Here is a 144,179-nt window from a genome sequence, read left to right as displayed (position 1 = left end):
TCCCCAAATCGTGGATTTACTTTTCAGGGGGCTCTTGGCCACCTCAAAGCTAATCACTTGCATTTCCCGGTAGCAATAACATACGTAAGTAATAATTCTTATTATTAATGGGATAATTTACCTTAATTCAATTGCATCACATGACCTAAGATTAAAGATGATCGTGTTCTGAAGCAGAAGTCAGTAATAAACCCTTATTTTTTTTTATTTATTTTGAGACAGAGTCTCACTCTGTTGCCCAGGCCGGAGTGCAGTGGCATTATCTTGGCTCATTGCAACCTCCACCTCCTGAGTTCAAGCAATTCACCTGCCTCAGCCTTCTGAGTAGCTGAGATTAAAGGCAACCACCACCATGCTCAGCTAATTTTTGCATTTTTAGTAGAGACAGGGTTTCACCATGTCGGCCAGGCTGGTCTTGAACTCCTGACCTCAAGTGATCCAACCTCCTCAGTCTCCCAAAGTGCAAGGATCACACGCATGAGCCACCGCACCCAGCCTAAACCTCTATTTTTAGAAAGACCTTTGCAGATCCTTCTTCTCCTGACCCATTTGTCCACAGCATTTCCTATCAGTCTGACTCTATATACCGCATGATACTGTGAAACCTTCTAAGGCTTGTTTCTTAACTTCCTAACTGGGGACATTGGCTCACACCTCTGTTTTGGTCATAATAGGAATTTAAGTTGGCTGTGCATTGGGTTTTCTTCTCTGCCTACTCCCTTTTGGACAACCATCCTATGTTTGGAAATTTCCCACCTTTGAGATCCACTTTCTCAGTGAAAGTAAAAGTCAGAAACTCACCTTCCCAGCTCCCTTGTGGTTAGACTCTGGCAAGTCAAGTGACCTGGTTCTTCCAATCAGATGCACTTGCTTAAGGATTTAGTTCCAAAGAGAATGAGGTAAAAAGACAGTGACTGTTGGGGTCAATTCTGCCAAGGACAGGAGAGACTCTATTGATGAGAACTCCCCAAGATTTCAGCAGTGGCCCTGACAGAGAGTCCTAGTGCCCAGCATCCACAGTACAGGCTGCAGGCCCCCAGCCCATGCTGGCAGTGGTGGGGCTCCCCTGATGATCTGATGGTATCATCTGGGCATGGCTCCTGCTCTGTAGACTTCAAGCTTAATTCCGTCTTCACTCTGAAAATTCTGTGAGCCACTTTCATATCCTTTAAAATATTCTCTTCTCCATCATTAATTCACTCAATATTTATTGGGTGTGCTAGGCATTGTTGTTGGTGCTGGCAATACAGGAGTAATGAAACAAAAATTTCTGTCCTTGGAGAGCTTACATTCTAATGAAGGGGGCAGATACTAAGAAGGACAGTGATATGGTTTGGCTGTGTCCCCACCCAGATCTCATCTTGAATTGTACTCCTATAATTCCCATGTGTTGTGGGAGGGACCCAGTGGGAGATAATTGGAATCATGGGGCGGTTTCCCCATACTGTTCTCGTGGCAGTGAATAAGGCTCATGAGATCTGGTTTTATCAGGGGTTTCCACTTTTGCATCTTCCTAATTTTCTCTTGCTGCTGCCATGTAAGAAGCGGCTTTCGACTCCCACCATGATTCTGAGGCCTCCCCAGCCATGTGGAACTGTAAGTCCAATTAAACCTCTTTTTCTTCCCAGTCTTGGGTACATCTTTATCAGCAGCATGAAAACAGACTAATATAGAGAATAAAAGCAAATTTATTTTACAGATAAGTAAAATGAATACATAATATGCTGGAGAAGTAGGGAAAGAAAACAAGGAGTGCTAAGGGGAGCCATGGAGTTGCGATCTGACATAGCTTGGTCAGAAAAGATCTCATCCAAATGAAAAGGTGACATCTGAGCAGATGTGAACAAGGGAACATGCCTGGTGTACATGGGGGCAGTGTTTATACAGTAGGAACAGCAAGGGCCAACATCGGGAGGTGGGAGCACACCCTAGAAATGTTTGTATGGTAATCATAGAATCCCTCTAAAGTCAGTCCCCTATCCTAGGAGAAATAGCACATGGAGAGAACCATCACCCTCCTCCTTATCTGATAATTGAAGCTCAATTTATCCAGATGGAATGTGATAAGCTCCTGGAAATACCAAGTCTAATTTAAGCAATATTAGTGACCTACAACCAAATCAACCCATCTCCCCAAACTCACACAGCATATATTTACTTATTCACAAAAGTGAATTAAAGAGAAAGTGTCACTCTGATTGTATGGTTCCTCTGAAAATTCTGTGTGCCACTTTAATATCCTTTAAAATATTCTCTTCTTCATCATTAATTCACTCAATATTTATTGAGGGGTTACCATGCAGTTATCAGGGGGAGCTGGTCTGGTCATGTACACCTGTAGTCCCAGCAACTTGGGAAGCTGAGGTGGGAGGATTGCCTGAGCACAGGAGTTCAAGGCTGCAGTGAGCCTTGAACTTTCTATGATTACACCATTGCATTTCAGCCTGGGTGACAGAGTGAGACTCTGTCTTAAAAACAAAAACAAAAACAAAAACTCCAGGTGGGTCATTTTGGTATTCTTCCCTTATAAATATTTGTTTAGAGGCAAATTGGCACTTGAGGAGACATTTTCTTCATCAAATATTCAGAGCTTTAAAAAAATAAAAATCCGGGAGTATTCATATTGGAATGGAGTTTTTAAGTCTAACCATAACTCAAAATCTAGAGGCAATAAAAGAAAAGGTTGATGAATTTGACTACATAAAAATAAAAATTTATATAGCAAAAACACCACAATCAAAGTCAAAAGACACCTGACAAGTTGGAAGAAAATATTTACAATATATATCACAGGAGGAAAAGAAAAGGATATGTAATATCCTTTAAATAAAGAACTCTTAAAATTGAGGGACAAAACACATTTTTCCAGATAGAAAAATGGAGACTATATATGAACAGACAGCTCATAAAAAAGATACACAACTGGCCCACAAATATGTGAAATAAATGCTCAAACTCACTCATAATTAGAGAAATTCAAATTAAAACAATACTAAGATATTATTTTTCACCCAACAGATTGACAAAAATTTTAAAACTTGACATTGTGTTGGCAAGGCATTGGGGAAATGAGCACTCTCATAAATTTGGTAAATTTGCATTTCTGAGGTAAATTTGGCAACACCTAGCAAAACTAAATATGCACTTACCTTTTGACCCCAGCAATCTCATTTAAAAAAAAAATTATCCTGGGAAGGTGAGATGGCTCACACCTGTAATCCCAGCACTTTGAAGGGCTGAGGCAGGTAGATCACTTGAAGTCAGGAGTTCCAGACCAGCCTGGCCAACATGGTGAAACCCTGTATCTACTAAAAATACAAAAATTAGCCAGGCATGGTGGCAGGCACCTGTAATTCCAGTTACTCAGGAGGCTGAGGCAGGAGAACCTGGCTTGAACCTGGGAGGCAGAGGTTGCAAGGAGCTGAAATCATGCTATTGCACTCCAGCCTGGGTGACAGAGTGAGACTCTGTCTCAAAAAAAAAAAAAAAATTATCCTGAAGTTATGCCTCTAAAAGTACACATGCACAAGGTTACTTTGCAGCATTTGTAAAATGATCACAAGATATCGAAAACAATTTGGCTGGGTGCAGTGGCTCATGCCTGTAATCCAGCACCTTGGGAGGCTGAGGCGGGTCACATGAGGTCAGGAGTTCGAGACCAGCCTGGTCAACATGGCAAAACTCTATCTCTACTAAAAATACAAAAATTAGCCAACGTGGGGGCAGGCACCTGTAATCCCAGCTACCTGGGAGGCTAAGGCACGAGAATCACTTGAATCTGGGAGGCAGAGGCAGTGAGCCGAGATCGCGCCACTGCACTCCAGCCTGGGGTATAGAGTGAGACTCTGTCTCAAAAAAAAAAAGAAAGAAAGAAAGAAAGAAAAGAAAGAATGAAAAGAAAACAATCTAAATGACCATACACTAGAGAGTACCTGAATAAATTTATGTACTTCCACACATTGAAGTACAAAGCAGCAGTAAAAAGAATGAGCTAGATTTATATGAACTGATATGGAGTTATTTCCAGGGTACACCATTAAATGAAAAAGGAAAGTATGGGGGCATATCTATAGTATGCTACCTTTCATGTAAAAAATAAGGGACAAAAAATGCACATGTAGCTGCTCATTTATGAAAAAGTAAATCAGAAGCAAAAGAGACTGATTATCTACATGGCACAGATAGGAAGGGGTGAAAAGACGAGGAGAAGAGAAGAATGGGAATACAGTAGTAGGGATGAGGTCGATGCTTTAACTCTTAAAAGCATAATGATCTTTCACGTACTTCAAGAAAAATTTAAGATTAATGAAAACCAACCAGGATATGGAGGGAACCCAAAGTATAATACAAATAGTAACAGATAAAATGAACTGAATGAGAAATAAATACAACTACACTGCAGGGGATGTGGAAGAAATAAACTAACCTAAGTGCCTTTGAAAAGCTTTTGATACTATAAGGCTTAAAACAAAAAGAACTGTGCACAAATACCACAGACTTATTAATAAATCTATTTCTCACCTGAGTATGCATTATTCTATAACTTTTTTATATGCATGCTAGTATTAAACAAGTAAGTGAATATTCATAGATGAAAGCCATGTTTCCCATGGTTGGAGAAAGAAGTTACAGATAAAAAAAGAAGGAAGGTAGAATAAACCCTATGGCATCAAGTTGAAAGAAGCAGAATGAAATCATACACATGCACACAGATAAACAGACAAAATCATAAACATAGGGCCAGTCTAGGGCCAGGAGAGGTGGCTAACACCTGTAATCCCAGCACTTTGGGAGATTGAGGTGGACAGATCAGGAGCTCATGACCAGTTTGGCCAATATGGTGAAACCCCATCTCTAACTAAAAATTAGCCAGCATGGTGGTGCACGCCTGTCATCCCAGCTACTCAGGAGGCTGAGGCAGCAGAATTGCTAGAACCCAGGAAGCAGACATTAGCTGAGATCACGGTCATTTCAGCCTGGGCGACAGAGCGAGAATCTATCCCCCAACAACAACAACAAAAAAGCCATAAACATAAATTTATGTGTGTCCATATGCATTTACATATATTTCCCAGCTCTGTCCACTAAAAAAGAGCCTGGAAGCAATGACACCCTGAAAGCAATGAGCACACCTAGAGCTCAGGATTTGGATTCTACCATTCTCTAATACAAAGAACTTCTTAGAGAGGTATTTGATTGCAGAGCTGGAGCAGGGAAAATACCAGATGAGCCAGGAACATTTTGTGCCAGCAACAAGGAAGTGCTTGAAAAAGGATGGGGGAATGTTGAAAGGACACAGAAGCCAGTCTGAAGGAACTCCCAATAACCAAAGCTGGAACAGCTTGAGCAACAAAAGACATGATAAGACATAGTAACAGTATTGGATTATAACCCATAGAATAAAATAAATATTCATGAGCTCATAATCACAGATAAATGGGGAAGAAGGGAAAACTGCTCGTCGTCACCAAAGAATTCCAGACATGAAGGAAAAAGAAAACCTTCATTTCAACCCCTAGCATTAATTGTGACAGGCAAGGTCCACCAGTGGGTGCTAAAATTAGTGAATGAAAGTTTAAGCAGAAACATGATATTTACATACTCTCAAGTATCTCCCCCAAGATATTTCTCAATTACAAAGAAAAAATAATAACTTAATGGTGGAGAAACCTGGTCAACAATACTTTAACAAGTGATCAAAATAAACATCACCAGCAATAAGACATATGAATATCAGGTAGCCCTTACATGATATTCTGACAGAGATGCAATATTGCTTCTGTGGTATTCTTGCCAAAAACATGTAACCTAAATCAAATAATGAGAAAACATCAGACAAATCCAAATTGAGAGACATTCTGCAACATAACTGACCGATATTCATCACAAGCTATAAGGTCCTGAAAAACAACGAATGACTCAGGAACCACCACAGATTGTAGGAGATAAGAAGACAGAACAACTGCATGAAATGTAGCATCCTGGATTGGATCCTAAAACAGAGAAAGGACATGGGGTACAGGAGGAAGGGACTGGTGAAACCGGTATGATTTAGTTAGTAGCTCACACGAATGTTAATTTCCTGGTTTTGATCATTGTATTGTGGTTATGTAAGTTGTTAACGTTAGGGGAGGTGGAGTGAAGCCTCACTATTCTTGGAACTTTTCTATAAGTGCCAAAGGATTTCAAAATAAAAATAAAATGAAACTCTAAGTTTCTAAAGCCTTCTGTATCCTTGAAACTTCCATTTTTGTCTAATTCTCAAGAGATCAAAGACTCACTTCCTTGTTTGGTCCAGACAGAGCAAGCCACCTCCCTCTGATAGCCCTGTTCACTCCGTCTCAGGTCTGACATTTGCGCTCCTCCCCTCTCTGAATCAACATTCAAGCAGCAAACATTTATTTTTGCTGTGTGCCACACCCTGTGTTTGAGGCTGATATGGTTCCTGTCTTCTCACAGCTTCTCTTACCAATTTCACCTGGGTCAGCTACTGGGTAAGTAAGTCACTCCTCACATGTGAAATATTGTCCTTAGTCCTGTTTTTCCAGGATGGATCTGGGAGATCCATATTCTTATCTCCTATACTGCTAAGAAAGAAATCCAGAGATAAAATAATCCCTGTTACTATCTGGACTATTGATATGAAGTCTATATCGGTTGACCTGAACATCAAATTACTGTTCCTCTATCAAATGACTTCCATGTCCTGTTTCCTAAGAAAATATGTAAGTGATCACATGGCTTACTTATAGCAATAGCACAAACAGTGTTTTATTTACAGTGACAACCAGTTACCTGAGGTTTCCTTGCAAGAGCTTAATGGAATCATCTTTTAATGACTTAGAAATCACCATATCATTATGACTTGAAGAAAAAGAAAAAAGAAACTGCAACAACCATTACTAGTTTGTAGTAAAGATACTAGAAACCTATTGACTTAGGCAATGGTAGATTTTTTAAAAAAACAAAACAAGAAAAGATCATAAAATAAAACTACATCAGGAGCTTGGTGATCTAAGTCCAAAGCAGAGTGTCCCTATTAACTACAGTCAACCCTTGAACAACATAGGGGTTAGGGACACCCTCCCCCCAAGCAGTCAAAAATCAGCATACAACTTTTGACTCCCAGAAATACCATTTGACCCAGCAATCTCATTACTGGGTATATACCCAAAGGATTATAAATCATTTTACTATAAAGACACATGCACATGTATGTTTATTGTGGCACTGTTCACAATAGCAAAGACTTGGAACCAACCCAAATGTCCATCAATGATAGACTAGATAAAGAAAATGTGGCATATATATACCATGGAATACTATGCAGCCACAAAAAGGATGAGTTCATGTCCTTTGCAGGGACATGGATGAAACCATCATTCTCAGCAAACTAACACAGGAACAGAAAACCAAACACCGCATGTTCTCACTCATAAGCAGGAGTTGAACAGAGAACACATGGACACAGGGAGGGGAACATCACACACTGGGGCCTGTCAGGGGTGAGAGGCAAGGGGAGGGACAGCATTAGGAGAAATACCTAATGTAGATGTTAGGTTGATGGGTGCAGCAAAACACCATGGCACATATATACCTATGTAACAAACCTGCGCATTCTGCACATGTATCCTAGAACTTAAAGTATAATAAAAAATAATAATAAAATGTCTGTTTCTAAGTGGCATAATGTCTCGTGTCTGGAATTCTTTGGTAATGAGGAATTGTCTCTTTTACCCTTACGTCATTGGCCATTTGGCCAAGGCAAATTGGAGAACTACTCTTGGCTTCAACAGGATGGGGATAAATAATCCAGTCACAAGGAGGAGCACATCAAGTCCTAAAGATAGGCCAGATGTCAGTGGGATGAAGGCCTATAATTAATCCAGCCCCCAGAAGGGACAACAAATATTTTGAACAATAGTACAACCCACCACAGTAGTACAACATACCAAAAACAAATTTTTCAGGTTTTTATTGTGTTTTGCTGGCTTTATAAAATGATGTTGGAAGTTTTTTTCTCTAAGTCCTAGACCAGTTTAAGTATCATTAGAATTTTATTTTCCTTGAAAGTTTGGAAGAATTCACTAACAAAATATTTGAGTCCAGAGCTTCTCGGATTACCTTCTCAATGACTTCCCTGGTCAGTGGCCATTTGCAGTTTTCTGTCTCTTTGGGAATTTATTTTATTTATTTATGTTTTTTAAAAAAGCATTCATGTAATCAAGCTTTTAAAATATATTTGTATAAAGTTATATTAAGTACTCTTTTAAATTGTTTAAATTTTCTCTGCATCTACGGTTACTTCCTGTTAACTTCTTTCTGATTGTGTTTAATTTTTATTAATCTGCACAGTATAGAAATATCTATTTGCGGCCAGGCACGGTGGCTCGTGTCTGTAATCCCAGCACTTTGGGAGGCCGAGGCGGGTGGATCACAAGGTCAAGAGATTGAGACCATCCTGTCCAACATGGTGAAACCCCGTCTCTACTAAAAATACAAAAATCAGCTGGGCATGGTGGCATGCACCTGTAGTCCCAGCTACTCGGGAGGCTGAGGCAGGAGAATTGCTTGAACCCAGAAGGCAGAGGTTGCAGTGAGCCGAGATCACACCACTGCACTCCAGCCTGGCGCCTGGCAATGAAACAAGACTCTGTCTCAAAAAAAAAAAAAAAAAAACTATTTGCAAAAATAGGAATGTTTGTAGGGATAGAAATAGTACCTGCTCCCACAGTTATCATGAACATTAAGTAAGTTAATATAAATACATTAGTGAGAACAGTGCCTTAGTGAGCACATCATCAGTGTTAGTTATCATCATATTATTATTATTTGTAATTTTCCAGTTTTGATCAACCTTATACTTACTGTGAACGTAGAATTATACATTGTTCTCTTTAAAAGTTGATCATAGACTTCTGTCATTAATGATTACTGACTTACGCTATCTTAATTAATTTGCAACGTAACTCATAAGTAAATCAAACCACTGAGTTGTGTCTAAATTTATGGGTAATGATTTTATAGTAAAGAATCACATGTGTAAACTCATAGTCTTATCTTAGAAATTGTATAATGAGGAAATTCATATATGCTATTGTAAATAAGTTTCACTGTGAATTGTCTATTTTGTTTTTTCTCAATCTTTATTACAATCTAGATCTATTCCCACTGGCAGATAAGACTGGGTTAGGCAAGCTGGGCGCTGTAGCTGACGCCCGTAATTCCAGCACTTTGGGAGGCCAAGGTGGGAGGATCACCTGAGGTCAGGAGTTTGAGACCAGCCTGGCCAACACAGTGAAACCCATCTCTACTAAAAATACAAAAAATTGGCTGGGCATGGTGGCTCACACCTGTAATCCCAGCACTTTGGGAGGCCGAGGTGGGTGCATGACAAGGTCAGGATATCAGACCATCCTGGCTAACATGGTGAAACACCATCTCTACTAAAAATACAAAAAAATTAGCCAGGCATGGTGGCACATGCCTGTAATCCTGGCTACACAGGAGGCTGAGGCAGTAGAACGGCTTGAACCCAGAAGGCAGAGGTTGCAGTGAACCAAGATCGCACCACTGTACTCCATCCCAGGTGACAGAGCGAGACTCCATCTCAAAATATATCCATTTCTCAATAGAGCATGGTGGCAAGCACCTGTAATCTCAGCTACTAGGGAGGCTGAGGCAGGAGAATCTCTTGAACCCAGGAGGCAGAGGTTGCAGTGAGCCGAGATCAGGCCATTGCACTTCAGCCAGGGCAACGACAGGGAAACTCTGCCTCAAAAAAAAAAAAAAAACAGAATGCATTAGGCGTAAAATATTTTATTCTAAATGAGCAACAGTGAAAGAAAGTCTGGCTACTGCTTTCAACTTTTTTCCTATAAAGAAATTGCTTTTAACTCATATATTTTTAACTTGTGTTTTTTAAACATTTTGAGGCCGGGGTGGTGGATCACACCTGTAATCCCAGCACTTTGGGAGGCCAAGGCAGGCGAATCTCAAGGTCAGGAGTTCGAGACCAGCCTGGTCAATACGGTGAAACCCGTCTCTACTAAAAACATAAAAATCAGCCGGGTATGGTGGCGTATGCCTATAGTCATAGCTACTCAGGAGGCTGAGACAGGAGAATTGCTTAAACCTAGGAGGTGGAGGTTGCAGTGAGCCGAGATCGCAGTACTGCACTCCAGCCTGGGTAACAGAGTGAGACTCCATCTAAAAAAAAAAAAAAAAACATTTGAACCACTTTATTAAGAATATATTTTTTACATGAGTCCAACACCTCATAGTACTGCATGTAGAAAATTGTCAACCCTCATTAAGTTAACATAGTTTATACATATGCATATATATAATGCATAGTTTATATATATATTATATAGTTTATATATATTAAACTATGTTTGTATATATGCATATGTATAAACTATGGTTAATTTATTTTATGAAATACATATACATATATACACATATATATGTGTGTATATATATATATTTTCGAGACAGAGTCTCGCCCTATCACCCAGGCTAGAATGCAATGACGTGATCTCAGCTCACTGCAACCTCCACCTCCCAAGTTCAAGTGATTCTCCTCCCGAATAGCTGGCATAACAAGTACCCGCCACCACCTAATTTTTGTATTTTTAGTAGAGATGGGGTTTTGCCATGTTGGCCAGGCTGGTCTTGAACTCCTGACCTCAGGTGATCCGCCCCCTTCAGCCTCCCAAAATGTTGGGATTACAGGCGTGAGCCACTGCACCTGGTCAAATTAGCACAGTTTATATTTTTAAACTTCTGCTCAGTTAAGTCATTACAGACTTCCACCTGTAGTTAATTACAGTCCTACACAGTAATTAATTTGAATAAAGGAAAATCTGCTGTAATAAATATGTTACAAGACATTAAAATGTCTAATATAACACCAGTGAGAGAGTGGGAACTGGCATCTTACTTTCATGAACAAAGTGGTAAGTATCTTCTTTTTTTTTCTTTTTTTTTGAGACTGAGTCTCACTCTGTCACCCAGGCTTGAGTGCGGTGGTATGATCACAACTCTGCAGCCTCAACCTCCCCAGTCTCAGGTGATCCTCCCACTTCAGCCTCCTGAGTAGCTGGAACCACAGGTGCACACTACCACACCAGCTAATCTTTATTTCTTTCCATAGAGATAGGGTTTTGCTATGTTGTCCAGGGTGATCTTGAACTCCTGGGCTCAAGTGATCTACCTGCCTTGGCCTCCCAAAATGCTAGGGTTACAGGCATGAGCCACCATGCCCAGCCCAGTATCTTATTTGTATGTATTGCAATTATATCATTTACTTTCAAAATGCTTGTAAGCAGTCAGTCCCACATCAGTTATATTCTTTTATGTAAATTACTTAGAAAACATCCTTTATAATAATATGAAAAGAAAACTTTAACTTAACCCTTATCCAAGTGATCTAAATGATGTCAGTAATCAGGTTAACTAAGAAAATACTCCCAACTGTTGCAGGACAAATAGATTTTCCATAATCACAAACACATGAAAAACATAGTAAGTAGGTAAGACACTTTTCATATATCACTGTATTTATTCTCACAACGATCCTGCAAGAGAAGTAACATTTGCCCCATTTGACAGATGTCGAAGCTGAGGCCCAGAGAAGCTAGGACTTACCCAAGATTATTATAGCTCCTGTTCTTTCCATTATTCTACACTGTTGAAAAGTTTAATTGAAATAGAATGTTGGGAGATAAAAGATCTCTACAATGAAAACTACAAAACACTGATGAAAGAAATTGAAGAGGATACAAACAAATGGAACAACATCCCATGCTCATGGATTGAAAGAATTAATATAGTTACAATGACCATACTACCCAAAGCAATCTACAGATTCAATGCAATCTCTATCAAAACATTGTCATTCTTCACAGAAAAAGAAAACACAATCCTAAAATTTGTATGGGACCAAAGAAGATCATTAATAGCCAATGCTGAGGAAAAAGAACAAAGCTGGAGGCATCACTCTACCTAACTTCAAAACCTACTTATTACAAGGCTATAGTAACCAAAACAGCATGGTATTGGTATAAAAACAGACATGTGGACCAAATGAACAAAATACAGAACCCAGAAAATAACTACATATATTTATAGCCAACTTATTTTCAACAAAGATTCCAAGAGCATTTATTGGGGAAATGACATCCTCTTCAATAAGAGGGGCTAGGAAAATTAGATACTCATATACAGACAAATAAATCTGGACCCCTATCTCTCACTATATACAAAATCAACTCAAGACAGATTAAACACTTAAACATGGGACCTGACACTATCAAACTACTAGAAGAAAACATAGGGGAAACATTTCAGGACACTGGCTTAGGCAAAGATTTTATGGCTAAGACCTCAAAAGCACAGAAAACAAAAACAAAAATAGACAAATGGGACTATATTAAACTAAAAAGCAAAGGAAACAATTAACAGAGGGAAGAGACGATCCACTGAATGGGAGAAAATGTTGGCAAACTATTCGTCCAACAAGGGTCTAGTATCCAAAATACCCAAGGAACTCAAACAACTCAACAGTAAAATAATAATAATCATCCCAGGAAAAAATGGACAGAGGACATAAATAGACAGAAGACATACAAATGGGCAGATACATTAAAAAATGCTCAACATCACTAATCATTAAGGAAATGCAAATCAAAACCACATTGAGATATCATCTTATAACAGTCAGAATGGGCTGCTATTGATAAGAGATTAACAGACGCTAGGAAGGATGGGGAGAAAAGGTAACTCATACACTGTTGTGGGAATGTAAATTAGTACAGCTACTATGAAAAACAGTATGAAGATGTCTCAAGAAACTAAAAATATAACTAACATACAATCCAGCAATCCCACTGCTGGGCATTTATCCAAAGGAAGAGGAATTTGTATATTAAACAGACACTTGCACTCCACGTTTACTGCAGGACCATTCACAATAGCAAAGATATGGAATCAAGCTAAGTGATTATCAACAGATGACTGGATAAAGAAAATGTGCTATATACACACAGCGGAGTACTATTAGGCCATAAAAAAGAATGAACTCATCATTTACAGCCACATGCTTGGAACTGGAAGTCATTATGTTAAGTGAAATCAGCCAGGCACAGAAAGACACGTATCACGTGAGATACAGTAGAATGATATATAACAGATGCTGAGAAGGGTGTGTCAGGGGAGAGGGTAGGGGGATGAAGAAAGGTTGGTTAATGGGTACAAACATACAATTAGATAAAAGGAATAAGTTCTAATGTTCAATAGCAGAGTAGGGTGACTATAGTTAACAACAATGTATATTTCAAAACAGCTAGAAGACTTGAAATGTTCCTGACACATAGAAATGATAAATCCTTGAGGTGATGGACAACTAAAGACCCTGACTTGCTGGGCACAGTGGCTCATACCTGTAATCCCTTTGAGAGGCCTCCTGGGGAGGATGGCTTGCAGCCAGGATTTCAAGACCAGCCTGGGCAACATAGCGAGACCTGGTCTCTAAAGTAAATAAATAAGTAATTAACTGGGCATGGTGATGCATACCTGTTGTCCTAGCTACTTTGGAGGCTAAGGTGGAAGGATCACTTGAGCCCAGGAGTTCAAGGCTGCAGTGAGCTATGATCACACCATTGCACCCCAGTCTGGATGACAGAGTGAGACCCTTTCTCAAAAAAAAAAAAAAAAAAAAAAAAAAAAAAGAAATCCCTGACATGATCATTAAACATTCTATGGGTGTAAAAAGTATCATATGCCAGCCATAAATATGTACAAATAGTATATATCAATTTAAAAAAGAAATTGAACCTTGGTTAGGTTTTATTTTCACATTTCTGGTGAGTTATCTATTAATAATTATAACTGGGGGAGAGGATCCAAGATGGCCGCTTAGGAGGAAGTCGGGATTGCAGCTCCGAGAGAAGGCGCAGAGGGTGAGTGGATGCCGCATTTCCAGACGGATTTTTACTGCCCACAGACCAGGAGATTCACAGCAGGAGAAGCCCCACGGGTCGCCAGCACTGCTGGTTTGAGTGGCGTGGCCGCTCAGCCTACGCCCTGGGGCGGGGGGCAGTGGCTTCTTATGCAGAGCGAGAGAGACAGAGTTCCCTCTGAGCCAGCAAGGGGAGCTGAAGCAGGGAGCCAAGCCAGGAGACCCCGGGCAAGGGAGCACCACGAATCTCAGAGCCGCTGCTTCGGCTGAGGCAGCGGCACACAGGGCAGCGGATTTTAACTGCCCACAGACCAGGAGATTCACAGGTGGAGAAGCTCCACGGGTTCCCAGCTCCGCTGGTTGGACCAGAGCAGCCGCTCGGCCTGCACCGGGGGCGGGGAGCAGCGGCTCCTTGAGCAAAGTGAATGAGACTGTGTCCCCTCTGGGCCAGCAAGGGGAGCTGTGGCAAGGAGGCAAGCCAAGAGATTACCGGGAGAGGACCCCTCTGGAAACACGGCTGAACCCAGGACGGTCCAGCTCTGTGGGGGAGGGGCGTCCTCCATCAGGAAACACCCTGCAGTTTCCGGGGCAATTTTCCGTAACCAAGACAACCCGCCACTACAGAGACTCCGTCACTACAGGGACGGGCCAGCATAGCGGAAGCAGTTCTAACTACACCCACAGGACTGCAGGGAAGCTCACACAGAAGCTGGGCAGAGCCCAAAACAGCTCAGCGAAGCCTCTGCAGGCTGAGTGTGACTAGACTGCCACCTTGTGGGCAGGGAAAACGGTAGCAACACAGCTGAAAAGCATAAAGCGCTAACCCTCTGGGCCAGAACACCTGGGGAGAAGAAAAGGGGGTTTATGAGTTCAGCTGCTGCAGACTTAAAATTACCAAAATCAGAAAGACAGCAACTACAAAGTCAATAGGCGGATAAATCCACAAAGATGGGAAGAAACCAGCGCAAAAAGGATGAAAACACCCAAAACCAGAACACCTCTCCCCCTACAAGGCAGCATAACTCCTCACCAGCACGGGAACAAGACTGGATGGAGAATGAGTGTGATGAAATGACAGAATCAGCTTTCAGAAAATGGATAATAAGAAACTTCTGTGAGCTAAAAGAACATGTTCTAACCCAATGCAAAGAAACTAAGAACCTTGAAAAAAGACTTGATGAAATGCTAACGAGAATGGACAACTTAGAGAGGAATATGAGTGAATTGATGGAGCTGAAAAACACAACACGAGAACTTCGCGAAGCATGCACAAGTTTCAACAGCAGAATTGACCAAGCAGAAGAAAGGATATCAGAAGTCGAAGATCAACTCAATGAAATAAAATGAGAAGGGAAGATTAGAGAAAACAAGGTAAAAAGGAATGAACAGAGTCAACAAGAAATATGGGACTACGTGAAAAGACCTAATCTACGTTTGATAGGTGTACCTGAATGTGACGAAGAGAATGCATCCAAGCTGGAAAATACTCTTCAGGATATTATCCAGGAAAACTTCCCCAACCTAGCAAGGCAGGCCGATATTCAAGTCCAGGAAATACAGAGAACACCACAAAGATATTCCTCTAGAAGAGCAACCCCAAGGCACATAATCATCAGATTCACCAAGGTTGAAATGAAGGAGAAAATACTAAGGGCAGCCAGAGAGAAAGGTTGGGTTACCCACAAAGGGAAACCCATCAGACTCACAGCAGATCTCTCAGCAGAAACCCTACAGGCCAGAAGAGAGTGGGGGCCGATATTCAACATCCTTAAAGAAAAGAACTTTCAACCCAGAATTTCATATCCAGCCAAACTAAGCTTCATAAGTGAAGGAAAAATAAAATCCTTTGTGAACAAGCAAGTACTCACAGATTTCATCACCACCAGACCAGCTTTACAAGAGCTCCTGAAGGAGACACTACACATAGAAAAAAACAACCAGCACCAGCCACTCCAAAAACGCACGAAATGGTAAAGAGCAGCAACACAATGAAGAATCTGCATCAACCAATGGGCAAAACAGCCAGCTAGCATCAAAATGGCAGGATCAAACTCACACATAACAATATTAACCCTAAATGTAAATGGACTAAATGCCCCAATCAAAAGACACAGACTGGCAAATTGGATAAAAAGCCAAAACCCATCAGTGTGCTGTATCCAGGAAACCCACCTCACATGCAAGGATACACAAAGGCTCAAAATAAAGGGATGGAGGAAGATTTACCAAGCAAATGGAGAGCAAAAAAAAAGCAGGAGTTGCAATTCTCATCTCTGATAAAATAGACTTCAAAGCAACAAAGATCAAAAGAGACAAAGTAGGACATTACATAATGGTAAAAGGATCAATGCAACAAGAAGAGCTAACGATCCTAAATATATATGCACCTAATACAGGAGCACCCAGATACATAAGGCAAGTTCTTAAAGACTTGAAAAGAGACTTAGACTCCCACACATTAATAGTGGGAGACTTCAACACACCATTGTCAATATTAGACAGATCAACGAGACAGAAAATTAATAAGGATATCCAGGACTTGAACTCAGACCTGGAACAAGCAAACCTAATAGACATTTACAGAACTCTCCAGCCCAAATCCACAGAATATACATTCTTCTCAGCACCACATCACACCTACTCTAAAATTGACCACATAATTGGAAGTAAATCACTCCTCAGCAAATGTAAAAGAACAGAAACCATAACAAACAGTCTCTCAGACCACAGTGCAATCAAGTTAGAACTCAGAATTCAGAAGCCAACCCAGAATCGCACAGCCTTATGGAAATTGAACAACTTTCTCCTGAATGTTGACTGGATAAACAATGAAATGAAGGCAGAAATAAAGATGTTCTTCGAAACCAACGAGAACGAAGAAACCACATACCAGAATCTCTGGGACACATTTAAAGCAGTCTCTAGAGGAAAATATATAGCAATAAGTGCCCACATGAGAAGAAAGGAGAGAACTAAAATTGACACCCTATCATCAAAATTGAAAGAGCTAGAGGAGCAAGATCAAAAAAACCTCAAAACCTAGCAGAAGACAAGAAATAACTAAGATCAAAGCAGAATTGAAGGAGATAGAGACACGAAAAACCCTACAAAAAATCAATAAATCCAGGAGCTGGTTTTTTGAAAAGATCAACAAAATAGACAGACCACTAGCCAGACTAATAAAAAAGAAAAGAGAGAATAACCAAATAGATGCAATAAAAAATGATAAAGGGGATATCACCACAGATGCCACAGAAATTCAAACCATCATCAGAGATTATTACAAACAACTCTATGCACATAAATTAGAAAACCTGGAAGAAATGGATAAATTCCTGGACAGTAGCCTCCTCCCATGCCTAAACCAGGAAGAAGTCGAAACCCTGAATAGACCAATAACAAGGTCTGAAGTCGAGGCAGCAATTAAGAGCCTACCACCCAAAAAAAGCCCAGGCCCAGATGGTTTCACAGCCGAATTCTACCAGACATACAAAGAGGAACTGGTACCATTCCTACTGAAACTATTCCAAATAATCCAAAAAGAGGGAATCCTTCCCAAATCATTCTATGAGACCAACATCATCCTAATACCAAAACCCGGCAGAGACTCAACAAAAAAAGAAAACTACAGGCCAATATCCATGATGAACATAGATGCAAAAATCTTCAATAAAATACTGGCAAGCCGATTACACCAACACATCAAAAAGCTTATCCACCATGATCAAGTAGGATTCATCCCGGGGATGCAAGGCTGGTTCAATATACGCAAGTCTATAAATGTAATTCACCACATAAACAGAACCAAAAACAAAAACCACATGATTATCTCAATTGATGCAGAGAAGGCCTTCGACAAAATTCAACAGCCCTTTATGCTAAAAACTCTCAATAAACTAGGTATCGACGGAACGTATCTCAAAATAATAAAAGCTATTTATGACAAACCGACAGCCAATATCATACTGAATGGGCAAAAACTGGAAGCATTCCCTTTGAAATCTGGCACTAGACAAGGATGCCCTCTCTCACCACTCCTATTCAATATAGTACTGGAAGTTCTAGCCAGAGCAATCAGGCAAGAAAAAGAAATAAAGGGTATTCGATTAGAAAAGGAGGAAGTCAAATTGTCTCTGTTTGCAGATGACATGATTGTATATCTAGAAGACCCTATCGCCTCAGCCCAAAATCTCCTGAAACTGATAAGCAACTTCAGCAAAGTCTCAGGATACAAAATCAATGTGCAAAAATCACAAGCATTCCTATACACCAATAACAGACTTAAAGAGAGCCAAATCAAGGACGAACTGCCATTCACAATTGCTACAAAGAGAATAAAATACCTAGGAATACAACTAACAAGGAACGTAAAGGACCTCTTCAAGGAGAGCTACAAATCACTGCTCAACGAAATAAGAGAGGATACAAACAGATGGAGAAACATTCCATGTTCATGGTTAGGAAGAATTAATATCGTGAAAATGGCCATACTGCCCAAAGTAATTTACAGATTCAACGCTATCCCCATCAAGCTACCAATGACCTTCCTCACAGAACTGGAAAAAACCACCTTAAACTTCATATGGAACCAGAAGAGAGCCCGCATAGCTAAGTCAATTCTAAGCAAAAAGAACAAAGCGGGAGGCATCACACTACCGGACATCAAATTCTACTACAAGGCTACAGTAATCAAAACAGCATGGTACTGGTACCAAAACAGAGATATAGACCAATGGAACAGAACAGAGGCATCGGAGGTGACACAACATATCTACAACCACCTGATCTTTGACAAACCTGAAAAAAACAAGCAATGGGGAAAGGATTCCCTGTTCAATAAGTGGTGTTGGGAAAACTGGCTAGCCATATGCAGAAAGCAGAAACTCGACCCCTTCCTGACACCTTACACTAAAATTGACTCCAGATGGATTAAAGACTTAAACATAAGATGTAACACCATAAAAACACTAGAAGGAAACCTAGGCAAAACCATTCAGGACATAGGCGTAGGCAAGGACTTTATGACCAAAACACCAAAAGCATTGGCAACAAAAGCCAAAATAGACAAATGGGACCTAATCAAACTCCACAGCTTTTGCACGGCAAAAGAAACAGTCAATAGAGTGAATCGGCAACCAACACAATGGGAAAAAATCTTTGCAGCCTACCCGTCTGACAAAGGGCTGATATCCAGAATTTACAATGAACTAAAAAAGATTTACAAGAAAAAAACAAACAAGCCCATTCAAAAATGGGCGAAGGATATGAACAGATACTTTACAAAAGAAGACATACATGAGGCCAACAAACATATGAAAAAATGCTCATCATCACTGGTCATTAGAGAAATGCAAATCAAAACTACATTGAGATACCATCTCACGCCAGTTAGAATGGCGATCATTAAAAAATCTGGAGACAACAGATGCTGGAGAGGATGTGGAGAAATAGGAACACTTTTACACTGTTGGTGGGAGTGTAAATTAGTTCAACCACTGTGGAAAACAGTGTGGCGATTCCTCAAGGACCTAGAAATAGAAATTCCATTTGACCCAGCAATCCCATTACTGGGCATATATCCAAAGGATTATAAATTGTTCTACTATAAGGACACATGCACACGAATGTTCATTGCAGCACAGTTTACAATAGCAAAGACCTGGAACCAGCCCAAATGCCCATCGATGATAGACTGGACAGGAAAAATGTGGCACATATACACCATGGAATATTATGCAGCCATTAAAAACGAGGAGTTCACATCCTTCGTAGGGACATGGATGAACCTGGAAAACATCATTCTCAGCAAACTGACACAAGAACACAAAATCAAACACCACATGTTCTCACTCATAGGCGGGTGTTGAACAAGGAGAACACATGGACACAGGGAGGGGAGCACTATACACGGGGGTCTGTTGGGGGGAGGGGGGATAGTGGGGGGTGGGGAGTTGGGGAGGGATAGCATGGGGAGAAATGCCAGATATAGGTGAAGGGGAGGGAGGCAGCAAATCATACTGCCACGTATGCACCTATGCAACAACCTTGCATGTTTTTCACATGTACCCCAAAACCTAAAAAGCAATAAAAATAAAATAAAATAAAAGGTGAAATGAAAATAATAATAATAATAATAATTATAATTATAACTGAACTTTCAAAGCTACTTTGCCCACACAGTAATAACCAAAATATCTTGGTTTTTTTCCTGAGCCAACTCTCCTGACTCTAAATAAAACACCAGTACAATTCAGGGAAATGGCTCGGGGAAAAAACAGGCTTCTTGTGGTTTCCAAGATAATACTGCCACCTTGTGGACTAATGGTGAGCTGAGGTACGTTGTCTAATGCATGATTTCAAATTTACGTGATTAAAATTCTCAATGTGACAAGAAGGGCAGCTTCCAGAAACATCTTTGCTTTGTGTCTCAGGAAAAATGATATTATAATAATTTCATGTCGTGCATAGTAACCAAACTGCTGTTTTCGTATAACTTGCCAACTAGATCTGATAAGAATTCATTTATTCATTCATTCAACACATATTTTTTAAGTACCAGCTATGTATTGTGGATAAAGGACACAAAGGTGAATAAGGATGTGCTCCATGTTTCTAGAAAATAAGATCCTATTCCTGTAATGATTGAAAATATGTACTCTTGAAGCAGATGGCCTGAGTTCAAATCCCAAATCTGCCACTAACCAACTGTGTGACGTTGGACAAGTCACCTAAACTTTCTACATCACCTCAGTGTCATTATGTGCAGAACTGGAATAATCACAGCTTCTCGTGCAGTTATCAGGTACCCTATGTGTGTTAAGTATTGTGTATGCGTGATACGGAGGTCTCCAGGGTGGCTGGCACCCCGGTAGATGAAGATGAGCAGCAGGGAAGAGGCATTACCACACAAAGACTTTGGGGTTGGAAAACAAAGTCTTGCTCTCTGGGATCAGAATAATCCATGTTGATTTATTTAGCGTACTCCTCAAAATGCACACAAACTTAGGCAAAAGCTTGCTCAATGCAGAATTGCTTGTGACTGCAAAAGGCTAAATACTACCTAAATGTCCATGAATAGGGGACTGGTTAAACTGACTATGGCACAGCTGTATAGTAGTATAGGAGGCCAGCATAAAAAAAAGAACGAAGTAGAGCTATCTGTACCGAGATGGATCAACCGCTAATACACAATATGTGGAAAACATGAAATGCAGAACAGCAGGTGTAGTGTGATCTCTCATTTGCTTAGAAGTGAGGTTGTACATTTACATGGTTAAAGATGTGTAAATATTTGGGAGAGAATATTGTGTAGATTGGCTCTCTTACCTTCTGCTCCCTCCTCCTCTGCTGTATCCTCCTTTGGGATGCCTTCAGAACTGTAGAGCTGGAAAGCTAAAAGCCATACATAGTTCCCAGATTCCTTTCCAGATAACCCTCTGGATGCAAAATTGGGCTCCTCCAATTAGATATACCAACATGATATGGAAGTCAGGAGTGAGTGGAAGGCAAGCTTCCTGCTTGTTACTGTCAGCAAGCAAGGCAAGGAGATGGGGACTGAGAAGCAATTGTGACGAAGTGACCCAGCTTGCCAGGGTCTATCCTCTGGCTTCATGGTGGCAGCAGCATTAGCTTTTTGCTCTCTGGAGCTATGCTCTTGAATAGTGGCTCCATCTGCAGCAATCCCTCCCTCCTATCCCTACTCTTCTAGCCCTTCCAATGACTTCATAAGGACCTATTTCCCTATATTAAGTCCTGTCTACTTTAGCTTCCTAGATGTCTATTTCCTCCTCCAAATTTAAGGTCTCTGTCAGGGAAAGTCTCAAGCTTTTCAACTCAATCTCCCTTCCTTTCTCTCTCCCTGCCAAGGTAAAGAAAATTATCAAAAGCAAGTATATGTTCAGGGCTGGGCTTTTTAATAAACATTACTGAGTTTCAAAAGCAGAAACTCTCTTCCCCACCTCCCAACTCTCTCTTACCTAGTTCATGTCAAAAAGAGTCCACCAGTTGTCACAGTGCTTAAATTTTAAAGCACTGACTAAAACATAGACACATTATAATAGAAATAATTCAGGGGATTCACTTTTTTGATTAGAGAAGGAAGAAGAAGGGAGAGGCATCTGACAATTCTGCATTAGGTATTCCTCCAAAAAAGAGGAGGGCAGCCGTTGAGGGCGGTGGGGTGTCAGCAAGGAGGCTGAGGAAAACAAAGTCTGTAATGGCCAGAGTTTGCCTAGAACTCATCCTGCTGTTCTATTTTATCTTCCTGAATCTCATTCTCAATATGCAGCTGTCTGTACTCTATTTAGAGAGGATGTGAGTTAAGCATTTCTAGTTAGAGTGGTGAGAGGTCCCAGGGCATGGTGGTGGCTATCTTCAACATGAGAAGTCTCAGGAGCTCAGAGGGCTGCTTCATTCCCAGTGTTATCACAGCCCAAGGACCTCAGGGCACACAGCTTGCAGTCTAGAAATATTTGTTAAACGGATAAACAGAAGAATGCCAATGTGTGCACACAAACTACGATGCTGCCTCAGCATCACCCAAGACTCTGCCAAGGTGAGGTCCCTCTCCTCCAGCCTGATCAGGGGAGGTAGAGCATGGATGACAGTCCTAAGAGACCTCTCCTAAGACCCTGAGCTGCTAGAGAAAATACCTGGGGAGCTAGTGCCAAGCAACGGGGCTGGAAGAATCAAGCCATGGAAAGTGTGTGTGAGCAAGAATCAGTGAGAGGAAGAAAACTCAGGGGCAAATCTGGGGCAGTCAGGGCCAGGGAACTAAGTTAGGAACAGGTGGGCCAGAGCCAGGAAGGACCAAGCCAGTGGCTGCGTTGGCAGATAAAGTAGCTGTCAGATGAGTTCTTCAGACCAAATCAAGGAAGTGGACTCAGTCTCCAGACAGAAAGAGTTTGCACTTCTCCAAAGGTCCAAGGCTGCCTGGTAGAAACTTCTCCAATTACGGAAATGTTCTATATCTGTGCTGTTCAATATGGTAGCCACTAGCCACATGTGGCTATTTTCAGCCATCTCAAAATGTGGCAAATGTGACTAAGGAACTGAATTTTTAGTTTTAATTAATTTTAAGATCTCTAGAAAACCCTTAGTAGGGCCAGGTATGGTGGCTTACACCTGTAATCCTAGCATTTTGGGAGGTCAAGGTGGGAGGGTCAGTTGAGCCCAGGAGTTCAAGAACAGCATGGGCAATAAAATGAGACCTCCTCTGCCAAAAAAAAAAAAAAATTAGCTGGGTGTGGTGGCATGGGCCTATAGTCCTAGCTACTCAGAAGGCTGAGGTGGAGATTCGTTTCAGCCTGGGAGGTTGAGACCGCAATGAGCCATGATTGCACCACTGCACTCCAGCCTGGGCAACAGAGCAAGACCCTGTCTCAAAAATAACAACAGCCTGGACGCGGTGGCTCACACCTGTAATCCCAGCACTTTGGGAGGCTGAGATGGGCAGATCACAAGGTCAGGAGTTCGAGACCAGCCTGACCAACATGGTGAAACTCCGTCTCTACTAAAAATACAAAAAAAAAATTAGCCAGGTATAGTGGTGCCAACCTATAATCCCAGCTATTCAACGCTGAGGCAGGAGAATCACTTGAACCCAGGAGGTGGAGGTTGCATTGGGCCGAGATCGCGCCATTGCACTCCAGCCTGAGCGGCAGAGCAAGACTCTGTCTCAAAAATAAATAAGTAAATAAATTAAAATAACAACAACAAACAAGCAAAAACAGAAAACCATTAGGAGGGATAGCTCAAGACTTTAACCCTGTGCCAAGCTAAGTGACCCAGCTGGAGTCGCTGCCTCTATGTTCTCAGGTCAGAGTGGAGATAGGCTGGATGTCTGAACTGTAGAAACAGAAGCAAAAACAGTTGAGGAACAAACATTGACAGAAAAAATAAGTGGAGACAGGCTCTGAATCAGAATCAAGATCTCCAAAAAAAAAAACAAATTACCAGCCGAGGAAAACATCATCAGTATCCCGAAGAGCCTTCTACATGGAAGCTGTCTGGGCTAACGTGAAGGACGGAAGGAGGGTTTGGTTGTGTCACCTCCCACATCATCACTTCCATTCAGTTGCCATGTCCTTTTAATGCCACCTGACACTGTGATATACTGTCTCCGGGAAGTAATGTGATCAAATGTTTCTGAAGACCACTCGAGCCATGATATGGAGGATGGACTGGAGGACTACTAAGCTGGAGGAGCTGTAAGGCATGGTGCTGCAGAAGTCCGAAGGAACTGGGGCCACAGAGATGGCAATGGGAATGGAGAAACAAAAGGATTTGAACCTCAATCTCAATATGCAGCTTCTTGAATCTCAATCTCAATATGCAGCTGCCTGTACTATTTAGAGAGGATGTGAGTTAAGCATTTCTAGTTAAGAGTGGTGACAGCTTCCAGGGCATGGTGGTGGCAATCCTCAACATTAGAAGTCTAGGAAGTGGCAACTGATGATTATGATGGAAACTCTTGAATATGGGAAGAAGAGAGAGTGGAATAAGGATGAAGCCGTCTCAGCTAGTGATTAATGGTCCAGGTTGTAAATAGACTATGTGAATCCAAATCCTGGCTTGTTTTTTTTTTTCACTTACAAACTGGTGTACCCGGAGTAAACTTAACCTGTTTTCCCATTTCCGTAGAAATGATTGCCCCCTCCCACCCTCCACAACACCCGTGCAGCAGGTATGAAGAATGGTGCCCAGAATTCTACAAGCTCCTGGGGAAAGCTCACTTCTCTCCCTCCCTCACACCAAGCATCTACCTGAAGATGATCAGGGCTATCATGATGTCCTCTAACCCTCTTTATGCTAGTTATATTGCCACAAGAAGCCAGGAGTCCTAGATCATGCCTTATCTTCTAGACTCTATACAGCCTCTCTTTGGGTCCCATTTCTATCCTTCTCCAGCTCCTAAAACCCTTTGCCTCTGTCCCCTGGGTCTCAGTCATCAGCAACATCCCTCAAACTCTCAACCTCTTATGTGGCCATTCTCTCCAAGCCTTTGATCTGAGCCTTGGCTCTCTGCTGAGGACAGTGTTTCTTCTGTAGCCCTCCCAAGTGCTGCTGATGTTGCTCTCATAGCTCCTGTATAACTCCTAATCGTCGTGTAGTTAATCCTCAGTGCTGTTTCCAGACCATTTTCTCGTCTTCCTTCCCAAGACGGCCTCACCACTGAATCTCATGTCATCTGACTATATCCCTAACCTCACTTTGTTGGTCACCATACATCATCAGATCACTCCCTATCATTTTTTGAACATTTGAGCTCCTGGTTTGCTGTCACTCTCTCAAATACTGCTACTGTCATAATGCTTAGTTCTCTCAACAACATCTTTCATGCCTCTAGCTCGCTATCTCTAGTAGGCAAACTGCAACTCTTCAACCACACACAGACCAACAATCCATTGATGCAGGTGTTTTCACTGTCCTCAATCCCTTGTGGCCTCCTTTCCATATTCACCTACCTTAGCTTCCAGGGTCTATCATTACAATCATGCCTTTGCATAAATCTTAATACCAACTTTGTCCCTTCCCAGTTAAGTTGCATTCACCTACAAAAACCCCATTGCTGGTCAAATCTGTATCTCAGCCTGTTCCACATCTGCCTCATCATAGGCGAATGTAAGGGAAAAACATGCCAACATGCTGATGGGTCTCAGTGTAAATCTAGAACACTAATTCAGTTCCTTAGACTTGTGGGCCTCTGGTGCTGCTGGGAATACTACTTTATTTTCTAGTCCATTCATTCCCCCATCATACTAGCTGACAACAGAAACATTTTGGGGCGGGTCTGAGGTAGTGTCATTTCAATTGATTGTTCAGTCAGTTACAGATAGAATTCCTTGTTCTGCTATCCCTTCTCAACACAGTTCTTTTAAAAAAAAATTTTAGAAGAAATATTCTAGGCATGTTTACAGGGATTAGCCCAATTCTCACAACTATCCTGTGTCATTCTGTTTGTCTGATTAACAGATGAAGAAAATGAGATGCAAAATGGCAAAATAACTTCCCCCAAATCACGCAGCCAGTGAGTGATCAAGCCAAGATTCAAATCCATGCAGATGGCTCCAAAGTTTGAGTTCTTGACCTTTCTAGGGTTAATTCATATCATGTTCTCCTGTCAAACTTCCAACACCTCCACCTGCTCTTCCTCTAACCTCAATTCAGTTAGTTACCTTCTAGGGTTTTTTCCAACGAAGAGATGCCAAGTGAACCTCCACAAACCCTCACTATCACATCTACCTACCTACTTGCATCTGTGCCCATATATGCCTTCCCTCCTGAACCATGCCCAAATTATTATTCTCCTATCTTCTCCTATCTAAGCCAACCCTTCTACATGGGCACTTGACCCCGTCACCACCTCCCAGCCAATGCTCCACCTCCCCTGGATCCTATATCATGTTTTTCCTTCTCTACAGGATTATCCCCATTGACAAACATTCATTCTGTCATTGTTCCCATTGTAAATCTCAAATGAATTATAAATCTCAAAACAATTATGCTAAGTGAAAGATGCCAGACCCCCCAATCCTAAATTCTGATTCCATTTTATAAATGGAGACCAATTTTATAAAGTTCTAGAAAATAAACATTAATCTATAGTGACAGAAAGTAGATCCGTAGTTGCCTGAGAGGAAGGGGCCACGGGATGGATTACCAAGGGTGGGAGCAAACTTTTGAGGGTATTAAACATGTTCATTAACTTAATTGTGGTTTCAAGGGTGTATAAATGTCAAAACATATCAAATGAACACTTTAAATATGCATAGTTTATAGAATATCAATTACACATAATTTAAAAAAAAAACTCTTGACCCCACATCCCTCCAGCCATTGCCCAATTTTGCTATTCCCTTTTATGGCAAAACTCCCTACAGAACTGTCAAAATGCACCATCTCCAGTTTCTACCCCATTCTTTATCTTACTACTCTCCCCTCCCTTGTTCCACGCCAGCTAAATGGGCCACCTTGCCATTCCTAACTCCCCAGTCATGCTTCTTCTGCACCCTGCCCCTAGATGGCAATGAGGATCCTTCACTTCCTACAGAACTTTGCTCAACTGTCACCCCAGTGAGGCCTCCCCTAACTACTCTACTTAAAACTGCACCCCACCTATCACCCCTGACATTTGCCATCTCCCCCTCTTGCCTGATTGGTCTCTGTCACATTCACCACCTGACCCCACTACGCATGTACTTGTTTACTATCTCCCTCAGTCAGAATATTGAGGGAGATATTTTTGTCTATTTTGTTCATTGCTATAACCTTGATTCCCTGGCCTCTAATGGGTCTCAATAAATATCAGGACCAGTGGATTAGTGTTTTCAGAGTCATTTGGTTGTAAATAAGAGAAACCCACTCACAGTCGGCAAACAAGTGTTAGAGAGAATCCAAAGAATATCACAGACCCCAGGGGGAAGAGGTACAACCAGAATAGGGCAATAGAAGTCATCAGAAACTAAGGTGGTTTCTCTCTCCTCTAGTCTGATCTATTAAAGCAGGATAATCTTTATTTTCTTTGTACTTAGGTTTCATTCTTCTTCCTCTCTACAAACCAACTTTCTCTGCTGATGACCCAGACCTAGCATTCCCAGCCTCCCATTTTCCCAGATCAAAAATTTCACTATAAATCCCAATTACAAATCCCTGCTTAGAGAAGGGTTGAGTCAGTTGTACCACTATGTCTAGTTAACTATAGCCGAGGGAACAGGGATGTGGCTTTTTAGTGTCTAAGAGGGTATTTTGTTCATAGAAAATGAAATACCCTCTTAGAGTGTAGAGGTGCCATCAGGGTATTTTAGATAGAATCCATTTAAGTTGAACACACTAAATTTGTTTTAACAGTCCCATTTACAATCCAAATTCCTTTAAACAACTTAATAGTATTTATATCTTATAAGCAGCACTGCAAATGCTTGACCCCATCAGCAAAACCTTCCCAAGTTCTTAACTCTCATAAATATAATACATGAAACATATGGTGACTTTCCAAGTCCTCTGAAACATTTCAGTACTTTTGCAGACTTAGTAACATTTTTTATTTTTTTTTATTTTATTTATTTATTTTTTTTGAGACGGAGTTTCGCTCTTGTTACCCAGGCTGGAGTGCAATGGCGCGATCTCGGCTCACTGCAACCTCTGCCTCCTGGGTTCAGGCAATTCTCCTGCCTCAGCCTCCTGAGTAGCTGGGATTACAGGCACGCACCACCGTGCCCAGCTAATTTTTTTAATGTATTTTTAGTAGAGACGGGGTTTCACCATATTGACCAGGATGGTCTCGATCTTCTGACCTCGTGATCCACCCGCCTTTAGTAACATTTTAAAATACCTTTCAACTAAAACTCACAAGTCTAAAACTCTTGTTAAGCATTTTAAATTAGAATCTCAAGGCCAGTGTCACATATTATAATATGCCAATTATGTTTAATTACTTCAAAGAGCAAATACTACAGTCTGTCTCAATGAATATAATAACCATTCCTGCTGGGAGCGTGGCTTATGCCTTTCATCCCAGCCATTTGGGAGGCTGAGGTGGGAAGATCACTTGAAGCCAGGAGATTGCCTGAGGCCTGGGCAACATAGTGAGACCTTTTCTCTCAAAAAATCAAAATAAAAAATTAGCCAGGCATGGTAGCTCATGCCTGTAGTCTCAGCTTCTCAGGAGGCTGAGGTGGGAGGATACCTTCAGCCTAGGAGGCCAAAGCTGCAGTGAGCTATGATCGCACCACTACACTCCAGCCTGGGCAACAGAATGAGACCTTGTCTCTAAAAACAAAACAAAACAAACACAACAAAAAGTACTCCTAAATTTAAGTACTGATGGCTATGGGAACTGCTTCCTAACCTTTTTGAAAATGTGTATCTGTTACTTATTTTGAGAACTGCAGCACTCTGAAGTTTTGTTCAAGGGAGTGAGTAGTTTAGGCCCCAGCAGGCAAACTACTTCACAGTGCTAGGAAGAAGAGCTCACACTCAGGGACTTGGAGAGGGAATCAACTACTTTAGTTAATTCAGTGTTAAATGAAAATAATATCAATCTTGGATGGTTGTGGTGAAAATCAAATGAAATAACATATGAGAAAACCTTTGTCATTACAAAATTGATGGCAAATACAGCTTTAGGTAGAATTTCAACTCCTAATTTTTACTACTATGCAAATTATCAGAATATTTATGGAGTTAATGTTTTAAAAAGGTTTTTAAATAGAAACTTTATTTAAATAAATTAACCCTTCTTAACCTCAAAACACAGCTTCTGATCTTGACTAAATTCATAATTATGCAGAGAAACACACTGCTGGTTCCTTACAGGCCACTGTGCTGTATGATTGTTGAAATCAGTTTATGGAAGGGAAACTGGCTCTATTTCTGAGCATACCTGTACTAGAACATATTAAGTACATTCACTTAGTATATTAATTTAAATGTTAATGTTAGCCTAAATATTAAATTAATGTTTATTTAATTTTTACTTAATAAACTTACTAGAACGTATTAAGTATTTTTTCTGCTTAAAAAAACCCTGGCCGGGCGCGGTGGCTCACGCCTGTAATCCCAGCACTTTGGGAGGCTGAGGCGGGTGGATCACGAGGTCAAGAGATCGAGGCCATCCTGGTCAACATGGTGAAACCCCGTCTCTACTAAATAATACAAAAAATGAGCTGGGCATGGTGGCGCGTGCCTGTAATCCCAGCTACTCAGGAGGCTGAGGCAGGAGAATTGCCTGAACCCAGGAGGCGGAGGTTGCGGTGAGCCGAGATCGCGCCATTGCACTCCAGCTTGGGCAACAAGAGCGAAACTCCGTCTCAAAAAAAAAAAAAAAAAAACCCTGAATTTACAGAACTAATATTACGAAAGCAGATTCGCATTACAAAATCTTCCTCTACAGGTTCTTCTAGCTCAAGACATTTTTCTTACTGATTTTTAACTACTTGAGTTTGGGTAAGAATTAGAGAAAGGTAGAAGAGGTAGCAACTGTGAAATCAGTGTACTAGGAGTTACTAGCCAACAATTATCCATCCGGAATGGATACATCAAAAAGCCAAGAAAATAAGAATGTCTTTATAAAATAATAATAATATTTACAGGCTGGGTGCCGTGGCTCATGCCTGTAATCCCAGCACTTTGGGAGGACTAGGCAGGTGGATCACTTGAGGTCAGGAGTTCGAGACCAGCCTGACCAGTATGGTGAAATCCCATCTCTGCTAAAAGTACAAAAATTAGCCAGGCATGGTGGCAGGCACCTGTAAGCTCAGCTACTCAGGAGGCTGAGGCAGGAGAATCGCTTGAACCTGGGAGGCAAAGGTTGCAGGGAGCTGAGATCGTGCCTCTGCACTTCTCTACTGCATTCCGGCAATAGAACGAGACTCTTTCAAAAAAAAAAATTCTAAAAAATAATATTTACATTAAACTTTCAAAAACAACTATTTTTCAAAGCAAACTGCTCTGGATTGGGGTTCTAAAACACACTATGATTGTGATGAATGGGGGAAAAAATCTAAAAACAAAACAGAGAAAAGTTTTCAGAGGATAAGCTCAAAACATATGAAGAATAGTTTGAAAGGCTATTTATTATAAGAAAAATGACAAATTCTATCATTCCTCTGACCTAAAACAAGGTGAAAACTTGTTAGAAAGGCTGCATGAAGAGAAGAAAGAAAAAGTAGTCTAATCAGGTCTATCTGCAGACCTTGCTCTCACACTCTGAATACAAATCTAGCTAGCATCAGCTCTTCAGAGCTGACCACTTACTTGCCACACTTGGAACAGCTGCACTCCCGCTACCAGCTGAAGCAGGGCACGTGATCTAAGACAAGTGTCGACATCAAGGAGAGAGGAAGCAAGCTACGCAAGGGCCTAGAAATCCCAAAGGCACTGATTAGCGTCAAGAAAGAGGCTTTTTGTTGTTGCCATTTGTTTTTGTTGTTGTTTTCCAGAAGTAATACAAGCCTGTGTTCCTTTAGCAGGATTCCCAGTTGGATCCTCTCCAGAGAGGATTCATATTTGAATTCCCATCTGCTACCAACTCAAATGTTGATACAGAATACTCCTGTACTAAAATTAATATCAACTCATCCCACATAAACCTACTTTGTGTCCAAGACAATTGAGATCTTCTAGGTGAAGATGCTATAAAATAATTCAAAATAGCACGTGGCAAACCATCTTACTTAAAACAGGTACTTGTTTTCCGACCACAATTATTCCAGTCTCTTCCAGAGAACTGCTTCTGTAAATAGTTTTTTTAATGTATCAAACAGAGTCTCTTTCCAACATTTAATAGAGGCAAATCTATTCCAACTTCAGAGTTCTTATATGTCTTATTTAGCAGACACTATGATTCTATCTTCTTATTCTCTGGAAATCCATCAGATGTATGTTCCAACACAGAAGTGCCTTCCTTCCCTCTCATGGTGGCAAAAAGCATATCCATCATCCCCAAGGTTTCTAACAATTCTCTTTGGTAATCAATCTCTTTTTCTACGAGTACTTGAAGTAGCAAAAACTTTTTATCAACTACAGGGGACTGACCAATCACAGGCAGATATATATCTAAAAAGAGAGAAAGAAAACACATTAACTAGCAATATCTTTCTATACATTAAGTGAAAAGAAAATTCTTAAAAGTATAAAAATAACCATAAAAACACTGAAAAATCTGTACTTATGTTATAATTAATGATTTATAGAAAATACAACAATCCTTCTGAGTAAATTTATTTCAAAAAAGCAATAATTATAGAAAATATAGGGTGGAAGTTCTGACTTATTTTCATTTTCCTATTTGAAAAATTGTCATGGTCATTACAGATGTGTATGAAAACAAATTTTTTTTGGTAATAACCTTAGTTCCATCAATTCAAAGTCACGCCACTATAAACATTTTACATTTTAAACTGCATTGACTTGTTGGTTTCTCCATGAAAATCCATATTGAGAATTAATAAAAGCAAGATATTCTGATCTACTTGATTTCCAAATTTGATTCTTTGACATCTCTACTTTTGCAAGCATGTTAGGATTTTCAAGTTTTAACAACTACTTACCAATAATTATTTCAGCAGCATTGATTAAAACAGGGGCAAATCTTGGCTGAGAAAGATTCCTACAAAGTAAAAATTCAATTTAGTAAAACCTGTAAACCTAAAAAACAAATCTTTAAAACAGATTTGTTTCTTCAGTTCTCTACAAGGATCAAACTAAATATGTCTTTCATTTGGTGATAAAGGATTTCAGAAGCAAAATAAAAGTGTTTCAGAGACATAAAACATACCTTATCAAAAAATTAAGAACACGACTGATTTCCTTTTCATCTCGACCTGCAAGGGCATTTGCAAGGACTCCTCTTCGATTTAATTCCTTTATGATGGACACTGTAATCTCAGGTGTCTTTATTGCACAAGTAGGCTAGAAAAATTTTCACAGTCAACATGAGCAGACAAAACAGCACAAAAGAAAAAAAATCATTGTCTTACACGAAATTATCAAGTTTGAATAGATGTTTATCTTCACAGTTCCAAGTCATGGTAATATGCAGGGTAAGTAATAACATAATTTTTTTTTAAATGCTCACTCGGCCGGGCATGGTGGCTCACACCTCTAACCTCAGTACTTTGGGAGGCCGAGGCAGGCAGATCACAAGGTCAAGAAATTGAGACCATCCTGGTTAACATGCTGAAACTTTGTCTCTACTAAAAACACAAAAATTAGCTGGGTGTGGTGGCACATGCCTGTAATCCCAGCTACCAGGGAGGCTGAGGCATAAGAATCACTCGAACCCAGGAGGCGGAGGTCGCAGTGAGTCGAGATCGCGCCACGGTGCTCTAGCCTGGAGACAGAGCAAGACTCTGTCCCCAAAAAAAAAAAAAAAAACAAAAAAAAACGCTCACTCACCTCAAGAACTCTGTCAAGTGCCTTAGAGATTCGAAAATGTTTCAGATCCCTGTCGTACAATTCTAGGTGTTTCTTTGTTGGCCTGTTAATCAAAATGTCATCCTGCAATGAAAAGTAAATTTACAGAGAAAAAAATCAGTATCTGTATAAAGATATATTTAATATAAACTTTTCATAATGAAGTGGCATCTCCGAACTATGTCACAAATAATGTTCATATGCCCATAATGTAGATTAAATAAAAATGAATCCTGCTAATCAGAGTCAAGAAAGAAAAAAAAGTGGAGTAATTTTCTACATCAACATGTTCTTACTCTTATAATTTTAACTTACAATATGTACTCTGTTGTCTGAATTCTAGGTAAAAATTACTCATTTCAATTCTCTTTACGTGGCAGGCAGTGGGATTCAGTAGAAAGAGAAATAAAATAAGAATCAGAGATAATGAGATCTAGTCTCAACAACTCTGCATACCAGTAATGAAATACTGAATTAATCACAAATTCTTTGCATCTCAATCTTCTCAGGTGCCAAATGGGGACATGACTGGCTCTACTACTTCTTGGGGTTTAGATCAAATCAGGTAGTATGTGAAAGACGTTATTTTGAATCCAGTAAAAGCATGATAACACTATGCTATGATGCAGAGTATTACATAAAGTAGTCCTTGTTTCCCATTACTCTTCAATCATGTCCCCAATCTAGCAATCTAGAAATAATTCTGATGTAGAGAAAAGCAGAATAAAGTTAAATGCCACATGAACTATGCTTTCCAGTAATGTGCAGGGATGCTACTCTAACAAATTTCATGTTTTAAACAAATATGAGAAATGCACAAATACCCGTTGCTTCATGTAATTTTTTCCTTTAATAAATGTTCGATATGCAGGCCTTCTTCTTCTGGGAAGCGATTCCTTCTTTGCTTCAGATTTCCGATGTTTAACACTCAGTATGCCATTGGTCATTCCTACAACTATCGTCTCATCTTCATGCTAATAGCAATTAGAAAAATAAGTTAGTCTATTCTTAACTCATAATTTATAGTACTTTTACTTTAAAACACATTTATATTGTGTTTGCTGCTTGTCCATACATTCACCAAGTTCCATTCAGATACACACAGTCTGCCTAACAATGATTGGTGCAAGACGTTAAAGCAAAATCCTTAGGATACAACTATATTGACAGAACTTATACGTGTAAAGTATAAGTTTGTGTAATAATACTGGCAAAGTTTGTGTAATAATACATAGTTGGTTGGGCACAGTGGATCATGTCTGTAATCCCAGCACTTTGGGAGGCTGAGGTGAACGGATCATGAGGTCAGGAGTTGAGACCAGCCTGACCAACACGGTGAAACTCCATCTTTACTAAAAATACAAAAACTAGCCGGGCGTGGTGGCACACGTCTGTAATTCTGGCTACCGAGGAGGCTGACGCAGGAGAATCACTTGAACCCAGGAGGCAGAGGTTGCAGTGAGCCAAGATCACGCCACTGTACTCCAGCCTGGGCGACAGAGCAAGATCCCATCTCAATAAAAGAAGAAGAAGAATAAACAGTACATAGTTAACAGCATCAAGGATTACACAGTAGCAAGACTTTTACAATCTTGCCCCCCAAAAATATTTTTTAGTAAGCTTTTCCTCTCCCAAATCAGATTTCTATATAACATACTCAAATGCCTTCCTGCCCAAATGTGGTTTCTCATAAAACTTGACAGTATACATTTCAGAAACAGCAGTAATAAAGAAAAGGAGATATTTCATTTTGTTGTCCCCTTTTCCCCCAATCTTTTTTTCTGCTCAGAGAGCTAATCTGCCTTTCTAGTGTACTATAATACTCTTGAGTTAAATTAGTTGAAGAGAGATTTATCAGCTTCCCAGGTCCTGCATTTGGTGTTAACAATGCCTAGAGCACTGTCCTTGGTTTGAAGTTACCCGGTGAGTGAGACCTATATCTAAATTCATGCTCAGTCATTAGGACAAGTTATATATGCCAGCAATTGTCTTAACTCAAATATCTAATGTGACAAGAGGAGTTACTCAAATCCAAAACTAAAGCCCAAAATTCCATTTTAGTTTCATTTAACAGGGAAGGTTAGGGACAGACTTAAAAACAGGTAAAGGTACTTACTGCAAGGGCAAGACTCAAAATTGAAGCTGCATAATCAAAACTGTGGACTACTTTGTAGGAAGTTGTGCTGTATACTTTTACCTTCCTAATAAAAAAGAAAAGCTTTGTCAAAAATCACCTTGAAAATGAGTATAAAATGCAAATTTCTATTTTTTGAAAATTCAAAATATGAACATTAAAATCTATACAACAGTGAAGAAAACGAAGATCAGTAATCTTAATTACAAACTAATTTATCACTGAATCCCTTAAAAAATGAGCTGTATACCAGTCCTAACTATAAGAGCCAGGTGTGGTGGCTCAGGCCTGTAATCCCAGCACTTTGGGAGGCCAAGGTGGGCAGATCACTTGAGGCCAGGAGTTTGAGACCAGCCTGGCTAACATGACGTAACCCCCATCTCTACCAAAAATAACAAGAAACAGCCAGGTATGGTGGCACATGCCTGTAATCCCAGCTACTCAGGAGGCTGAGGCATAAGAATTGCTTGAACCTGGTTGCAGTGAGCTGAAATCCTGCCATTGCCCTCCAGCCTGGGCAACAGAGCAAGGCTCTGTCTCAAAAATTCTTTTAAAAAGGAAAAAAAACAAAACCAGAAGAATAGACCATCAGCCACTGTCATCTGAAGATCACACTTAGAAGTAAAGAAAAAGTATCAGTTGGGTACGGTGGCTCGTGCCTATAATCCCAGCACTTTGGGAGGCCGAGGCAGGCAGATCACCTGAGGTCAGGAGTTCAAGACCAGCCTGACCAACATGGAGAAACCCCATCTCTACTAAAAATACAAAATTAGCCAGGTGTGGTGGCACATGCCTGTTATCCCAGCTACACAGGAGAATCGCTTGAACCCAGGAGGCGGAGGTTGCAGTGAGCTGAGATCATGCCATTGCATTCCAGCCTAGGCAACAAGGGCAAAACGCTGTCACACACAAAAAAAAAAAAGAAAAAAGAAAAAGGAGAAAGTATCAATGAAAGTATATCACAAAGCCAAGTGTAATGGCTCACACCTGTAATCCCAGCACTCTGGGAGGTCATGGTCAGCAGACCACTTGAGCCCAAGAATTCAAGACCAGCCTGGGCAACATGATGAAACCCCATCTCTACAAAAATAAAAAATAAATTTTTTTAAAAAAAGAAAGAAAGGGCCAGGAGTGGTGACTCACACCTGTAATCCCAGCACTTTGGGAGGCCGAGGCAGGTGGATCATGAGGTCAGGAGTTCAAGACCAGCCTGGCCAAGATAGTGAAACTCCATCTCTACTAAAAATCAAAAAAAATCAGCTGGGCGTGATGGCAGGCACCTGCACCAGCAACTCGGGAGGCTGAGACAGAGAATTGCTTGAACCCAGAAGGTGGAGGCTGCAGTGAGCCGAGATCATGCTACTGCACTCCAGCCTGAGCAACAGAGCGAGACTACCTCTTCAAAAGAAAAAAAAAAAGAAAGAAAGAAAGTACACATGAAACCAAATTATCAGGGATTCTCAACTTCAGAATTACTATCATTTTGGGGCAAAGAATTCTTTTCTGTAGGCGCTGTTCTATGCATTGTAGGATGTTTAGCAGCCTTCCTGGCCTCTATCCCCTACATGGCAAGCACCATGACTTTAAGTTGTGATAAAAAACAAAAATTTCTCAAGATATTGTCAAACATTCCTTGAGGAATGAAAATCACTCTTGATTGAAACCACCACAAATAGAGCCAATTTACACTTAGCTTTTAGGAACATACCTAAGAATCAAGTCCCAAATTGCCTAGTAACATGATTTCAGAGAATCTGCCATGTAATATTTATTTACAAAAAATTCCTTTGTATTAAAAATATTTTCTAGCTTTTAAAATATGTACAGTCAATCCTCCTTATGGCAGATTCACAACTGCAGATTCAATCAACCATGGATAGAAAATGTCCATAAATAAATACATAAGAAAAAATAATACAGAAGTTTAAAATACAGTGTAAGAACTATTTACATAGCATTTGTATTGTATTAGGCATTACAAATAAGCTAGAGATGATTTAAAGTATACAGTGGATATGTGTAGGTAATATGCAAATATTATGCCATTTTAAACAAGGGACTTGGACATTCACAACCAATTCCCCGCAGTTACCACAGGATGACCATATACTTTTTAATAAATATGCTAAAAACCAAAGTTTTTCATAATGGCAGAAAAAAATGAAAATACAGAAATAAAATAATCAAAAATAGATAATATAAGCCAGCCATGGTGGCTCACACCTATAATCCCAGCACTTCGGAAGGCTGAGGTAGGTGGATCTCTTAAGCTCAGGAGTTTGAGACCAGTCTGGGCAACATGACGAAACCCCGTACCTACAAAAATACAAAAATGAGCCAGGTGTGGTGGCACGTGCCTGTGGTCCCAGATACTCAGGAGGCTGAGGTGAGGGAATCGCTTGAAGCCAAGAGGCAGAGGTTGCAGTCAGCCAAGATTATACCACTGTTCTCCAGCCTGGGCAACAGGGCGAAACCCTGTCTCAAGATAATAATAATAATAGATCATGTAAATTCTAGCCGCATGTGGCTACTGACCACTTGAAATGTGGCTAGTGAAAATGAGAAAATAAATTGTTTATTTAATTTAATTTTAATTTAAAAACTGAGACAGTAATTTTTATAAAATATTATATATATATTTTTTTAAGAGACAGGGTATCGCTCTGTCACCCAGGCTAGAGTATGGTGGTACTATCACAGCTCACCACAACCTCAAACTCCTGCACTCTAATGCCTCTCCTGCCTCAGCCTCCCTAGTAGCTATGATTAAAGGTGTGTACCACCGTGTCTAGCTAATTTTTTAAATTTTCTGTAGAGATGGGGTCTCACTATATTATCCAGGCTGGTCTCAAACTTTGGCCTCAAGTGAGCCTCCCACCTGAACCTCCCAAAGCACTGGGACTACAGGTGTAAGCCACTGCACCCAACCCAAAATATGATTATTGTATCATAGTGCACATGTTTAGATGCTTAATTTATTTCTCATATCTTAATAATTTTTACATACATTACATGTTGAAATTATATTTTATATATATTTTATTTTTACACTAGATATTAGGCTAAATTAAATGTGCTATCTAAATTTTATGCTGGGCATGGTGGCTTACACCTGTAATCCCAACATTTTGGGAGGCCAAGGTGGGTGGATCACCTGAGGTCAGGAGTTCGAGACCAGTGTGACTAACATGGCGAAACCCCATCTCTACTAAAAATACAAAAATTAGCCAGGCATGTAATCCCAGCCACTCGGGAAGCTGAGGCAGGAGAATCCCTTGAACCCGGGAGGCAAAGGTTGCAATAAGCTGAAAACTCACCACTGCATTCCAGCCTAGGCAACAGAGGAAGACTGTCCCCCTCAAAAAAATTAATTTATCTAATTTTTAAAAACTTTTTAGGTCAGGCACAGTGGCTCACGCCTGTAATCCCAGCACTTTGGGAGAGTGAGGTGGGCAGATCACACGAGGCCAGAAATTTGAGACCAGTCTGGGCAATATGGCAAAACCCCGTCTCTACTAAAAATACAAAAATTAGCCAGGCGTGCTACACACCTGTAATCCCAGCTACTCGGGAGGCTGAGTCACAAGAATCGCTTGAACCCAGGAGGTGAAGGTTGCAGTAACCCCAGATTGTGCCACTGCACACCAGTCTTGGCAACAGAACTGTCTCAAAAAAAAAAGACTCTGTCTCAAAAAAAAAAGAAAACCTCAAAATATATGAATGTACAATAATGGTTTTATAAGATAGTTTTTAGAATAACATTATTTGAAAGCTTATCATTCAAATGGTTCAATAATGTTGTTTAGGTATATAAGTTAAAACAAATTATATCAAAGGAGAAAATAAGTAGCTATATGTAAATTAAAGGTCAAAACTATTTTCAACTCAACAGGTTTTTTTCCTCCTGGAAATCATTATCACAAAACTTATCACAAATATTGCTGAAATAACTCATTTCCTCAAGCAGTAAACACCTGCACACTACTATAGAAAAAAATTAAAATGCCAACCTATCCAGTGAGCCAGAGAGCAACCTCTGTCCAGAGCTACTTAGACATAAACATGTCACAGTTTTGTGATGATTTTTCAGAGATACCAGCAATTGTCCTCCTTTTAACATGTCCCAGACCTTAACATAACGACCTCCTACAAAAAGAAATAATCGTTAGTTGGATATTCTGCCCACAGATTCAAAATTTAAAAGATCTGAAAAGCATTCTTCACTGACACTCCTCAATGCGTGGAAGCTGAGTGAGGGAGTCCAGAGTCCAGGCTCCACCACTTCCTGGGTAATTGGAAATAATAGTTCCTACCCCACAGAACTGTTATGACAGTTAAATAATTTAATATTTGTGAAGCATACAGAAATTCCAGCAAAATAAATGCATAACCAAAAGAGTTCATTTTAAGAAAATTATAATAAAATCTTTTTTTAAAGAAATTCTATACAGCAGTAGAAGTGAATAATGTAGATTTGAGCAAGACATCAAGCAAAAGTCTAATATGGAAAACAGAAAAAGGGGTGGGAGAGGAGACTGAAATCTTGACTGGGGAACAGGATTTGGAACCCAACTCACAGTCCCCACCCCTCCACTAGTATGTGGCACCTCATAAGCAGGATCACAGCTGAAACCACTGCTCTAGTCCAACCCTCTCATTTTCAAGGTCTAGAAACCTTAAGAAATTGCCCGAGGTCACAATTAGCTAGTGACACAGTGGAGATTAGCATACAGCTTTCTATTCTCCCTGTTCAACTTGATATTTTTTCCATTTGTCATAATAACAGCAAGAAAAGTAGACATATCTGACATTTACCAACTTGTTTTTTTTTAATTAGAGATGGAGTCTCACTAGGTTGCCCAGGCTGGTCTCAAATTCCTGGGCTCAAGCTTTCTGTCTGTCTTGGCCTCCCAAAGTGCTAAGATTACAGGCGTGAGCCACCATACCCAGCATCAACTTATTTTTACATCAGATAGGTACTGGGGAAAATAATATAAAACAGAGTAATTTCTAGCCACATTTTAGAATTAAGAGAAAAAAAGGATGCACACACAGCAATATATGTTGTCAGCTGCAAATTCTACCTATACATTTTTCTAAAGTCAACATATTTTTACTTTATTTACAAATGAAAAAAGTCAATTTACTTCTTCCATTGTAATTATGAAAATGTAGTATGTGCAAAACACCTCAGTCCCAACTTGTGAAAAAATGTACTAAGGCCCCTTTTGAGGCCACATTATCTCCTTTCTCTAGTACTAGCTGCTGTTTGCTGGGTAAGGACATTTCAATCTAGAGAGTCACAGAAAAAGAGACAAGCCTTCTAGATCTCAAATAACTGATTTTCAAAAGCTGCTGCAGATCTCTCAGGTAGGAGTAAAAGGAATATAAGCTAGATTTCTGGGGTTAAATAAGATGGCACAGGGCTAAATACGTAATGTAGGCTCTCAAGTTCTGTGATTTCAGATCTGCCACTTACCACTTTGCCGTTGAAAAATTAGTTAAAACTTTTATTTTGTTAGTCATAAAACACAGGAAAAGCTAACTACCTTGTAGCATCATCTAGTGCACTAGAGTTAATATGTATATAACAGCACAGTGCCTGGCTCACATTAGATACACAATAAATGATAACTGCTTGCCTGTCCTATCGATTGAGCAAAAACTGAGATATGCAAATCAAATGCACACTGATAAATTATAAAAAGCAACTGAAGCAAAAACTGAGATACACAAATCAAATGCACACTGATAAATTATAAAAAGCAACTGATTTTAAACAAATATGACTCAAAACCAACAACACTGGTGAAAGCTATCTTTAAGAAGTACCTGCTGACACCAGAAGACCTCCAGAAGGGAAAAGCAGGACACTCTCCACTGGCTGCCCATGCTCAACGGAGAGAACACTCTTACTCGTTCGTGCATCAAACATCTTCACAGTATGATCATATGATCCTAAAATGTCAATTTTTATATTGTTAGTTTCACTGTTTCAAACAACAAAAACCATATGTATCCAGATATAAATTTTAAAAGGAAAAAAAATCTTAGATGGAGTTTTAAAAAGACATATATGTATATTCATGAAGACACAGGACCTCCAAACCCTCTACCACTGATTGTATCTGAAGAAGCACTACACAATACTATACAATCTAACTTGCTCTGATCCTAAAATATTCCTTTCTTTGGACTACTGTCACTACTGAATCATCTGGAAATTTCTGTAAAGACACCCACAGGGGCTAAACTGCACTGTCTGTTTCTAGACTGCTTGAAGCAGTGTACTCCCCATTACAGTTCTGAGAGTCTATATGTTTTCAAGACACCCTGATTTTTCCAAACACATTTGGAAGACATGAACAATCACCAAAAGAAGAATAAAAAAATAAAAAGCAATTGGAAGCCAGGCACGGTGGCTCATACTTGTAATCCCAGCCCTTTGGGAGGAAACTGAGGCAGACAGATCACTTGAGCCCAGGAATTTGAGACCAGCCTGGGCAACACGGCAAAACCCTGTCTCTACAAAAAATACAAAAAGTAGATGGATATGGTGGGCACCTATAGTCCCAGCTACTTGGGAGGCTCAGGTGAGATGATGACTTGAGCCCAGGAGGTAGCAGATGCAGTGAGCAGTGATCACATCACTGCACTCCAGCCTGGGCAACAGAGTGAGAACCTGTCTCAAAATAAATACAAACATACTACGTAAAAATTTATTTAAAAACTGGAGAATTCATCAGGAACATATTCCTTTATAAAAGAAATTTTAAACCCCTCCATCCCAAAAGAGCCCCATAGCAAGATTAAAATACATCCCCATGAGATTATTTGCTTCATGAGGGAATAGAGTTCACCAACCTGTTATAAAGAGATCCGGATTAAGTTTGCTAGCACATCCACATCTCACATAATCAGAATGTTCTTTAAATGTCAAAATTTCTTTGGAGTTTGGAATATCCCATAATTTAACTGTGTAATCATCAGCCCCAGAGACCACGTGATATTTGTCAGCTGTAAAATCTACTGTATGAACTGCTCTGAAAGATTGAAGATCAGTATATTAAAAAACAAGAAAATTATTTTTCTGGTACCTTCTAACATAAAATGCTCCTATTTCTCAGATTAAGAAAAAAGCAGGTCAGTTTCAGGAAGTCTTCACAGAGGGAAATCATGAGAGAAAGAGAAAGGTTAAAGTGTTTGCCCCCAGGTCAATTAAGAAATATAAATACTCCTACATTATGAAGTTAAAAAGAATATTAAAGAATAGCCTTAAAATTATATATTCTAATATGTTAACAATTCCACTTAGCTGCTAAATACAAGAGCAAAGGCCCTTTAACTTTTAACATTTCAAAAAGTTCTTTAAAAAACTCAAAAAAGATTTGCCACTAAATAGAATGTTACATAAATTTGTTATATTTTAACAAATATCAGCAATGACACTGATAATCCTGAAAACAAAGTTATAATATAAAATTGTGATGGCCACTTAATTTATCAAGGGGCAAAACAGTACAAATTCAAGAAGAAAAGAAAATCTACCTTCCAACTTGACTTCAACATAAGATGCTCTAAGACAGTACAGGCCTATGGAGCTCTCATTACTAGCTGTAAGGTTGTCTTTAGATGAGTAATTCATAACCTCAACTGTGCCACAGACCTTGCTAAAGTTAACCAAAAGCTACAGAACAGCTCCCTAGATAAACATGTATTTCCTAAAATATCACATACAATTCTAGGGAATTCATGAGCCCTATGAAACTGGATCATAGAACCCAAGCTAAGTGCTCTTAGAACAATCAGGAAATATAGTACATATAAAACTTCATAAAACTGCTGTTTTTCATCAAAGAGAGAAAAAAACAGAGCTTACAACAAAATAAAACAAAATCAGAACACATAAAAACCAACTGTCTCTTACTTTGTATGGCCTTCAAACTGCCTGAGGGGAGCCCTTCCACTTATATCAAAAAGTTGAACTCCACCATCTTCACTGCCAGCCACAAGCAATCTACCATCTTGTCGAAAAGTAGCACAGTATGCTGTGTCTTTAAATCGAGAAAAGGTTTTTATAGGTTCTTGGGAGTATCGGCCATAAATGTGAATCTACAAGATGAAAAACAGTATTTCACCGGATGCTCAAGATCAGTAGTAAACTATACAAAAGAAAAATAAAGAAATACAATACTTACTCTTGAGGAAGCTGTGACAGCATAATTATATGGAGGCTGAGGAGAAAAGTCTACTTTTGAAACTGCACCAAATTCCTTAATCTGAACAGGGGTCTTAATAAAAAAATAGTAGAATGTTAACAGAGTTACCACTGGTAAGACCTATTTAAGCATTACATAATTTCTTACAGATCTTTTCTTTTTGTTCTTAGTAACATTTATTAGGTTGTATTTAATATAAAATTACAAAGGAAGCAAAAAAGGTCCATATCATCACCCAGACTATCCTTGTAGCCATTGAAATAAACATATGGTTAGAAAGCCACACCCTACTCTGTCTCTTCAGCTATTGAGTTTACTGTAATTTCCACCAGAAAAAAAAAAAAGTTACTATGTCTATACCAGCATACAATAACCACATACTTTTAAAATGACACAAAGATAATCCTACTATGCAGACTGTTCCACATCTTGCTTCTTTTCACTTAGTAACACATATTAGCTAACTTTTCATAGGAGCAACAGACTTACCATCCATTATAAGGCCACATTATATAGTAAATTATGTCCACTACTAATAGACATAGGTTTTTCCAGATTTCCACTATTACAAGCAATACTTCAATAAACATCTTTACACATGATATTCAAATTTTAAAATTTAACTCATTTGGCATTGACTGATCGTCTATTCTGTGCTAGACATTTGTATGGTTAATCTGATTAAGCAGTATGGACTTTTATATAAAATTCCAAGAAAAAATAGATATCAAACTATCTGCCCAAACTAAAAGCTGCGAATAGATTGTTTTTAGTTAATAATTCTCTGTTAGAGCATTCAGAGTATAATATATGCTAGAGAAATTGGCATAAACACAAATCCCTCCTCCCTCATTATCTCCCATACTCACCTTATAGTTGTTCCAGTATAGTGTATCTTGGGTAATTTTTTCACCAAGTATAGGATATGTCTGAATAGCTACAGGCTTATACCCAGCCATAATTCCATATAATTGACTGTTGTCTTCCTTCACTGAAGCAAGACAATAGTAAAAAAAAATTAAAGATTATGATTCAACCTGAGAAAGTCGATTAAAAAAAAATTAAAGAAATATAAAAAAAAAATTGCACTGTTGTCCAAGGGTCAATATTTTAGAATTGATATTAGAAATAATTACAGTGACTGCCTTAAGTCTGAAAAAGAAAATACTTTATATACATATTATTTATAAATTTGAACATATAGTTGATTTTCACTCTGCTTTCTTTCAAAAGTCTGTGTGGAAGTTTACAGATTAGAGACCAATTAACTATTTAATTCTAACCCAGAAAAAGCAATCTACAGGAAGTAGGAATAATTAAAGTAAGGGTTATCATATCGCACCATCTATTTAGCTGTACACAAAGGTTCTCACATCTAGCCAACCATTTTACAACACTTGGGAATAAATCTAGCACAGTCTTCCAGTAGCCAAACCAAAAAGGATTATACTGGCTTTGAGTGTCCATTTTCTGGCAACAGGAAATATTAAGGTGAAACTGCAAATACAAGTTTCCTGAAACCAAGCTTAAGATGACATTTAATCTATAAGAATTACAGTTACGGACTTGATTTCTTGAAAGCCTAAAAATGCCAAGAAATAAGAAAAACAAAGCTAATATCTAATGTAGAAGCTTAAAATTAAATTTACTTTAAAAGGTTTGAACAGTAGGAAAGAAAACTGTAATAAAGCAATCCTGAAATTAAATTCAACATTAAAGTGGCATAATAAAACTTTTAAATAGCATACAATCAAGCCAAAACATCTTTCCAGAACGATTCAAATGCAAGAGATTCAATGTTATCAGGTAAATGATTCCAGTGCTGCTACTCATCATCTATTACAAAAAGCCTGAAAACTTTACATCAGTAACACCACGATAAGTGTAACATATATTTAAAAGGTGCTTTAATGAAATACAATGACCAATGATTAAAGGGGGAACACTCTTCTGTTCATTAAAGCACCTGCCAATGTGCAGGACACTGTTCTAGGCACTGGAGATATAATGGTGAATGAAATAAAGACATGGCCTGTGCCCTCGCATACTCCAATATACTCCATTTTGGCTGGTGACTGGCACCAGATATTAATCTCGATTCAGCCTTGACGTGTCCGTCTTCCTCACTCCTAACATCCAAACAGTTAACAAGATATGCTGATTTTATCTCCCAAATCTTTAAAACTCCATTACGTTCACTGCACCTGAGGGAACCTCGTAAGCAAAGACAGACTGAAATATGTCCATTGCCTTGGAGAGTTGCTGGTTACTCCGGTAACTAACAACGGTGGACAGGAGAGGGTGTAATCGCAGAGGAGAATCTAAGTCGAAGCTTAATTGAAGGGAACTTGAACCGGTTAAAGAATTTAGCCATTCTCCTACAGAGCCTGGGAAGCCCCAGAAGAGCATGTCAGATAATACAGGAAGGCCAAGTGTGAGTCTGGGCTTCCTTCAATGGGAGCCGCCTTCACCTACCTCCACTGAGCCCCAAAGGGCCCGACGAGACACCTGGACTCAAGGACAATTAATCGGACTCGGCCAACTCCCACTCATGGACCTTTCAGTAGCACTGGCGTGAAAATCACATGGACCCTCGAGAAGCCGGCGACACACACATATAACCGAACGTCGCGTAAAAATGACGTAGCAGCGCGAGCTCCTGAGACTCACGCATCCCGGCGGCGCAAAGGCGATCCGGTGGGCAGGGTGATCAGGCGCTGGAGGCGTGACCAGAGGGCGAGACTGGGGCTTCCTCTGCTCTGGTAACCCAGAACCATCAACTCAAATGACCCTGTCTGTGTAGTACTCCGGCAGCATGGGCTTCGGAGCGTAACGGCATCAAAAAAGAGAGAGAGACAGAGAGACAGAGAGACAGACAGACAAAGAAAAAGCAAAACGTGAAAGTCTCAGCAGCACCGCTGCAGAACGTTTTTTAGCCAGAAGGCGAAAGAAGAAATCGGAAGTGACGTCGCGGCCAAAACAAGCCCGGACTTGGAGGCCTGTACTGAAGCTGGCGGCAGATGGGAAGACTCTACTCGTTTTCTGCGGTCGTCGGTGGTCGCAAGACCCTGCACTCTCACCGGGTCGGCCTCCAGCCCCTATCCCCGAGATCTGCTCGCCGCGGATGAGCAAGAGTTTCTTCCTGGGACTTTTCGGGCACAGTTGGCCATTGGCGACAGAACGGATTTCCTTTCCTACCAGTCTCCCCTCCAGCGGGCTCCTGTCTCGGGACACTGGAACACCTGTCGCCTGTGAGGCATCATTTATTTTCATAGCACCTTCCTCTCCTTGTAGGATAATTCCAGGATCAGGAAAAAACAAGGGGCTCCTGATACTAGCATCCACGGGAACTAGCATAATTGCCCACTTTATCTCCTTAAATTCTCTATCCCTTCATCCCTGGGCTCTGACAGATCGAGGTGAACCTAGCTATTGATTGCCTTACCCCCTTTTTCTCACCACGTCCTCTTCTAAGTCTTGTTTACCCCCCACTCCTCACCCCCCGCCTCCCTCTCCTGTTCTTCAAAATTTCGTCTTACCAATCAACTTTGCTTCTCCTCTCTAGACTGGTGTGCCAAGATAAGCGTTCTTTTTCCACCCACCCCCTCCCGCTAAGCACATTTGCTGTTCTCTTCTCAAGGCCTGTAATTCCATCTGTAAACCCTGATTTGTAACGTGGAAGTTGTTTAGCACTGGAAAGAATATTAGGCCTATTTCAACACCTTTTTATAATAGATGAATTTCAGAAAACTTGTATGATTTATTTGTCCAGAATTCTCCAGCTAGTTAGTAGCAATGTTGAGAGTGAAAAGCCAGGTCTAATCAGCAAACGTTAGAAATAGAAAATATTATGGAAAAAAATTGTTAAAGTTCAGATCAGAAAACATTTATGGAGCACCTGGTAGGACCGAGTACTGTTTTGTGTGCAGAGATTAGTAAGAATCGTCCCCATCCTAGGGGAGTTTTCAATTTAGATGGTGTTTACATGGAAATTTTCAAGAGAGTGGTAAATGCTAAAATAGAGCTATATGCAGGGTGCTCAGAGAGCTTAGGGGAGTTGCACTTAGCCAACCTTGATAGGAGAAAGGGGGAGATAGTTCTTCCCTGAGGAAACACAGTTCATATCGTCCAGTTCTTTTAAGACGCATGGACTAATGCATTGCACATCTATCTCCATCTGAATCACTGAACGAATTTTCTTTTCCGGTTTCCTTCTTTTTGCTCAAATGTTTTTCTTACTATGGTTTTTTTTTTTTTTGAGACAGAGACTTGCTCTGTCGCCAGGCACCAGGCTGGAGTGCAGTGGCGCGATCTCGGCTCACTGCAACCTCCGCCTCCCGGGTTCAAGCAATTCTCCTGCCTCAGCCTCCCGAATAGCTGGGACTACAGGCGCGTGCCACTACGCCCAGCTAATTTTTGTATTTTTTAGTAGAGACGGGGTTTCACCATGTTGGCCATGTTGGTTTCTATCTCTTGACCTCGTGATCCGCCCGCCTCGGCCTCCCAAAGTGCTGGGATTACAGGTTACTATGTGTTATTTATTCAGCTCTCTCTGGTGGAGGTTTTGGCTTTGTTTAGTGCTGCCTCATTTTAATGGTCAGAGTAATGGAGTCAGAAGAGCTGGGTGAGCCCTCATAATTCATGAGCTTCCTGTTTCTCCTCTCTAAGGTGGACATATGATTACCTGACCTGCCTACTCAAATTATTGTTAAGGATTAATTTTTGAAAATGTTTTTAAAATTGTAAAAAGCTGTTATCTGTAAATGTATGGTTTGGCGACCCTTGCTCCACTGTGATCCTGATGCATTTTTCTTTTAATTCCAATTAATTCCAATTTTAAAACACCCTGCACCCTCTCAAAATTTCTAAGAGGCTATAAACTAACGTGAAAAAATTAACTGTATTTTATTAATTTTCTTCCTGTCCCAAATGGTAATGTATTTGAGACAATTATACATCTTGGAAAGCCAATCTACCTACTTTATTTTTCATGAAAACCTACATTAAGTTGCTAATGCTTAATCTGAACAAAAATTGATAAATGAACCTTCAGTTCATCAAAACCAAAGCTTTGTAAAGCTTTTCACGGTCTAGGAATCGCAGGTGTTATAGATAACAATGTCAGTAAACTTGGGTACAACATGAATTATATCATTTCTTAAATTCAGACTAAGGGCTACCTATGTAAACATATTAAAGAACTAACCCTAGGTAAGAAGTTAAAGTTTATTTTCATTGTTAGCCTGATCTTTTATCCATTTGGCAATATTCAGGTATAGGAAATGGGAGAAACAGTAACTAAAATTTATTGGAATTTAATGATGAAAGTGAGAATGTCACTGTACAGTATTTCATTTGGTTTTTACCAGAACCCTGTAAGGTTAATGGTGGTATCCCTATTTTATAAATGACACTGAAGCTCAGAGGGGTTGAATAACTTGTACAGGTCACACAGCTAATTAATGGCAAAGCTTAGATTCATACCCAGGTTTCTCTACCTCTGAACATTGTATGCTTTCTATTATGTATAGGTGCTTACAAGAGCATTGTTTCGATGCTTGATTGAAAATGATTATTTTGTGGATTTTTACCTAAGTTGATAGGAATACTTTTATTTTTCTAATTTTTTTCTTTCAGATTTTTAAATATTCAAATTCCAGTTTGAATATCCAACACTGGATACTCCTCTTATAAAACCAAGAAGAAATCTTGAAGAAATGTTTTAATTATTGAATCTACACAATTGAAATCATGGCTACATCAGCAAATCTGGATATTGGAGCCCAGCTTATAGTGGAAGAGTGTCCCAGCACTTACAGCCTAACTGGCATGCCAGACATTAAAATAGAACATCCACTGGACCCAAATTCAGAAGAAGGATCAGCTCAGGGTGTTGCCATGGGAATGAAATTCATATTGCCTAACCGATTTGATATGAATGTGTGTTCTCGATTTGTGAAGTCCTTAAATGAAGAAGACAGTAAAAATATTCAAGATCAGGTTAACTCTGACCTGGAAGTGGCATCTGTCCTATTTAAAGGTTGAAAGTTATGGTATAAATATCTGCTTTTGTTTTTGTTTTTGCGTATTTGGTTTTTTTCCCCAATCATGAGATTTTGAGTTTGGGAAGACAGTTTAGAAGTCATTTTTTAACATAATTTTGGAATCTTACAGAAACCAAAATTAAAATAATTTCAGATTATATAATAGCTAACTTAAAGGAAGTGCATGTTGATTTTTTTAAAAACACTTCTTGTTTAATATTTGTTTACTTACAGATTCTCTAATGAAGTTCCCTATTATTCCTTTTAAAATCGTAGGGCCGGGCACAGTGGCTCATGTCTGTAATCCCAGCACTTTGGGAAGCCAAGGCAAGCAGATCACTTGAGGTCAGGAGTTCAAGACCAGCCTGACCAATATGGTGAAACCTTGTCTCTACTAAAAATATCAAAACTAGCTGGGCATGGTGGCACACGCCTATAATCCCAACTACTTGGGAGGGAGGCTGAGGCACAAAAATTGCCTGAACCTGAGAGGTGGTAGTTGCAGTGAGCTGAGATTGTGCCACTGCACTCCAGACTGAGCCACAGAGTGAGACTCCATCTCAAAAAATAAAAAATAAAAATAAAATCATAGGAAAAAAAATTCTTGTTCCTTTTGGAAATGAATTAGCTTAATATTCATTCCTGAATATTCCTGTTCCATAAATATTTAATGTGTATTCACTTTCTGTGCTTTAATACAGTGAAGTCTGTCATCATGCTCTAGATTTACTTGATACCCTGAATAATAAAACTATTCTCTTAGGAAAACATCATTCTAGAATAATATATTTTTTTTTCTAGAACTTTCACTATGGTAGTATAGACTTTTTAAAACTCACCACTATGCAAACAAGGAAGTGTGGACTTTTATGAAAAAAACAGTTCAATATCACTTGATAAATAGTTTAATTGAAGCTATTATATCATGTATTTCTTTTTAAATGTAGACATTGATGTAGAACTCTTATTGAAATGCTTTTAATGTGTTTAAATTTGTTTTTTACTTAGCTGAATGCAATATTCATACATCTCCTTCTCCGGGAATTCAAGTAAGGCATGTCTACACTCCCTCTACAACAAAGCATTTCTCACCCATCAAACAGTCAACTACTTTAACCAACAAACACAGAGGAAATGAAGTCTCTACCACACCTCTGTTAGCAAATTGTAAGTATTTGCCACTGATGTATTACTGTATTCTTTTTCTTAATATAATACTTTCAAGAATTTGACTTTAAAACATTATTTTCATTAAATGCATATTCTCTGGATAAAGAAAATGTGTTGTATTACACAATGGAAAACTATTCAACCTTAAAAAAGAAGAAAATTCTATCATTTGTAACACATGGATGAACCTGGAGGACATTATGCTAAGTGAAATGAGTCAGGCATAGAAAGACAAATACCACATGATCTCACTATATGGGACATCTGAAAAAGTAGAACTTAGTGGAAGTACACAGTAGACTTGTGTTTACCAGAGGCTGGGAGAGGGGAGTGTATGCTGAAAGGGTAGAGATATTGATCAAAGGATGCAAAGTTTTTGCTAGACAGGAGGAATACTTGATGACCTCTTGTACACAATGGTGACTGTAATAAATAATAGTGCACTGAAGGCTGGGCGTGGTGGCTCACACCTGTAATCCCAGCACTTTGGGAGGCCAAGGCTGGTGGATCACTTGAGCTCAGGAATTCAAGACCGGCCGGGGCAAGATATCAAGACCCTGTCTCTACTAAAAATACAAAAAATCTTTTAAATTAAAAAAAAACATAGCCAGGTGTGGTGGTGCACGCCTGTGGTCCCAGCTACTCGGGAAACTGAGGTGAGAGGACACTTGAATCTGGGAGGAGCAGGCTGCAATGAGCCGAGATTGCACCACTGCACTCCAGCCTGGGTGACAGAGTGAGACCCTGTCTCAAAAAAATAGAAAATAATAATGTATTATAGATTTCAAAATTACTAAAAGAGTAAATTTTAAATGTTTTCAACACAAAAAAATAAGTATGTGAGGTGATAGATTTGTTAATTAGCTTTAATCATTCCACAATGTAAACATATTAAAATATCCTTTGTACTGCATAGGTATATACAATTATTGTTTATCAATTAAAAACAATAAGTAAATGCATATACTTAAGCTTTTTGAGAGCTTAAGTGATGTCCTAGTAGTTTTAGCAGTTGAAAACTTTTTCATATATTATTTCATTTTTAAATATTTCATGTGGGGGCCAGGCGCAGTGAGTCACGCCTATAATCCCAGCACTTTTGGATGCTGAGGTAGGAGGATTACTTGAGCTCAGGAGTTCAAGACCAGCCTGAGCGACATAACAAGACCCAATCTCGATTAAAAAAAAAATTGTTTTTAAATTAGCTGGGTGTGTTGGCACACACCTATAGTCCCAGATATTCAAGAGGCTGAGGCAAGAGGACCACTTACTTGAGCCCAGGAGGTCAAGGCTGCAGTGAGCTGTGATCATACCGCTGCACCCCAGCCTGGGCAACAGAGTGAGACCCTGATTCCAATCAATCAATAATAAATAAATAGTTCATGTGTTATGTTTCTCTGTTGAGAGCAAATACAGATTAAAATATTAATTATGAAAACTTTAAAGTTTTACTATAAAAATGAGTTAATAAATAATGAGATAAAATTTCTGAGCCCTTTGAAATTAAGACATTGTCAGTATTTTCATGTTCTTGGAGTTCAAGCCTTCACATTTTACTTATAAACTAGAGCACTGATAAATAAATGATTTTTTAGTAAAAGCTGAGTGATTTGAACTGTAATTTTGAATTTGAATATAATATGGATATGAAACCACCTCTTTTAATACCTTGAATCCACAGTTTTTTTGTTTGTTTGTTTATTTGTTTGTTTTTTGAGACGGAGTTTCGCTCTCGTTACCCAGGCTGGAGTGCAATGGGGCGATCTCGGCTCACCGCAACCTCTGCCTCCTGGGTTCAGGCAATTCTCCCGCCTCAGCCTCCTGAGTAGCTGGGATTACAGGCACGCGCCACCATGCCCAGCTAATTTTTTGTATTTTTAGTAGAGACGGGGTTTCACCATGTTGACTGGGATGGTCTTGATCTCTTGACCTTGTGACCCACCCGCCTCAGCCTCCCAAAGTGCTGGGATTACAGGTGTGAGCCACCACGCCCGGCGAATCCACAGTTTTTTAAATATAGAATCATTCTAGAAGAAGTAAAATTTTTCTATTTAAACTACAAAATATTCTATGAAGTAAAAGTATGTTAAAAATAGAAAAAAAGGAAGTATATTTATGTTAGTCACTGTGTTTGAGAATGTAATATAAATGTATCTGTATTCTAAAGCATGACGAAATCTCTGTAATTTCTTTGGAAACGCTAAATCCCTCCTGATTCTGAGTCACATACTGTACCAGTTGAACTAGGAAGAATCTTCCTCTAGGACTCTCACTCCACCTGTTGGCCATTTCTGGTTTACTTATATAAATTTGTATAGGACACTCAATTGCTTTTCTTTCTGTAGTAAGGCCATCCAATCGTATCACTGAAGTCAAATGATCAAATGCTACTAATTTTTAAGGAGAACGCTCCCTATTTAGCACTGTCTTAAGGAAGTTGTCTTAAAATAATCCACCACAGAATTTTTGAGCTAAAAACAAATACCTAAGATCATTTGATTCACATCTCACATGTTACAGACAAAAATGTTTAATCAGTTATCCAAGGACACACAGCTAATTACCCACAGCTAGGCCTACACTCAAGAATTTGCTCTCAGGCCAGGAGTGGTGGCTCATGCCTATAACCCTACCACTTTGGGAGGCTGAGGCTGGTGGGTCGCATGAGCTCAGGAGTTGAAGACCTGGGCAACATGGCAAAACCCTGTTTCTACAAAAAATACAAAAATTAGCCTGATGTGGTAGCTCCCACCTGTAGTTCCAGCTATTTGGGTGACTGAGGCAGGAGGATCACTTGAGCCCAGGAGGTCAAGGCTGCAGTGAGCCGAGATCACACCACTGCACTCTAGGTAACAAATCGAGACTCTGTCTCAAAACTAATTAATTAATTAATTGATTAACTCTCAAGGCCAGTTTTTCATGTATGACTTCATTCTTTATAATAAGAAAAACCCATAGAGTCTCAAAATAAAAATATTTAAGACCATAATGGAGTCAATCAATAAAAAGACAAAAACAGTGTCTTTGTATCTTTTAGACCTGTCTTCCTCATAATTTTAGATGCAGAAATAGCATTTTAAAAATTAAATACCTAAACCATTTCTTCAAAATAGATTTCATTGATAATAACAATGTGTAGATTAAAAAAAAAAAAAAAAGACCAGGGCATGGTGGCTCATGCCTGTAATCCCAGCACTTTGGGAGGTCAAGGTGGCAGGATTGCTTGAGCCCTGAAGTTCAAGACCAGAGTGAGCAACGTGGCAAAACCCTGTCTCATAAAAATAAAATTAAAATTACAGATACTGGAATTACCTTAAATGAATGTGCATCAATTCTCAGATACAGAATGAGTACTTGTAATTTTAGGATACTTTTTTTTTTTAAGAGACAGGGTCTCGCTATGTTGCCCAGGCTGGAGTGCAGTGGCTATTCACAGGCAAGATCCCACTACTGATCAGCACGGGAGTTTTGACCTGCTCTGTTTCCAACCTAGGCCGGTTCACCCCTCCTTAGGCAACCTGGTGGTCCCCCACTCCTGGGAGGTCACTATATTGATGCCGAACTTAGTGCGGACACCCAATCAGCATAGTGCACTACAGCCCAGAGCTCCTGGACTCGAGATCCTCCAGCCTCAGCCTCTATAGTAGCTGGGACCACAGGCATGCGTCACTGTGCCCGGCAATTTTAGGATACTTTTTTTCCCTGTCGCCCCGGCTGAAGTGCAGTGGCAAGATCTCAGCTCACTGCAACTTCTGCCTTTTGGATTCAAGTAATTCTCCCACCTCAGCCTTTGAGTAGCTGGGATTACAGGCGCACGCCACCACGCCCAGCTAATTTTTGTATTTTTTGTAGAGACAAGGTTTCGCCACGTTGGTCTCAAACTCCTGACCTCAAGTTATCCAGCTGCCTCAGCCTCACAAAGTGGTGGGATTACAGGCATGAGCCACTGCACCCAGCCTTAATTTTAGAATACATTTTAAGTTAGATTTTTAAAACAATAAAATTATGGCTTTTGTTTTGGAAAAGAAAATTGTGACACAAACATGAACTGCAGGATGATGCAAATATACCCTATAGATAATGCATGAAACATTTTATGATACTGTTTCAGCTTTGTCTGTTCACCAGTTGGCTGCGCAGGGAGAGATGCTCTATCTGGCTACGCGTATCGAACAAGGTAATAGCCTTTTAAAAAATATTTATTTAAAACAAATTCAATAGGATTTATTAGACTTGTTATTGTTTTATTTTAATATTAGAAAGTATAAAGACAAAAACAAATAGTTGCATAAACTCACCAGGCAGATAACCCAATGGATAGTTAAAAAAAAAGGAATGTAAAGCATAAAAGTTCCTTTACCACCCTTGGGTTTTCCCAAAAGCAAACATATAAGTTTCTTATATTTTCAGGAAATTTTTATGGAAAACATTTCTATTTATGTTTCAGGTTATGTGTGAAAATGTGTACATGCTTGTTATTTACACAAAAGGGAAAATATACACTACATTGCACCATTTGACACTGAATATTGTGGAGAGCTTTCCATATAAGCACATATTAAAGACCTATTTTATTTTTATAGTTCCATAAGTGTGCATTGTATTGCATGTACATATTCTATGTTTTGTTTTTGTGGTTTGTTTTGTTTTATTTTGTTTTGAGATGGAGTTTTGCTCTTGTTGCCCAGGCTGGCGTGCAATGGCACAATCTCGGCTCACTGCAACCTCCGCCTCATGGGTTCAAGAGATTCTCCTGCCTCAGCATCCTGAGTAGCTGGGATTACAGGTGCCCACCACCATGCCTGGCTAATTTTTTGTGTTTTTAGTAGAGACAGGGTTTCACTATGTTGGCCAGGCTGGTCTTGAACTCCTGACCTGAGGTGATCCACATGCCTCAGCCTCCCAAAGTGCTGGATTACAGGCATGAGCCACCGTGCCTGGCCTGTTGTTTCTTTTTTAACTGCCCCACCATGTGGTGGTTGATTCCAATTTGTTGCTATTAAGAAACAATAGTGTTGGCATTCTTTTAAAGTTTAGATATACTTTAAAACTTACCTGTAGGGCAGATCCTCACAAGTAGATTTGTTGGGTCAAAGGGTATATGAATTTATATAAGTATAAATATATATAACCAGATGTGTGTCCTCACACCAGAGCTAGAGTTTCTATTTCCCCATGCCTTCACTGATACAGGATATTAGCAGACTCCAAATTTTGCCAATCTGACAAGTGAAAAGTGGCATCTCAGAGTAGTTTCATTTACATTTTTTAAGTTATGGTCTGCTCGAATTCTTTGTGTGTGAACTGCCTGCTGTATATTGGTATGTAAACTCTAAGGAAATACGCTTTTTTTGTTGTTGTTTATGTTGCATATAGGGTTCCCTAGCTTGTCATTTTTCCTTTGACTTCCTTTATGATATTCTGAAAGCCTTAACATTTTTAAGTCATAAATTTATTTTCTTCTTTGTGACTTTTGGATTTTATATCTTACTTAGAAAGGACTTCCCATTCCAAGATTATAAATAAATGTATTTTTTATTCTAGAACTTCTGGGGTTTCCTTTTTACATTTCAATCTTTAACTCCTGTGGAATATGTTTTGTTGTAATGAGGTAAAGATTTAGCTGTACTTTCAGTTTCAATTTTTAAAAAGTTAGCCAGTTGTCCCAACACTGTGTATTGAATACAGGGAGTCCAATCAAATAGTTTTATTTTGCTTAATCGTGTCATTTTTATAAGAAAGAATCATTATATTTCTGTTTATTTATGAATATTTGGAGGCTTCTTCAATCTACTAAATAAATGTAGGGGAAAGGCTGTGGACTAATAACTAGTAGACAATCTAGGGAAGAAAATGGGGTTCAAGGTAGAATTGCATGGTACTGTATTTCAGACTTCCTCATTCACATTATCTGTCATCCGCATAACATTATGTTAGCAAACCACAGGAATGAGAGAAATTCACAGGCAGCAATGTTAGCTGTGGAGTAGAAGATAGCTTTAATACGATTCAATAAGTTTATAAATTTCTATAATGCTAAGGGCTATCATATAATCTCATTTTTATTGTGATCCTCCCAACTACACATTGAGGTAAGCAGGGTATTCTGTATATTGAAGAAATTAAGTGTCTTGTCCAGGGTCACATGGCTAGAAAGTGACAGAGCCAGGATTCAAACTCTGCTCTCCTGATCCTGAGACCAGTGTTCTCTTGACTGCCTTGTACCTGGCATTATGTCATGTCTGGTAGTTTATGCTTTAAGTAATATGCTATCTGAACCCAGCCTATATACAGTGAGGCATATTTTAATACATTCAGACTACAAATTACAACAACATGCAATAGGACACCAGTGAAAAGTCAGCACAAAATGAACTTCATTGAGTATTATAATCAACTCTTTGGAATGCCAGTTTTTCATAGTGATATTAAGATGTGGTTGTTAAATTAGATCACAAAAATTGCTTTTCTTTTAAATAGAAAATGTTATCAATCACACGGATGAAGAAGGATTTACTCCTCTGATGTGGGCTGCAGCACACGGGCAAATAGCTGTGGTAGAATTCCTACTTCAGAATGTAAGGAAAATGCCTCAGAAAATGTATATGTATAGTTACTTAAGTTCAGTTGAGTCTTTAGTAGAGTTTTTATATCTCCAGCCAGCTAGATATAGTAGTAGAGGATACCAAAAAAAGTTTAATTCTTTTCATATTCTCGTGGAACTTGGATCTAGTTGGGAAGGCAAGACTAATCATACATGCAACAGTGAGAAATAATTCAACGCCCAGACCCCTCTAAGTGCCACAGGAACAGAAGTACTGTCAGCTTTGTAGGAGAAGGCTTCATGGAGGATCTGTGACTTGACTCCAGAAAGAAAGGATAGTTAGGATTGATACAGGACAGAGGAAGGAAGGCATCCAGACAATCTCAATGAAAGCACCCAAGAGTAAAAGTTTCCATTATTTCTTTATTAAGCCCAGAACATTACTAGGCTTAGTGTTGAACTATAATTATTGTTGACAGGAATAACAATATTCTTATTTAAATTAATTGAGAAGTTTTTTATCTCTACTTCCCACACCAGGGTGCTGATCCCCAACTTTTAGGAAAAGGTCGAGAAAGTGCACTGTCATTGGCCTGTAGTAAAGGCTACACAGATATTGTCAAAATGCTGCTTGATTGTGGAGTTGATGTAAATGAATATGATTGGGTAAGTCTGTGATACTAAATTTAAAATTACTCTAACAAGTTTTAGAATTTATTTGGTTTGGGAGAGATGCAGTAAGTTTTATTACAGAAGAAACAGACTGGGCATGGTGGTGTACACCTGTAGTCCCAGCTGTTCGGGAGGCTGAAGTGGGAGGATAGCTTGAGCCCAGAAGTTTGAGGCTGCAGTGAGCTTTGATTGCACCACTGCACTCCAACCTGGGTGACAGAGTGAGACCCTGTTTCTAAAAAGTAAATAAAAGAATAAATGAAGTAGAAGAATTAATTAACTAAGTACCTAGAAGAAAAAGTTAATATTGCAGGCTCAATTATTAGTTCTGATTTAAGTATCCTTCAAAAAATATTAAAATTTCTTTAAATGATTATATGTCCAGTTCTAGTAAAACTTCTCACAGCAGCATTAAATTTCATGCTCACCCTGAAAAACTGAATCATCTTTTCATTTTACAGAATGGAGGAACACCTCTGCTTTATGCTGTACATGGAAATCATGTGAAATGTGTAAAGATGCTCTTAGGTAAGCAGATAAAAGTGAATATTATTTAGAAAATGCCATGCAAGGTCTTGATTTTATTTTTTCAACCTCGCCTCCCCTGGTACCACTCAGGAGAATCATTAACTATTGTGAAATACATGAATCTTGCTGCTCTTCACGCCTGGAGCACCTGCCAGCATGAAGTTGCCCATGTGAGAAGCAGCTCCATCACATCCCACACCTGCAGTTGGACCTTTTGTCCTTGTTGCTTTCATTTGGTGGGTCATATGTGAATCCACTGTTGTGACCGGGCACAGTGGCTTCATGCCTGTAATCCCAGAACTTTGGGAGGCCAAGGCAGGTGGATCACTTGAGATTAGGAACTCAAGTTGCCTCACCAACATGGCAAAACCCTGTTGCTACAAAAAATACAAAAATTAGCCAAGCAGGTGGGAGCCTGTAATCCCAGCTACTCAGGATGCTAAGGCAGGAGAATCGCTTGAACCCCAGGGGCAGAGGTCACAGTGAGCTGAGACTGCACCTTTGCACTCCAGCCTGGGCGATAGAGCAAGACTCTGTCAAAAAAAGAAAAAAGAAAGAAAAAAGAAAATGAATCCACTATTGGTTTGTTTTTAATTGTGTAGGAGTTTCAGCTGCTCTAGAGGATGCTGTTAGTTTGAAGTGTCTTCCCTCCAATCCACTGAAGTAAATTCTGAGTATCCCATGTACTCTGTACTTTGTCAGACTATCCTAAAAATGTTCTCCAAACTGAAAAATCTGTCCAGCTATTTGTACATGAGCCAATAGTAGACAAACCTATCCACATTTTCATTTCATTTATGTAGATTTTTCTGTTTTGGTATAGAAAATGGGGCTGACCCAACAATTGAAACTGACTCTGGATATAATTCTATGGATCTAGCTGTAGCCCTGGGCTATAGAAGTGGTAAGTATGTTGGAACTCTTGTGTCTCATCTTAGTAAAGCTGTGTAATGGTATAAGCCAGTATTCCAAACCATTTTTATCACTATAATCCTAAAACATGTTATCCCAACTCCTGACATACACTTTTAACTGTGGGAAAAGTCCATAAATTCTTATAAAGTCTAGAAATGAATTTGCTACTATGCTTTTCACCAACCCAAATAATTAGTTACTGGAGGGTAAGAGCACACCTGTTTATAAGATTTATTTCATATTTTGATAGCAGACTATTTATAGGGCAACCTTAGGACAATCTTGTATTCCAGACTCTCCTTCAGTTTCAAAATATAGAAACCAAGACACAACGTCCAGTAACTTGGACGGTTACTCAGTGACAAAGTTTTAAGGTTTTAAAGTATTGCATTGTATTAGTGCCCTCAGACTATGCATGTATCCTGCTTAGAAAATACTTTATTTTAGAGAAATGTTGGGGATAAGTTAAATTTGATAGTTTTTATATAGTCAGTGTGCTGTAATCTTGATTACCTATCTGTTCTAGTTCAACAGGTTATTGAGTCACATTTGTTGAAGCTGCTTCAAAATATCAAGGAGTAGACACGGTCGTCAGAAAATGTCTGCCTTTTTGTTTACTTCTTGGTTCTTACAAATGATAGTTTTGTTTACTTATAAATTTTTACTTCAGTTGCAATATTTACTGGTTTTTTGTAGGTTTTAATAAATATTTCTCTGAGTAATTCACTGGTTTATAATAAATTTAATGTTAATATCCTTTTTATAATATGTTTTACTATGTATTTAAAATTATAAATTAATGTTTCATAGCATGTAAATTTTTATGGTACAGATAGTTATCATCGGTCTTTGTATCAAGTGCTGTAATTTGACATTTTCAGAAATTATTCCACCCTAGCCATCTTCACTCATGTATTAAGTCATTGACTTTATATAGGGTTTGCTCTAAATCCCTAGAAAAAAAATTTTGTTATTGTTGAATTAAAAAGTGCACAGTGTGGTTGTTTACAAAATGATATTATAAATAAATAAAATACTTTTTTGTCAGTTTGCTTGCTAGTTTTTTAAGTATATAAGATTATTGGAGATTTCTTTAGGATTTTTAATTTCACCCTTCTCTCCTGCCGTAACACTTCATTAGATACAACAATATCTGTAATTAAAATAAATTGAATGTAAGTCAATCAAAAAAGACTTATTGTCATTTCTAGAAGTATATTTAAAATATTTTTCTCTTTTAAGGAAGTTTTTCAGTAGGAAAAAAGTGAGATATTCTCTAATGCCACAAAGGGAGCACTATATAAATCCATGTTTCACAGAAGTCATGAAGAGAGAGCCATGGGTTAGAAGTTGATTTGACCACTGAGTGTAGGATTTGACTTAAATCACTTCATCTGGAAAATAGGTGTTTTGTCAGTTATGGTTCTTGGTTGTAAGCCGCATAAACTTGATCTAGTTAATCTAAACAGAATGAAAGGATGCAGAATGGAAGAAAAAGCTGAAGAAGGAGGCAGTCCCAAGGAATGAAAAGCAGCTAGGGATCTCAGTCAGGAAACCATGGCCAGGCATTTTGGATGCTGTTATTATGATGTTTAGCTTTAAACCCCTTGTTTGTCATTCTGCTCAGGATTTACATTCCCAGGAGGCAGAACTCTATTAAGCATGGCATATAAATTTACTGCTGAGTTGGGAGAAAAGGGGGTGACTGATTAACAATATCCAGCATTGCCCCCAGACCACAGGGAATGTGGCAGGCAAAGGTTACCCAAAGGAAAAGCAGAGGGAAAAGAAGAACAATAGATGTTTACACCAAATGCAATGTAAATAGTATGTAACACCCGGCAGGGTGGCTCACGCCTGTAATCCCAGCACTTTGGGAGGCCAAGGTGGGTGGATCACTTGAGGTCAGGAGTTCAAGACCAGCCTGGCCAACATGGCGTAACCCCATCTCTACTAAAAATACAAAAATTAGCTGGGCAGGGTGGCACATGCCTGTAATCCCAGCTACTCAGGAGGCTGAAGCTGGAGAATTGCTTGAACCCGGGAGACAGAGATTGCAGTGAGCCGAGATTATGCCACTGCATTCCAGCTTGGGTGACAAAGTGAGACTCTGTCTTAATAAATAATAAATAGTGGCCGGGCGCGGTGGCTCAAGCCTGTAATCCCAGCACTTTGGGAGGCCGAGGCGGGTGGATCACGAGGTCAAGAGATCGAGACCATCCTGGTCAACATGGTGAAACCCCGTCTCTACTAATACAAAAAAAAATTAGCTGGGCATGGTGGCGCGTGCCTGTAATCCCAGCTACTCAGGAGGCTGAGGCAGGAGAATTGCCTGAACCCAGGAGGCGGAGGTTGCAGTGAGCCGAGATCGCGCCATTGCACTCCAGCCTGGGTAACAAGAGCGAAACTCCGTCTCAAAAAAAAAAAATAAAAATAAAAAAAAAATAAATAATAAATAGTATGTGAAAATAGTACTAGTGTCTTACCCATTGTCTGTAAGGCATATACTTTAAATTGATTTTCTAGCACTCTTGGTGGGTATACCTAAAACCATTTGCCCATTTGGTTTCTTTTCTTAGTAATGGTACTTATCCATGAAGTGTTGGTTCCTATTCATAGTAATAGTAACAAAATCCAGTGATCCATTTGGGCACAGCACGATGAGTATTGCTTGCAAGTGCTTTCCCCACTGAAGAGCAACCAAACAATCTATGCCAGAATCGACTCTAGCATAACCACTTCACACCCAGTCTGACTCAAGATTGACAATCAACAGATCGCAAAATTCTCAGTCCTGGCTGGGGGCTGCACTGTCAGCTTCCCTGGTTCTAAGGCTTCAGACTTGGACTGAGCCAGGCTGCCAACTTCTCTGGCTCTCCAGCTTGCAGTCAGCACGTGGTAGTACTTCTCTACCTCTGTGATTGTGTGAGCCATTTCCTCCTAATAAATGCCCTTGCACATGTCCTATTGGTTCTCTCTCTGGAGAAGCCTGACTAATATAGCATGTAATTCTTGATTGCTTTGAGCTTGCATATAAACAAACAGATTAAAATAACAAAACAGAAACAAAAAAGACTCATAAATCAGATTCTCTGTCAAGTCTCGCCCAACAAAGAACAGGTCTCCCTTATTCATCCACCAGAGATAACCAAATAGACTATAAAAGCAAGTCCCCAATCATTATTTTGTTGCTACCAGTAGGGAATAAGTTACTGAAGGTGTACAAACCAGAAACAAAAACAAGTATTAATACATAAAATCAGCAGAAAGGGCAAAAGAACTAGAGAGCCAGGAAAGTTCTGTCACCACCCAGGCTTCGCTTCAGAGGTCAAGAAAAGATGTGCAGGCAAATCAGTTCCTTGGGCTCGGCCAGGTTAATCCTCTCCAACATCTCAGTGGATGACCTTCAAAAATGATCATGTGTAATTTCCAAAAGGTCACAAGACATGACTCTCATACACATAAACACATGACAAGGACTTTATTCAACTCATTAATTAAGAAAACAATAAAATGAAAACTGGCTCCAAGAGCATTTGAGAAACTGGATATTTCTTGGCAACATTAAGATAAGATTACTGGGTTGAATGCAAACCTAGCTAATGTTCAATAGGGAAATAAATTACCATTTGGGGGCAAAACAAATTATTTGCTTCTTTACCAGACAAAAAATCTTCATATTAACATGCAATTTACTAATTCGGAGACCTTGAGTAAATAGTAAAGACGGTGCCAGGCGAGGTGGCTCGTGCCAATAATTCTAGCACTTTGGGAGGCCAAGGCGGGTGGATCACCTGAAGTCAGGAGTTTGAGAACGGCCTGGCCCACATGGCAAAACCCTGTCTCTACTAAAAACACAAAAATTAGCCAGACGTGGTGGCGCAGGCCTGTAATCCCAGCTACTCAGGAGGCTGAGGCAGGAGAATCAATTGAAGCTGGGAGACGAAGGTTGCAGTGAACTGATATCGCACCACTGCATTCCAGCCTGAGTGACAAAGTGAAACTCTGTCTCAAAAAAAAAAAAAGAAAAAAATAGTGAAGACTGATTCAAATTACATTTTTCTGGATAGTTCATGGAAAGGACATGGTGGCATGACCTTTAATTACTTTAGTGAAAACCAGGCTGGGGTTAAAGTCATCACCCTTGTAATTAATCTCCCTTCTTCATTACCTGAGAGGTATACCAACGTAGGTGTCCTGAAGTGTTGGTGACAACGCTTTTCTTACATCACCCTGCTGACTGGACGACGAAATTCACTCCAGAGTCACCTACAGCAAAAGAAGCTACAAACTGCAAATCTGAGTGATAAGGTTAATATTTTTAATATTCTTGATCTTTACAGAGGCATGCTAATAGCTTAGATATATATATGGAAATTGTAATGGATGATTTTTTAACCATTAAATGGTAAAGATTTTTAAAGTTTGTAGCTTTGAAGTATTCTCTAAAATATAAATTAGCTGAGCATTGTGGCAGTTGCCTGTAATCCCAGCTACACAGGAGGCTGAGGCAAGAGAATTGCTTAAACCTGGAAGCTGGAGGTTGCAGTGAACCGAGATTGCACCATTGCATTCCAGCCTGGGCAAAGGACAGGACTCCATCTAGGGAAAAAAAAAATCATATATATATTATATATATGTTAGCCTCCTAATTTTTGGAAAATACTCTTTTAAGATGTCATTACCATATCTTTTTATCTTTATAGGTACAAAAAGTTGAAATTTGAAATTCTTTTGTTAGAACAAACTGGTTATAACCAGTTGGATAAATATACTTACACTATACATATCTAAATGTTTCGTGCAAATTATATTATTGGATATTTATATTTCTATTAAGTGGTATTGTATCCATAGCTGTTAAATGATTTGTTGTCTGATGAATAAAATGTTTACAAATATGAGAGTTGTAAACTAAATAAAAATAGAATGAGGCCAGGTGCAGCGGCTCACACCTGTAATCCTAGCACTTAAGGAGGCTGAGGTGGGAGGATCACTTGTGGCCAAGGTTCAAATCCAGCCTGGACAACATAGCGAGACCCTGTCTCTACAAAAACTAAAAAAAAGTAGCTGGGTGTGGTAGCATATGTCTGTAGTCCCTACTATTTGGGAGGCTGAGGTGGATCACTTGAGCCCAGGAGTTCAAGGCTGCAGTGAATTATTACCACACCACTGCACTCCAACCTAGGTGACAGAGTGAGAATTGGTCTTTTGGGGGAAAAAAAAAAGAATGAAGGGCAGGACTATTATAACATCTGGCTATTATAAAAATCCTTAAATTAATTGTTTTTTTCTCTTTAGTATTTTCTGTGACCTGTTCTCATATTTACATACCCACTGAGAGCTTTAAAAGTTATCGCTTCACTCCTTCGTAGCAGATACTACTAATGAAAATCAAACTGGTAGCAATAACTTTTTACATTTTTTATTGTCTAGAAAGTTTTACAATATGTGTGTGTTGGTTTTATAATAAAAACAACACTAAAGATATGAAAAAGAACTGTAGCATGATTGAAATGTTTTTAGGTGTGCATTTAAACAGGAAATACAACCATCAAAGAAAAGAGGCACATTGCAAAGAGAATTGTGTAACTATTCTTTGATTAAAGCAAACTTCTAAGATTTATTCTGTCTTTCGTATACATTTTCATCTTCAGATAGCAAAGCCCTTCCTGTTAGAGTAAGAGCCATGTGATGCCAATTGTGTGCCCAGGAATGCAATCCACATGCATGATGCCGTGTCACTACCTAGAAGCCAGAAACGGTTGCTGGGGATTTTACACTCTATGGAATTGAAATCCAAATCAGATCCATATTATTACACTGGAAATAGACTGCTGCACACTTACTGCCTACTGAGATCTCTTCTCTGTGAATTGGAGTTAAGGCCATTGTATGATACATTTGCCCACGTTTTATTTTTTATTCATAAATTCAGTGAAATTGTTCTCCATTTGACAGGTTCCAAATGTCAGTTGTTCCCCAAAGTGACAGATTCACTCATGTTACTTCATTTAAAAAATTTAAAGCATGTTAAATTTTTAGGTGTTTGTTATTTCCCCTCTTCACATCTATGATGATGGGTTCTAGTTGGATATATTACATCTCCCACAATCGATTTATGGAAAACGTTATAAATACCTCCTTGGTGCTCAGTTGACCTGTTCGCCATCTCTTCTGTAAAAGGTTAATGTTGGAAACAGGAAATTTCCCCTAAAAGTCATCCAATCCTTCAGCAAATGTTTATGGAGCGTATACTCTGTACTAGAGTTTGGGCTGGGCCCTGGTCACACTGGATACCAACACAGCGTGGTTCCTTGCCCTGCTCAGAATGATCTCCCCTCGACCCACATCCTGGGGACAAGTTAAACATGTCATGCGTTAACCAAGGTATGTTTACAGTTGTAATATGCCTATTACAGGTTTCTCCTATGCTAATTGTTCTGCTATATCAACATCAGTCCTTCTTATTGAACCAACAGAAGCCTCTATTTCCTGAGAATGAGAGGACTAAAGACCTTACAGTGGTGGAAAAAGTTCCACTCCAAGGGCAATTGGTTCTCTCCTAGGATGTTCAGTGGAATCACCTGGAGATGTCTGAAGATAATGAAGCCAGGCCTTACCTCCAGAGGGTCTGATTTAATCAGCCTGGGTTGCCACATGGGGACTTATAATCCCATCTCACATGACTCTAATGTACATCAAGGCTGGGAGCTCCTGCTCTAGGACCAATTAGCTCCTGGCAGGTGGGACCCATGTAGTCCAAGCCACATTCTCGCACTTGCCTCTTGCATTGCTGTCCTGTCTGTGAAAGAACCTCATCATTTATCCTTTGTCTCTGGCCTGTTGGTGCCTGCCATGATGCTTTTATAAAGAGGAACATGTTCCCCTTCAAGCCTATGTGACAAAATGAGAAATTCTCAAACAGTAATCTTACTGTGAGTTACTAATTCACCTTCTGCTGCTCAATGAATTGCTGGTTGTGATTGAGCATCATTTATTAATCTGTATGTGAAAGAAAGCCCACTTCAGATGCCACATGACTATTTGCTTCCCTTGTTTATCTTCTGGATAAAACAGAGTCCTGAACATCCAGTACAGCAGTTTGTATTAACAAACACGTAAGAGCTTGTCTTGTGATTCCTTTGTTCTAGGATTTCCTTGAACACTGGACACGGGTGTTGACTGCAGGACCAGCCTTCCAGGACTCATGCCAGCTCACAGAGTCTATCCACAAGGCCAGGTAACCCCTCCTCCATGATGCATGTCTGTAATGAAACCTCTCTCCTCTTACTTACATGTCCTGGTATTGCCCCTCTGCCAAGAAGACTGTCAGCAACAACGAGGTCACTTGCTTGCACCCCACTCTCGGTGAGCCCCTGCCTCAAAGGTCTCTCAGCTACTTCAGGAACAGATTCTCAGTATTTTTTTTTTTTTTTTTTTTTTTTTGAGACGGAGTTTCACTCGTTACCCAGGCTGGAGTGCAATGGCGCGATCTCGGCTTACCGCAACCTCCGCCTCCTGAGTTCAGGCAATTCTCCTGCCTCAGCCTCCTGAGTAGCTGGGATCACAGGCACGCGCCACCATGCCCAGCTAATTTTTTTTGTATTAGTAGAGACGGGGTTTCACCATGTTTACCAGGTTGGTCTCGATCTCTTGACCTCGTGATCCACCCGCCTCGGCCTCCCAAAGTGCTGGGATTACAGGCTTGAGCCACCGTGCCCGGCCCAGATTCTCAGTGTTTAAGGAAAAGCCTGCCCACCCAATGAGCCACAGCTTGGCCTTGCTGCCCTCTAAAAAGACTAAGCCATTCTCCTTGTACCATTCTAGATTCTTCTTTGAAAGATAACGTTCCCATGCATACAATGATGAGATGCTGTAGGGTCCTCCCAAAGACAGCACTGTATACTTGCTCACCTTTGACACAGCATCCTATTTGGGAGAAATTCCATGCATCAATCCATGTCTTATGTGAAAAAGTCCATCCGGATGTGGCTGCATTCACGTCTTCTTTTCTGTAATAAGCAATGAAATTTCAGGGAGGAGAAAGGATGTAGTTGGGTTCTCTTTGGCGGGTCTAGTCTTAGCTAGAGAAGGGGATATCAGAAGAGAGTCTCTTGCAGCATCTGCTGACCTTCAGAAGAGTCTTTAATTTAAAATATCAGCATGTCAGAGTGCCATAGACATTCCCTGGGTTCCTTCACCATAGTTTACTGTTTCATTTGATATTGTAATGAGCTCTTACACACGTTTGTGCACTTGTGGGAATTTACCTGTGAGATAAATTTATAGTAGTGGAATTGCCTGATCACAGGATATGTTTACCTAAAATCTTGGTAGCTATTGCCAATTGCCTTCCAATATATTCCACAATCCCCAGCATCTGCCAGTACTGAGTATGTGTTTGCCCACCATTCACCAACCTGTGTGGTTTCTCACTTTTTGATCTTCACCATTCCAATTATTAACAATAGTAACCCATTTCCATTTTAATGTACAATTCTTTAATCACAGACAAGAGAGAACACTTTTTACATACTTAGAAGCCATTTCAAGTGTTTTTGTTTTTTGCTTTCTGTTAGGTTACTGTTCTTTTTCTTAATTTTAAAAAGTCTTTGTATACCATGGAAATTAAATACTAAAGAATACTTTTTTGTACTAAAGAATATTTTAATACTTACATACTTAGATACTAAGAACTATTTAGTTGCAAGTGTTTTTTTTTCAGTCTATCAATTAGTGATCCTTCAGTTACAAGAGATAGAACTCAACTCATATAAATAACAAAGGAGCCTGGTGTGGTGGCTCACTCCTGTAATCCCAGCACTTTGGGAGGCAAGGCATGAAGATCACTTGAGTCCAACAGTTCAAGACCAGCCTGGGCAACATGGTGAGACCCCTGTCTCCACAAAAAATGTTTTTTTGTTTGGTTGGTTTTGGTGGTTTTTTTTCTTTTGAGATGGAGTTTCGCTCTTGTTGCCCAGGCTGAAGTGCAATGGCATGATCTTGGCTCACTGCAACCTCTGCCTCCCAAGTTCAAGTAATTCTCCTGCCTCAGCCTCCTGAGTAGCTGGGATTACAGGCATGTGCCACCATGCCTGGCTACTTTTGTATTTTTAGTAGAGATGGGTTTTCACCATGTTGGTCAGGCTGATCTCAAACTCCTGACCTCAGATGATCTGCCTGCCTCGGTCTCCCAAAGTGCTGGGATTACAGGCATGAGCCACCATGCCAGATCTAAAAATGGTTTTAAATTAGGCATAGTGGCACATGCCTGTAGTCCCAGCTACTCGGTAGTCTGAGGTGGGAGGATTGTTTGAGCCCAGGAAACTGAGGCTGCAGTGAACTGTATTCGTGCCACTGCACTCCAGCCTGGGCAACAGAGCAAGACATTGTCTTAAAAATCAATAAATAATAAAGTATATTTATTGGCTCAAAAAACTAAAAAGTGGTTACAATGTTAGGTGAGACCTGATCTAGCAAACGAAAGATCTCATTTCTCTATTTCCCTGTCTTCTGCTTTCCATAGGGTTGGCTTCATCCATCAGCTCCAGCAGCTGTGAGACCTCACTCTCACTCTATGCTTTCCAGAGAGAGAGAGAGAGATTGTCTCTTCTGCGGGCTCCTGCCCAAGACCCGGGATTCCTTCTTTCTCTATATCTGTTTCAGTCTCTGTCTCTGTTTCTCTCTCTCTCTCTCTCTCTCTCTCTCTCTCTCTCTCACACACACACACACACACACACACACACATGCACACTGACATGATCATGTGCCCATCCCTGATCTAATTGGTTCACTCAAGCGGGGAGGGCATGCTAATTACTTTAAGCCACTTAGGATCCACCCCCTACCCAAAGTATATAAATGAGAATGGGGAATTAAAAATTCCCCCAAGAAAGATGAGCCTCTATGAATAACTTCAGGATCGGGGGTTATAAACAGCCATTGTATACGAGGAGAACAGTACAGCCTCAGAGTTTCTTATGATTTTACCAAGTCATAGATTTCCTTAAGGCCTGCCTGACTCAATTCTAGCAGATGGAATTCTGTGGCTTGAAAAGGCACATCCTCCTAACTGCAGACCATAGAGAAAAGAGCTACTGATGTCAGCAGAAAGTGCTAGCCCTAATTTTTTAAATTTCCACTAAATTTGTAGGCTAAAACATTTGCAAAAATGCAATCCTGTTTTATATTTAGTAACCATAAAACTTTCCTTATGAGGTTGTCTGTAAAAAGTCCTTTTCCAAGATTATCTGGCTTTCAAGGTTTGGTGTAATTCCTGCAAAATAAGATTCTAATCTCTAAAAACCTTGAATGCTGACTGGTAGTCATGGATAACTCTATTCAAACTGAGATTTGTAACTTTAGAAGTACAAACTACCATTCTATTCTTCATTAATAACAATCGTAACACCCTCTTTCTTCTCCTTTGGTGCATAAAGGTCAGTAAATAGATGGCTGGCTGATTCATCTTAAAATAACGTGTTCCAGGAAGTTTATCGTAATAGCCAATTTATCTTTCAGCTTTATGTTAATGTTTTCAGAGCAGGCTGTGTGTCTGTGTGTGGGGGGTGGGGTGTTTAAATTTACCAGTCCTCCAGTGCTCCCAAAACAACATCTCAAATTGACAAAACAGTGTGGGTTTCCTTTGGGAAACCACATGGTTCTGAGCAGGAAAATGGTGGACATTTGTGGGCCTTTTTGACTTTCCACCTCCTTTTAAGGAAGCCAAAGAGTCCAGTCTTTCCACCCCAGCCTCTCCCTTCCAGCCTCCCTCTTCAGCTTCCCTTGCAGCTAGAGTACAAGGATGTGATCTGGGCTTAACCAGTCAGACACACTAGCCCCAGAGTGTTGAACTGGCGGCTGCTGATCCAAAGCAGTAAGACAAGCAGAGTCCACAGCAGTGGCTACAGCAATAACTGGTTTCCGGGAGCAGCAGATGCTGCACAGAACGTGACAGCCATGTCCTCACCAGCAAGATTTTGGCTGTGGACCTTCAGCTGCCTGGGATCACTAATTCCTGACCCTTTCTCCTGCTGCTTTGCAAGATTTCCCCGTGCTTCTGTGAACCGGGTGCTTTTCAGTCAGTTCCTTTCTGGTTTAGCCAGAGTTGGTTTCTGATGCTAATAATATTGACAGTTACAAGAAATAAGGAGAACATCCCTGTCCTAGACTCTGGGTCCCACTTTGCCACCTGAGCACCAGGAGTCCTTTATGAAGACCGTCCCTCTGGTTCTGGTCATGCTGCTGTCTTGTCCCTTCTCCTCCTCCCCTCCTCCCCTCCTCCCCTCCTCCCCGCCTCCGCCCCTCCGCCCCTCCTCCCCCTCCCTCCGCCCCTCCACCCCTCCTCCCCCTCCCCTCCTCTCCTCCTCCCCCCTCCCTTCCTCCCCCTCCCCTCCTCCCCCCTCCCCTCCTCTCCTCCTCCCCTCCTCTCCTCCTCCCCTCCTCCACTCCTCCCCCCTCCCCTCCTCCCCTCCTCCCCTCCTCCCCTCCTCCCTTCCTCCCCTCCTCCCCCCCCTACCCTCCTCCCCTCCTTCCTTTTCTGCTTTCTTCCCTCCTCCTCTCCTTCGTCTCTCCTCTCTAAGGGACCAGCATCAGAGACATTAATGATGCATTCCCACCATCTCTCATTGGCTCAGCATCCTCCACAAACCTTCCCTGAGAAGAGCCTCCACCCCATACAACACAACCTCCCTCAACAGAGCCCTGGGGCCACCCATTCCACTGGTTCCTCCATTGTGCCCAGATTGGCTGCCAGGCTAGGATATAACTTGTGCTTAGTTTGCAGCTCCCCAAATTCTGAGAAATGAGTGACTTTGGAAAATACTTTGTCCTTTTTCTGAAAAGATCCTTCTAGATAATCTTTGGCAGGGTTAAATGATTCCAGCTGAGCCTGGTGCCTGCTTCCCAACGGCGTGGACCCTGCCTCTTTCCTTCCTCCCTCCCTCCCTCAACACTCCCTCCCTTCATTTTCATAAGCATTCAGTGAGCACCTCCTAGGAATGAGACACGATGACAGATTCTCAGCTCAACCGTCTATCACTGAAGTCTCACTCTAGTAAGGCATATTTATTCCAGTACGCCCAATAACCCACAGTGAGTCACTGTGCGTTCAGTGCAGTCAAGGTTATTCCTTCTCTTGTAGGTAACAGGAGTCTCTTCTCTTTCCACTGCAAAAGATGTGCCTTCGGAGCATCTGAATCATAAAAAAGGTGACATTTCTACTTTTCTCAAAATAAATAAAAGAGCCCGGCTAAGCAAGAATCCCTCAGTTATATCACAAGAGCCATCCAGTAACAACTTCTCCCTGTCATAGCCAATGGCTTAAAGGCACCTAAAGTCCTAGTAAGGTTTTCCCAGATTCTAGTTCCTGGGAAGCTTTACCTGGAGGATAGTTGCAGGTTAAATCCAAGTGACCAAGCTGGTGGGGAGGAAACCCACTGCCTGGGCCATGCTCAGTCCTTCAGGGTTTCCAGGGACCAAAGATTATGCACAGGAACCGCCCAGTCATATCCACTGCCAGTCACTTTGAATAAACAACTTTGCATATATGTCAACATATGTCTGCTGACATATACAGAACATGAACCCATATGCACATCTTTATAATAGTTTCATTATAAGGATATACTTTTAAAAAGTTATTGGCATAAACACATGCCCATCTCCAATTAAAGTAATCATATAGTTAAGCTGTTTTTAGTTTTTGCCCCATAAGTTATAAATAGATGAAACCATTTACAACATAATAAAATCCAGCTCTAATCTTTATCTCTGCTGAAGACCACTCTCTGTGATCCTTACCTGAGCATATTTTTCACAGGCCACAGGACCGGACGGTCAGATTTTCTGTATCTCCAGGTGCCTGGGTCGTGCTGGTTTATAATCCTTCCGGCAGCTGGGCACAGTGGTGCACGCCTGCAATCCCGGCACTTTGAGAGGCCAAGGCAGGTGGATCACTTTAGGCCAGGAGTTCAAGACCAGCCTGGCCAACATGGTGAAACCCCATTTCTACTAAAAATGCAGAAATTAGCTGGGCGTGGTGGTGTACAACTGTAATCCCAGCTACTGGGATGGCTGAAGCAGAAGACTCTTCAACTTGGGAGGCGGAGGTTACAGTGAGCCAAGATCGTGACATTGCACTAAAGTCTAGTTGAAGGAACGAGACTCTGTCCAAAAAAAAAAAAAAATCCTTGGCAGAAATTTAGTCAGGACCTGGGAAGGATTATTTCAAATTAGGTCCATCAAGAGGAAAAGGGGGAAGGAATTCCCAAGTGACACCGCCCCCACCCACAACACTTTGAGGATGCCTCTGTCTTCACCTGCTTTGTGTGGATCTAAGTTTACTGTCTCCAAGGAACAAGCTTCCCTACAGCTTCTAGAAGGGCCCATTTTGGAAACTACAGGGGGCTCTGAGGTTTGGCTTTCTGAAGTTCTGAGAGAGGTACCTGCTCCCGCTCAGGAGGTCCCTACGCACCTGCCAGGTAAATGCAAGTTTACCTGAGAGTCAAGCCTGCCCGTAACTCCCAGGGCTTAAAGTCTCAGCAGCTTACACAGAAAACTGTGTTCCTCAGCCCACTCACTGCTCAGTCCTTGGCAATGCTCTAATGGCAGTTCCTTAGGGAAACAATTTGTCATCAATTTAAACCGTAAAATAGACTACATTCTTTACACTACATAGATTTACAACTAACATTTTTAACTTTTTTCCAAATATTTTATTTATTTTATTTTATTTTTGAAACAGGGTCTTAATCTCTCACCGAGGTTGGAGTGCAGTGGTGTGGTCATGGGTTATGGCAGTCAAGACTTCCCCAAGCTCAGGTGATCCTCCCACCTCAGCCTCTGGAGTAGCTAGGACTACAGGCACACGTCACAATGCCAGGTTAATTTTGTTATATTTTTTGTAGAGATGGGGTTTCATCACGTTGCCCAGGCTGGTCCTGAACTCCCAGACTCAAGGGATCCACCCGCCTCGGCCTCCCAAAGTGCTGGGATTACAAGCGTGAGCCACTGCACCTGGCCCCAGATATTTTAATTCAAAAAATTTTTACCTGAAAAAATTTGTTTCAACTACTAGGCACTTGGCAAAACACTCTCCAAATATTATTTCAGTGATTCTCATCATACATTTGTATAGTTACCAATGGCCAGGTGCAGTGACTCACACCTGTAATCCTAGCACTTTGGGAGGTCGAGGCGGGTGGATCCCTTGAGTCTGGGAGTTCAGGACCAGCCTGGCCAACATGGTGAAACCCTGTCTCTACTAAAAATACAAAATTAGCCAGGCATGGTGGCACATGCCTGTAATCCCAGCTACTTGAGAGACTGAGGCAGGAGAATCGCTTGATCCCGGGAGGCAGAGGTTGCAGTGACCGAGTTCATGCCATTGCACTCCAGCCTGGGCAACAAGAGTGAAACTCTGTCTCAGAAAAAAAAAAAAAAAAAAAAATTACTGGTCGTCGGCAAAGCCTGAGTGCCGTCCTCTCGCTCTCCTCCCCAGGCAGCATGAGCTTCACCACTCGCTCCACCTTCTCCACCAACTACCTGGTCCATGGGCTCCATCTGGGTGCCCAGCTATGGCGCCTGGCCGGTCAGCAGTATGGCCAGCGTCTATGCAGGCACCGGGGGCTCTAATTCCCGCATCTCCATGTCGCACTGCACCAGCTTCCAGAGCGGCATGGGGGTCGGGGGCCTGGCTGCGGGGATGGCCAGGGGTCTGGCAGGAATGGGAGGCATCCAGAACCAGAAGGAGACCACGCAAAGCCTGAACGACCGCCTGGCCTCCTACCTGGACAGAGTGAGGAGCCTGGAGACCGAGAACCGGAAGCTGGAGAGCAAAATCCGGGAGCACCTGGAGAAGAAGGGACCCCAGGTCAGACACTGGGGCCATTACTTCAAGACCATCGAGGACCTGAGGGCTCAGATCTTCACAAATACTGTGGACAATGCCCGCATCATTCTACAGATTGACAATGCCCGTCTTGCTGCTGATGACTGTAGAGTCAAGTATGAGACAGAGCTGGCCATGAGCCAGTCTGTGGAGAGCGACATCCATGGGCTCTGCAAGGTCGTCGATGACACCAATGTCACTCGGCTGCAGCTGGAGACAGAGATCGAGGCGTTCAAGGAGGAGCTGCTCTTCATGAAGAAGAACCATGAAGAGGAAGTAAAAGGCCTACAAGCCCAGATTGCCAGCTCTGGGTTGACCGTGAAGGTAGGTGCCCCCAAATCTCAGGACCTTGCCAAGATCATGGCAGAAATCCGGGCTCAATATGACGAGCTGGCTCGGAAGAACCGAGAGGAGCTGGAAAAGTACTGGACTCAGCTGATTGAGGAGAGCACCATAGTGGTCACCACACAGTCCACTGAGGTTGAAGCTGCTGAGATGACGCTCACAAAGCTGAGACGTACAGTCCAGTCCTTGGAGATTGACCTGGACTCCATGAGAAATACGAAGATCAGCTTGGAGAACCGCCTGAGGGAGGTGGAGGCCCGCTACGCCCTGCAGATGGAGCAGCTCAATGGGATCCTTGTGCACCTGGAGTCAGAGCTGGCACAGACCTGAGCAGAGGGACAGCACCAGGCCCAGGAGTACGAGGCTCTGCTGAACATCAAGGTCAAGCTGGAGGCTGAGATCGCCACCTACCGCTGCCTGCTGGAAGATGGGGAGGACTTCAGTCTTAGTGATGCCCTGGACAGCAGCAACTCCATGCAAACCATCCAAAAGACCATCACCCTCTGGATAGTGGATGGCAAAGTGATGTGTGATACCAATGACATCAAAGTTCTGAGACATTAAGCCAGCAGAAGCAGGGGACCCTTTGGGGAGCAGGAGGCCAATAAAAAGTTCAGAGGTCAAAAAAATATATTACTGACATGCTTCCACACACGGCCTCATCGGATTTCCCCAGGAGTCCCTCAGAGTGTGTAGGACTTGGCGGCATTGATTTGATGAGCAAGGAAGCTAGGACCCAAGCGGTTATAAAGACTTGTACAGTTAGTAAATGATAGTAAAGCACTCAGGCCTCTCGAGCGCTTTCAAAGTTCAGGCTCAATATAGAAATGGAGGACTCAATCTTGGCATTTTCTAAGCTGAAAGACTGAGGCAAAAAACAAAAAACAACCAGGAAGGCTATTTTCTGAAACCTTCTATTAAATTTTTTATTTGAATGAGAAGATGCTAACTGTAAATAATTCCCTATTGTCTACATTTTCCAAAAGAAAGAAGGAAAAAATAACTGGACTAAATTTAAGTTCTGACATAAGAGCCTTTTCTATCAGCAGCTGCACACTGGTCACTTGCTTTGCACAACAGTGATATGCCATCAACGCTGTGTGCCAACTAGTACTCAGGAAGTCAAATTATAGTTTAGGATCAGGATCATTATTTAAAGGTGTACTGTGGTAAATTTACGGTAATTTTTTCCCTCATTTTAATCGCTCTGAAAGCAGGATGCAGTCAATGCTGTCATACAACGACTGTCCACCAGGTGGCAGTCGAGTCGTGATGTAGTAAGAAATGTGAAAAAAAAAATCATTGACATCTGTAAGGATCAAGAAATCATGAACTTCAAAACCTTAGATTTTATGAAATACATAATGACTTGCCTGAAGTAAGGTACAACTAAAACAAGAACTGATTTTTATCGAAGATTAGATAATAACTCTAGGACTCTAGTTGTTTTTCAATCCTAGCTTTATAAGCCTCATTGAATATTGCTTGTTTAATGATGAAATTCAGCCCTTCATACATATTTTTTAAGCCTTTCTGAAAGAAAATGAATTGAGGGAATGATAGATCACAAAGAAATTATCAATCAATGCAGAGAACCTAGAGTTCACTTTTTTTTTTTTTAAATTGACACAAGGTTTTGCTCTGTCACTCAGACTGAGGGCAGCGGTGCAATCATAGCTCACTGTAGCTTTGAACTCCCTGGCTCAAGCGATCTTCCTGCCTCAGCCTCATGAGTAGCTAGGACTACAGGCATGTGCCATCATATCCAGCTAATTAATTTAAAAAAAGAATTTTTTTAGAGACAGGGTCTTACTATGTTGTCCAGGCTGGTCTCAAACTCCTAGACTCAAGCAATCTGCCTTGGCCTCTCAAAGTGCTAAAATTATAGGCATGAGCCACCACACCTTATTGATGGCAATAACAATTATAATGCAAACATTTTAGCTGTTAGTTTGTGGGACAAACCTCTTCCAGGGTGGAGAGTGGGGTCAGCAATACATACGTATAACCCTTTAATCTCTTAGTAGTCTCCTATTCATGCCTCCACAAATTATCTCAAACTTAGTGGCTTAAAACACACAAATTTGTTTCCTTAGAATTCTGTAGAAGTCCAACAAGAATCCCTCCTTGCTAAGTTCAAGGTGTAGGCAGGTCTGTGCGTCCTTTCGGAAAGGCTTAGGGGAGAATCCACTTCCTCGCCCTTTCTAGCATCTAGAGGCTGCCACAGCCCTGGGCTCTCAGCTCCTTCTCCATCTGCAAAGCCAGCAATGCCACATCACTCTGGCTCCACATCTGTCCTCTTAGCCCCCTCTGATTCTCTCTTCTGCCCTCTTCTTTGACTTTTAAGAGCTGTTGTGCTTACACTGGGCCCACTCAGATAATCTAGGATAGTCTTCCTATTTTACGGTCAACAGATTAGCAACCTTAATTCCTCTCTGTCATGTAACATAACATAGTCACAGGTCCTGGGAATTAGGATGTGGATAGCTTTCATCTTTGGGGGCCTATTAAAGTCCCTCTCTGTCTTATACAGTACTTAAAATGAATCTCAAAGCCCTGTTTTAAGAAAAAAGTGACCATCTCCCCTTTCTCTTAACTCTTGGTGTAGCTCTCCCTGAGTGGCTGCAACAGTCTTCAAAGAGAGACTCTGAGCTCATCACTGTCTCCCAGCTACAGTGTTAAGAAGGTGCTTCAATTTCTTTCCAGGTTGAGGAAGTCATTTCAATTTGCCACAGATCCCTGTGCCTGCCACTGCCCTGAGCTTGTAATAACTGAATCTGCAACATCTCTTTTTCCCTTCCAATAGCTAAAATCTTGACCCTTCTCCTGAGGAAAAACGTCTGCCCTCAGCCTTCTCAGCTTCCCTTTCTCTCTGTCCTTCTCTTTCTCTCTTCACTTCTATCACCTTCACTTTCTCTCTGTCCTGATGGTTTATGGAAAGTCTTTTGACTAAAAGACAATTATTTGTTCTTGTTTTTTTAAGCTGCATTCACTTTGCTGAGTTTCTGATTATTTTCATCCTCCCACTGTGTTTTTTTCAGAGTCAAAGAGTTTCAGGCACAGACCTTTTCTCTAAGTTCTCAGGTTTGTAACTATTCTACCGAGTTATTTAGCCATCTCAATCCAAGAAGAGGATATAATCTTTGTATAATAGGAGTCCCCATTCCTCTTTTTCTGTTCATTGAGAAAATCCTTATATCAAACTAAACCCATAATCTGGGTCCTTGACATCTAAAAACATACTTAGAATTTTTTTAATGACTATGTGATATGTTGAGCAGTCAGGTGTCAATTACAACAACAACCCACACTGAAAGTAACCATCAAGCCTTTATCCGCTTATTGTAATGGTGCAAGCAAGAGGCAGAGAGAAGTGCCCCTAGGGTTCCATTTTCATCATGGAACAACACTGAAAAATAAAAATGAAATCCTAAGCCCCCTAACTGGCCAAACAGACATCCTCTTGGCCAAGGAGACCCCAGAGAAACCTTGAGCCTGAGTTCCCAGCAATGATGGGATGGAAGGGCAGACACACCTCATTATGTACCCTCCCTCCCTCACTAACTGCCAATGGGCTTCCCTCTGTAAGAGCTTAACAGAAACCAGCCCTTTCAAAAGACCCCACCACTGATATCCACCAACAGCCTGACACTGCCCCTCCTTTATTCCCTGATAAGAGACCACTGACCAGTGGTTCTGGCCAGTCTATGGAAATGCACAGTGAGGGTGTTTATGGCCTCTGTCACACCTTTTGACATCAGAGGGCTGAAAACTCCACCCTCAGATCCTACTGATGCCGATAGTGTTTGAACATGAGTCCCACGGAGAGGCTTGAAGCTCCACTGCGCATGCACACATTTTTCCTTTCATACATATTCATGACTCCTCCTGTAGCTCATTGAATACGTCTATTTGACCACCCTGCTCGGCATGAATTCTCCTGTTCCCTTTGCCTCTCCCTCAAAATGTCTGTGTCTGGCTTCTGGCCAGAGGCTATGTTTCCCAGCCTGTCAGAATGGCCATTCTGCTGGCTGCAAACCTTTATGAGTAATATAGCTCTCCTTTCCACGTGTAGGGACTTCTCATTCTTCAGTTGACAGCATGGAGCAAATGGGGTGAGTCACCACACTGCTCAGAAGTCAAGAATAGAAGGCTTGTGCCTGTTCACGACTGCCTGTGGGGTTTGGGGAGAGAGAAGAGCGTGGGGGCCAAGGCCCTTGACTCCCTAAACGTTCACCGAAAAAATTACTGACATGAGACAGATTGATTAATAGACGAAAAGGCATATAAATTTATTTAATTTGTATATACAAGAGCCTTCAGAATGAAGACCCAAGCTCCCAGTGAGGTATAGAAGCTTATATACTATTGATTAAAAAAAAAAAAAAAAAGCCAAACTCTGCAAAACATTTGAAAAGATTAGTTCTGAGCAAAATATGCATGACCATGGCCAAAGGCATGGTTTCTAGAGATCCTGAGAACCTGTGTCCCAGGTGATTGGGTTACAGCTTGGTTTTATATATTTTAGGGAGACATGAGACATCAATCATAATGTGCAATACACATTGTTTCCATCTGAAAAGGCGGGACAGCTCCCAGTGGGGTGATGAAGGGCTTACAGATCATAGGTGGATTCAAAGATTTTCTGATAGGTTGAAGGAGTCAAGTTACCTAAAAACCTGGAATCAATGGGAAAGAGTGGCTGGGTTAGGATAAAGGGCTGTAGAAACCAAGGTTTTGGTTTTTGTTTTTGCTTTTTGAGACGGAGTTTTGCTCTTGTTGCCCAGACCGGAGTGCAATGGCACAGTCTCGGCTCACTGCCATTTCTGCCACCTGGGTTTAAGCGATTCTCCTGCCTCAGCCTCCCAGCAGCTGGTATTACAGGTGCGAGCCACCACACCCAGCAAATTTTTGTATTTTTAATAGAGAAAGGGTTTCACCATGTTGGTCAGGCTGGTCTCAAACTCCTGATCTCAGGTGATCCACTGGCCCCGGCCTCCCAAAGTGCTGGGTTTACAGGCACCAGCCATTGCACCCGGCCGAGTCCAAGGTTCCCACGAAGTCTCTTAGGTGGCTGCCCTTAGAGACAATAGATGGCAAATGTTTCCTATTCAGATCTTTAAAAGGTGCTAGATTTTCAATCAATCTCTTCAGGATTGGGAGGATATAGAAGGGGAAAGATCTAGTTATGTTAATAGAGATTCTTTACAGATGCAAATTTTCTCCCATAAAAGAAGGCTTTGTGAAGCCATTTCAAAATATGGCAAACAAACATATTTTGGGGTAATATATTTTGATTTCCTTCATCTGCCATGTAATGTTATGCCAGGTTGGAAAGTAAGCCACATTATATAAGGTTAAACAAAATCCATCTGATGAGATTTTACAATCTGTAGGATGGGCCTCCCCAGGTCCCTCAGATAGGAATTTGGGCAAGAGATAAAAAAAGGTCAGAGTTTAGTCTTCAATACCATCTTGAAGGTACAGAAAGAATGGGGGCTTGGATCCTGGTGAAACAGGTTACAGGAGGGGAAAGAACAGGAATTCTGTTGCGGGGATTACCAGCGAGAGTGAATGGATCTGGGAACAGATATTACCTCGTACATAGTTCTCCTTGGAACTTAAATGAGCCTTGCAGACAGTCATTACACCTGTAAAAGGGTATGTTCAGGTACGGGTACATTCTGGGTTTTCTTTTCTGCAATAGATAATAAAAGGGAGGGGAAGAAAAAACAGTTATTCTCCTTGGTGGGTCTGAATTTTAGGCAAGTAAAGGAACTTCAACTTCCATGGGAGAGACAGTGGAGAGGGGAAGATCACTGAGACCTTGGGGCTTCTTCAGCTCAGTATGTCAAAATGCTGTGTTTGGAGTAACAATTTCTGAGCCCCAACAGGAGAAAGGTCCAGATCATAGGTGGATTCGAAGAATAGGAAGATATTGAAGCAGCATCATTGTCTGGGGTAATACACAGGTTTGCTGTCCCATGCCACAGAAAACTAGGACACAGACACACCAGAGCGAAGTTAAGGATGGAAGTTTAATAGGCGAAAGAAAGAGAAGAGCTCTCTGCATACAAAGGGGTCCTGGAGAAAATGAGTTGCCACTTCCACGGTGAAATGCAGAAGGTCGGATAGATGAGCTTGAGGGGCAGTGTCTGACTCACAGGGCATAGAAGATTGGTTGGACCAGGTGTGTCATCTACATACCGAAAGAAGAAGCTGGCTGCACCACCCTAATTTTTTATTAAGCAAATGGTTTCTCTACCTGGCTGAGGCCATGTTGCCTGGTTCTTTACTGTACACACGGTGATAAAGAAAAGGGAAGATGGAGCCTCCATGTTGAGCATACCTGCCTCTTCTATTGGCACAGCTGTGGCATTTCCACGTGCAAGCTTCCAGCTTGCTTATCTATATCTGCAGCTTGATTTTTCAGGCGGCTCTTTGTTGGAAAAGAAATTTTGGGGGAGCTGCTTTTTGTTAAAAGGGAAGCTTTGCTTAGGATCTCGTCACCCTCACTATCTGCCTAAAATAATTTCTTTCTAGCTGTTGTATCAATATTGAGTCAAACTAGAGAAAAGGGCCTTATCCACGGCCACCAATATGGACACCTGTGAAGGCAGGCTTCTGGGCTAGGAACACAGATGTGTCTGTGAGCATGGCTAGCCCGGGGAAGGGTGAGGGTCTGAGTCCTTGGCTACAGCTCCTTCCAGAAAAGTGCAATGCATTGGCTGAGCAACAAGTCTGCTGTGGGGAGGGGACCTTCTCTCCACAAGGTCTGCAAAGCTAAACCTTGTCTTTGCTTACAGTAGGGCCTGCAAAATCACACATAGGATTTTGGCCTGAGTAGGACGTCTCACAAGGGTCAATTCAAATGCAAATGATAGGGGAAACAGGAGAGTTAAATGAAGTTAATTTCACTTTATGATATTCAAAATAATTTAAAGAGGAGCAGGACTTGAGACAGCCACCTGTAAACCAAAGAAGTCTTGATCAAGTTAGAGCAGAGGTTCCCAGCCCTCGAGCCGTTAGGAACGGGGCCACACAGCAGGAGGTGAGCAGTGGGGGAGCAAGCGTTACTGCCAGAGCTCCACTTCCTGCCAGATCAGCATTAGATCCGCATAGGAGCATGACCTTACTGTGAACTGCACATGCAAGGGATCCAGCTTGCTTGCTCCTTATCAGAATCTAATGCCTAATGATCTGTTAGCCCTTAGGGAAGAAAGCCTAATGGTGGCTATGGAGGGAGGGGTATAATGAGCCATGTCTCACCTCCCATTACATTATGGCTGGGAACTCAGCTTCCAAGGTTTCTCTGGGGTCCCCTTGGCCAAGATGGGGTCTGTTCAGTTCATTGGGGTCTTAAAATTGTATTTTCCTTTCTCAGCCATGTCTAGGAATAGTCTGGAGAAATGATCGTTGCATTGACTATAAAGGTCCTGTTGAGTGCATTGTTCCCATTACACAGTGTCCTCTCTTCATTACACGAATAGGGGCTGGCTTATTTTTATTGTACAGGCCTTAGGAATCACATGTCTGATCAGGCTTCTCGCCTCATGTTGACTAACAAGAGTAAAACCAAATTTGTGGCTTATTTTATCAAATATATAGGAATTCTTTGCATGTATTTTATATGTACAAACCTCCTTAGTTTCTCTTAGTTTCACATCTTTATTTTCCCTTTGTTGTGTTCCTTGCTTATTTTTAATTTGTTTCATTTTGTTGTATGTGTTTTTATTCTGCCTAAAATCCTTTGTGGAGTAATGCAGTTAGAAGTAAAGAAACACAATTGACTTATGGAAATAACATCTAAAATGTAGATTTGCATAACACTTCAACTTATTGAATGGCTCAGAAAGACACATATTTACCTTCTACTTGTAATTATCCTTAGGGAGAAGACTGTAGCTCTGAGACTTTCTCCACAAAATTATATTATTGGAAACAGTCCAGACCATTTCCAACCCTTACATCAGAGTGCTTGGCTGGAGAACTGGGGTGGAGGGAAAAATAACTCAATAAGTCTTCCTGAAAGTTCACTTTTCAAAAGCCAAATCTTGGTAAAGGAGAGCAGAAATGCCACTGATAATAAATTAGAATTTAAGAAGGCCTGGTGCTGCATTCTACAGCAGATACCCAAAGCAGAACTCTGATAAAAGGGAAGGACAAAGGACCAAGACAGTGGAAATCAATTTACTTTTTAAACAAAGTGATGTTCGCACAGCTTTAAAAGTCAAATTATGCAAAGGTTAAAACAAAAAAAAAAAATCATTCTTCTTCCACCTTTCTCATCTTACTATCCTGCTTCTTGTAGGCAATGAATTTTAGTGTTTTTTCTGACCTGTTCTTCTATATTTTTAAACAACATGGTTAAGTTGCTATTTTATTTAATTTTAAGCATAACCCATGGACTTCTTAGGACAGATAAGGTTTTAGCTCCTCTATCACAGCATCCTCACTTGTCTCCAACCTTCCTAACCATTTTGATTCATCAACATTCACTGCTTACATTATTATAACTATACAAATATTATTTTCTGCTGGCCTAAGGAGTGAACTTAATTACATTTGTTTTCTTACGCTGATTTTTTGCTTACCCTAATTTTGGGATAGCATTGCTTAGCTAAATGCTATCCCTAAATCTTTTCAGTCCCTTCCACAGTCCCTCAATACAATTTCCCTATAGTTGAGCCAGAGAAATAATCAGTTTCATTTCCCTGGAGATCTCTCTCTCCCAGAGCATAGTCTCCTATTGTTCCAATGTCAAGTGTTTACGCTCAAGACCCGACGCTTGCCATCATCCTAGAATCTGTTGTGTTGCAGTTCCTCTTACTGGCTGCCATGTCTTCCTTTGTCTTGGTTTTCTTCTTCATTTCACATCCTCCAGTATGACATGAGAATGCACTGAGAAAGGATACAGGAAAGTCTCTCTCTTTTTTTTTTTATTAAATTATTATTTTTTTCTTTTTTTAAATTTTTCTTTTTTTTTTTTTTTTTTTTGAGATGGAGTTTCGCTCTTGTTACCCAGGCTGGAGTGCAATGGCGCGATCTCGGCTCACCGCAACCTCCGCCTCCTGGGTTCAGGCAATTCTCCCGCCTCAGCCTCCCGAGTAGCTGGGATTACAGGCACGCGCCACCATGCCCAGCTAATTTTTTGTATTTTTAATAGAGATGGGGTTTCACCGTGTTGACCAAGATGGTCTTGATCTCTTGACCTCGTGATCCACCCGCCTCGGCCTCCCAAAGTGCTGGGATTACAGGCGTGAGCCACCGCGCCAGGCGCTCTTTTTTAAAATTTTTCTTATAGAGAGCGCGAACGGAGTCCCCCACTACCACAAATTATGCAGTCGAGTTTCCCACATTTGGGGAAATCGCAGGGGTCAGCACATCCGGAGTACAATGGATAAGCCTTGCCTTGGGAAAACCACCTTCGTGATCTATTATCATTTTTTTTAAAAGATGGTGTTTCACCATGATGGCTAGGCTGGTCTTGAACTCCTGACCTCAGGTGATCCACCCGCCTCGGCCTCCCAAAGTGCTAGGATTACAGATGTGAGCCACCACGCCCAGCCAGGTCTTTTTTTTTTTTCTTGAGATGTTGCATGTCTGAACATATGTTTATTCAACTCTAATGCTTAATTAATAGTTTTGTTAGATACAGATTCTAGGTTGAAAGTCATTTCCCTTTACTATGTTGGAGACGTTTCTCCATTGTCTTTTCGCTTAGTGTTGCCATTGAGAAATCAGCTATACTGCTTATTCCTAACCCTTTACGTGTGACCTGTTAGCACACTCTATCCCCCAGCATTCCAGAAAGTTTTGGGATCTTTTTATCCTGGTGTTCTGAAATTTCACATTGATTGTTCATTGAGTGTCTTCTTCTCCTTCATTGGTTTAGCTCTCAATGGGCCCTTTCAATCTGGAAACTTAAGCCTCTAATTCTGGGAAATTTAAAAATATTATTTCTTCGATACTTTCTTCTCCACAATTTTTTCTTTTCCCCTTTTCTAATTTTTCCCTATTCATCAGAAGGTAGATATTGAATTAATTCTCTAATGTCCTTGTGTTTTTGGCTCTCAATTCCCTCTATCTCTCTTTGTTCTACTTTATGAGAGAATTCTTCAACTTTATTTTCCCATAGTTTGACTTTGTAACATCAGCGTTTAGCATGTACTTTTCATGAACTTTTTCCTGTTCTCTGAGAGTCCCTATTATCATAGCACCATGTTTATGTTTCATGGCCGCATCTCTTCCCATGTCCCTAAAAGGACATTAAGTTAGAATTTGTTTTACACTTTGTCCTGCTACCTGAATGGACGTTTTTCTCCCCTGATTCCAGTCTTCTTTTGGTTTGCATTTCACATTGGATTGCCCTGAAATATCTGATGATCATTGGCTATCATCATATGTAAGAATGAGACACCAAAAAAGCTGGGAAGCTGTATCTGCACGAATGGAGGCTTTCAGGGGCCTCCAACTATCAGAACATGTAGGACAGCTCAGATCCTACAAGGAAGGACTCTCTAATATCCTAACAGAGATAGCTTCATGTTTGCCACCTTTTGCCTCATCCGACTCTCCAGTGTACCTGATATCCTTGAGCCCAGAGCTTCTCAGGTTCCATTTCTCCAAAAAATAAGCTTCCCTCTTTGAGGACCTGAAGTCGAACTGCTTTTCATAGAGACTTTCAACCAGTGCCCCCACTGCGAGCCTACTCCTCACCTGTCTTCTGTATTACCCAGCACCTCTGATTCTCAAGGCTTCCCAAAGTCCTGAAGGTGCCAGTTGCCTTGCTTCTCATTACATCCTCCCTGAAGCCTTCACCGTACTCCACTCTGCTAAGTCTGTTGTCACTCATTCATCCACCTTCAGCCTTTTTGGTCGGCGGGGGGGAGACGGAGTCTGGCTTCGTCACCAGGCTGGAGTGCAGTGGCATGGTCTCCGCTCACTGAAACCTCTGCCTCCCAGGTTCAAGTGATTCTCCCGCCTCAGCCTCCCAAGCAGCTGGGATTATAGGCACCTGCCATCATGTCCAGCTAATTTTTGTATGTTTAGTAGAGATGGGGTTTCAACATGTTGGCCAGGCTGGTCTCGAACTCCTGATCTCAGGTGACCCGCCCGCCTCGGCCTCCCAAAGTGCTGAGATTACAGTCATAAGCCACCATGTCTGGCCTTCTCCAGTCTTCATGCATTGCAACTAAGGCTTATGCATGCCACCCAGTTTCATTAAAGATGGAGTAAAGCTTCTGTTTCTCTTCCTCCTTGTTATTTAAGCTAATATCTAAAAGAAAGGGAGTAGGAAAGTCTTTACTCAGCCTTCTTAAAATCAGAACCTATCCACTTTTCTGAAGTTCATTGCCAGACACCATTTTTCATTAACAAATAAATGTGGAAACTCTTAAGCTTATCTGCTATGTTAGCTTAAGTAGCTCATGCCATTATTTCTTGACCTTTCCTAGTCCGTGGCATACCTAGAAATTTGCAAGTACACACTTTGCACTAGGCAGATAATTATTTCCTTCTTCTCCACTCCAGCTTTCTGTCCATCTGTCCTCACTGCATATTTTATAAGCACACAAATCAGTATGAAAAAAATGTCCCTGAGAAAGGCAGCCAGCCTTCAAAGAAGTATAGGACATGCCCTATTTCATGGAGGGAGAGCTGTTCAAAAGTCACTGAAATGTTAACATGGTTAGAAAGATGTCGATTAGCAAAACAGAGATAAAGATGCCATGCTTATAACACACTTGATTAACAGAGTGACGAGGCTAGATGCCATGCTTATAATACACTTGATTAACAGAATGACGAGGCTAATTAGAAAAATTTTAATAAAACATTCTGGTGTTGAAAGCTGATCTTTGATTAGCTGGAAACAAAAGAAAAATAATCCTGAACCATTTCTAAGTTTAGAAAGATTTTGTTTATCTTTCTTTGCTAGAGTTAAAGCCAGCAGTTCTGATGGTTTGGATTTAATATTCCTAGCCATTTTGGTGTTCAAATCAATGGTGCATTTCTGGAAACAGACTGTGCCACCACAGACAGCAGGCTGACGAAGGAAGACCCTCCACATGTGAGGCCCAAACACTCTCTCTCCTTTCACCATTTCCACTAGTGTCCTCGAATCAGTCAGGAACCCCAGGACATCAGCACACCAAGGAAGACTGTATGACACACCAAATCCTCCTTGGTCACCAGGGTTCCCAAGTTCCCAGCTGCTCACTGAGTTATATACCTTCCTTTGATGAGACTAGCATCTTAAAGTCAAGTAACCCTTCCTGTTACACACCTCAGTCTCGTTTTTAATAAATCTACACTGTTGAAGTTGAGGCAGTAACACAATGGCAGAGGGTGGGGGATATTATGTGGATGAGAGTCTCAGAATTTTTGAGAATGTTTAGGGACAAAAAGAGTCCTTTTCCCTGGAAACCTACTTTAGACTTGAAATAAAGTTCATGTGTTCATGTATTTATTCACTTTACAGATTCATTCCTGTTACCAACTGCTATGTATAAGATTTGCAGCACAGCAAAAAGATTTGGAGTTTTACAATCAAACAGACCTGAATTCACCTCCTGATTTTGAAAAGACTTTTTCTGAGCCTTAGTTTTTGCACCATAAAATGAAAATGATAACACCACCTTTGCAGGATTATTCTAAGGATTTGGAATAATGTACAAAAAATTACTGACATATGATGATTATTTAATAATTGAGAGATCATCAAATAATTTTGAGATGGAGTTTTGCTCTTGTTGCCCAGACTGGAGTGCAATGGCGTGATCTTGGCTCACTGCAACCTGCATCTTCCCGGTTCAAGCATTCTCCTGCCTCAGCCTCCCAAGTAGCTGGGGCTACAGGCATGCACCACCACATCTGGCTAATTTTGTATTTTTCAGTAGAGACGAGATTTCTCCATGTTGGTCAGGCTGGTCTCTAACTCCTGACCTCAGGTGATTCGCCTGCTTTGGCCTCCCAAAGTTCTGGGATTACAGGGTTGAGCCACCATGCCCGGCATTACTATATTATTATTATTATATTACCTCTGTCAAGAGGTACAAGTGCTCAGTTCAGTCTTCCATATTTACCCAAAGATAGTGCTTGTCAGCCAGCATCTTAGCTAAACAGAAAGAAATTCACATTCCCATTAGCTTTTTATTAACTCCTCAAACATAGGAGGTCTCAACCCCTGACAAAGACTTCCTCCTTGGCCAAACATTAGTTGGGCTCCTCTGAGCCATCTTGTTTGCTAGGCCTTGAACTTGGCCTCTCACCCTTGACATTTTTCTGCTGAGCCCAGTCTTAGCAAGTAATCCTGCTAAGCCAGTTTATTGAGAATCCACCTATCCTTGATGTCTAATCAGTTCCTTCTGAGTAATCTTCCATCCCCTGAACCCTCACTCTGACTCATTGGCTATAAATTCCCAGCTGGTTTTGCTATATTCAGAGTTGAGTTCAGTCTTTCTTCTCTATTTCAATAGTCTTTAATGAAGCTTTCTTATTGTTTTCACAAGTGTAATATGGTTTGAATGTTTGTCCCATCTAAATCTCATGCAGAAATGTGATCCCCAATACTGGAAGTGGGGCCTAGTGGGAGGTATTGCATCATGGGGTAGATCCCTCATGGATAGCTTGGCACCATCCCCTTGGTGATGAGTGAGTTCTCACTCAGTTCCCAAGAGATCTGGTTGTCTAAGAGTTTGGGACCTCCCCTTTCTCGCTCTTGTTCTCTCTCTCTCCATGTGACACCGCCTGCTTCCCCTTCACTTTCTGCCATGATGGGAAGCTTCTGAGGCCCTCACCAGAAGCAGATGCTAGCATTATGCTTCATGTACAGCCTGCAGAACTGAGAGCCAATAAACCCCTTTTCTTTACAAATTTCCCAGCCTCAAGTATTTCCTTGTAGCAAAGCAAGAACCGACCAACACAAAGTGTCTGAATAATGTTTCTTCAACATCCCTCATCTCTCTCTGACTGGATGGTGCCACTACCCATAAAGACATCCAGTGGAACTTGGCTTCCCACAGAGTTAAGGACATGTAAGCAGGGGAGACCAACTGATTCCCCTGAAGCCAGGACCACTAATCTATATGCCACACTGGACAAATACCCATCGTCTGAAATGCAGCAACATAGTCAGCTCCACTCGAGGCCCTGAAAGACATATAGAGGGCTCCATTCCAGGCTCACTCTGGCCTCCTCTGCATGCCTACCACCATTCTCCCTGGAAACTGCATGGCTGCTCCTTGGCACCCAAGCCAGTCACCTTTGCTCTCCTTGTAGGGCTGCCCTTGCCTTCAGGGCACACCACATGGCTGACCTCTCTCCACTCACTCTTCTGATGAAAACCCACTCATCTTGTTTTCGCAGTGCCTCAGAGCGTTGCTGAGTGACTCAATAACAAATCTGACATCTCTATTGTCATGTGTGAACGGCTGATACTAATTCCAGTTTCTCCCTCTCACGTTCACACTTATAGTACATCTGGAGCTTTTACTGATTCTGAATTTTAGGGCCCACTCATCCAGTTCTGTATTCTGGTGGAAAACAATGAGGTGGAGCACTTATGAAATGTAGATTACCATGTTAAATATAGATTACCAGGCATCTCCCCTGGATAGTCCAAATTTAGATTGAGGCACAGAAATTTAAGTTTTTAATAAACACTCCAAGGGATTTTTTTTTTTTGAGACGGAGTCGCACTCTGTTGCTCAGGCTGGAGTGCAGTGGTACGATCTCAGCTCACTGCAACCTCTACCTCCCAGGTTCAAGCAATTCTCCTGCCTCAGCCTCCCAAGGAACTGGGATTACAAATGCCCACCAACACACCTGGCTAATTTTTGTATTTTTAGTGGAAACAGGGTTTCACTATGTTGGCCAGGCTGGTTTTGAACGCCTAACCTTAGGTGATCCATCCACCTTGGCTTCCCAAAGTGCTGGGATTACAGGCATGAGCCACCATGCTCAGCCCACTCCACAGGATTTTTATCTTTACGGAAGAATAGGAAACACGGAAATTCTACTGTAATCCTGGTCATTTTACAGAACAGGACACAGAAGCCTTAAGAGTAGCAATGGCTTGTCCAAGGGTGCCCAGTGTCAGGTTTGCTGACCCCCAGAGCAGTGACTGCTTTTCATCATGCAACCTCTGCTGGGGAAGAGGGAGGCTTTGATGCTGGACTTTAATCACTGTGCTGAAGGTGGGTGGGGAGTCCGCTACACCAGTAATCATGCCTTTTATAATGCCTTGTAGCCATGACTGTGGTCTAGCCTTGCTCCCATTTTGAAACAGGAAATTAGCAGGCCTGTAGGAAGTAGTGAGTGCTGCTTCCCTGTGCTTTTCCTGGGGATCTATGCCCTGGACTTTGGATCAGGAGAGCCAACTCCAATCTCCAGTGCCCTTGAATGAGTCACTTTATCCATCTGGGCCCCAGTTCCTTCATGTGTAAAATATGGTAATTGGACTAGATTAGGGTCCCAAAACTTTTTCCAAGAAAGATAACCCCCTGAGGTGCCGAGGAGCTGAGTGTGGAGTCAGTTACAGAAGAATAGGAGCTGACGTGCTGAAGAGGAGAGAGGAGCAAAAGGAGCCTCAGCAGCTCTCAGGGTGGGACAGCCTGGAGTGGGAGGAGATGAGGCAGGGTCCTCTGCGGTCTGTTCCTCAAACCAAGTGATGGATGGACCCCTTCGTATTCTTGAAAAGTTATTGCAGACCCCAGGTCTCATCATGTTGCTATCATTTTCATTTCTATAATAATGTTATTTCAATACCTACAAACATAAAACAATGTCTGAGCTCCATGATTGTAGGTTACTGTCTCAGTCCATTGGGGCTGTTGTAAGAAAATACTACAGATTGGGTAATGTGTAAGTAATAGTAATTTATATTTCACAGTTCTGGAGGCTGGTAATCCAAGGTCAGGGCCCCAGGAGACTCAGTCTCTGGTGAGAGCTGTTCTGTGCTTCCAACATGGCGTCTCCTTGCTGCATCCTCATAAGTGGAAGAGCGGAAGAGCAAGGCTGCTCTCTGTAGACTTTTGTAAGGACATTAATCCTGTTCACAGGCTGGAACCCTCACTTACCCTCATGACCTAATCACCTCCCAGAGGCTCCACCTTAGAAACCATCATCTTAGTAATTAGGTTTTAGCATATGAATTTCATATGGGCATAAACACCCAAAACATTGCAATTACTGTATAATTAAAGAAAAATTTGAAATCAAATACCATCTCGCTAATAAAATTCAAATTTTCCATGTTCAATTAATGTGATGGGCATGTTTTGTAGAAACTAAATGGCTACTTTGGGGGTTAGTGACAGAAAAATACTAGGTCAAGCCTGGTCTTATATTTATTTAGTCTGTTTCTATATTGTTAACTTCAAAATACAACATAAGAATGCCTGTTTCCATACAAAACAGAAGTTCTAATACATCCCAGCCTTTGTTTTTAATTTAGGAGAAAGAAACCTTTCACTGAACCAACACTCTGTAAGTGAGCAATACATGTGTCACTCGATAACTCTGCAAAGTCATCTCTTTATTTGAAGACATTAATCTGTTACAGATAATTATCGTAGTGAAGACAAAAATTTTAATTCTTACAGAGAGTTTGCAGATTCTTAACAAACCATCTAAGAACGCTGAGAAATGCTGTTTCACAAGATAAACTAAATTTGCTTTTTTAGGAGAATTGGGTTCAAGTTAAGTCCTGTCATAATAGCTATTGAAGTCTGGGCAAGTATTCACATCTTTGGACATCTGGTCTCTCATCTATAAAATTATCCAACGACTTCCATTTACCTCACAGGCTATCTGAAAGTAAACGAGAGAGTGTGAAGGTACTTAAACAATCCTCACAGTGATTACAAATGGAACACACAATCACAACCGCAGGGGCAAGTGGCTGGAGATTTATCTCCAAGTGCCTTAAAATGTCCTGGTCGGCCGGGCGCGGTGGCTCACGCCTGTAATCCCAGCACTTTGGGAGGCCGAGGTGGGCAGATCACGAGGTTAAGAGGTCGAGACCATCCTGGCCAACATGGTGAAACCCTGTCTCTACTAAAAAATACAAAAATTAGCTGGGCGTGGTGGCTCGCGCCTGTAGTCCCAGCTACTTGGGAGGCTGAGGCAGGAGAATTGCTTGAACCCAGGAGGCGGAGGCTGCAGTGAGCCGAGGTCGCACCACTGCAATCCAGCCTGGCGCCTGGTGACAGAGTGAGATTCTGTCTCAAAAAAAAAAAAAAAAGTCCTGGTCAACCGTCCCTAAGTAGCATGGAACAGGCATGAGTATCTTCTGGCCCTTCCAGTCCTTGGGTTCATGATGCTCTAAGCAAGCAGCAAGGGTGGTGGTTATTGGCCCATGTGCTGAGGATCTCAAATTGAATCAGGGCCCATTCATTGCTCTCTGCTGCCCTCTTGAGTATAGAAATTGGCCTTGCACCAGATGGGGTCTCAGCAGCAAGTTAGGAAAGGCAGTGCAAGCCTTCTGGGCACCTCAGCTCAATTTCCTGACAACCGTTGCTCTGTACGCCTGTGCCTGTGTGTCTGCGTGCACGTGCATGTGTATCGGCCTCCGCCAAAAGATATGTGAGTGAGGATTTGCACTTTAAGTACTCCCCATTTCTTAGCCCCAGTCCCTCCTCAGGATCCCACTGTCCCAACCTCACCCTTCAGGTTTTGTGTAAGCTCATCATCATTTGGAAGGAACTGTCTGTACAACTCCTTCTCCTTCTCGCTTGGTTGTTAATGGCTTAAGATAGATTTTGGGGCATAGATACCCCATAACGTTTTCTCATGTCTGCTGACCTGCAGTGGAATGACTTGCAATTATATAATAGGCACTGGAGTAATAAATACATGTGCTATGGTTTGAATGTATCCCCCAAATTTCATGTGTTGGAAACATATTATGATGTAGCAAGAAGGCCCTCACCAGATGATGGCACCTTGGTATTGAACTTCACAGCCTCCAGAACTATGAGAAATAAATTTCCTTTTTAAAAATAAAATTACCTAGTCTGTTGAATTCTGTTGTAGAAGTGGAAAATGGACCAAGACAACATGCTTTGTTCTACTTTTATGTTAATGTCACAGGTCTATTTTAATGTTTAATCCTATTTTTAGCTCTAATTTCATTTTAATTATTAATATTTGCATTAGATTTTTGGATACCCTTGAGGGTTATGGCACTAAATAAGCAATGACTTATTAAAAATAGCTTTGTTGGCCGGGCACAGTGGCTCACGCCTGTAATCCCAGCGCTTTGGGAGGCCGAGGTGGGTGGATCACGAGGTCAAGAGATCGAGACCATCCTGGTCAACATGGTGAAACCCCGCTCTCTACTAAAAATACAAAAAATTAGCTGGGCATGGTGGCATATGCCTGTAATCCCAGCTACTCGAGAGGCTGAGGCAGGAGAATTGCCTGAACCCAGGAGGCGGAGGTTGCGGTGAGCCGAGATCGCGCCATTGCACTCCAGCCTGGGTAGCAAGAGTGAAACTCTGACTCCAAAAAAAAAAAAAAAAAAAAAAAAAAGCTTTGTTTCTTGTTGACCTCTCACAGCTTCATTATCCTTTAGATGAGAGAATTAATTTCCAAATGGATCACACGAGGTGGAAAAGATGATCTAGTAGGATTAGAGGAGAAAAATTATAATCTTTATTTTCATATTGTATATTTAATCTCATCCATCTTAAATTTAAATTTTGGACAATGTTTTACAATATGCCTATTAGTGGACTAGTACAGGTGTATAATTTATAAATAAATTGTGGGAGAATGCTAATTTTATTTATTTTTTATTTTATTTTTGAGACAGAGTCTTGCTCTGTTGCCCAGGCTGGAAGTGGAGTGGTGCAATCTTGGCTCACTGCAACCTCCACCTCCTGGGTTCAAGCGACTCTCCTACCTCAGCCTCCCCAGTAGCTGGGATTACAGGTGCATGCCACCATGGCTGGCTAATTTTTTTATTTTTAGTAGAGACAGGGTTTCATCATGTTGGCCAGGCTGGTCTCAAACTCCTGACCTCAAGCGATCCACCTGCCTTGGTCTCCCAAAGTACTGGGATTACAGGCATGAGAGACTGTGCCTGGCCAGAATGCTAATTTTATTTTATTTTATTATTTTGTTACTGAAGGGATATAGAATCATAAAAGTTTGGAGTCCTCTATTCCAAAAGAGTAGCTGTCATCCTGCCTGTATTTCAGAATCACTAAGAGAGAGTTTTAAATAAATTACATTATGCCTCACCCCGTCCCAGACTCAGTGAACCCCAATCTTCAGGGATGAGGTATGGGATATGTGTATTTTCAACAAGCACGTTCTGGTGATTCTGAAACAAACCTCCCTGCTAAAAACTTCATTGTTATCTAGAGCTAAGTACATTCACCAAGGGCAAAGTAGATATCTTTTCTTGTTCACCTTTGTATCTATATATATAGCATAGTGCCTAACACAGAGTAAATGTTCCATAAATGTTAGCCAAAGGAATGAATGATGAGCAAATGAGCCACAACCCAGAGATAGCCTGTAACTCCCCCAGTCTTTGTTTTCATGCTTAGTGTTTTCATATGATTGTTTTACACAGTCAAGAACCTTTTATAGGCTGGGTGTTGTGGCTCACACCTGTAATCCCAGCACTTTGGGAGCTCACATGAGGTCAGGAGTTCAAGACCAGCCTGACCAATATGAAGAAACCCTGTCTCTACTAAAAATACTAAAAATACAAAATTAGTTAGATATGGTGGTGCATGCCTGTAGTTCCAGCTACCCCGGAGGCTGAGGCAGGAGAATTGCTTGAACCTGGGAGGCGGAGGTTGTGGTTAGCCGAGATTGCGCCATTGCACTCCAGCCTGGGTAACAAGAGCAAAACTCCATCTCAAAAAAAAATAAAGAAACTTTTATATACAAAGTAGGGTAGTTTATTTTGATCCCTTTTAGTAAACAGTTGTTTAATATGTATTTTAGCATTATTTAGCATTTATTATTTCCTATTATCAATTATACTATTTAAAAAAAATATATTGGCTGGGCCTGGTGGCTCGCACTTGTAATCCCAGCACTTTGGGAGGCCAAGTGGAAGAATCACTTGGGCCATGGAGTTCAAGGCTGTAGTGAGCTGTGATAGCATCACTGCAATGTATTTAGCCTGGAGAACAGAGCAGGACCCTATCTCCAAAAAAAAAAAAAAGCATTTATGTCTAAAGCTTTCTTGTGTATATCCAATTATATGCTTAGAATAGAGCCTTATAAGTAGGATTTCTAGGTCAGGTGTGGTTGGCTCATGCCTGTAATCCCAGCACGTTGAGAGGCCAAGATGGGTGGATCACCTGAGGTCAGGAGTTCAAGACCAGCCTGGGCAACATGGTGAAATCCCGTCTCTGCTAAAAGTACAAAATTAGCCAGGCATGGTGGCAGGTGCCTGTAATCCCAGCTGCTTGAGAGGCTGAAGCAGGAGAATCACTTGAACCCAGGAGGCAGGAGGTTGCAGTGAGCCAAGATTGCGTCACTGCACTCCAGCCTGGGCGACAGGAGTAAAGCTCTTTCTCAATAAAATAAGTAGGATTTCTAAGTCAAAGAGTTAAAACCTTTATTTTCTTTTTCCCTATGGCAATTATTTTCCTTTTTTTTTCCCCCTTTTTGAGATGGGGTCTTACTCTGTCACCCAGACTGGAGTGCAGTGGTACAATCACGGCTCACTGCAGCATTGACCTCCCAGTTTCAAGTAATCCTCCACCTCAGCCTCCCAAGTAGCCAGGACCAGAGGTGCACACTACCATGCCTGGCCAATTAAAACATTAAAAAAACTTCTTGTAGAGACAGGGTCTCACTATGTTGCCCAGGCTGATCTCAAACTCCTGGGTTCAATTATCCTGCCACCTTGGCCTCCTAAAGTGACATGATTACAGGCAAGAGCCATTGTGCCCAGCTGAGAGAGTAAGGCTATTTTAAAGGCTATAGCTACTGTGGGAAGAATAAACTAACATTGAACCCAGATCTGGTTCAAGGAGCAAGGCCTTGATTGCAGGGTCCTTGTGGTCTGGCAGAGTGAGAGTCTTCAGCAGGGCTTTTTGGTGTGGCAAATAGACTTGGAGTGTCTAATTGCCTCCTTGTCCCTGTTTCTACCACTGACAGGCTGTGACACTTAGATTCTTCAAGCCTAAGTTTCTTCACCAAGAATGTGAATATTCATAGCTATGGGACAGGGCTGCTAATTCAGAAACACTATCCAATGATAGAGCTAAAAGCATTTATTTGTGTATTTGACAGTTCCAGAGACAAAAAATTAGAGTCTAGGACTGGCTCTTATAAAAAGACACCACTTCGTTTCCTTTCTGTTGAAATATATTGTTTACCCAAAAGGAGGTTTGATTACTAGTTTCTTAGGTGGGGGACCAAGAGATCCCACAACTCCAGGCTCAGCCCCTGAGGAAGGTTCAGAGTTGTTTAGAAACTCTGGCCAATGGGTCGCTTTGGAAATATCAAAGGTATGTATCATTGTTTGCAAAAGGTAGAGCTGCTGTAACTGACAAAAAAAAAAAAAAAAAAAATCATGAGGCTGGGTGCCATGGCTCATGCCTGCAATCCCAACATGAGAGGCCAAGGTGAGAGGATTGCTTGAGGCCAGGAGTTCAAAAGCAGCCTGGCAACATAATAAAGTCCTGTCTCTGTTAAAAAAATAATAATAAAACAAAATAAAATAACGAGTGGTCTGAGCACTCTTTCTCTTCGTGGTTTGCCAAAAAAACTGGTCAGGGAAGTTCTTGCTCGTCGTGCCAAGCCACTTTAAATCGGAAGCAGCTCCCCCTTCCTGTTCTTCAATGATTGCTTACTCCAGAAACCACCAAGCAGATGACAAATGTTTGACTGTCCTTTGGCATGTCTAATTGGATCCCAAAATCATGGTCTGCGTTTCATCTTTGCTTTTTTTTGTTGTTTTGTTTTGTTTTGTTTTGTTTTAGATGGGATCCCACTCCGTCACCCAGGGTGGAGTGCAGTGGTGTGATCTCGGCTCACTACAACATCCGCCTCCCAGATTCAAAGCAATCCTCCCACCTCAGCCTCCCAAGTAGCTGGGATTACAGGCGCATGCCACCATGCCTGATTAATTTTTCTATTTTTAGTAGAGATGGGGTTTCACCATGTTGGCCAAGCTGGTCTCGAACTCCTGACCTTAAAGTGATCTGCCTGCCTCAGCCTCTGAACATGCTGGGATTACAGGCGTGAGCCACCACATCTGGCCTGGTTTTGGTTTTGAACCTCTGTCTCATTCTGTTGCCCAAGCTGGAGTGCAGTGGCTCTATCATGGCTCACCGCAGCCTCAACCTCCTGGACTCAAGTGATCCTCCCACTTCAACCTCCCAAGTAGGCTAGGACTACAGGGGTGCAGCACCATGCCCAGCTGATTTATTTTCAGTTTTTAACTTTTTGTAGAGATGAGGTCTCACTATGTTGCCCAGGCTGGCATCTTTGGTATAGGGCTGTGTTCTCAAATTTGTGTATGTTTAAGGACAACTCAAGGTATTCAGAAGATGTGCAGATTCCCGGCCCAACCCCTAGAGAGTCTGATTCTGTAGGTCTGGGGTGGGGCCCGGGAAACATCGGCACAGTAGAAGCAGCCCTACCCAGACAGGAACCAGAAGACTGGGCTCCGTTTATATCAGCATCAACCTGATAAGTCACTTCACCTCATTGTGCCCTCTTTCTTCATTGTAAAGCTTCCTTTTTACGAGGGGAGAAATACTTACTCATCACGAGGCTGGTTGCCAGAAGATCACATTAGAAACTGTAGACCAGAAAAGCACCACTATCACTAAATGCACATACTCAAGGTCTTAGAATTTTGGCTTCTGCCTTGCGCAGTGAGAAAACCCGGACAGCACCTGATTAGGTAACACTGTATCCCCCCTGTGAACCTCTGCCCTGTGATGAAGACTCTCTTTTGTGCTTATGTGTTTTGCGGTGACAGATCACAGCTGGCCTCCTACCAGGCAATGTCTTCTGACTTCCTGCATGGCGGTCCTTTTGCTGGGCGTGATCGCTGCTGTGATTGGTCTTGGGATCACCTTTGGAATACCTGTAAAACCTGCAAGTATGTGTCACTTCTGGGTTACCAATCTGTCAATAATTCACTCAACCAACAAGAGTATATTTATACTCCATCTATTTCTAAAATGGGTGAGTCTACTGATAATGTTCAGTGTGAGTGAGGTGGCAGCCACTGCTCTGTTCATTTTACACATCTCATCTTTATTTTATTCTTAACAAACCTGCAGGGTGCTATCACCATTATGACCGAGAGTCGGTGGGGGAGGCAACTCGCCTCAGATCGTATCGCAAATACATTAATAAGCCAGGTTTCTGATCCAGGTGAGCCTGACTCTGAAGCCAGGATACAGTTTCCACCTTCCAGGAGTTTCCACTGTGATGAGACTGGTGAAACAGTGGTGGGCAATACAGAACGGCACACAACTAGGAACTAGGTGGAGTGAGATGATACGTATTTCCAGTAATTTGAGAGAAATCAGCTAGAGCTCGTGCTGAAGGGACACAGTCATGAAAGCAAGAACTGGAGTGAAACCCTGTTGGGGGTTTCGGATTTAGACTGAGGTTTGGGAAGGGGTCTGTCAGAGATGAAAACTCTATACCTTCTGATGGGATACAAAGGATTAGGACTTCACCTTACATCATACTTGTAGTATTGTGAGGAAGAGAGGTGAAAAATCACACTGAGTAGTTAAGGGGTGCGGTGAGTGAAAAATAAGGGAGGACTGTGGTCCAGTAGCATTGAATTGCATTGCAGACACACATCTGCACAGTCACACCATGCTTCCTCTTGCCATACTCTGACAGACACTCTCCCTTCTGCCATGATGCCCTTCTTCCATTGCTTGTTTGGCTGGTTCATATAGGGTTTAATACTAATCTTAGGTGTCCTCAGACTGAGTGAGGTGTGCCACCTCTGTGCTTCCACAAACCCTGCATAAACACCAACCCAGCTCCTGGCCACATGATGCGGTAATTATCTGTTCTGGAATGCATCTTGAAGGCAAGCGACATCCTTCTAATCCCAGCCCTGCTACATGCTTATTAGACAAAGGCCTTCAGTTATGCGTATTGATTAAAGAACTAAGCCTTGATGCTGCCAGAAGTGGAGCCACGGAAGGCTTTTGAGATGATAAAAGCGAGCAACATTTGTGTGGTTTCAATGAAGGAAATGGAGAGTAGAGAAAGTGATAGATTTGATACATGGGAACTGACTCATCAAATTGCTATTAAAAAAAAAAAAAACCTAAGTCTTAGGGTGTTGGTCTGATGGGAACAGTTTTAGACTCATGATCCTAGTCAGCTTTGGGAGTTAGTAGGATTCTACACAACGGGACATAAGGGTAAGATCTGGATTCTCATTTTACCTTTTGAACATTCATTCAGAAAAGCATCTATTGAGCACATACTATGTGCTAAATACCGTGCTAAGCGTTAGGGCTACAGACATGAATCAGGCTCAAGCTTAATAACCTATAAGCATTTTGAATATTTTAATGACTATAGTGCATGGAAGTGCTCTGCTCAGATCTTCAAGAGAATCTGTGTCAGGGAGCTCCATTAACTGACAGCCCCAGCCACCACCTGTGTGGACCCACCACCACATTCATGCCAAGGCTGCTCTTCCCCATGTGGTCCCCAGGCAATGACTGAGCACTGTGGGGTTGCTAGTGCTACCCATCCCTCAGGACATGGGACTCTGTTGATGGGTGACTTTGCCTCAAAGACTCTAACTTGCCCTGTCTGAAATTTCCTTAGAACTGGCTGCAGGCTGGGCCTGGTGGCTCACACCTGTAATCCCAGCATTTTGGGAGGTCAAGGAGGGTGGATCACCTGAGGTCAGGAGTTCAAGACCAGCCTAGCCAATATGGTGAAACCCTGTCTCTACTAAAAATACAAAAATTAGCCGGGGGTGGTGGCAGGTGCCTGTAATCTCAGCTACTCAGGAGGCTGAGGCAGGATAGTTGCTTGACCCCAGGAGGCAGAGGTTGCAGTAAGCTGAGATCGGGCCACTGCACTTCAGCCTGAGCGACAGAGCAAGACTCCATCTCAAAAAAAAAAAAAAAAAAGAAAAGGAAAAAAAAAAGAACTGGCTGTAGTCTGAGACTTTCGACGCAGACCTTCATTAACCCCCTCCTTTCATAGGCATTAGAACTGCATCAGGGTAGGTTCCCTTGCCTACTTTTGCTTCCTCCCCAAACTATAATCCTCCAAGTCAGGTTCACATCTAATCTAGTTTGACGTTAATTTTTCAGAGGACAAAAACTGACACAAGTTCTTTCAGATTATCAGAGCATAAGGTTTTTGTCCCTAAAACCACAATGCCAAGCACCTCTTAGATTAAGGGATATAAACTGGTGTTATCTGCCTCTTAATTGTCAACATAGTTCCAACTACAAAATATTTAAAATGTGAAACGCACCTTTACCAAGCCCTCTACCACCTCTAAATCAGGTACCTAAAGTATTTCCAGCCTGTTTATCTTATCACTCTACACACCAATCTGGAATTTTCTGAGTATATACTATTTAAGTGTAAATATGTCTGAGATGCAGTGTTACCAATGAGCTATTTAACTTCCACCATCTAATTTTATAGCACTTGAAATTTTTAAAAATACCTTTCACATTATTTTGACTACCTCCCATTGATTTTTTGAATGGGTAGACTAATTGCATTTAAACAATAATCTCATTTAACTCATAGTATCCCATGAAGTCAGCATAGAGAGTTATCCTTGCTCTCATTTCTACCTAAGAAAATAATGGAGGCGGCCATATAACCAGGCCATGGTAAAGCTCAAGCTGGAACTCAGGCCTATGGACCCTCTCCCAGGCACCTTCCAGTACTTCTCCGGCAGTATTGAGTCTACACTTGTTTGCCCACATACAGTAGTATTACAAAAAAGAATGAGGGAGAATAAGAAAGAAAAGAGAGAGGAGAAATAATGGGGAAAAGAAGAATGGTTACAGCTAAAGCTTCATTTAAAAAAAAGAACGATGGTAAGAAACAGAAGGGGGAAGAGGGGCATGTTATTAAAGCTGATGTTCTTGGTCATGAATGCTTGTGTCAACACTTAATACTTGTCATATAAAGCTTCCGGATTTAGGTCGGGCACGGTGGCTCACACCTGTAATACCTGTACTTTGGGAGGCCAAGGCAGGTGGATCACTTGAGTTCAGGAGTTCGAGACCAGCCTGGCCAACATGGTGAAACTTCATCTCTACTAAAAATATTAAAAAATATATATATATATAAAAATTAGCCAGGTGTGGTGGCAGGCACCTGTAATCCCAGCTACTCAGGAGGCTGAGGCAGGAGAATCGCTTGAACCCAGGAGGCAGAGGTTGCAGGGAGCTGAGATCGTGCCACTGTACTTTACCCTGGGCGACAGAGCGAGACTCTGTTTCAAATAAATAAATAAATACATAAATAAATAAAAATAAATCTTCCAGATTTACACCGACAATGTAAGACAGCTTCACAGCAACTGGGCTTCTTGTGTGAGGACCTCAGCACTTGCTTGCCACCTTCCCAGCTGTGTAATGGCAAGCTAGACTGCAGCCAAGGGGAAGATGAATCTGCTACCTACTGTGGTAAGCAAACAAGTAATCAAAATTTAAAAAGTCATCAGCAACTAATAACTAAAATTCAGAATTATATGAAAACATTATCGTACATGAATGTTTTCTATTAGAACTAATGCCTTTGTCTAATATAGGTCAAATGCCCAACAGTCTCCCACAAAACTTGATATTCAAATGTCCTAACCAGAAGACTTGGACATATATGGACAAGGTGTGTGACACAAGAAATGACTGTGGTGATTGCTCAGATGAATCAGGTAAAAATGAAAATATGTTATTTTTTAATGCCTTCTTGGAGTGGCTACTCTTATACTTCAATTACATAGATTAACTCATACTTACAAGCCTTCCTTAAGGATACATCCATGATTTTATCATTTCCAGTAGTTTGTGCATATTTAAACTAGATGAATTCTCTAGCTAAGAATATAGCCAGTTTTGCAAGGATTACCAAAGGAAATAATCTTGATAGACAACTCTTGTTTACTATCAAATTCCTTTTATATTTCTTTAGAAATCTTGGTGAAGACCAAAGTCTGTTGAATGCTTTGCCTCTCAAAAAATTATTTGTTTAACATTTGTATTTCCTTGCTCTTTCTCCCCCACTTTCCTCCTCCCCTCCTCCCCTCATTCTGTTCCCTGTGGTGGTTTAATACTGGGCAGACACCTGATCACCCCACAATCTCATAAAACCATGGCAATCCGTGCAATTCCACTACCTAATAGTCCCAGTTAGTATCTGAAAGTCTTACCAGAAATACACTAAATAGATAATTTCCTGCCCTTTGTCTGGTCATTGTGGGCGGTAGAAATAGAAATACTAGGAATTACAGATAATGCTTTGACAAATTAAGACTAAAAGTATAAAGAGATCTTTTTCTTCTTGCTAGCTGCCAATTAGCAGTGATTCTTTTCCCTGCTGATTGAACGTACAAACTCAAAGGGACCCTTTCTTATTTATGTAATATGTCAGTATGTTTATTTTTAGGCTGATAGTGAGGGGTAGTACTTGTCTTGGCTTTTCAAAGTACAAATTCTTTCACCCAAACATGTCGAATCTTTAATAAACATCTGCAATTTTCCTGCTGGGCAGTTTTCACTAATATTTTTAAGATCCAGGGGGCGACTTCTTTTCCAATAATAATCTTTTTCAGTCTACCTTGACATTTTAACAGTTATGGTTTTAAAAATAAATAAAATTGTCTAGTTTTACAGTGCCCAAAGTGTTCAGGCTGGAGATGTGATACTGTTTTCTTTGCTGACTGTGCCTGCATTCCCAGAACTCGCTGCAAAAATGGCATTCAAGACTGTGCTGATTGGAGCGATGAAAACTTATGTGAATAGAAGACTTTTCTAATCATTGTTTTGGAAAAGCTGAAAACTCTTATTAGTTGCCTTAATATTTCTCTCAAAAATTGTATATGTACACACAAACAGACATACATATCTTACTGGGATGGCAGAGGGAAGAGCGAGCTACTGAAGAACATGAATCCAGCGTTAATGGAGAAAAAAATGATTAGTAGGAATCAGACCAAAATCTTACTTTCAGCTCATTTCTAAATCTGTTTCCGAATTTTAGAATGCAGCTTTCTGTTCTGTGCACCATAGGGTTATGGGAATGAAACAAACGTATTTTAGCTCAATTATTTCAATAAATAAAGGGTATTAATCCTAAGAGCTCTCAGATCAAAACAGATGTCTATTTCAGTTTCCAGCTGAAAACTAGTTTGCTCCGGTCTGCCCCTCTAGTCTGCCAGGGCCTAAAATTCCTTCCAGTAGGTAGTGAACTTGAAAAGCAGACTTGGATTTGAATCTCATCCTAACACCTGTGGGGCTGTGTGATCTGAGATAAGCAATTTCACCTCTTGAAGATGGTTTTCTTATCTGCACAATGAAGCTCTTTCTCAGGGTTATAAGCAAAGACACAAAACAAGTGGTAGAGCACTTTTAATATCTAACAGCAGCTAAAGGGACTGTAGACAACTAAAAGAAAAATTGCAAGGATACGGTAGATTGTATTAGTATTCAAATGTATCTGCTACCCTGGAGGGTTATACTTCCCCAGTCCCACAGCCACACTATGTGACTTGCTTTGGCTGAGGAAGTTTATTAATGATATGCATCACTTCCCAGCATAACTTTGAAAGAGCCAGCTGATTGTTCGCCCTATTTTCCCTATCATGAGACTGGCGATGTTCCAATTAGATGTTTCTGAAGTACAGCGGAGCCCAACCATGGGCAAACCACAAACTTCAAATGTGACAAACCTTTGTAGCAACTAAACTTTTGGTCCTTTATAACTGTAGCATAAAGAGGCTACAAAACAACTTTCCCTATTAATCCAGTCGCCAACACACACCCTTATTTACACAAAGAGCTGAAGAAATAATTTTAGATTGTTGGAAAGAAGTTGCTGAGTACAGGCACAACGGGCTTAATCTTAGACATCTGTCCAATAAGCAAAATATTCTGGGACAGGGTCCACCTGGAAATCAATTGCACTTCTGATAGTCCCTTTCTTCTAGGCCTAGATGAAACTGGAAAGATATTCAGATAGTGGCATTCTCCACAAACTTGTCAGTCAGTCACCTCCAATACTGCATGCAACTCAAAAGCACGGCCAGTAGGCCAGTAGCATTAGCATCACCTGGGAACTTGTCAGAAACACAAATCCTCAGGCCTCATGCCACTGCTCTCCTGCTGAGCCATTCCACTTGGTCAGTTATATATGTAACAAATGATGTTTGTAACAGCTTTACGAGCCAGCGCATGACCCACTATCTTCTCTGCCAGGAAGCTGAGTGTCCCAGACAGATGCTGCCATTATCGTGGAGCCTCGCTTGACTATATAAGCACAGCCCAACCTGACCCATGAGTCTGGAGATGTGCATTTAGTTTTTATAATTTTGTTACAGTTGAGATTTCAGGACTCTTCTCACTGTAGCCGTGTACTTCAACAGAACTGATACACATCCTCTGTGGAAAATAGTATGATATAAATATGTACAAATACTGTTTACACACAACGTTGTTTTCCCTAGTTTGACTTTTAGATACAGCTGTATAGCACTTTCAAAAGCTACTTGCAAACTGCTATGAAATTTTAAAATGAATTATCATTACAAGTAGAAACTAAGTAAGTCAATTTTCTTTATCAACTGGCCTTGGTTCAGATTACACATTAATTATAATTTGTAAAAATCTTTACAATAACCCTATGTTGAGGGATTTTCTGGGACGATGGAACTGTTTGGTTCCATGTCAGTTTGGAACTGCTTTGGTTCCAACAATTATGATGGCAGACATTACGTGTTAAAATTATTACAACTGTATATGCTCAATTTTACTGTACATTAACATTTTTATTAAATAAAAAGGTAACCCTATTCATTTATTAGTGTTGACACTTAAGGAAAAGACAGTGACCCAGGAGCCATTCCTAAACACTATCTTTTCCAAGTCACCTTATAAAATATCCTACAAAGAAGGGATCTGGAGATTACTTTTACTTTTTAGAAGTTCTAAACCTCAGGTTAAATCTACAAAATAGAGCTATTAGCTCTTCACAAGTTGAGAAATATCACTGAGGTAATTCATAAAAGGCACTTAATATATGTTTACAATAAAGATAGATAATATCAAGGGAAAAAGCCTGTTTATCCACTAAGGAATACTCTATCCTCATATTTACACCCACCACATAAACCATGGAAGCACTAAGACTATTGGAGAGAAAAGTTTTCAAACATGACAACTTTAAACCACCTGTTATACTACACTGTGATTTTAAATCTTTAATCAAATTCCAAAGGTTATCAGCCATATTACATGCCATGATTAGCTTTCTATAAGCAATTTTGTTTACTGTGTACAGATTGGTGTCAATGAAATAAAAAATAAAACTGAATACTAGGCAAAGAACTTTATTAACCTGGTTTCAAACTTGATTCCCAGGCTTCTTCGGCTTAATTAGCTGCAAAGAATGAATTGCGTATAAGCAAAAAACTGAAAAGAGCTGCAGTGTCCAAGGGGCTTGGGCTTAAAAATATTAGAGATCTAGATTTTATCAGATCCATAAACAAAAATTTCTTAAAAAGCAGTCATAATATAAAATAGCAGCTCCCAGTAACTTCTTCAAGTTTTATCTTCAGAAGTTGACTCAATTCAGTTTGCCTCATTCTTGGAAGCCTCATCAAAATTCTCCACAAGATCTAGGAAAAGGAAAAGAGTAGAAATTCTTTAAAAAGCCAAATCTACAAATAAGTATCAGATCTTAAAAGGGGATGAGAGAAAGCCATTCAATTGCCAACAATAATAAATACTGTGTCATAGCCCCAAGAACAAGAATGCAAAAAAGAAAAAAAAATCCCCTCTTCCCATCTCATACACTGGTTAATATAATATGGGGGAGCAGAACCAAAGAATACAATGACACACAATGTTAAAATTTTCCTGGATTCCTCAGGATACCTGCCTATGCAAAGTGGGAGTATTTATGAGTCTAGTGATTCTCCTGCCAAATAAATATTTTAGAAGAAAGTAAATTTATCCAATAACAGATAATAAGAGACAAAAATGTCTCATGATTCCCAAACGAGTTATGCTGCTACAGATTTTAGAATGGTTATATTTATCACAAGATAGATGAACAACTCCACACCCTCTTATAAATTCATGAATTTCAAAGTAGGGAGCAAGGGTCATTAGTGCTCTACACGTAGTAGTTATATTTAGGGTGCAATATATATACTTATTCATTCAATATTTAAGGTTAGATATCTACACATCCTTGGGATCCCAAACAGAAACAAGCCAAGTCAAGTCTATAAACATAATTCTCAATTACTTAATATTGCATCATGTTTCTCATTCTAAGTAAGGTCTATGTCCACCTTAACTTACAATCCCTATTCCCTGGGTAGTTTTTCCTACAAAAATTTCTTATTCTCCCTTGCTAAGATTCTCTAGGTTAGCCACAAGTAAAGGTTCCTACCTGGAACTTCATCATCATCCTCCTCTCCAGTAGCAAGTGGTGCTTTTCCATCCACAGCTATGAAAGGAAAATGTAAACATTACTTGTCTAGATTTTTAATAAATATTCACCCCCAAAAAAACAAAACAACCAAAAAAAAAAAAACCAGATGAAATGCCAAGTGTTATTACAACTTATTTTCGTGATAAGGGACATTTGGGACTTGGGACTTTATCTACATACAGTACTATCAATAACGTGATATTCTAATGTCTACAAATAGGCTAAAATACTAGGAACAGACAACAAACAAAATTCCATACCCATCCTTTTAATCCCTCTGGGCCACCACAGGCCCTGAGGTAGTATAAGGGAAGTAGGGAGCAGGTAAAACCCATATACCAAATTATGGTAAGATTTATTTTGGGAGACAAATGAAGAGGCCATTTTCTCAACTACTATGTGTGTGGCATAAGGGAGATGCTCAACAATCACTTATTGAAATGAAAACATTATAGTAAAAAAAATTAAGAGTCCACGAGTGATAAGTATCCACTTTCCTTTATCACATAAGAATATGAACTTACACAGGAGAGTTATGTACTAGCCCCATACAGGCATCAGTGGGATAATTGAAAAGCTTACCTCAACTCTGAAAGCCAGGCCAGTTTAGAACCTGCATCTCAATATGGCAATAAAAATATAAACTGAGATAGACTGAGTCAACAGCTAGAACACCATGGGCAACTAGGCTGGGCACAGTGGCTCATACCTGTAATCCCAGCACTTTCAGAGGCCAAGGCAGGTGGATCACGAGGTCAGGAGTTCAAAACCAGCCTGACCAACATGGTGAAACCCCATCTCTACTAAAAACACAAAAATTAGTTGGGTGTGGTGGCATGTGCCTGTAATCCCAGCTACTCAGGAGACTGAGGCAGGAGAATTGCTTGAACCCGGGAGGTAGGGGTTGCAGTGAGCTGAGATCACGCCACTGCACTCCAGCCTGGGTGACAGATTGAGACTCCATCTCAAAAAAAAGAAAAAAAGAAAAAAGAAAATCATGGGTAACTAAAAAGTCATATATGAATGTGACTTGCTCCTGCATTCCCATTCTTCAAAATTGTAAGCACAAGGCAGAAAATAGCGTAACATTGCCACATCCTCAGATGCATATTCAGCTACATTATTTTCTGCCCTGAATAAAATCCCTATCACACTGGAATTAAAAATGCCAGAATACTGGCAGGCCATTTTTTAAAGATTACTGTTAATATCAACTATATAGATGCAACTGAAGTAGTTTCATAATTTACACTGATATATTTTTTGAACAATCCAAACTTACAAGTAGTTATCAGCAAAGTACCAAATTAACATTTTCATCATTTCTAGTTAATAAAGTAATAAAGTATCTGATCCAAATCAAGTAAGTAGAAAACATCCCACAAAATCAAGTGTAATGATGATAGCACACTACATAAATTACTGCAAACTTCAGCAAAGACACTTGCTTAAAATCAGTTACAAATCTGTTATTTTTAAAGCTTGCATTTCCAAACTTAAAAATACTCATATCCATTCTGGGCCCGAGATCACAGAAATCAGCTGCTAAATGAGTAATTCCCCCAGTAAAACCACTACTAGGAAACTCACATTGTTTGGGCAGAGCTTCAGCCAGTCTCCTTAAACTAGTCAGACTGTCTGCCCCAAGCTGGTTTAAGATGCTGGGTAGCATTTCTGTCAGCTGCTTTGTCTCAGCATGGCCTGTAATGGTGAAAGTGTTCGCTGCCAGAGATGCCTGAACTTTAGGGTTGTTAAAGTGGATCACTGTTCCTTGGTTTGTAAACATATTCACCTATTAAGAAAAGAAAAATTTAAATTAGCAATGCTGACCAAAGTCTCTTTAAAAATAGATGTTTTATTAAACTAAGTCTGGCTAACTAATCCAGTATTTCACTGTGAAGCACAGGTGAAATTTTGCCTGGAATGGAATATACATTCTAATAGCATCCAGACTTAATGATCTCCCTGATATTCATTAATTCATGGTAGAAACACGTCTTACGGACTTTAAAGTCTAGCAGGTTATGAAATACTTCGTTGGGAGTTAAAAAAAAAAAAACCCAATTAATGCATGAGCATTAACTTTTCCCAGCCAAATCTTGTTTTTTAAAGAAAAAAAAAATATGACACTTGCCTCTTCAATACCAGAGATATTGTTTACCCCTAACTTCTTTAAGGAGAACTGAAGTTTTTTATCATCTGCTGTGGCTGTTCTATGAACCACCTTCTTCTTTCTGCGAGCAGTTCCCTGAAGTTAGGGAGAAAAGGAAAGGTAACAGCACATTTATACCATAACAGGTATTTTTCACGTAGGAATAGTTTCTAATTCATTTCTAACCTTTGGATCTGTATAAGAACATTACCATAATCAAAGACTTATGCAGTGAGCAAGCAGGCTAAGACAGATAGAAGCAAAAAATTGAGAAAGGAAAAAAATGATCTTTTGAAAGTTCTACTTTTTACATTTGCTCAAAAGTGATCAGAGGTAGCACATGTCAACCTAAATTAAGTTTTATTTGAAAGAACTCTACATCCAGAATTATTAACCCCCTTTTTTTTTTTTGAGACGGAGTCTCACTCTGTCATCCAGGTTGGAGTACAGTGGTAGAATCTTGGCTCACTACAACCTCCACCTCCAGGTTCAAGCAATTCTCCTGCCTCAGCCTCCCGAGTAGCTGGGATTACAGGCACCCACTACCTTACCTGACTACTTTTTGTATTTTTAGTAGAGATGGGGTTTCACCATGTTGGCCAGGCTGGTCCTGAACTCCTGGCCTCAAGTGATCTGCCTGCCTCAGCCTCCCAAAGTGCTGGGATTACAGTCATGAGCCACTGCACCTAGCCCCTTTTCTGTTTTTATATTAAATAAAAATCAACCTCCAAATTAATATTTACAGGCAAGATAGTGTATGGAACAATCAAATTAATCTGTATATATACTTCTATAGCATTCAAGAGTAAAATCTGAAGCTCTTACCTTAACCCACAAGAGCCCTACACAAACTGTCCTGCCCTTAATATGCTACTCCTGACTGAATCTGCTACTACACAAATTCTTCTTTAGCCAAATAAACCTTGGCTGTTTTTTGAACAGGCCAGGCAGACTATGACCTGAGGGCCTTTGCGCATGCTGTTCCTTTCTTCCTTGAGCATCTACATGGCTCCTTCCCTCACTGCATTTCTCCACTCTTATGTCACCAAGTAAAAGTGGTCTTTCTCAACTACCCAAAGTAAAATAGCAACTTCTACACTCACCCATCAATTTCTTTCTATTCTGGTTTATTTCTCTTCATAACACTTATTACTTACTATAAGAGATAAATACATTTTATCATCCATCTCCTCTCACTAGAATGTAAGCTCCATAAGGACCTGTTTATTGCTTTAAACCCAGTATCTACAACAGTATCTGGCTCATTGAAAGCACTCAGGGAAAGGCTATCACCCAAACTACCTCACTGTCCCCCAACCTCCATGCCTATTCATCCTTTAAAATTTTATTCAAGCCATTACCTCTTGTGTGCCTTTCCTAAATTCTGCAACTACTCCCTTTCTCTATGCCAAATCATTCCCATCACTAGGTTTTAAAAATGCTTCTACTATTGCACTACGTATATTACATTGTGAAAACAGATTAAAGGAAAAAAAAGACAATTATCACCATTGCTAGGCTTAAAGCCCACCTAGGGACTTTAAACTTCTTAAATTTTATATTCTCAGGACCCAACACAGTTAAGGCTTAAATAAATATTGTTATTTAACTGAAAAAAAAAATTTATAGCCACACACACACAAAAAAGTATTGGTTACTAGCCTTCTCTCCAAACTACTAAGAACAAAAATCACTTCGAAATGGTCATATATGTATCGGGTTTCCAAAGCAGCTTCTCTAAGAAATTCAAAGGATTTTCTAGGATTGTGAAGACAAACTCAGCATACCTTCTATAGGTTTCATATACTTCACATACGTAGAGTTCAATTTTCACTTAACAAATTCTCATCAACGCTTTGATATGGAAATAAAGGGTTTTTGTAACATTTACCTAAGAAATGTTACATTTAGAGAAAACATTTGCAGTTTTCTCTAAAGCAAAATTCACTCACCTAATTTCACATCCCATAATAAGTAGGCTTCTAAAACAGTGTAGAAATGTTTCCATATTCTAGGACTACGGAAATACTTCCTGCATTATTAGCTAAACGAGTATTAAGATGTTAGGATAGAAAATTTAATCTTTTATCAGCTTTAAATGTCCTAGCAAACCTCAAGACTTTCCTTTACCCTAAAGTGATTTCTCCCAAAGTTAAAACCTAATGATGAAAGCAACAAGAAGATTGCACACGAGCACATTATTCAAATTACTCCTTCTGAAACTGTACTGAAAGCAAGAGTGGTTAAAAACACCAATATAAGAGCATCCAAACACAAACACCAAAAATACTAGTTTTTCTGGCACTTGAAGGCCACAGTATGTAAACAATTGATTAAAAAGGACAACAAACACCTAATGTTAAATATGCAGGTGTGGATCTTGACGACTACTAGCGTCAACAAAAATAAAAAATAAAAAAATTCAGGATAAATTCACTGCTGGCAAAGTTCAGCAATTTAATAAAGCCGTGTATTCTAAGTCTAAGTGCAATTTCTGGCTATGTCACAGCTGATTCTAAGTTAAACGCTTACAGTTGTAAAAAACTAATGGGTAATAACATGTACTATGGAAGCTTTACAAGTTTTACCAAGTAAATACATGCTCTGTTTCAACAAGCTACCACACCTTGTTAAATACCAAGAATGCGGTAACAATACAAACTAGGTAGACCTCTGTCTACAGTGGACTTATTTTTAATTAAATTACAGAACAATCTAAAAATCAAGTTCAGAGAAGAATCCCCCTGATGTGAATTAATATCCACCAGGAAAAAACAAACTGATCATTTATATATCAGTCACTTTAATCCCCTCATTTTTATAGTAATACAGTCAGAACAGGAAAGAAATCTACTTGGGTTACATTTTCAAATCTAATAGTCACTGCTCTTGAACTCCAACATGTACCTACATCTTCAAATACCCTTGAAAATATGCAACTACCCTAAAGAATATTTAGTTCAGAAAGCAGTGCAGAAAGGTCTCAATTTACAAGACACATAAACAAGCACTGACTTTATACAACTTAGGCCAAAACAAGTCAAGGGTATGATGTGCACAATAATCTAACTGAAGTGACACATTTTCCTTACTAATTAAATTAGGAAACACTTTCGTTCAACTTACACACTGTAACACTGAAAACACAAACATATTTACACAAAAGCAATGTTTTTAGCTCGTGTCACGGATGTATTTCTATCTAACCCTCGTCTCCCCTTCCCCTCGGATTTGCTAGCTCCGTGAATTTCCCTCGGTAAGCAAAGTCTGTCACCGGTCACCGATAATATGAGAAACGCAAAAGGAGTGCCTTGAAAAAAAAAACCCGAACTATTAAAACTTACTTTCCCACCAATGCGCACTTGTGCCTGCAGTTTGGCGAGTTTTTCCTGGTTCATGATTGTTTCTTTCATCTAGAAAAAGAGGAAATCCTCAGCAAGGAAGGGTTTCGCTCACTCCAGCATTCCATGCTCGTTATTTTCCAAGACACCAGCAGGAAAATAAATGTCCTACACAGGCCGAAACCTGGATCCCAAATCCACCCCGCAAAGCTCCAAATTGCGGTTTCCAGGGAGCCCAAAGAGCACCCGCCTCCCCACCACTCCCCCACAGCTCCCCGCTCTAGGCAGGCCCGGATCAAGGCTCTACCCCACGCCTGGCCAGCACCCCCCACCCCTGGCCCTGGCCTGGCCTCGGCCTAGCCAGGGCCTGCCCGGCCCGGCCACTCTCCGCAAGCCTCGCGGTACCTGAGGCTCCTGTCCTCGGGTTCCGCCGCGAGGTGGAGGTAGAGACAGCGTCGCCTCGCCCCCAGGGCAGCCGCCCCTGGCTCGACCTCGCCCCCGAGAGTCAGCCTGAGCCGGTGCGCCTGTCCGTCGCATCGCCTTCCTCTCCTCCTCAGCCCTGTCCCTCCCTGTCTCGCTCCTTCAGGGAACTTCCCGCCCCCGCTCCCGTCCGCCTACCACGCCGCTGTCCAGAGCCTTTTTGTACCTTGTCGGAGCGGATAAGGGGTCGCGCGGGGGACTAGGGCTGGTGCTCAGGGGGGCTCGGGTGGACCAGCTGAGATTAGGCGCACACACGCGGGGACGCAAGATGGCAGCTAAAGGGAAGCCGGAAGTGACACAAGGCCGCTTCCTCCAAGAGTCAGGAAACGGACTTCGCCGCGAACTTAGTATCTCCCTGCGCACGCGCCGAGGCGTTTGTGACGGTACAGTGAGTCCCTCTTCTCTTACTTCTCCACGAGGGACTCCGGGTTTGGGGCGCTGCACGTAGCTTTGGGAGCGGCCACAAAGGGGTCGGAGAGCGTGGTCCTGTGCACAGTTAGGGTTGAGTAAGTCCGCTCAGTCTCCACTGGGCTATAATCCTGAAGTTCTGTACCCTCCGAAGAAAGGGCCTATTCACGTTTCCCAGAAACAATGGAGGCGCTCAGTTTCTGCTCACCACTCGAGCAGCTCCCCCCTCCCTAGAGGTGTAGGTTGGAGAATTGTAGAACTTACTTCTCGCTCCGAATGAGTCTTTACCAAAGCATTTTGCCAAAAATAGTGAAGCTAGTTTTGCTTTCCAAGGTTAGGTGATGTGGTAGATTGCGAGACCGAGGTTCAGAATTTCTGGGGGCTGTATCCTCGAGCCCCACTCCTCTGAATTCAGCTCTGTACGACGAAGGGACTGGGTAATCGGCATTTCAGCCAATTTAGCAGATGACTAACCACCTTAGAACGGTCTACACGATTACCTTGTTTCCTTATCAGGCAAAAAAAAAAAAAAAAATTGACTCCTGGATACCGAATCGGCATAGATTTGACAATTAGCGATTCACGGTTATTAAGCCTACTTTAACTTTCTTAATTCAATCAAAGGAGAATTTCTGCCTTTTCTGTTTGGGGAGACAACAGGTGAATGTGAATTAAACTTTGCTAAACCCCTGGACAAGCCTTAAGACAAAACTGTTACTTAAAATGGCAATTTAAATAAAAATGCTGTCAGCCTTTTTGTGGTCTTAACCATGAAATGTTTTTACATATTCAAAAGCGAGTCCAAAATCTTAGCTAAAGAGAATGCAATATATATAGCAAGAAAACTTGTGTAAGTGCAGACTCCTCTCCAATTAAGATCAGTGTTTAAACTTTTTGAATACTTTTTACATGTCAGTTTGTTGAAACGGTGATGTCTAATTAAGAACATAACTGGTGAGGACAGCTGTATTGCTTTTTAGAATAATTGTTACAGTTGGCCTGGCGTGGTGGCTCACGCCTGTAATCTCAGCACTTTGGGAGGCCGAGGCGGGTGGATCACCTGAGGTTAGGAGTTCAAGACCAGCCTGGCCAACATGGTGAAACCCTGTCTTTATTTAAAAAAAAAAAAAAGAAGAAGAATTGTTACGGTTATATTTTTAAAAAACAATGTTGCTTCAGTTAAATATGAGTGAAGTTTAGTACAGGAAATGGTGTTTGTAGTTAGGCTTATGTGGGCCACCTTCCTAATGATAGAGGCCAAAATGGCAGTATCAACAGTGTTTAGTGCTATGCAGATATTACAAAATATGTAGAAATACTCCCCCTTTTGAAAGGAATGTATATCTTTGTCCAGGAACAGTTTTTTCCCTCTCCTCCATGTTACATTGGAGGCATTTGAAACTTCCTAGTCATGTGATGTTTTCTGAGCTTTTATATAAATAAGATTCTAGGTATGTAATGTGCTACCTGACTTCTTTTTCATTTTCTTTTTTCCGCCCTCCCTCTCCTCTGTCATGACTCATCTTTTAATGCACCTGTTTTCCAGAAATATTGTGAGCTACTTTTATTTTTTTATTTTTTGAAATCAGGGATGCTGCTAATTTTATCTTTTTATATATATATATTTTAATTTTAAACTTAAAAAAATTAAAACAGATGGGGTTTCACGTTTCACTTTGTTACCTAGGCTGGACTCAAACTCCTGCGCTCAAAGAATCCTTCAGTCTCAGCCACTTGAGAAGCTGGAACTACAGGTGTGCACCACCTTGCCTGGCTTATGACTTTTTTTTAAATTTTCCTCTCATTCCTACTTTTCTCTCTTGCTCTTTCATGATTTTAAAGGTTTGCCACGTGTTTAAAGCATCAAAGATTCCTTAATAGTAAGAAAATAAATTTTGATTTTCTTCTTATGTTATGTTTTGGTTTGGTGTTTGTGCTTTTCTATTTAGAGACAGAGGTCTTGCTCTGTTGTCCAGACTGGTCTCGAACTCCTGGGCTCAAGCCATCCTCCCACCTGGGCCTCCCAAAGTGCTGGGAGTACAGGCATGAGCCACCATACCTGGCCAAAATTTTGATTTTTGACTCCAGCTGCCTCTGCTTATTTTGTGAGTAGTCGGAAAATTCTGATTCTCTTAGTAATTATATAATAGTCTTTTTAAAAATATGGGATTTTTTGTTTCAAAAGAAGTTAATACATTGCAATCTTAGCTCAAGGAGACCAAAACAGTAACTTGTGCTCATGTGGAAGCTATTTCCAGTATGTTCCCAAAGTCTATGGCAAATGTGGGTAATTGGCTCCCATGCTTTCCTGCTGGGCTTCGAGGAGCCTAAGAATCATTTACTCAGCACTCAAGATGGTATCTGCCAATAGAGAAGGCAAGAAAGGTGAACCCTGTTTGCCCTCCTTGGTATATAGTTTATAGTCTAATCAAAGTCCATGAATTTTTTTCATCTCTCAGCTGGACTTGAGTCAGCTTCAGAAAAAGTCAAAATATTCACTTTATATAATGCTTCTTTCTTTTCTTTTCTTTTTTTTTTAAGACGGAGTCTCTCTCTCTTTGTTGCCCAGGCTGGAGTGCAGTAACTCGATCTTGGCTCACTACAACCTCCACCTCCCAGGTTCAAGCAATTCTCCTGCCTCAGCCTCCCCAGTAGCTGGGACTACAGGTGCATGCCACCACACCCGGCTAATTTTTGTGTTTTTTTTAGTAGAAATGGGGTTTCAACATATTGGTCAGGCTGGTCTCGAACTCCTGACCTTGTGATCCGCCTGCCTTAGCCTCCCAAAGTGTTGGAATTATAGGTGTGAGCCACCGCACCCAGCCTGTAATGCTTATTTCTTAAGGGCCATTGAGCCCCCTTTAGACCCACAAGAGTTTTTGGGAAATCACTTAGGAGGCACATTCCCATGCTTTTTTTTTTTTTTTTTTTTTTTTTTTTTTTAGTTTCTAAACCTCCTTAACTCTCTGGCACCCACATCTTTGTCAACTTAGTGCCTATACATAATTTAGCTCCTAGTTTAAATAGTTTAAATGTCTCAGGAAACCCTACCCAGCTATAATAGGTATAACCTCATTAAGTTACACCCTTCATTTTTAATTGTGGTATTTTGTCAAATGCAAAATGAGAGATTGATAATTTTGTTGCATTAATGGAGAATTGAACTGGGAGTCTAAATAACAGTTTCCTGCTAGATTAATATTGAGTGCTTGCTTTTTGATCATTTGATCCTCACAGAGATCTAATGTAGGTACTTCCCATGATACTGGTAAGGAGACTAAGGCTTAGAGGATTAAAGGTATGAAGATAGATACAACTATCCTCATCTTCCTTCTGCCAAATCCATCCGTCTACATGTATCTGAACCTATAAATGTTGCCTTCACTCCTGTTATACATGGAAGAATATTCCTTCTATTCATACTTTTGCTTATTTCATTCAAGATTTTGATTCAGTGATTGTCTCCCTCTTTATCTGTTTTATATATTCACCTACAACATTCTTCCAGTATATAATATGCCTTAGTATCAGGCATCTTAAAAGGACAAAACAAAAAAGTTTCTTTTGACCTATGTTCCTCCAGCCACTACTTAATTTTTGTGTTTCCCTTTATAGCAAAATTTCTCTTAAAAAAAAAAAAAAAAAAGATCTGAACCTCCAACTTGGCAAATCCAAAATATCCTTAGTTCTAATTTTACTCTTTGAGCAGCATTTTTCATACTCAGCCGCGTCTACATATTTGAACCATTTTCTTCTCCAGACTTCTAAAACATCTCATTTTTCTGATTTTCCTCTTACCTTGCTGGTTTCAGTCTACTTCAGTTATTTTCCTCCTCTGACTAAATATTAAGTGTTGCTCACTTTTTAGTCCCTGTCCTCTTTTCTGTCTTTCTTCTTACATGGCATCATCCAATCCCTTGGCTTTAAATGTTTTTTATTTTGATGGCTCCCAAATTTATAATTTTAACCCTGACTTCTATTGAATTCTAGACCGAATTTTTTTTCATTATTAAGGAAAACTTCAGATACATAAAAGTAAAAAGAATAAGGAACTCTCATAGGCACATCATTCACCATCAACAATTATCAAATTAAGTATACATTCAGTATTCTTTTTTCCTTTTTTTTTGAGACAGTCTCCCTCCTGCCCAGACCGGAGTGCAATCGCGTGATCTCGCTTACTGCAACCTCCACCTCCCAGTTTCAAGCGATTCTCATGCCTCAGCCTCCTGAATAGCTGGGATTACAGGTGCCCACCACCACACCCAGCTAATTTTTGTGTTTTTGTTAGAGACAGGGTTTCACGATGTTGGCCAGGCTGGTCTCTACTGACCTCAAGTGATCCGCCTGAGATTGCAGGCATGAGCCACTGCACCTGGCCCACTCAATATTCTTAATAGATGGTAGGGCTATTTCCCTTTTTTCATTTTTGAAACTGATATTTACAGATATTCTGTATACATTTTATATGCATTTTAGGTTGTGTTCCATTTCGAAATTTTGATTGGGATTGATTGTATAGCTTGATTTTGGAAACTTTTATATATTTTCTTTTCTTTCCTTTTTTTTTGAAACGGAGTCTTGCCCTGTTGCCCAGGCTGGAGTGCAGTGGTGCGATCTCGGCTCACTACAAGCTCCGCATTCTGGGTTCAAACGATTATCTTGCCTCGGCCTCCTGAGTAGCTGGGACTACAGGTGCATGCCACCACACCTGGCTAATTTTTTGTACTTTTAGTAGAGACGGGGTTTCACCATGTTAGCCAGGATGGTCTCGATCTCCTGACCTCGTGATCTGCCCACCTCAGCCTCACAAAGTGCTGGGATTACAAGTATGAGCCACCGCGCCCAACTGCTTTTATGTGTTTTCTAATTGTATGACTGCATTCATTTGTAGGAAATCTGGCTATTTTTAATATGTAGGGATTTAATATAAGGAATAGGTACTTTACAAAGTTTGAAGGACTGGAGGAGTGGGCTTTAGCCTGGGCTGTCAGAAGTGAGTCCTAGGATAATACAGATTTAGTATCCCTAATCCCAAAATTTTAAATCCAAAATGCTCCAAAATCCAGAGCTGTTTGAGCACTAGCATGATGCTCAAAGGAAATGCTCATTGAGCATTTCGGATTACAGATTTTCAGATTAGGGCTGCTCAGCCAGTAAGTACATAATGCAAATATTAAAAAAAGAAAATTCCAAGTCTGAGAAACTTCTGGTTCCAAGCATTTCAGATAAAAGATACTCAACCTGCACTCCAGAGCTAGGCTGTCACAAGACCTACTGCAACTCTTTTCACCCATCTGGAGGATGGAGAATCAGGACCCTACGACTGGAATTCTTGATGTGAAGAATGCACCAGTGTAGCTCTAATTCAGGAGTCAAGAAGATAATTATAGGAAGTACTATTCAACACCTACAAAGCTAATGACAGCTCTGGAAAGCTGCTGCAGAAAGTATATCTCCTGAGCATGCTTGCCAGCAAAAACAAAGCAGAAAGAAAAAGACTTTAGCCTCACTTCCACCTTCCAAATCTTACTTAAATGTACTTAGTTGGCAGAAATAATTCACTTCTGGAACGCTAACTGCAAGGAAATCTGGGAAATACAGTTTTTAACTTTCTAAATATACATAGTAAAAGGAGGCAACCTTGAAAGAAATGGGAATGGATCTGAATACTGATCTACCTTACCTACCCAAAATTTCACCTCCATGAACATAGTGCATCTGTTTTTTCAAATCTTTTATATACTTTAATAGCATTTTAAAAACCTTCTGAAGGTTATGTGCATTCTTTAATAGATGGATTCCCAGATGTTACAGTTTTTATTCTTAATCTGTTTCCTTTTTAGTCATTGCAAATGTCTTCTGGTCTGTTAAATCTGTCAGACTCTTGTTAAACAGAAACATAAATTTTTTACCCCAAGCTGAACTAGTTGTCAATTTACATAATATAAAAACGACAGAAAAACTTGTTAAATTATTTCACAGAATGAATCAACAAAATTCAGATTATAGGAAATTAGAGGACAAATAAACTCCAAGGGGAGAAAAAAAAGAAGAGTAAGGGGGCTCTTCGGATTAAAAGAAACCTAAAAAACATATCAAACGAAAAACCCAGAGGAAAGCAGGCAAAACTATAGTGTCACACCAGCACTTTGGGAGGCCGAGGTGGGTGGATTGCTTGAGGTAGGTCAGAAGTTTGAGGCCAGCCTGGCAACATGGTGAAACCCCATCTCTACTAAAAATACAATTTAAAAAAAATAGTGGTTATTCTTGCAGAAAAGGGGTTATGATTGGGAGGAGGCATATGGTAGATTTCTAGGGTGGGGAGCAAGGGTCTGTCTCCTTATGTGTAGAGTGTATATGGTTTTCTCTGTATTTGCTATACTGAACAACAAATTTCTTGAAAAGCACATATAACATGATATATAATGCAAAGAATTAATGCATATTTAAGGACATATTTCAACATTACAGTGGATACCTTTATGGAGAACTAGAATGGGAATAAAGATTGTTAGATTTCTCTCCCAGTTTAATGAGGAAACAGAGACCGGAGTGAGGAAATTAAAAGCCAATTTATTCGGCTCCCGGGCGAGGTTCTATGGTCCGAGAAGGGGCCAGAGAAGTCGCGCTTCTCTTCTTGCGGCGTGGGGTTTTATAGGGAATAGAGGTAGCTGATTGACTACGGGGGAAACAAAGACAAGGTAGTTCTATTGGGTATTAAAAGACTGGGGACGGGCGAGGTGAACAAAGCGGGGGCATTTCCATTGGGTATGAAGGGAGTGAGCACGGACGAGGGGCTGGCCGAGGATGTACGGGGAAGCTACCATAGGGCAGGCTCTTGGCAGGCCCTTTTCAAGATTTATGGCAGGTGCAGGCTGAGATTGGAATGCGGAAATGGGAAAGGGGAGCCTGCATGTAGAGGGCAAATGCTGAGCAATGTGCTCAGTATGATGATGTAGTTTTTAGGCACAGAGAGAGAAGGGCATGTCCATTCGGCTCCCAAGGAGGCACCGGCCTTACAAAGATCAGAGAAGAAAAATCAATGAGAGTATCCTGCATGGACTGAAAATGACAATGTGCTAATAATATATCATGTTTAGATACCCTTTAATATACATTAGGCACTGTTCTTAGTGCTTTACTTATATTAACTCATTTGATCACTGAAGTAAGATGCCATTACTCCTGTTTCACAGAACCAGAAAACTGAGGCACACAGAGGTTAAGTAACTTACCTAAGGCCACAGTGCTGGTAAATGGCAAACCTGAAACACAGACCCCGGCAGTCTGCTCCGTCCTCTGTGCTCATAACCGTTATACGATGCTGCTGATTACTAAGAAATATGATGATCTCAACTCTGCACCTGATGCTTGGTAGAAATCCACTCAGCTGCTCATGCAGTATCTCTATCCACGTGACTAACAGATACCTCAAATATACTGTTTATGTCAGAACCATGTTTTCCATCCACCATTAGTCAAAACACTTGAGAGTCAACTCTTTACCCGTGTAAGCTCCCACATCCCATTTATCAGTAAATCTTATTGGTCCTACTTCCAAAGTAGATTCTGAATTTGACCACTTAACCATATTTACTGTTACCACTCTAATCCAGACAATCCTTATCACTCAGGCTACTATAAAGCCTCCTAACTTACCTCCCCATTTCCACTTTGCCTCCTGCAACTTATGCTCCACACAAGTTTTTGTTTTCTGTAGTTTTAAAGTAAGTTTTCCTTACATAAGCATTTTAATGTCTACTCATTGTATTTAGAATAAAATGCACTCTTTACTGTGACTGACAAAACCACACATAGTCTGCTACTATTTTTAAAATTTATCTCCTACCACTCTTCCCCTAGTTCTTAGGCATTTTACATATTTGAGCTGTGCAGAGCACACAGAAAAAAACAAAAAGTTCCCTTGGCCATTTTTATTTTGCAAATATAAGAACAGAGTTAAAATATCAGGAATGATGAAGGTATCTTAGTCTGGGGCAACGCTTGATGTAAATTAACATTTGAATTGACCATTCTTCAATCTCAGTTATAATCAACTTCTTTATCCCTAACCTGACCAAGGCAGTAGCTATTAAAATCACTAGAATACAGAAACATTCACAGACACAAAGATGAAAGGGAGCAAAATAGGAGAAAGAAGGAAACGAGAGACAGGGTGCACACCCTAATATTGGGGGATAGGTTAGATTTATTGTTCAGCAGATACCCATTTTGTCTGCCTTTAACCAATTGGAGAAGATAATTCCCTGCCCATTGCTTTTGGGTTCAGCCAAATAACTTACTTTTGTCAGTAGAATATTAGCAAATGTGAGATAAGCAGAGACCTTAGATGTTGCTTGTATGGTTTCTCATGCCCTTTCTCTTGTGATCATCATGAAAAGAAGATACCTCATGTAGCCACAGACCCTTGAGTATGGACCCCAGAACCAACATGTGGAGCAATCCTAAACCCTATCTTCAGTCATAAGGCCACCTGGCCAGCCCATACAACTGATTTACAGATTCATGAGCATGAAAATAAATGCTTGTTATTGTAAGATACTGGTTTGAGGTTCTTTGTTGAACAGCATTATTGTTGCAATAGCTGACTAATGCAAATGGCAACAGCTAGTGCTTAGGCTGTCTATCCTGTTTCCTTGGCATTATCTCTCAGTGGACCTATAACTTTTGTGTATAATCAAAGTGAAATAATTGAACAAATTCAAATTGTGTATATTCTTTAAGGCATTAGAGTACTATGTGATGAAGAACAGCATATGCAATATATTACCTTTTGTGTTAGAGAAGAGGTAAGTAGGAGAGAGAGATGATTTGGGGAAAAAAGTAAATAATAGAAGAAACAATAAACTTAAAAAAATATTTTTACTTATAGATTACAGGGTTACCTGTATAGAGAAAGAAGCAAGTCTTCTCAAAGTATACCTTTTGAGTTAGTTTTGACTTTTGAACCTTTTGTATATTAAAAAATAAAATCAAAGTGAAAAGAAAAAAGCAAATCCTAAAATTGAAAATACAGGAACATAACTGTATATCAAGGTATGAAAACTGATACATAAATAATGACTTCACATGACTTGAATGCAATATGCACATTCTTCAATCTTAATGGGATTTATTTATTTATTTATTTATTTATTTTTAGAGACAGTGTCTTGTTATGTTGCCCAGGCTGGTCTTGAACTCCTGGACTTAAGTGATCTTCCCACTTTAGTCACCCAAAGTGCTGGGATTACAGGTATGAGCCACTGCTCCCAGGCTTAATGGAATATATTTAAAGGAAAAAAGAACTGGAAAGAAATTAAACCTCACAGTAATTGTGATCGTTAATTTTATGTCAACTTGACTGGGCTATGAGTGCTGAGAAATTTGGTTAAACATTATTCTAGATGTGTTGGTGAGGTTGTGTCTGGATGAGATTAACATTTGAATCAGTAAGACTGGGTAAAACAGATGGCCCTTACCAATATACCAGGACTCATCCAGTCCATTGAAGGCCTAAACAGAACAAAAGACTGAACAAGAAAAAAATTTGCTCTCTCTGCCTAATGGTCTTCAAGCTGGATCATCAGTCTTCTCTTGTCTTTGGACTTGGAGTCAAGCTGAAACTTACACCATTGACTCTCTTGGTTCCCAGGCCTTTGAGCTGGGATTAGAACTATGTCACCAGCTCTCCTGGGCCTCTAGCTTGCAGAGCTTGGCATTTCATAGCCTCAAAATGTGTGTAAGCCAGTTTCTTATGCTCTCCCTCTCCCCCACTCCCCACCCCATCTCTCTCTCTCCCTGTGCTATGCTTGTGTGTAGATAGATAGGTAGATAGAGTATACATATACTATTTCTCTGGAGAACACTAATAGTTTTATACTTAGTTGTAATATTGGTACTGTGAAGTAGAAAACATTTTTCTGTGTATTATAGGATAAAGCAAATAAGTAAATATTTTAATGTTTATAAAAATGGAGAATTTCAGTTTTAAAGAAAGATACAATGTATTATTTTGTAATTTTATTATTGGTACTTTCTCTTCCTTTTTAAGAAATCTTTATCCACCCATGAGGACATTCTCCTTTGTTTCTAACAGTTTTAGTTTTCACAACTGGCTCTAGAATTCATCTCTAATTTTTGTTTTTAATGATGGAAGGTAGGTGTCAGGGTTGTTGTTTTAATCTCACATGGACTGGAGAAAGACTGTAAAGGGCCCAAAAAGTTTTTAATTGGATTCTGGCCCTAGCCCAGCACAAACAAGTGGTTAAAACCTCTCTGCACAAAGATGATATAAATCAGTATGATAAAGTAGATCATTACAACTTAGTGAAGTTTATTGAATCTCATACAGCATTGGAAGTGGTAAATAGGGCCTGGCATGATGGCTCATGCCTGTAATTCTAGCACTTAGGGAGGTTGAGGCTGGTGAGCTACTTGAGCTCAGGAGTTCAAGACCAGCCTGGGCAACATGGTGAAACCATCTCTACTGAAAAATACAAAAATTAGGTGGGCATGGTGGCTCATTACTGTAGTCCCAGCTACTCGGGAGGCTGAGGTAGGACAATCACTTGAACCTGGAAGGTGGGGATTGCAGTGAGCTGATATTGTGCCACTGCACTCCAGCTTAAGTGACAAAGGAAGACCCTGTCTCAAAAAAAAAAAAAGAAAGAAAGAAAGAAAAGAAAAGAATCTAAACTAGCACCAGGGTCTGGCCTGGGCAGTAGCATCTGTTTTTCCTAATTACTCTCTAATCTTTGCCTATAGCATAATATATTTTTTTTGCTATAAAGTGTAAATTGGGTGGTAGAAAATAATAATTCTCAGTCTCCTATAGTTTTTGATTCAAAATTTAAATGTTGTTTTCTCATTATTTTCTTGCAGAATGCAGTCTGGTTTTGAGCACACTTCTAAATACATGACTGCATTAAGCCCATGTTAAGTTGTAACTAAAATCTGTGACTTTTAAGTATCATGAATAATTTTCAGACTTCATCCTTCAACAAATTGAAGGATTCAAAACAAATTATTGATTCAAATAAATCAGTAGATGGGTTTGTGTATTTACTGTACTGACCACAACAGAATCATAGCTTTCTATTTCTATCATAAGTCTTCTCATGTATGTTATAAAGACTGAACTGAAAACCGTCACAAATTATGCTAAACTATCTCAGTTTTACCTCTGCTTAAGTCAAGCTTAACAAATAGTTAACTTCTTTGAACCTACTTTCTTACCTAAAAAGGGTCTCAAACTTTGGTGTGTATCATAATCACCAGGACAGTTAGTAAATCATGCAGAATCCTAAGCTCATTGAAGCAGAATAGGGATAGGGTCTGAGTCTCTCTGTTTTTATCAAGTTTCCCTGGGTAGTTCTGATTATATATATTTGAGAACTTTTGTTTTAGTATGTTTCTACTGATAGAATGATTCATGTATGTGTTAGTATGTATTCTCTTATGCATGTGTGTAGCAGTAAATACATATTGAGTGGCTAGGCGCCATCATACAGTGCTGAGGGCTCAAAGATGAAAGACCTAGCTCTGTCTGATATGAACTGAATGTTTTTGTCCTCTCGAAATTCATATATTGAAACCCTAACCCTTAATGTGACTGTATTAGGAGTTAGTCCCTGTGAGGATGTGGTAACAGTTAAATGAAGTCATAAAGATGGGGCCCTACTCTGATAGGGTTGATGCTCTTATAAGAAGAGGAAGAGACACCAGAGCTCACTTCTTCTCTTAGCCATATGAGGACACAGCAATAAAATGGCCATCTACAAGTCAAGAACACAGCCCTCACGGGGAACTAATTTTTTTTTTTTTTTTTTTTTTTTTTTGAGACACAGTCTTGCTCTGTCGCTCAGGTTGGAGTGTAGTGGTGCAATTGGGACTCCCTGCAGCCTTCGCCTCCCAAGTTCAAATGATTCTCCCACCTCAGCCTCCCAAGTAGCTGAGACTACAGGCATGCACCACCATGCCTGGATAATTTTTGTATTTTTGTAGGTACAGGGTTTCACCATGTTGTCCAGGCTGGTCTCGAACTCTTAGCCTCAAGCAGACTGCCTGCCTTGGCTTCCCAAAGTGCTGAGATTAAAGGTGTGAGCCACTGCACCCAGCCTGGAACTAAATTCACTGGCACCTTGATCTTGGACATTCCAGCTTCCAGTACTCTGAGAAATAAATTGGTTGTTTAAGCCACCCATGCTATGGTACTTTGTTATGGAAACTCAAGCATCTAATATATTGCCCTAAAGAAATTCGTAGTTTAATGGAGGAGACACACAAATAATTGATAAATGCCATATGGTGTTATGTGCTTTGATATAAGCAGACAAGTTACTGTGAAAGCATTTTGATGTCAGGAGTGGTTCTAGAGGAACAGAATCTTAAGAATTATAAATCAAAAATTAAATTCTAACCTCCTCAATCAACTGAATGGGCCTCTCCTCTCAGTCAAGGGGATTCCAAAGTAAATCTGAAAAACTATTTCAAGCCATGATGGGTAGGAAGGATTGGAGATGTCTTATTGTACCCTCCTCTCTCTGGAATTCAGGCACAACTGACCAGCATTACTATTAAAACAGATCTTAAGACTGACAAAACAGACTCTTGGTAACAGTAGCATACCAAATTCTCACCTGACTCTAGTATAGCATCACATGATGGACAGCAGGCCCTAAAAGAGATTATTTTATCCTAAAATATATTTCTTTGACCTATTTTGAAATGGTAAAACTGTGTCTTGTAGGGATAATTTCCACTCTGTAGAGAATCCTCTTCTCTTTCCAGGTGTTTTTTTTTTTTTTTTTTTTTCTTTTTTTTGAGACCGAGTCTTGCTCTGTTGCCCAGGCTGGAGTTCAGTGGTGTGATCTCAGCTCACTGCAACCTCTGCCTTCTGGGTTCAAGCAATTTTCCTGCCTCAGTCTCCTGAGTAGCTGGGATTACAGGTGCCTGCCACCATGCTTAGCTAATTTTTTGTATTTTTAGTAGAGATAGGGTTTCACCATGTTGGCCAGAGATGGGGTTTCACCATGTTGGCCAGGCTGATCTTAAATTCCTGACCTCATGATCCACCTGCCTCAGCCTCCCAAAGTGCTAGGATTACAGGGGTGAACCACCACGCCCAGCCTTCCAGGTCTTTTTCTGATCCTGAAGAGGTAAGCTGAGAGTCTAGCACCTTTTAAAGGTCTGAATAAGAAACATTTGCCATTTATTGCCTCGAAGAGTAGCCACCTATGAGACTTCACGTACATAATAAGAGCCTTTGTCTCCACAACCTTTTATCTTAACACAGACACTTCTATTGATTTCAGATCTTTAGTTTATAACTTTTAACAAATTGCCGATCAGAAAATCTTTGAGTCCATCTAAGACCTGGAAGTCCCCCACCCCTTTGAATTGTCCCAGCTTTCCAGACCGAACCAATGTACACCTCACATATATTAATTGATGTCTGCCTATAAATTCTGTCCCCCTAAAATGTATAAAATCAAGCGATAACCCAACCACCTTGGGTACATGTTCTCATGTCCTCTTGAGACTCTTCCTCAAGCCTTAGTCACTCATATTTGGCTCAGAATAAACTTCTTTAAATATTTTACACTTTGACTCTTTTTCATTGACAGGAAGAATTTTCTGAATTGGGTTTGAAGTTTCTGGAATGCTCTCTAATCTGATTAAAGACACAAATGACTCTATTTAATGACTGTTAAAGGGAGCACTGACAGTTTATGGTGTGAACTGGAAATAGAGATATGCAATGTATCCACATTGGATACTCCTAATAAACCACTTATACGAAGAAAGGTGCTGAGTGACTGTGTATTTAATGCTTTTGAACATTTTAAGGAAACTAATGAGTATAAGATTGGCTGGTTGCTCCTAATGTTGTTGGACAAAACTGTGAAAGAAAAAGATGAGTTCAGATATTTGAGCTGCAGCTCAAGGACTATACAGATGACCTGAAGGCTTCTTTGTATGCCCTGTGGGAGACCTTTATGCCCTGCAAGCTGAGATTGTTGAAAGTCAAATGCAGAATTTCATCCTGAGACTGGCTGAATTAAAACCCAAACTGAACTCTCAGCTTTATATGATGTCTTCTGTTAAAGTGAGGACATTAATTAGGAAAGAATGGGATCCTGTAAATTGGGATGGGGATATTGAGCCCTATGTTCTGATGCATCTTCTTTGCCAGTGAAAGAGGTCTCTTCATCTCTAGCAGAAGTGGCCTCCCCACTCCTAGTGAGAGCAGCTTTTCTACCCCCTTTTGAGAGGATGAATCCTGCATTCCCTGAGGAAACTGTAGTGAGCTCCCTTGAGGCAGTTACCATGCAAGACAATGCTGATTCTCCTCAGGCCCATCGCCATCACCTCTCTTTGCTTCTAGATCTGTAACTGGATTGAGTCTCAGAAGGCCCCTAAAGGTGAGACAAAATGAGGAGGCGTACTATACTTCCAAAGAACTACTGGAGTTTACTAATTTATATAGACAAAATTTGGGAAACGTGGGAATGGATACTAAGGGTGTGGAATTATAGTAGAAGGAACATGAAGTTGGATCAGGCTGATTTATTGATATGAACTAAGCAGAAGTTCTACATTTAGTGTTACAGCTTGGAGAGTTAGAGAGGCCTCTAACTGGTTGGTTGGTGGGTGGGTGGGTTGGTTGGTTGGTGGGTGGGTGGGTGGGTTGGTTGGTGGGTGGGTGGGTTGGTTGGTTGAAACATGGACCAGGCCAGGTGTGGTGGCCCATGCCTGTAATTCCAGAACTTTGGGAGGCCAAGGCAGGAGGATCTTTTGAGCCCAAGAGTTTGAGACCAGACCAGACAGGGAAACATAGTAAAAGTGCATCTAAAAACAAACAAAAACAAGAAAGAAAGAGAAAAAGTTAGCTGGGCATGGTGGCATGCACCTGTTGATGAAAAAAATCAAACTCTACATGCAGAGATTTATTCTGAGCCAAATATGAGTGACCAATGGCCTGTGACACAGCCCTCAGAAGATTTTGAGAACATGTGCCCAAGGTGGTTGGGCCACAACTTGGTTTTATACGTTTTAGGGAGATATAAGACATCAATCAATACATATAAGATGTACATTGGTTCAGTCCAGAAAGGCAGGACAACTGCAAGCGGGGCTTCCAAGTTACAGGTTGATTCAAAAATTTTCTGATTGGCAATTGGTTGAAAGAGTTATTATCAGTAGAAAGGAATGTCTGGTTGCAATAAGGGGTTGTGGAGATCAAGATTTTATCATGCAGATGAAACCTCCAGGTAGCAGGTTTCAGAGATAATTAATTGTAAATTTTTTTTTTTTCAACCAGACTTAGAGTCTGTTCTATCAGTAATTCCAACAGAGAGGAGGGTATAATGAGGCATGTCTGGCTCCCCCTTCTCATCATGGTCTGAATTGTATTTCAGATTAACTTTGGAATGCCCTTGACTGAGAGGAGGGGTCCATTCAGATAGTTGGGGGGCCTTAGCATTTTATTTTTGGTTTACATTCTCTTACTTCTGACCAAGATTAACCAGAGGCAACATCAATGGTCACCAAACTTCTTGTCCCATGGCATTGAATGGCTGCCTACCCCAGGACCCCCTATGGCCAAGGGACTTACAGTTAAAAAACTTACAGCCAATTTAAATGTTCTGGGTCAGATGGGAATAAGTGTGGATAGGCATTCATTAAACCTAAAATTTTTTCTTTTCTTTTTTCTAAATCCAGTCAATTTGATACCTACTAAAAATTTTTTTAAGTAAAAAGCCAACAAACAAAAACCCAAGGGCAAGGTTACAAAACCAACTGAGCTACCGTGATCTTGGTTTTAGTTACAGAATTACAGCAATTAGGTATACAACATATTGTTAAAACATTTTAAGCTAAGACACTTTTGAGACTTTTGTTGTGCTGCAGTGCTTTTTGTGGTCTTTTTAGTAATTTGCCCTAAGATAGCTGATCCACATTTTTGAAATATGTATCTACCTGCATAAATCTCATAATTAGAAGTATACCCAGGAGGTTTTATCATGAAATCTCTTTATATCCTCTTAGTAATGATTTTCTTTTAATTCTGCAGAAGGCAGAAAATTCTCTATGGTTGAGATGGATAAAAAGGTGCTACATAATAGCTCAGAAGGCAAAGTCCCTTGTTTTACCAGCTGTTTAGACATCTGTGTACCCATCCTTGATTTGGAGGGTCTGAACTAATTTTATCCTTCAAAACTGGCCCTTACAGTCACATACACCCACCTCTTCTGCAATAGCCCCTGGACCTAGCAGGGGTGCTTATATAGTTTTAGCAACAGGGCATTTGCAGTGAATAACACATTGGGCCCAGTGGGATGCCAAATGAGGAAGACTGACATCTCTAGTCTGCAGAATACCATGATTCTGGTTTCCTTGGAAGTAAAACAAGGAGAAATAAATAAATAACATTATTAATTTGACAATCAAAAGAGTGTGTGTCAGAACAGAAAAAGGAACTTATTCCATTAGGGCACTAGCTAAAAATATGATGAAAAATTATAATCTGGCACTCTTTAGAGGATTATTGTAGCTGAAAAATAATCCATGATTCAGTCTGCACTCAAAAGCAAAAGTGAGGGCTGAAGTCTAGTAGCAAGTGTTACACTTTTCCTTTGAAACAGTTTCTTCCTGTCTCTAGCCCTACTTTCCTGTTAAAGAGAAATTATAGTAAGACTAATTTATGTGCAAAATATGTTTGTTTGTTTGTTTGTTTTTGAGACAAGGTCTGTCTCTGTCACCCAGGCTGGAGTGCAGTAGCATAATCTCAGCTCACTGCAGCCTCAATCTCAAACAGCTCAAGTGATCCTCCCACCTCAGCCCCCTGAGTAGGTGGGACTACAGGCATGCAACACCACGCCTGGCTATTTTTTATATTTTTTGCAGATACGGGGTTTTGCCAGGCTGCCCGGGTTGGTCTCGAATGCCTGGGCTCAAGCAATCTGCCTACCTTGGCCTTGCAAAGTGCTGGCATTACAGGTGTGAGCCACTGTACCTGGCCTGCAAAGTAAGTTTTAGGCTTATTGTACTTGGCCTGATTATTCACGTAAACTGCAGCAAGAACTGATTGGCCATATAGGCCTTTTTAAGTTGGCTTTGCTGGAACTTTACTTAAAAATACATTATTCTAGTCAAAGCCCTGGTAAAATAACCAGTGTCTCCAATTGTTCTTTCAAAGAAAATTCTTACTACATTTATGCAAATAATTATTTTTCCAAAATTTGAACTCAGAAATTTGCTCACAAAAACATATTTTACCCAATTGCTCTGAACTATAAATAACTCAAAAAGATTTCCTTGACTCTTCTTTAACCATAGCAGCAGCCTTCCAAACAAGATGTTTGTTTGCCTTGAAACTGTCACTCACAAGCCAAGCAACTCTTGTTAGGTGAGAGCTGCTAGAGTCTAGCAGCCCCCCTATAGTTAGTCAGTCCTAGGAAAACAGTCTTCCTGCTCATGAGTATCTCCTCCTTGCATCCCTAGATAGCAAGATCCTATATAAACCATTTTTATTTTTATCATATAACTCTTTTTGGCACCATTATTTCCATTAGCATAGGAGTAGCTTCAGTTAACATTCCATAGCAAGGCAGTAAATGCCCCTGAAGTGGAAATTCTCTAGTCCATAGTCCTAGTAGTTGTCACTGAAGTTTTTTTTTTCTCATACAAAATTACCTTTAACCTTTCTTACCAAAAATACCTCTTTAGATCTTTAACTTTCTTTATATCTCTCATTTCCTGGTTCCTTTTATCTTGTTTTATATATAACCTTTAAATAATATTTAAGTTAGACAAAAATTATTTAGCTTTTAATAAGAACGCATTTTAAAAAACGTTTCCCTATAATTTTTAAATTGGAAATTACCCATTTAATGATAGATATCAATCTATTACTTAATATAACCTTAGATTCTGAATTACGTGAAATTTTGTTTACAAGCGTTTGTTCCATTTCATTTACTTATTTAATAGTTAACCTAGATTATTTATGAAAACTGTGATAGTCACCATTTAAATTTATTTCCCCATTGACCTTTTTTTTTTTGAGACAGAGTCTCACTTTATCACCCAAGCTGGAGTGCAGTCGTGCAATCTTGGCTCACCACAACCTCTGCCTCCCAGGTTCAAGTGATTCTCCCACCTCAGCCTCCTGAGTAGCTAGGATTACAGTAGTGCGCCACCGTGCCCAACTAATTTTTGTATTTTTGGTAGAAATGGGGTTTTGTCATGTTGGCCGCCAGACTGGTCTCAAACTCCTGACCTCAAGGGATCTGCCCACCTTGGCCTCCCAAAATACTGGGATTATAGGTGTGAACCACTGTGCCTGACCATCATTTTGATATTCTATGAATTTCAAGTGTTTACCTAAGTAAAATCTTAAGGTTAAATATATGGGTATTTTATCAATAATTCAAAATTTAGCTGCTTTCATTAAACCAACAATTATATTAAATATCTTATTTATAAAAAATTACACAAGCAAAGATCATTCTGTTTTGGGCTGGGTTTATAGTTTTATAACCCTTATGGCAAATTTTGACACCTTATAGTATTCTGCAGGGATAAATATGAAATTACTTGATCAATAAATGCAAACAGGCCAGGTGCGGTGGCTCACACCTGTAATCCCAGCACTTTTGGGAGGCTGAGGCGGGCGGATCACCTGAGGTCAGGAGTTCAAGACTGGCCAGGCCAACATGGTGAAACACCATATCTACTAAAAATACAAAAAATTAGCCATGCATGGTGGCGTGTGCCTGTAATCCCATCTACTGGGGAGGCTGGGACACAATAATTGCTTGAACTCTGGAGGCAGAGGTTGCAGTGAGCTGAGATTGAACATCCACTACGCTCCAACCTGGGCAACAGAGGGAGACTCCATCAATCAATCAATGAAACAAAAATGCTGACAATTTTTTTTTTTTTTTGAGATGAAGTCTTGCTCTGTCACCCAAGTTGGAGTGCAATTGCATGACCTCAGCTCACTGCAACCTCCACCTCCCAGGTTCAAGCAATTCTCCTGCCTCAGCCTCCCTAGTAGCTGGGACTACAGGTGCCCACCACCATGCCCAGCTAATTTTTATATTTTTAGTAGAGATGGGGGTTTTACCATCTTGGTCAGGCTGGTCTTGAACTCCTGAACGCAGGTGATCCACCCACCTTAGCCTCCCAAACTGCTGGGATTACAGGCGTGAGCCACTGCACCCAGCCCAATTCTTAAGATTTTTCTAATATTACTTTACTAATAATTTTAAAGCCAGCTTATTTATTGAAGATTTTACTTAAGTCATGTGAACTTGAAAAGCATTTGGGCTTATCATTTAATTTATTAGTAGTCTTTATCTTTAAGCCAATTTGGTACCTTGTGGCCAAAACCTAAATTACGTGTATGTACACATAAACACACACATACACACTCATCCAAACAAAGATCCTGTAGCTTTTACTTCAGAACTCTGGCCATGAGATATTAATACAAACTCACTGGTTTGCAAACATAAAAAGACAGTTGGATACAAATAGTGGTTTTTATCTCAGTACAAAGGTAACAGCAGATTTAAAGCAGGCAGAAAAGAAAATAGAAAAATCAAGAACTGATAGGGTTTGGCTCTGTGTCCTCACCCTAATCTCATCTCAATTCGTAATCACCACATGTCAAGAGAGGGACCTATAATCCCCACATGTCAAGGGAGGGAGGTGATTGGATCATGGGGTGGTTTCCCCCATGCTGTTCTCGTGATAGTTAGTTCTCACAGTTTTCTGAGTGTCTAGCATTTTTCCTGCTTACACTTCTCTCTCCTGCCACCTTGTGAAGAAGGTACCTGCTTCTCCTTCCACCATGATTGTAAATTTCCTGAAGCCTCCCCCAACATGTGGAACTGTAAGTCAATTAAACCTCTTTTGTTTATAAATTACCCAGTCTTGGGTAGTATCTTTATAGCAGTATGGGAACAGACTAATACAACAACTTAGGAATTCTATAGTTATGGGTAACCTTTGGGCTTTGAAATTTTCCTTGGTGTAATTTGCCCATCGATTTAAGATGTGCTGAAAAAGACCATAATACATAACCAGCTGGCGTACTAGAAAACCTGGCATGCCCTCAGACTTTTTCATTTTACACAAACACTTGCAGGTAGAAGCACCATAAAACCAACAGGGTGCTCGAAAGTGGGTCGTTCTTCTTGTCTTTCTGCATATTTGATTTGCATCTTTTTCTTTTTCTTTCTTAAAAGGAGGAACTGAGCTGTGGCCTAGGATTTAGTATAGTGGATCAAATTGTGCTGACTGTGGGAGGGACTCCTCAGTGTTTCATCGCTGAGTCATTTATCCATACTCTTACATGTCTCAGTTTATCTCTCCAGAGGTCTGGCATCTCCAAGAGGGCTCAAAATGTGAAGTGATCAGCTTTTATATGCATTTTCTGGATGAACCTTTTTAAACTAATTTTGTTGGGGGGCTACTGCACATCATGGGAAGTCAAGCCCCCAGACACCCTCACTCAGCTCCCGGTCACCCAGGGGTGACTTTTGGCTGAGAGGAGCAAAATGCCCTTTCTCTTCCAAGCTGAGGAAGCTCAGTCTCATTTATTTAGGAAAATGCAGTTCATCTCCTCACAAAAATGTGCAGACATGCCAATTGACCTCAATTTTGGAAAAAAAAAAGCAATGAAGAAGACCCTTTAGAATGCACCTCCAAACTAGAAACCAAATGGAGTGCCCAAAAGGGAGACATTTTCCTTGTCTTTGGAAAAAGGCAATGGAGAAGACCCTTTTGAATGCACCTCTGAACTAGTATTAGGATCCTAAATAACAACTTCCTAGGACTGAAAAAAAAAAAAAAACAGCTCAGAATAAATCAAGGATTGTCAACCAAAGCGAGGTCCATGCCTCAGGACTTATCAGTTCCGTTGGAGGAGAAGCTCACCATTGGGGAGACTTTTAATGGGCCCCTGCTGGTACCTTAGCTCTGAGTTCGGGCAACTCCTTCAGGGCCCATTCAGATGATTGGTGGGTGGGCCTTAGAATTCAATTTTGGTTTACAAGTAGTCCCAGCTACTTGTAAGCCCAAAGCAGAAGGGTTGCTTGAGCCCAGGAGATTTCGGTGAGCCATGATCACACCACTGCACTCCATCCCGGTCAACAGAGGGAGACCCTGTCTCAAAACAAACAAACAAACAAAAACACAATACAGGGGCCAGGTTCATGCTTGTATTACCAGAATACTGGGAGGCCAAATTGGGAGGATTTCTTGAGCCTAGGAGTTTGAGATCATCCAGGACAACACAGTGAAACTCTGTCTCTACCAAAAATAAACAAATAAATAATTAGCCAGGCATAGTGGTGCACACCCATAGTCCCAACTACTCAGAAGGCTGAGGCAAGAAGATCACCTGAGCCTAGGAGGCCAAGGCTGCAGTGAAGCATGATTACACCATTGCACTCCAGCCAGGATGACAGACTGTTACAATAAAACAAAAATTATAAATATAAAAAATAAATAAAAGAAACAGGGCCAAAAGTTGAACCACAGTGAGTGAATTGGACATATATGATGTGTGTTGATTTAATGTACAGGAAGGAATGCAAAGGCTTAGGGAGACTGCAGTGTTCAAGTGGAATAGTCATTTAAGACCTCACCCACGCAGGGAGGGCCAAGAAGACATACTCCAGTTCAGGGAGAAATTAGTTTGTGAGAGAATCCCCAGAATCCTTGAAAAACTTTATGAGATTGCTCTTCTGTGTAAGCCAGACCTTACAGTGGGAACCACAGTCACCGAATTTAAAGACCTAAATACAATGGGCATAATTGGATCCCAGGTTGCAGGGGCCAAGTGGCAACACTTAACCACCAATGGCAAGGTGGGCGTTGTGCAGAGTCAAAGCAGCCATGAGAATGACCTGGTTCATAGATCTACAGTGTTCACTAGTTGATCATGGTGTTCCTAGAAGTGAAATAGGAAAACTAGGAAGCCTACTAAACTCTTACTTGACCTATATAAACAGAAAAGTTTTAGGTTAAGTGAACTGAAGTCTAATCTGAATCATAAGAAAAAAAGAGAGTCACAGTTCTGTAATCAATGCTCAGACAAGCTAGTTTACTGACCCAAAACCTTTTGGATGAAGAGGAGGTAGGATCCCCTTGATGAAAGACCCCAGTATATTATGAAAAATTTATGTGTTAATCTTTTCCTCAATATTCACCAAAGGGACTTATAGCTGTTTACCTACAGTTGTTTATCAGGGTAACTGTGCACTAAGGCAAAGGAAATAATCAGAATTTTCAGACATTGGCTCTGAACTGACACTAATTTTAGGTGACTCAAAACATTACAATGGTCCACTGGTCAGAGTAAGGGCTTATGGCAGCAGTCCTCAACCTTTGTGGTACCAGGGACTGAGTTTGTGGAAGACAGTTTTTCCACAGACTGGAAGAGGGGGGATGGTTTGGGGATGATTCAAGTACATTACATTTATTGTGCACATCTATTATTATTACATTATAATATATAATATAATAATTATACAACTCACCATAATGTCAGTGGGAGCCCTGAACTTATTTTCTTGCAACTAGATGGTCCCATATATGGGTGATGGGAGACATGAAGGATCATTATGCATTAGTTTCTCATAAGGAACACACAACCTAGATCCCTTGCATGCACAGTTTGCCATAGTATTCATGCTTCTATGAGAATCTAATGCTGCTGCTTATCTCACAGGAGGTGGAGTTCAGGTGGTAATGTGAGCAATGGGGACCAGCTATAAATACAGAGGAAGCTTTGCTCACTCACCTGCCACTCACCTCCTGCTGTGTAGCCTGGTTCCTAACAGGCCATGGAGTGGTACCAGTCTGTGGCCTGAGAGCTGGAGACCTCTGGCTATGGAGGTCATGTAATTGATGGAGGTTTTTTTTTTTTTTTCCTAAAGACAGAGTCACACTCTATCCCCCAGGCTGGAGTGCAGTAGTGCAATCGTGGCTCGCTGAAACCTCTGCCTCCCAGGTTCAAGAGATTCTCATGCCACGGCCTGCCTAGTAGCTGGGATTATAGGCACCCACCACCATACCCAGCTAATTTTTTTTTTTATGAAGTTTCACTCTTGTTGCCCAGGCTGGAGTGCAATGGTGCAGTCCTGGCTTACTGCAACCTCTGCTTCCGAGTTTAAGCAATTCTCCTGCCTCAGCCTCCCAAGTAGCTACGATTACAGGCATGAACTACCATGCCCAGCTAATTTTGGATTTTTAGTAGAGATGGGGTTTCACCATGTTGGTCAGGCTGGTCTCGAACTCCTGACCTCAGATGATCCACCCACCTTGGCCTCCCAAAGTGCTGGGCTTACAGGCATGAGCCACCACACCCAGTTCAATGGGGTTTTAACTGAGGTTCATCTTACAGTGGATTGCTAAACCCTTCTGTGATATTTCCCCAGTTTCAAAACATAATAGGAATAGATATACTCAACAGCTGGCAGAACCCCCACATTGGTTCCCTGACCTGTAGAATGAAGCTATTATGGTGAAAAATGGCAGATGGAAGCCACTAGAATTGCCTCTATCTGGACCACACCAAAAGCAATACTGCATTCCTGGAACGACTACAGAGGTTAGTGCCATCAGTAAGGACTTAAAGCATGCAGGGGTGTGATTTCCACTACATCCCTGTTCAATTCACCTATCTGGTCTATGCAGAAGATAGATGGATCTTGGAAAATGACAGTGGATTATTGTAAGTTTAACTGGGTGGTGACTCCAATTGTAACTGCTTTACCAGATGTGGTTTTATTGCTTGAGCAAATTAACTCAGCCTCTGGTACCTGGTAGGCAGCTATCAATCTGGTGCATATTTTTTTCTCCATCCCTGTTATTAAAGACCATCAGAAGCATTTTGCTTTCAGCTGGCAAGGCCAGCAATACACTGCCACTGTCCTTCTCAGGAGTCTATCAGCTCTCCAACACTATGTTATAGTTTAGTTTACAGGCATCTTGCTCACCTTTTTCTTCCACAAGATATAACACTGGTCCATTACATTGATGACATGCTGATTGGACTTAGTGAGGAACAAGTAGCAGCTACTCCCTAGACTTGTGGGTAAGATATTTGCATGTCAGAGGATGGGAAATAAATCTAACAAAAATTCAGGGTCCTCCTACGTCAGTAAAATTTCTAGGGTCCAGTGGTGTGGAGCATGTCAAGACATCCCCTAAAAGGTGAAGGATAAGTTGTTGCATCTAGCCCCTCCTACAACCCAGAAAGAGACACAATGCCTAGTGGGCCTCTTTGAATTTTGGAGGCAACATGGTCTTCATTTGTGTGTGCTACTTGGCATGTTTACTGAGTGACCTGAAAAGCTGCTATTTTTGAGTGGTGTCCAGATGAGAGAAGGCTCTGCAACAGGTCCAGGCTGCTGTGCAAGCTGCTCTCAAGCTGCTGTGTCCAGAAGAACAGTGGCAGTGTATTGCTGGCCTTGCCAGCTAAAAGCAAAATGCTTCTGATGGTCTTTACTAACAGGTAAGGAGAAAAAATATGCACCAGATTGATAGCTGCATACCAGGTACCAGAGGTTGAGTTAAATTGCTCAAGCAATGAAACTACATCTGGTGAAGCAGCTACAATTGGAGTCATCACCTAGTTAAACTTACAATAATATACTTGTAACTTACTGGCCATATAATACAACAGATCCAAAGTGCTTGAAGTGTCTGCAGAGAGAGATGCTGTTTGGAGCCTTTGGCAGGCCCCTGTAGGTGAGTCACTACACAAGCCCTTAGGATTTTGAAGCAAAGGCCTGTCATCTTCTGCAGATAACTACTCTCCTTTTAAGAAATATCCCTTGATCTGCTACTGGGCCTTACTAGAGACTAAATGCTAAACCATGGGCTACGAGGTTACCATGCAACCTGAGGTGCTTATCATAAGCTGGATACCAGCTTATGATACCAACTTTATGACCCATCAGGCCGTAAAGTTGGGTATGAACAGCAAGATCCCATCATGAAATAGAAGTGGCGTATACATGATCATGTTCGAGTAGGCCTTCAATGCACAAGTAAATTACATGAAGAAGTGGCCCAAATGACCATGGCCCCCACTTCTATTATATTACTTTATCTCTCCTAGCCTGCATCTATGGCTTAATGGGGAGTTTCCCACAAGTTGACAGTTGACAGACATAGAGAAGACTCGGGCCTGGTTTACAGATGGTTCTGCACAATATGCAGGCACCACCTGTAAGTGGACAGCTGCAGCACTATGGCCCCTTCCAGAACTTCCCTGAAGGACAGTGATGAATAAAAATCCTCCCAGGGGGTAGAACTTTGAGCAGTGTACCTGGTTGCTCACTTTGCTTGGAAAGATAAACGGTCAGTTATGTGATTATATACCAATTCATAGACCATGGCCAGTGGTTTGGCCGGATGATCAGGGACTTGGAAGGAAGATGATTAGAAAATTGGAGGACAAGAAAATCTGAGAAATAAGTATATGGATGGACCTCTCTGAATGGGCAAAAAAATGAAGATTTTTATGTCTCATGTGACTGCTCAACAAAGGGTAACCTCAGCAGAGTATTGTTTTAATAATCAAGTGTGTAAGATGACCTAGTCTGTGGATACCAGTCAGCCTCTTTCCCAGCCACATTGTCATTGCCCAGTGGGCTCATGAACAAAGTGACCATAATGGCAGGGATGGAGGTTATGCATAGGCTCAGAAACATAAACTTCCACTCACCAAGGCCATCCTGGCTATGGTCACTGCTGAGTGGCCACTGTGCCAGCAGCAGAGACCAACACTGAATCCTCAATATGGCACCAGTTCCTGGAGTGATCAGCTAGCTACCTGGTGGCAGGTTGATTACATTGGATCACTGCTATCATGGAAGGGGCAGCATTTTGTTCTTGCAGGAATAGACACTTACTCTGGATATGGATTTGCCTTTACTGCATGCAATGGTGCAATCTTGGTTCACTGCAGCCTCCGCCTCCAGGGCTGAAGTGATCCTCCCACTTCAGTGTCCCAAATAACTGGGACTGTAGGAGAACACCACCACTCCTGGCTAATTTTTTAAATTGTTTGTAGAGAACAGGCCTCCCTATGTTGTTCAGGCTGGTCTTGAACTCCTGGCATCCAGTGATCCTCCCACCTCAGCCCCCTAATGCACTGGAATTACAAGCATGAGCCACTGTGCCTGGCTTCACACAGCATTGCTTCCAAACAAGGAGCTCACTTTACAGTAAAAGAAGTGTGGCAATAGGCCTGTGCTTGTGGAATTCGCTGTTTTTACCATGTTTCTCACCAGCCTGAAGCAGCTGGCTTGATAGAATTATAGAATGACCTTTGGAAGACTGAGTTACAGCACTAGCTAGGTGATGATACCTTGCAGGGCTTGGGCAATGTTCTCTGGAAGGCTGTATATGCTCTGAACCAGCATCTAATAGCTGGTGCTATTTCTCCTCTAGCTAGGATTCATAGGTCCAGGAACTGTGGTATAAAAATGGGAGTGGCTTGCTTACTATTAAGCCCTATAATGCACTAGCAACATTGTTGCTTCTTGTTCCTGTGACTTTGTGCTCTGTTGGCCTAGAAGTCTTAGTTCCAGAGGGAGGAATGTTTTCACCAGGAGAAACAACAATGATCCCATTGAATGAGAAGTAAAGACGGCCACCTGGACACTTTGGGCTCCTCATGCCTCTGAGTCAACAAGTAAAGAAGGGAGTCACAGTGCTGGCTGTGATTGATCCTGACTACCAAGTGGAAACTGGACTGTATTTCACAATGGAGGTAAGGAAGGGTCTGTCTGGAATACAGGAGATTCCTTAGGGAGTCTTCTAGTATTGCCATGTCCTGTGATTAAGTCAATGGAAACCTACCACAACCCAATCCAAGCAAGACTATGAATGGCCCAGACTCTTCAGGAATGAAGGTTTGTGTCACTCCACCAGGTAAAGAACCACAGCCAGCTGAGGCGCTTATGAAGACAAAGGAAATACAGTATGTAGTAGAAGAAGGTAGTCATTAGAAATACTAACTTTGACCACATGACCAGTTTCAGAAATGAGCACTGTAATTGTAATGAATATTTTCTCATTTTGTTATGAGTATCTGTGTATGCATGATGTATGTGTGTATATATAAATGTATGTGTGTGTGCACGCGTGCACGCATAGATACTTAGATAGATCTCCAATTGGTTCTGTATCTCTGGAGAACCTTGATTAATACAAGGGACGTCATATCTCCTCTGAAAGTGTGTATCAGGGAAGATTCTTCTGGGTCCTGAAACACTGAAGGAATCAACTGGGTGAGAATGAAAGCAGAGCATTTGAGGCACAGAAGAATAAGAAAGCATGAAACCATAAAGTAATCTGAGAAGGATAGAGTAGTGTTTTCCAAAGCATGGGACAATTAATATTCAGATTTTATGTGGTGGTTCTAGGTCCTATCTGGCTTATATTCAGCCAGTTAAGTCATTACATAATGATAGAATTACACTCTTTCCAATTCTCTTTCAAACCTTTTGTAAGCAGGAGTCATTTTTGGTTCTAGCAAGTACACCTATGTAACATTTGCTAATCTCCTTTTAAAGAGAGAGTAGGCTTAAACTCAAAGCTTCAACTGGCAGCATTATCTAGGTAGAATTAAATGACACCTACCTTCACTTTAGGCAATTGAAAATGATTTGCTATTTTGGGTAGCAATAAACAGATTCCTTTTTTTTTTTTTTTTTTTTTTTTTGAGACAGAGTTTCGCTCTTGTTACCCAGGCTGGAGTGCAATGGCACGATCTCAGCTCACCACAACCTCTGCCTCCTGGGTTCAGGCAATTCTCCTGCCTCAGCCTCCTGAGTAACTGGGATTACAGGCACGTGCCACCATGCCCAGCTAATTTTTTGTATTTTTAGTAGAGACGGAGTTTCACCATGTTGACCAGGATGGTCTCGATCTCTTGACCTCGTGATCCACCCGCCTCGGCCTCCAAAAGTGCTGGGATTACAGGCTTGAGCCACCGTGCCCGGCCAAAATTGTTCTATTAAAAAATATTAAGTAAGTAGTTCACTGGTACTTGGGTATGCCAAAAATTGTGAAGACAGTAGATGAAAGAATGTTCAAAGCTTTGCTTGCATCTTGAGAAGTGGCAAGAGCTGAGGCTACCAAGACAAAGAAGCAATCTTGAGGGTCCTTGGAAGAAATGCTAAAGCAAATGGGGGAGACCTGAAGAGTGTCAAACAAGAGAGGGTTAAACTTGGAAAGAGCCACCAAAGATAATGCCTGAATGGAGTGTAACGTGGCTGTAGGGTGGGGTAAAGTAGAGGAAATTCTCAAATAGGTCTGTCTACATACAATTCAGAGTTATTCTTCCGGATGGATTTGGTCTATTAATTAAATCAGTGGAGACTTCTGAAGTGGGGAGGTAGATCTCTTTAAGAGCATTCTGTCCTGTTTAGCTGATAACTGCAGCTTAGGTATGAACAAAATAGCTAGTTCAGTGATATTAGACTGTTATCAATTTCAGAGGTAATATTCCATGCTAAACTTTTATGAGCGATTTGAAATATAGGCCAGGCATGGTGGCACACACCTGTAATCCCAGCACTTTGGGAGGCCAGGGTGGGCCAATAGCTTCAGCCCAGGGAGTTTGAGACTAGCCTGGGCAACATGGTAAAACCCTATCTCTACAAAAAATACAAAATTAGCTGGGTATGGTGGCATGTGCCTGTAGTCCCATCTACTTAGGGGGCTGAAGAGGGAGAATCACTTGAGCCTTGGAGGTGGAGGTTGCAGTGAGCTGAGATTGCACCACTGCACTCCAGCCTGGGTGACAGAGTGAGACTCTGTCTAAAAAAAAAAAGAAATTGAAAGGCAACATATATTGCTGATACTATGGTAATAGTTATCAAAATATGTACATAAAAAAATCAAAACAGAACAATATACTCTCACTTCTCACTTTCCATGTAATTTGGGTGGAATACTTCCTACTACTCTTCACTGCCCCCAGAATCTGGACACATGACTGGTGGCAAGTCACTGTTTGCCTACAAAAACTGGGCGGGGCGTGACTGTCAGCTTCTCTGAAACAGTGGTCATACTTGGTTGTAGAAATAAGTAGATAGATGCCAGACGTCTGTCTTCTATCAGTGAGGATCAAAGTAAAGCCCTACCCATTAGATAACTTAACATATAACATATAACCTAAACAAGTATTACCCTGTTGCCTGTTTAGCAAAATCCCTATTATAAGCCTTCCTTCCCACTTTCTCAACAGCTGTGAAAATGCAAGCATTTAACAATGTAGGCTTTTTTTATTTTTTGACTTTTGGTTTGATGCTAGACTGGCTTACTTTTTCAATTACCTTTTTAGGCGCTCCTCTTCTTGTCCTTAGACTCTCCAGCAGGGGTCCCCAACTCCCGTGCTGGGGACCAGAACTGGTCCCTGGCCTGTTAGGAACGGGACCGCACAGGAGGGGAGCGAGTGTTACCGCCTGAGCCCCGCCTCCAGTCAGATCAGCAGCATAGATTCACATAGGAGCGAGAACCCTTTTGTGAACTGCGTATGCGAGGGATCCAGCTTGCACGCTCCGTCTAAGAATCGAATGCCTGATTATCTGAGGTGGAACAGTTTCATCCCGAAATCATCCTCGGCCCTCCACCTGTCCGTGGAAAAATTGTCTTCCACAAAACCAGTCCCTGGTGCCAAAAAGGCTGGGGACCGCTGCTCTACAGGACCCTCTGCACTTGCATGCCTGCTCTCCCACTCTCCTCCAGAGAGTTCAGCCATTTCCTGAGCCTCCATTCATTTGAGTCTCTGCTGACTTTTGCATTTTGAATTTGTATCACAAACTCTAACCACTTACTCCCAGGCCTGTATCTTCAGATGTCTCTGGACTCTAACCATCTGGATGTCCTCAATGTAATGTATCTCAACCTAAATATTCCTGGTGAATTCAAATACCCTTAACGATCCCATTTTTGACTGTCAGTTACTGAGGCTGATGAAATGATACATTGCTGGCCAGGCAAGGTGGCTCATGCCTGTAATCCCAGCACTTTGGGAGGCCAAGGTGGGAGGTTCACTTGAACCCAGGAATTTGAGGCCAGCCTGGGCAACATAGCAAGTATCTGTTTAAAAAAATGTTTAAATTAGCCAGATGTGGTGGCATGCATCTATAGTCCTAGCTATTCGGGAGGCTGAGACAGGAGGATCACTTGATCCCAGCAGTTTGAGGCTGCAGTGAGCCACATTCATACCACTGTACTCCAGCCTGGGTGACAGAGCAACACCCTGTCTTTAAAACAAACAAACAAGCCAGGCACGGTGGCTCACACCTGTAATCCCGGCACTTTGGGAGGCCGAGGTGGGCAGATCATCTGAGGTCAGGAGTTCGAGACCAGCCTGACCAACATGAAGAAACCCCATCTCTACTAAAAATACAAAAAAATTAGCTGTGTTTGGTGGTGCATGCCTATAATCCCAGCTACTCTGGAAGCTGAGGCAGGAGAATCTCTTGGACCTGGGAGGCAGAAGTTGTGGTAAGCCACGGTCCTGCCATTGCACTCCAGCCTGGGTAACAAGAGCAAAACTCTGTCTCAAAAACAAACAAACAAACAAAAATACATTGCAGGCTGTGACTTTACTGCCCATTAGTTGGCATGCTGTTCAATAATTTGTGTCCATAAGAAATGGACACAGTTAACTGATTATGAGAACTAAAGAAATTATCTTTTGTTGCTTGTATCGTCTTATGAATTCCACACCCCACCCCCTTTTTAGGAGAAAGTACTTGAGAAGTGAAAATCAATAATTCACTTAGTGTCAGATTATTGAGTACTGGACTATGAAATGTGATATGCTCATAAGAAATATTTAACACCTTTGGGTGCTAATTAAAACCTTACAAACCTTATTTCAATAAGTATTAGCTAATATAATACAGTTCAACTAGAAAAATATTTGTAGAAGACAAATTTTGCAACAAAGTATCTAAGACAGTTTTACCTTCTACTTATCTGACATAAATTAGCAATAGGTATTTTTCATGGCGGTTAGAATTGAGTTTCATAAACATAGATTCATGTTGATTGCCCTTCAGGTTGTAATACTTTAATGATATACCCTTAATGATAAGTGACCTGATAATAATAGAATGCCACATAGTTAATTTATATATTTTAACATATGGCAAACATTGTGGATGGGTCAGCAAAAAGGAAATAAACCAGACTCCTTCAAATAAACAGTAATTCACAATTTAACCAAGAAATTGAAAGTGGCATCAAAAATACTGGTACAGGATTAGTGTGTCAGGTTCAAAATAGTACCCAGTAAGAATTGTAACAATTTTCTTAAGAGGAGAGTTTGAGAAGGAGCATGTGATAAGTCGGGGGCCCCAGGTAAGAAGAGAAGATTTAAATAAACTGAGCTCCTCAGCTTGTCCAGAGCTCCTTGCCCTTTGGCTCTGACAGTTGTGAATGAGGATACTGGGCAGAGGAGGTTTACTAAGTGAAAACCTTTCTTTCTTTCTTTTTTTTTTTTTGAGACAGAGTCTTACTCTGTTGCCCAGACTGGAGTGCTGTGACATGATCTTGGCTCACTGAAACCTCTGCCTCCTGAGTTCAAGCAATTATCCTGCCTCAACCTCCCAAGTAGCTTGGATTACAGGCACCTGCTATCACACCCAACTAATTTTTGTATTTTTAGTAGAGACAGAGTTTTGCCATGTTGGTCAGACTGGTCTCTAACTCCTGACCTCAAGTGATCCA

The 144,179-nt window shown here is 40.8% G+C and overlaps 3 protein-coding genes, 1 non-coding gene and 1 pseudogene across 6 annotated transcripts; 2 read left to right on the top strand and 3 right to left on the bottom strand.

Annotated features, from left to right (window-relative positions):
- Positions 1-31,190: 31,190 nt before the first annotated feature.
- On the bottom strand, positions 31,191-45,875 carry UTP15 (UTP15 small subunit processome component). The gene is made up of 13 exons (XM_021673213.2): positions 45,707-45,875; positions 44,101-44,222; positions 43,211-43,303; positions 42,940-43,124; positions 41,877-42,055; positions 40,845-40,970; positions 39,023-39,158; positions 34,995-35,079; positions 33,703-33,852; positions 32,861-32,962; positions 32,241-32,374; positions 32,014-32,072; positions 31,191-31,519 (listed from the first exon to the last, which is right to left on the bottom strand). Exons 2-13 carry the CDS (start codon positions 44,188-44,190, stop codon positions 31,302-31,304), a joined length of 1,557 nt encoding a protein of 518 aa, XP_021528888.1. The 5' UTR covers positions 44,191-44,222; positions 45,707-45,875; the 3' UTR covers positions 31,191-31,301.
- Positions 45,876-45,932: 57 nt separating this feature from the next.
- On the top strand, positions 45,933-60,151 carry ANKRA2 (ankyrin repeat family A member 2). 2 transcript variants are annotated; one of them, XM_012462172.2, is made up of 9 exons: positions 45,933-46,482; positions 48,869-49,271; positions 50,284-50,442; positions 54,557-54,622; positions 56,926-57,023; positions 57,530-57,655; positions 58,123-58,189; positions 59,013-59,093; positions 59,631-60,151. In XM_012462172.2, the coding sequence occupies exons 2-9, from the start codon at positions 48,983-48,985 to the stop codon at positions 59,684-59,686; spliced, it is 942 nt and encodes a 313-aa protein (XP_012317595.1). In that variant the 5' UTR covers positions 45,933-46,482; positions 48,869-48,982; the 3' UTR covers positions 59,687-60,151. The 2 variants fall into 2 exon arrangements, with proteins under 2 accessions (XP_012317595.1, XP_012317596.1); XM_012462173.2 differs by lacking the exon at positions 45,933-46,482 and having other exon boundaries at positions 49,112-49,284.
- Positions 60,152-73,612: 13,461 nt separating this feature from the next.
- On the top strand, positions 73,613-74,906 carry LOC105723917 (keratin, type I cytoskeletal 18-like; annotated as a pseudogene).
- An 8,736-nt stretch (positions 74,907-83,642) lies between these two features.
- On the bottom strand, positions 83,643-83,805 carry LOC135275071 (U1 spliceosomal RNA). Its single transcript, XR_010342784.1, has one exon. It is a non-coding gene; the product is annotated as a U1 spliceosomal RNA (small nuclear RNA).
- Positions 83,806-104,882: 21,077 nt separating this feature from the next.
- Positions 104,883-112,282, bottom strand: BTF3 (basic transcription factor 3). Of its 2 annotated transcripts, none has more exons than XM_012462174.3 (6): positions 111,909-112,282; positions 111,507-111,575; positions 108,145-108,258; positions 107,601-107,802; positions 105,969-106,025; positions 104,883-105,186 (listed from the first exon to the last, which is right to left on the bottom strand). In XM_012462174.3, the coding sequence occupies exons 1-6, from the start codon at positions 112,038-112,040 to the stop codon at positions 105,140-105,142; spliced, it is 621 nt and encodes a 206-aa protein (XP_012317597.1). In that variant the 5' UTR covers positions 112,041-112,282; the 3' UTR covers positions 104,883-105,139. The 2 variants fall into 2 exon arrangements, with proteins under 2 accessions (XP_012317597.1, XP_012317598.1); XM_012462175.2 differs by having other exon boundaries at positions 112,150-112,280.
- Positions 112,283-144,179: the final 31,897 nt, after the last annotated feature.

Source organism: Aotus nancymaae, unplaced genomic scaffold (genome assembly GCF_030222135.1).
Source record: "Aotus nancymaae isolate 86718 unplaced genomic scaffold, 86718_ANA_hifiasm-v0.15.2.pri h1tg000014l, whole genome shotgun sequence".
In the NCBI taxonomy this organism is placed as follows: domain Eukaryota; kingdom Metazoa; phylum Chordata; class Mammalia; order Primates; family Aotidae; genus Aotus; species Aotus nancymaae.
The sequence above is the reverse complement of the archived record's forward strand: the minus strand, read 5'-3'. Positions and strand labels throughout refer to the sequence as shown.

Bases quoted from the DNA above. Each gene is read 5' to 3' on its own strand.
- UTP15 (XM_021673213.2), bottom strand. From the start codon at position 44,190: ATGGCTGGGTATAAGCCTGTAGCTATTCAGACATATCCTATACTTGGT. The intron at 43,125-43,210 runs GTAAGTATTGTA...TTCATCTTGTAG, and splicing joins CTGTCACAGCTTCCTCAAGA to ATTCACATTTATGGCCGATA. The intron at 39,159-40,844 runs GTACTTCTTAAA...TTCTTTTTGTAG, and splicing joins AGGTCTTCTGGTGTCAGCAG to GAGGTCGTTATGTTAAGGTC.
- BTF3 (XM_012462174.3), bottom strand. From the start codon at position 112,040: ATGCGACGGACAGGCGCACCGGCTCAGGCTGACTCTCGGGGGCGAGGT. The intron at 106,026-107,600 runs GTGAGTTTCCTA...TTCCTTTCATAG, and splicing joins TGAAGCTCTGCCCAAACAAT to CTGTGGATGGAAAAGCACCA. The intron at 105,187-105,968 runs GTAGGAACCTTT...TCCTTTTCCTAG, and splicing joins GGATGATGATGAAGTTCCAG to ATCTTGTGGAGAATTTTGAT.
- ANKRA2 (XM_012462172.2), top strand. From the start codon at position 48,983: ATGGCTACATCAGCAAATCTGGATATTGGAGCCCAGCTTATAGTGGAA. The intron at 57,024-57,529 runs GTAAGGAAAATG...TTCCCACACCAG, and splicing joins TAGAATTCCTACTTCAGAAT to GGTGCTGATCCCCAACTTTT. The intron at 59,094-59,630 runs GTAAGTATGTTG...TATCTGTTCTAG, and splicing joins AGCCCTGGGCTATAGAAGTG to TTCAACAGGTTATTGAGTCA.